Here is a 144,179-nt window from a genome sequence, read left to right as displayed (position 1 = left end):
GCGCTCTGTCTCCTTGCCGGAATCATCCCTCTTGCGCGCCCTGGGCTTCTGGGCATCGATCAAGTAGCAGGAGTCATTGCCCAAGGCTTTGCTAATGATGAAAGGGCCTTCCCAAGGAGCCGAAAGCTTGTGCTGGCCGGCTGTTCGCTGGATCAGCCGGAGCACAAGGTCTCCCTCTTGGAAAGATCTTGGCTTGACCTTCCGGCTATGGTAGCGACGTAGACCCTGCTGGTAGATGGCGGACCGGCTGAGTGCCAATAGCCGACCCTCTTCCAGCAGGTCAATGTCGTCTTCTCGTGCTTCCTTGGCCTCTGCCTCGGTGTACATGATGATGCGAGGTGAGTCAAACTCGATGTCGGTTGGGATGACTGCCTCGGAACCATACATGAGGAAGAAGGGGGTGAAGCTGGTTGACTTGTTCGAAGTGGTGCGCAGACTCCAGAGGACGACCGGCAGCTCGTCGATCTAGCAGGCGGCCGAACGCTCCAAAGGCTCGACCAGTCAGGGCTTGATTCCGGACAGGATGAGGCCGTTTGCTCGCTCGACTTGGCCATTTGACCGTGGGTGGGCAACGGACGCTAAGTCCAGTCGGATGCCCTATGTCGTACAGAAACAAGCCAAAGCTCCCTTGGCAAAATTTGTGCCATTGTCGGTGATGATGCTGTGAGGTACGCCGTACCGAGTGGTGATGTCTGCAATGAAAGTCACAACAGTCGGACTGTTCAACTTCTTGATTGGCTTTGCTTCTATGCACCTGGTAAATTTATCCACGGCGACGAGCAGATGAGTCATGCTGCCGCGTGCTGTCCTGAATGGTCCCACCATGTCCAGTCCCCAGACGGCGAAAGGCCAGGTAAGGGGAATGGTCTTGAGTGCAGAAGCCGGCAAATGCTGCTTGGAACTGAACTTCTGGCTCCCCTTGCATCTCTTGACCAATTTTTTTGCATCTTCTAGGGAAGTCAGCCAGAAGAAACCATGGCGAAAGGCTTTGGCCACAAGTGATCTTGAGGCCGCATGGTGGCCTCACTTGCCTTGGTGGATATCTTTGAGGATTGCTTGGCCCTCTTCTGGCTCTACGCAGTGCTGGTATACACCAGTGACGCTACGCCTTACGAGTTCTCTGTTGATGATGGTGTATGATGCTGCCCGACATTGCACCTGTCGGGCCGAGATCTCATCGTTTGGCAGCTCCTTGTTTACCAAAAAGTTAAGGATGGGCTGGTCCCATGATGGTGTTGAGACTTCCTTTGTTGTGAATACTGCCACTTTCACTGGGCGGCTGGGTTGGGAGGTGGCGAGCTGGAGTCGGTCGCCGCTTGCTGTGTTCTTGCAGTCCCCGAGCCGACTGCTGAAGTCCCCGAGCCGACTGCTGAAGTCCCCGAGCCAAGATCTGAAGTCCCCAGGCTGGGTGCGACTACCGCAGTCCCCGGGCCGGGTGCGACTGTTGTGGTCCCCGGGCCGCCTGCCAAAGTCCCCAGGCTGACTGCTGAAATTTTGGAGCCGGATCTGACTGTTTCAGGAGCAGCCGACACGAAGATAGAATCTGACTCTAGCAAGGGCTTGATGGACGGCTTGAGGAGTCGCTGGAGGGATACGCCGGCTGGTATGGCTTGCCGGGTGGAGCCAACCCGTGCCAGAGCATCTTCTTGCTCGTTGTCGCTTCGTGGCACATGGAGGAATTCACATCCTTCAAAAATCCGCTGAGTTGCTGAACGAGGAAGCGGTAACTTGCCATGTTTGCATCCTTGGTGTCCCAGTCGCCGGACGACTGCTGGACTACCAAGTCGGAGTCACCGTAACACAGAATTCGGTGAATGCCGAGTTCTTTGGCAAGCCGGAGTCCATGTATTAGTGCCTCATACTCGGCCACATTGTTGGAGGGAGCAAAGTGGACTTGCAATGTGTATCTGAGTTTGTCGCCTTTGGGAGAGGTGAGGACGATGCCGGCTCCCAAACCGATGCGCATCTTTGAACCGTCAAAGTGCATCCGCCAATGGGTGGAGTCCAGTGCTGGCCGTAGGTACTGGGTCTCGGCCCAGTCGACAAGGAAGTCGGCCAGAACTTGGGACTTGATGGTGGTGCGAGGCTGGTAGAAGATGGTGTACGGGGCCAATTCTATGGCCCATTTGGCCACTCGGCCTGAAGCGTCTTAGCTGCCTATGATCTCGGCAAGTGGAGCAGTGCAGACAATCGTGACAGGGTGTTCTTGAAAATATGGCTTCAATTTCTTGGCAGTAAAGTGTACGCCATAGCACATCTTCTGGTAGTGGGGGGTAGTTCTGCTTGGAAGTCGACAATACCTCACTTAAATAAAATACCAGTCTTTGGACCGGCAGAACCTTGTCGTCTTCCTTACGTTCGACCACCATGACCGTGCTGACCACCCGACTAGTGGCGGCGATGTAGAGGAGCATGGGCTCCTTATCAGTCGGTGCGGCCAGGACAGGCGGCGTGGTCAACATCTTCTTGAGCTGGAGGAAAGCCTCATCCGCCTTGTCATTCCACTCGAAACAAGTGGTTTTCTTCAAGAGCTGGTACAGGGGAAGGGCCTTCTCGCCTAGCCGACTGATGAAGCAGCTTATAGATGCCAGGCAGCCGGTGAATTTTTGGACATCTCGCAGCCGGATGGGTACTTCCATCCTCTCGATGGCTTTGATCTTGGCCGGGTTGCACTCAATGCCGCGTTCGGAGACCAGGAAGCCGAGGAGCTGGCCGACCGGTACTCCGAACACGCATTTCTCTGGGTTGAGCTTGATCTAAAACTGGCGCTGATTTTCAAAGGTCTCCTTGAGATCTTCCAATAGGGTACTGCGCTTCTCCGTCTTCACCACAATGTCGTCCACATAGGCGTGGGCATTTCTGCCAAGTTGCTTGAGGAGGCACTTCTGCATGCAACGCTGAAAGGTGGCGCCGGCATTCCTCAAGACGAACGTCATCGTCAGGTAACAGAAGGCTCCGAATGGTGTGATGAAGACGGTCTTTAGGCGGTCTACCGGGTGGTCGGCCCGGTTCTAGCTGATGGGCTTTTCAGACCAATGCATGAACTCTGGAGTGGTGGAAGCAACCGTGTTTACTTCGCGGTGTTGTTGGCGCCAGCTGTGCTTATTGCTGGCCATGCTAGTGAAGACGACGTAAGCGCCATGGTCTTCAGGGTAATCATCCTAGACTTGGCCGACTGTACACCATGCAAATCCCGATACCCGCATTATCAAAAGATAGCGTATGCGGTCTTCATGGCATCTCGAAAGCTGTGACATTACTTTCAAGAGTGCTCGATCACGGTGGCCTCTGAAGTGCCACTCAATGACATCATAAAAAATCGAGACACCACCGGCCACATTGCCAAATGGGCTATCGAGCTCTTGCCATTTGAAATGACATACAAGCCACGCCGAGCTATTAAATCTCAGGTGTTGGCCGACTTTGTCGCTGAATGGACAGAAATCGAACTCGCTAAAGAGTACATCACATACTCCAACTGGGTGATGTACTTCGACGGCTCCAAAATGTTAGCCGGATTGGGGGCTAGGGTCATCCTAATATCCCCTACAGGGGGACACAGTCCGTTATGTATTACAAATCATGTATACGAATTCCAATAACATAGCCGAATATGAAGTGCTCCTGCACGGACTCCGGATGGCCGTTTCTATGGGCATACAATGCCTTGAGGTGTGTGGGGATTCGAGCCTCGTGATATCTCAAATAAATGGAGAATTCGACGCAAAAGATCCAAAGATGACGGCCTACCGCAACGCTGTACTTAGAATATCATTTCTCTTTGAGGGGCTCGAGTTTCATCATGTGGCTTGAGATAGTAATCAAGCAACAGACATCCTTGCTCGAATGGGCGCTAAATGTGACCCCCTCCCACCTAACACCTTTTTGGAGAGGCTTTTCAAGCCATCTGTGGTATGGCAAGACGAGAGCGGAAATAACAGTCCGGCACCAATCACATCCCCGGACACCGAACACGATTCAGATATCATTGGGGGCTCGGGCACTGAGCCAACGCCTTCCACTCATGTAATCATGGTGGTTATTGCTCCATGGACCGAACCCTTCTCGGCCTACCTTAATAGGCAGGAGCTCCCTAATGATCAGAACGAGGCCCGTCGCATAGTCTGATGCTCCAAGGCCTACAAAGTTCACGAAGGAGAACTATACAAGAAAAGCACTACTAGAGTTCTTCAAAGATGTTTCTCCGAAGAGGAGGGGCATCAGCTCTTGGCCGAAATACATGATGGCCTCAGCAGCCATCATGCCGCAGCTCGGGCTCTTATAAGCAAATCCTTCCATATAGGCTTCTTCTATCCCACGGCCCGAGCAAATGCACAGGCCCTTGTACAGTGTTATGTAGGATGCCAGCTCTTCGCCAATCAAAACCATATGCCTCCTACTACCCTAAGAACTATCCCCATCACCTGGCCTTTTGCGGTCTGGGGGCTAGACATGGTCGGACCCCTTAAAGGGGGAAGCCATAAGAAGAAATATTTACTGGTCATGTTGGATAAATTCACTAAGTGGATAGAGGCCAAACCAGTAAAAACAGCTGAAGCCGGACCGATGATAGACTTCATATGCGGTGTCGTACACCGTTATGGTGTCCCACATAGCATTATTACTGACAACGACTCCAACTTCACAACTGATGAGGTAAACAATTGGTGTGCTAACCTGGGCATCAAGTTTGATTACGCCACCGTATATCACGCTCAAACAAACGGTAAAGTCGAGCGGGCCAATGGCTTGATAATGAGCGGCATCAAACCCAGACTAGCGCGATCCCTAAAGGAGTCAGATAAACACTAGGTTGAGGAACTTGATTCCGTACTCTGGGGGCTGCGGACCACGCCCAACCGCACGACCGGATACACACCATTCTTCATGGTGTACGGCGCTGAGGTTGTCTTGCCCTACGACATTATTCATGATTCACCTCAAGTGTGCATGTATGAAGAGAGAGAGAGAGGTCGAGCTCGATCGGCAGGGCGACTTAGATGGCCCGGAGGAGGAGTGTGGTGTCGCAAAAGCCCGTTCCGCTTCTATCAACAACAAGCTCAAAGATACCAAAGCAGAGAAGTGCGGGCAAAGACTTACAATGTAGGTGAGCTTGTTTTACGCCTCCTAGAGAATAAAAAGGACAAACTCAAACCAAAATGGGAAGGTCCCTTCATTATAGATGAAGTTCTGATAGGAGGAGCCTACCGCCTTCGCAATGCATCAGATAATCGCTTAGAGCCGAACCCTTGGAACGCTGCCCGGCTCCAAAGATTCTATGCATAAGTATGGCCATGCTTCTTACTCGTTCTTTTGTCTCCTTTTCAATTTTTTACTTTTTTAGTTTTTTATACGTTTCCCATGGTGTGTTCAGATAGGCCGAACACTTGAGGGGTACACATCCTTAAATGTATACACCCTGCCATGACCGGGGGCTTCTGTAAGTAGAAGCTTATTATTATATCAAGCCTAGAGCTCACAATATATGTGTCGTTTTCAGATATACATCCTTTCTTGCCATTATATGCACCTCTATGACTTAAGTTTTTTGCCAAGCTAGGTTGCTTCACTCCTATGCTTATGCCCTATGTTCCTAATTGTTCGGCTAGGGCATAAAGGGAGCAACTCTTCGATTGTTGCAACCGGGTCATCCGGACATGTACCTCAGACGGGTGCAGCCGAAAGCTAGCGTTCTTAAGGGAATAATTGGTCGGCACTAAAATGACATATTGTTGCTGTATTGCAATCATATTTAAACACTTCGAGACGGTTTTTCTGTACTACGAACCACATGCCCCGACACGTGTAATCATAATATGCCGACCCAAGGAAAGGAACCTTTAACGAAACTATTTTCCTTGGAAGATGTTTCTTACATACCTAAAATAACATACATCCTGAACTCGAATTTTTTGTCTGTTCGAGCACAATGACTGGGTTGCCTGGTTTCCAGAAGGATACTTCTTTTTGTCCTACGTATCCGGAAACACTCCGCCATTATTGGTCTAGAGGTTAAAGCCGAAAGCCTACGATGACAAGATCATTTCACATGTTCGGATCAAACCATCGGTTGACCATAAATGTACATTGATACATTAAGTTAAAAACCAATTCCTTCTCCATGTCGTCTATAAGGCTGTCTAATCTGCAGTCTTCCTGTGAATATTTCGCAGCAATCATTACTTGATCATAGACTAAATTTAAAGGATTTCCTTCCCATCTGGTCCCTCTGGTCCTACTCGGATCATATGATTCGGATCCAGTTTCGAGAAGTGTGTCTTCACCATGGCCCGGGCTTCTCGTGCGCCTTCACGGCAGGCTGACGTCTTCCATAGCTCGAACCGGCGCCGGGCACCTTTCAACAGGTTCGCCAGGCCCTCCATACTTTCTGGAGGAATATCAGATGGCCATAATGCCTTCACCATACTCCTCATGGCTTTCTGGGCCCGAGCATGCACAGCGGACAACTCCTTTAGCACATCTCCTTGAAACCCATGCACTTCCTCCTCTGGTCAACCAGTTAATAGACCTGCCGCAAAAATTCATGATATTCCGCATTATGGACTAAACATGAGTACATATGGTGGTCCTGAATAAGAGGGGAAAAACATACCGAACATGCCGCCTTTCAACTTTTCATTTTCCTTCTGAGCGGCTGATAGTTGAGCCTTCAAGCTCTCTATCTCTTTGGACTGTTTTTCCTTTTCCTCCTCAAGTTTTCTTTCCCTAGACGCGCCCATCATGGTCCCTTTCAACTCCGCTAGTTCGGTGGTGACCGCACTCAGTTCCGTCTGGTTTGTGTTTAGCTGCTAATAGGGATGGCACCCGCAGGGTTTGGGCATGGGTGGAGCCACCCTATACCCTTACCTGTCATCCCAAATCTTACCCATCACCCGTACCCATACCCGTTGATGGGTACAATTTTTTCCATACCCGTCACCCATCAGGGTAAATAGGTACCCATGGGTAAAATTACCCAGATTTGCGACACATCAATTTGAGCATTACATAGTCATAGACAACAACTTTAACAATAATTTATAAACAACAGCACATCATGACATCAATGCATACTCATTCATGGGCTAGCTATTATGGTGCGGGGGCCTAACATGAATGCATGATGAGGTCTTGTTAAGGCTGTTGGATTTATGTGCATATAATATGTTTAATATATGGATAAATAATATATAAGGTCTATTTGTCAGAATATATGCGGGTACATGAGTATGGGTTATACTAAACCATACCCATACCCACTATATCCGATGGGTATGAAATTTTCCTATTTATGTACCCATGGGTATATTTTTGACCCACACCCTTGCCCTAATAGAGTTTTTACCCGCAGGGTACGTGGGTAATGGGTGCCCATTGCCATCCCTAGCTGCTGAGCTAGCATAGTGTTCTTTTCTTGCAGAACCTGCAAAAATTATCGATCCTTAAATCAGTTTGCTTCACCGTTTTAAGTCTCGGGGGCTACTGGTATATGACTATGCAAAATTGTGTCAAATTTTACCTGTATATTCTTTGGGAATAGCTGAATAACTCTGGCAAGACCACCTCGAGTGGCTCGGATATATGCATCTGTCGAACTCAGTGCGGCGAATTCTTGTTCGGACAAGAATGGAGCATGCATAGCTTCCTTTAATCGACGGTGATTCATCATGCTCTCCACTTCAGAATTCGTGCTCAACATGTCATCCGTATCCTCTTGAGGAGGCGGAACAGGTGTGGCATCGGCTTGCATCCTAGCTGATGAGCTCGGCACCGGATTAGGGGACATTTGGCTTATCGGGCGTTTTCCCACCGTCTGTCGCGTACTACTCCTAAAGATTAATAGACAAAAAGGGGATACTCTCAACAATCTGGACCCATGCCTAGGCATGCATTAAAGCATACATACCTCTTGGAAGACTATGAGGTCTCCGCAGTACTCACGGTCCCTTTTCGTTTTGAACAACGGCCTTGTGTGGGGGCCGCCCTCAAGGAGATACGGTCCCTAGAGCGTCGATCTTGTTAAAATCTAGATCAGTACAACAGGCAAGGATACAGATGAGGATCTCTTCTTAAGAAGCCTCTGGATACTCACAATGCAGAATGGGTAAAGGCGAGGGTAGTCGGCGATGATGGCCACTTCCGAACTGTCAAAGCTCGCCTAATAGAATATCCCATCGTCGAATTCTATATCCCATCCGGATCCTCACAAAAGCCAGGATCTTCACCACGATTATGATCCTTCGGTTGGGGAGCAGGACAGTAGACGTCCTCGGTCATCCTCCTCCATGACTAGTTGGTGGCAACAAAAAGTACATTCGATTAGTGTCTGCAATGCAGTAAAATAAGCATAGACGAATCAAGATCTTACCCATTTAATAGGGGAGTACATGAATAGGCCTCTTGACAGTTTAACCAGAGAAAATCTTCTTTTTCGCCCTTGTACAGATCAGCCAAAATTGAAGCCAGTTCGGCTGGGGTATCCGGACCCTTCCGTCTGTAATGGGACGCGTCGTCTTCTCCATTGTAACACCATAAGGGAGTTACTCTGGATTGAAGAGGCTGCATGCACCTCTTTATTGCAATCACCATGACCTCAACTATTGAGAGTTCGGAGTGGGCGAGCAGCCTGACCTTGCCGACCAACCTCTGTATCTCCGCACTGTCCTCTTCTTTGGGACTTCAGGAACGCCAGTTGAGGCGCTTCTTTAGAGGAGCGCTGGAAAATTCAGGGAGACCGCGCCTGACTGGATCCGGCGGCGGAACATCATCCATATATAATCACTCCGAAGACCGGTGCGGGTATGCTTCTTTAGGTGTTCCTACAGGGTATCCAGATCCGGCAATACGCCATACTTCAGCGCCACCCACTTCAAATATGGAACCCCCTTGGTGGCGGGGAACGAGGTAGAAGAATTTCCTCCATAATCCAAAATGGGCCTCGATACCTAGGAATAGCTTGCAGAGGGCGACAAAGCCTGAGATGTGCAGAATCGAACCTGGGGTGAGGTTGTGCAGTTGGATGCCGTAAAATTCCAATAACCCCCGGAGGAAGGAATGGATTGGAAATCCCAGGCCCCGTAACAGAATTGGGACGAAGCACACCCTATCCTCCTTATTAGGGTTGGGGAAGTTCTCAGCTATCGCGTCATTGCCTATTGAGTATAATCCTGCTTGAACGGGAACTAGATCTGCGAGGGGAAGGTAGCCCTGCATCTGGAGCCGGCTTAGTTGAAGATGAGGCATGGAGCAACTCTGCCAATCACCCTCTTGAGGGCCATGGGGGCGCGAAGAGGAGCCTAGGGTGCCGGCCATGATGGAAGGCTTGGTTTTGTGGCTAGACTTGGCGGTTTTTTCTTCTGCGCGATGTGAGATGGCCTTTGGAGATCCATATCTCTTCATATAGGCACCGTCCGAGCGTGCTGAAGGGCTTATTTATGAAAAAGCATGGACCGTTCATATTCACCCAACGCGGAAATTGAAGCATCGTCGGGGGTGGGGTCGTAAAATACATTAAGGTTATCGATGGATTATCATTGGACCGGATTATAATGAAGAACCCGCCTTGCAAAGCTGGGGACATGGGCCGAATATTACATCGTCATTGAAGGCAAGTTCAGGGACTACTGAGGGAGTCTTGGATTATGGGGTCCTCGGATGTCCGAGCTGTGTAGCATGGGCCAGACTGATGGGCCATGAAGATACAAGATAGAAGACCTTCCTTTGCATGGATGGCAAGCTTAATGCCCGGATGTGTAGTTTCCTTTCTCTGTAAACCGACTCTGTACAACCCTAGGCCCCTCTGGTGTCTATATAAACCGGAGGGTTTTGTCCGTAGAGGCTAAGAGAAACATATAGGCTAGACATATAGGGTTTAGCCATTACGATCTCGAGGTAGATCAACTCCTGTAACCCATATACTCATCAAATACAATCAAGCAGGACGTAGGGTTTTACCTCCATTAAGAGGGCCCGGACCTGGGTAAACATCATGCCTCCCTTGTCTCCTGTTACCTTCGATCCTCAGATGCATAGTTTGGGACACCCTACCCGAGATCGGCTGGTTTTGACACCGACAGACGCCGCCAACGTCCTGCACTGCATCTGCCGGGGTCACCGCGTCCTGTAGATCTCTGGCCGCCGCACCGGTGTCGCCATGAGCGTTCGCCATCGGTATGAGGGAGGCGATGAAGGTGAGGAAGAGGATGCATTGGGGGAGAGCAAGATGGTGCGGTGGAGGAGAGCGAGACGATGCGGTGGGAGAGAGGGAGACGATGCAGTAGGGAGGGGATTTGGGGGAAAATGGTAGGGGTGATGTGCTTGTAGGTGGTGGTTCCCCCCTTATACGATGGGACGTTTTTGGCACGTTCCATGGACACGTGCTACCCCACGACCGCGGTCAGTTGCATGCACTCCTACGCGGCCCCACTCATCAGAGTTAACGGTCAAAGCACTGACCCGACGACATCCACCGTTTGTGACCATTTCTGAGGGTTTCAGACAAGAGTGGGGAAAAGTGAGCAAATGCTAAGAGCGTGGGGATGAATGAGTATGGCTAAGGAACCAGGGGCATAGATGTAAAAAACCTTAGTAATTTGATTAATTGAACTTAATTTACCATGAACTTAGTCTCAATAGTTTTTGCATATCTATGTTGTAGATCAATGGTCCGTGCTACCGTTACCCTGAATTTTAGTGCGTTCCTAGAGAAATCTAAGTTGGAAGATGATGGTAGCAACTACACGGACAGGATCCATAACTTGAGGATTATCCTCATTGTTGCACGGAAGAATTATGTCCTTGATGCACTGCTAGGTGACATACCTGCTGCAGGAGCTATTGCAGATGTTATGAACGTCTGGCAGGCTCGATCTGATGATTGCTCAATAGTTCAGTGTGCTATGCTTTACGGCTTAGAACCAGGACTTCAAAGACGTTTTGAATGCCACAGAGCATATGAGATGTTCCAAGAGCTTAAATTGATATTTCAAGCTAATGCCCGGGTTGGGAGATATGAAGTCTCCAACAAGTTCTATAGTTGTAAGATGGAGGAGAATAGTTCTGCCAGTGAACACATACTCAAAATGTCTGGATATCATAACCACTTGACTCAGCTAGGAATTGATTTTCCAATTGAGAGTGTTATTGAGAGAGTTCTTCAGTCACTGCCACCAAGCTACAAAGGCTTCATGATGAACTATAATATGCAAGGGATGACGTAAAACGATCCCTGAGCTCTTCGTAATGCTTAAGGCCATGGAGGTAGAAATCAAGAAGGAGCATCAAGTTTTGATGGTTAACAAGACCACTAGTTTCAAGAAAAAGGGCAAGGGAAAGAAAGGGAACTTCAAGAGGAATGGAAAGCAAGTTTCCACTCCCGTGAAGAAACCCAAAGCTGGACCCAAGCCTGAAACTGAGTGCTTCTACTGCAAGGGAAATGGTCATTGGAAGCGGAACCGCCCCAAATACTTGGCAGATAAGAAGGCTGCCAAAGTGAACAAAGGTATATTTGATATACATGTTATTGATGTGTTCCTTACCAATGCTCGTAGTAGCGCCTGGGTATTTGATACTCGTTCAACTAATCTTATTTGTAACTCGAAATAGGAGCTGCAGAATAAATGAAGATTGGCTAAGGACAAGGTGATGATGCGCGTCATGAATGGTTCCAAGGTCGATGTGATCACCGTCGGCACGCTACCTCTACATCTACCTTCGAGATTAGTTTTAGACCTCAGTAATTGTTATTTGATGCCAGCATTGAGCATGAACATTATATCTGGATTTTGTTTATCATGAGATGGTTATTAATTTAAATCAGAGAATAATGGTTGTTTTATTTATATGAGTAATATCTTTTATGGTCATGCACCTTTGATGAATGGTCTATTTTTTTGAATCTCGATCGTAGTGATACACATATTCATAATATTGATGCCAAAAGATGCAATGTTGATAATGATAGTGCAACATACTTGTGGCACTTCCGTTTAGTTCATATTGGTGTAAAGCGCATGAAGAAACTCCATGCTGGTGGAATTTTGGAATCACTTGATTATGAATCATTTGATACTTGCGAACCATGCCTCATGGGTAAGATGACTAAAACTCCGTTCTCAGAACAATGGAGCGAGCTAGTGACTTATTGAAAATAATACATACCGATGTATGCGGTCTGATGAGTGTTGAGGCACGCGGCGGTGTGAAAGCACAAGTGCTCCCTAGGTGGTTTTGGTAATTAATGACAACATATCTCTTGTTGGACTAACACTTTTACCTAGTATGTTTCAGATAAGATCAACAATGAAGTGGCATGGACTAGAGGATGTGGAACCCCTTCAAAATGATAAGGACAAAGGATTGGCTCAAGCTCCAAGCTCAAGACTCCACATTTTCTATTTTAGTGATCCAATATCACATTGAGTCTATAAGAAAGCCAATACTATTAAGAAGGGATGAGGTGTTGCTTAATGGCTTGCTTGCTCAAAGTGCTTAGTGATATGCTCCAAAGCCCTCAACCACTTTCTCACTTCCAAATATGTCCTAAACCAAAAGTCAAACTCGGCCCCACCGATTCTTTCTATCCGGAGCCACCGAGTTCAGTTGACATAGCCACTGCCAGAAACCCTAATCAGTTTGGTCTCACCGATGGGATCTCGGTCTCACCGAGATGGGCTTGCAAACTCTCTGTTACCTATTGCAATATTTTCGGTCCCACCGAGATATGCAATCGGCCCCACCGAGTTTGCTTGGCCAACTCTCTGTTTCACTTATTACCCAAATCGGTCCCACCGAGTTTGAGTAATCGGTCAAACCGAGTTTTGGATTTACCCTAACCCTAGCACATCGGTCCCACCGAGTTGATCCAGTCAGTCCCACCGAAAACCCTAACGGTCACTAGGTTTGCTAAATCGGTCCGACTGAGTTTCTCAATTCGGTCCCACCGAGATTGGTAAATTGTGTGTAATGGTTAGATTTTGTGTGGAGGCTATATATACCCCTCCACTCACTCTTCATTCGTGGAGAGAGCCATCAGAACATACCTACACTTCCAATACACATTTTCTGAGAGAGAACCACCTACTCATGTGTTGAGGCCAAGATATTCCATTCCTACCATATGAATCTTGATCTCTAGCCTTCCCCAAGTTGCTTTCCACTCAAATCTTCCTTCCACCAAATCCATATCCTGTGAGAGAGAGTTGAGTGTTGGGGAGACTATCATTTGAAGCACAAGAGCAAGGAGTTCATCATCAACACACCATTTGTTACTTCTTGGAGAGTGGTGTCTCCTAGATTGGCTAGGTGTCACTTGGGAGCCTCCGACAAAGATTGTGGAGTTGAACCAAGGAGTTTGTAAGGGCAAGGAGATCTCCTACTTCGTGAAGATCTACCGCTAGTGAGGCAAGTCCTTTGTGGGCGATGGCCATTATGGGATACACAAGGTTGCTTCTTCGTGGACCCTTCATGGGTGGAGCCCTCCGTGGACTCGCGCAACCGTTACCCTTCGTGGGTTGAAGTCTCCATCAACATGGATGTACGATAGCACCACCTATCGGAACCACGACAAAAACATCCGTGTCTCCAATTGCGTTTGAATTCTCCAAACCCTTCCCTTTACATTCTTGAAAGTTGCATGCTTTACTTTCTGCTGCTCATATACTCTTTGCATGCTTGCTTGATATGTATTATGCTTGTTAAACTTGTGCCAAAACTCCACTTCAACTTAAAGAATTTAAAAACTGTAACTTTTCGTACTTAGTGTCTAATCACCCCCCTCTAGACACCTCTTCTCAATCCTTTCAATTGGTATCAGAGCTTTGGTCTCCATTGCCTTGGTTTAAACACCATTGGAGGAAGATGGATGTGTCTACTTTGGGGAGTCTTAGACATAGAGTGCCTATTCTTGATGGAGAATATTTTCATGAGTGGAAAAATGAAATGCTTGAGATTTTCAATGAATATCATTTGAACAAGTACATTGCTAGCCCTTGTGCACCTCATGTCAATCCCATGCATCCTACCCTTGATGAGTCAATTGACATGATTCGCAATCTTAGAACTGTTAATCTTATCACTAGAGGCTTGCCTAGAAACTTGATTGGATGTTTGCCTACTCTTAAGTGTGCTTACACCATATGGAAATTTCTTGAGGAACTCTTTCCAAATTATTCCTTGAAAGATCTAGATGAAATCCTCCATAAGTCTATTGCCTTGATTAAGATGAGTTCCAATGATCCCAAATTTGGTGACTGCTTATTTGAGCTTACAAATCTTACGAGTGCCAAAGGAGATGTTGGAATCATCAGCAATATCATTTCCAGAGCTATTAGAATTCATAAAGATAACTATAGAAATGATCATTTATCTAATGAATTACCCTCTCTAGGAATTGATCAATCACAAGATGATGTTGAACATGGATACTATGATGAGGATGATGATAGTGACTATGATCTCAATGATGCGATGAGACACTTTGGTCTAATGGCAAATCTTCGCGGCTACATGGCTGGAGGAAAGGAATGGGTCCTTGATAGTGGATGTACTGATCATATGATCGGAGATAAAGATATGTTCCGTGAGCTTGCTGAAAACGACGGCCCTCGAAAATATGTCACCTTTGGTGATAACTCAAAGGGTAAGGTGGTTGGCCTTGGTAAGGTGGCCATCTCACATGATAGCTCCATACAAAATGTCATGCTCGTTGAATCTCTTGGCTACAACTTACTTTCAGTATCTAGACTTGCTGATTTCGGTTTCAATGTCCTATTTACTGAAGTAGACTGCCAAGTGTTTCATAGAGATAATCATAAAATGGTCTTTACCGGTATACATAGAGGAGATCTTTACATTGTTGATTTCACTAAAAAGGCTCAACCTAGAACTTGCTTAATTGCTAAATCTTCTAAAGGCTGGTTGTGGCATAGAAGGCTAGGCCATGTGGGCATGCGAAACCTTGACAAACTCATTAAAGGAAATCATATCCTTGGCGTTAACGATGTCATATTTGACAAGGATAGACTTTGTAGTGCTTGTCAAGCAGGGAAACAAGTTGGAGGAAGTCATCGCGCTAAGAACATCATGACCACAAGAAGACCACTCGAGCTACTTCACATGGATCTCTTTGGTCCAAATGCCTACAAGAGTCTCGGTGGTAACTCATTTGGTCTAGTCATAGTTGATGATTTTTCAAGATTTACGTGGGTGTTCTTTCTTGATGACAAATCGCAGGTCCAAAAGATCTTCAAAAACTTTGCTAGGAAGGCCCAAAATCAATTTGACGTGAAGATCAAGAAGGTTCGGAGCGACAACGGAACGGAGTTCAAGAACGCAAATGTGGACACCTTTCTTGACGAAGAAGGGATTACACATGAGTTCTCGGCTACGTACACACCTCAACAAAATGGAGTCGTTGAGAGGAAGAACCGGACTCTTATCGAGATGGCAAGAACGATGCTTGATGAGTACAAGACGCCAAAACACTTTTGGGCGGAAGCGGTTGAGACAGCTTGTCATGCAACAAATCGCTTGTATCTTCACAAGCTACTCGGCAAGACGGCATACGAGCTCCTCACCGGTAACAAACCCCAAGTTGGATACTTTCGAGTATTCGGCTCAAAGTGCTACATTCTTGATAAGCATCGTCGTTCTAAATTTGCTCCTAAGTCTCATGAAGGTTTCCTACTTGGTTATGGCTCAAACTCTCACACATACCGTGTCTACAACAATTTCACCCGAAAGGTTGAAGAAACGGTAGATGTGAAGTTTGATGAATCTAACGGCTCGCAAGTAGAGCAATTGCCAATTGATGTAGGAGACAAAGAATCCTCAGAAGCAATCCAAGCCTTGTCTATTGGCAACATTCGTCCAACGGAGGTGAAGGAGAGTACCTCGTCCGTCCAAGTGGAAGCTTCTACCTCACGAAAAGGTGAACCAAGAGTTGATACGGAAGCATCCACGAGTGGGACACACCAAGATGAAGAAAACGAGGAAGTGCACCAAGAACGTCAACAACCTCCTTCTCCACCATAACAAGAGAACAACAACCCTAACAATGAAGAAGGCCAAGAAGAAGAACAAGATGAAGAAGATGTTCAACCAAGACCCAAGCAAAAGCTTTCACGAGTTCGAGCAAGAATTGCTAAAGATCATCCCGTGGAGCAAATCTACAATGATATCCAAACCGGGAGAATCACTCGCTCTAAAACTCGTTTGGCTAACTTTTGTGAACATTACTCATTCATCTCTAGAATTGAACCTATGAAGGTTGAAGAAGCATTGGAGGATCCGGACTGGATAAACGCTATGCATGAAGAGCTACACAACTTTGAGAGAAATCAAGTGTGGACATTGGTCGAGAAGCCCGACAACAACCACAACATCATCGGTACCAAATGGGTGTTTCGCAACAAGCAAGATGAAGATGGACAAGTGGTTCGCAACAAAGCACGTCTCGTCGCCCAAGGCTACACACAAGTCGAAGGTATGGACTATGGTGAGACATATGCTCCCGTTGCTAGACTTGAGTCCATTCGCATCTTACTTGCTTATGCTAATCACCATGATATCACTTTGTACCAAATGGACATTAAAAGTGCTTTTCTAAATGGTGAAATTGAGGAGGAAGTTTATGTTAAGCAACCTCCCGGCTTTGTCAATCCTAAGAAACCTAATCATGTCTACAAACTTCACAAAGCCCTTTATGGTCTTAAACAAGCTCCTAGAGCATGGTATAAATGCTTGACCAAGTTCCTTATTGAAAAAGGCTTTGAAATTGGAAAAATAGATTCTACTCTTTTTACTAAAAGGGTTAATGGAGAACTATTTGTATGCCAAATTTATGTCGATGATATTATATTTGGATCAACTAACCCTCATTTTAGTGAAAAGTTTGGGAAGCTAATGTCGGAGAAGTTTGAGATGTCTATGATGAGTGAACTCAAATTCTTTCTTGGTTTGCAAATCAAGCAAACTAAGGAAGGCACCTTTGTCTCTCAAACGAAGTACACCAAGGACTTATTCAAGAAGTTCAATATGCAAGAATGCAAAGGTATGACTACACCCATGCCTACTAGTGGACATCTTGATTTGACCAAAGATGGTGAACCGGTTGATCAAAAAGTTTACCGCTCTATGATTGGTTCATTGTTATATCTATGTGCTTCACGTCCCGATATCATGCTAAGTGTGTGCATGTGTGCACGATATCAAGCTGCTCCTAAGGAATGTCATCTTAAGGCCGTGAAGAGGATAGTGAGATACTTAATACATACACCAAATTTTGGCATTTGGTATCCAAAGAGGGCTTCCTTTGATCTTGTTGGCTACTCCGACTCGGACTATGCCGGTGACAAGGTTGATAGAAAGTCCACTTCGGGTACTTGTCAATTCCTTGGTAGATCTCTTGTGTCTTGGTCTTCCAAGAAACAAAACTCGGTATCCTTATCCACCGCCGAAGCGGAATACATTGCCGCTGGTTCATGTTGTGCTCAATTACTCTGGATGACCCAAACTCTTAAAGATTATGGGATATATGTGAAACATGTTCCATTACTTTGTGACAATGAAAGTGCTATCAAGATTGCTCACAATCCCGTGCAACACTCTCGAACTAAGCATATTGAAGTTCGTCATCATTTCATTCGAGATCACGTTGCTAAGGGTGACATAAACCTTAAGCATGTTCGCACCGATAAGCAATTAGCGGATATATTCACTAAACCACTTGATGAGAAAGTGTTTTGCAGGTTAAGAGGTGAATTGAACATCATTGATGCTTCAAACTTGGAGTAGGAACTCCATTGGATACATGCAAGACTTGAGCTTACGACTAATCACTTGATATTTCTCCTATGATGATTATCTTATGTCTTGAAAATTTGCATCTTGCATGTTATCTAACCCTTGTAGGTACTTGGATGAATCTAATTCTATGAGATTGCAACTCACTCACATCTTGAGCAATCTCTACATCACCAAGTCTCTACACAATGGTGGTTGATGACAAGGAAGCACGAAACCTTTCAAACATATCCTTTGACAAATTCTATGTTGAGTTCATGATTGTCATGTTGGATACACAAGTGCTCTTCCTTGCGAAAACTAACCCATGTAGGTAGATGAACTCAAAATCCAAAGGGTGCTCCCAACTCTTGATGGGCTACATCAACCTTGAGCAACCCACACAAGTTCAACTACATGATCAAGATCAACACCGCCACCCAAGGTATGTTATTCCATCTTAGAGTAGCTTTACTCCAAGTCATGAGTCAAAGCAACTCGACAAGATGTGAATACATCAAGATACTTAAACGAAAAATGGTAACCCCATTTTGAGCTTAAACGATGAGTACGACCTGTGATCAAGTGATCTCACTTGACACCTAAGTCAATATACTCTAACATAGGTGACTTTGTCACCGCCCAACTCTAGATGAAGTTCTCTTGTGTTCTTTTCTGTGTTCTTGCATTTGTCTCATGCATATTTGTTTCCCCTTTCAAAAAACTTCATCTAGATCTTTTAGTTTCTTTTCTTTGCTTTTTGTTCTGCATTTTCTGCATCCAATTCATTGCAAATCTTTGTGAGATCTTATTTGTCTAGTGAGCTGAGGTGACAAGTGTTTTTCTCTATGATGAACTCGGTTCCACCGGTTTCATGTTTCCGGTCTAGCCGAAGATTTTCGGAGCAACCGAAGCATACAACTCGGTGACACCGATTTCACTACAGGAAAAACATTTTGCCATTTATTCCTGCTTTATTCTTGATCCAGCTCCACTCAATGAATCTTGTCCTCTGAAAGCATCACATTTACCTTAATGCTTTGTACTGTGATTCAAGGACCGAACCCATTCACAACAAATTCCAGAAGACCCTTCTTGGAAATTGATGTCAAAGGGGGAGAGAGAGATCACATCAAAGCTTAATCATATCTCTAGGGGGAGAGATCTCTAGGGGGAGGGAATACTCCAGGAAAGAGTAATCTTCAAGGATCCCAGATGCTTGATGTTCAAGAGGAGAGATGCCACATGTCTTCTTGGGGGAAAGACATGTTCATATGTGCTTATTTGCATTAGCTCTGCTCATTTGTTCTTTGAGCTCTGTTTTTATATTCCCTATCTTCTCCCAGTATCCCATGCTAGATTCAGGAGGAGCAAGACTTCCAAGGGAAATAAATTTCTTAAATTCATTGCATATCCTTCTCTTTGGGGACATGTCAATATCTATCGTGGTACTCTGTACTCACTCTACATGTCAGCCCAGTCTTGGTACTCTTGTGGCTTCTTTTGTTTGCTCTAGCTAGTGGGTGCATCTGTGTTATCTAACCTTGTTTACGTAGGCTCATCCCATCCTAGCCAACTCAAGACCACAAGGTAAGTATATGCATCATAGTCATGTGTATGAGAAATTCTTGCTGATGTACATACTATTTGCAAGGACTCATGGGCATGAAGGTACATTTCTCATATTTTCATCATTTGCTCTGATGCATATAGCCAAGATACATGTAACACATTGCTATTCTATCATGGTTATGCTCTCACATGCTTCTATATACCATATTCACATGTTTGCATACATGTAGGGGGAGCCTATGCTTGTTACATGTCTTTCCAAAGCTTTACTTGCTATTCTCTATATCCTTATCTAAAGCTTTGATGTATGTTGCCATCAATTACCAAAAATGGGGAGATTGAAAGCACAAGTGCTCCCTAGGTGGTTTTGGTAATTAATGACAACATATCTCTTGTTGGACTTACACTTTTACCTAGTATGTTTCAGATAAGTTCAACAATGAAGTGGCATGGACTAGAGGATGTGGAACCCCTTCAAAATGCTAAGGACAAAGGATTGGCTCAAGCTCCAAGCTCAAGACTCCACATTTTCTATTTTAGTGATCCAAGATCACATTGAGTCTATAGGAAAGCCAATACTATTAAGAAGGGATGAGGTGTTGCTTAATGGCTTGCTTGCTCAAAGTGCTTAGTGATATGCTCCAAAGCCCTCAACCACTTTCTCACTTCCAAATATGTCCTAAACCAAAAGTCAAACTCGGCCCCACCGATTCTTTCTATCCGGAGCCACCGAGTTCAGTTGACATAGCCAGCGCCAGAAACCCTAATCAGTTCGGTCTCACCGATGGGATCTCGGTCTCACCGAGATGGGCTTGCAAACTCTCTGTTACCTATTGCAATATTTTCGGTCCCACCGAGATATGCAATCGGCCCCACCGAGTTTGCTTGGCCAACTCTCTGTTTCACTTATTACCCAAATCGGTCCCACCGAGTTTGACTAATCGGTCAAACTGAGTTTTGGATTTACCCTAACCCTAGCACATAGGTCCCACCGAGTTGATCCAGTTGGTCCACCGAAAACCCTAACGGTCACTAGGTTTGCTAAATCGGTCCGACTGAGTTTCTCAATTCGGTCCCACCGAGATTGGTAAACTGTGTGTAACGGTTAGATTTTGTGCGGAGGCTATATATACCCCTCCACTCACTCTTCATTCATGGAGAGAGCCATAAGAACATACCTACACTTCCAATACACATTTTCTGAGAGAGAACCACCTACTCATGTGTTGAGACCAAGATATTCCATTCCTACCATATGAATCTTGATCTCTAGCCTTCCCCAAGTTGCTTTCCACTCAAATCTTCTTTCCACCAAATCCATATCCTGTGAGAGAGAGTTAAGTGTTGGGGAGACTATCATTTGAAGCACAAGAGCAAGGAGTTCATCATCAACACACCATTTGTTACTTCTTGGAGAGTGGTGTCTCCTAGATTGGCTAGGTGTCACTTGGGAGCCTCCGACAAAGATTGTGGAGTTGAACCAAGGAGTTTGTAAGGGCAAGCAGATCGCCTACTTCGTGAAGATCTACCGCTAGTGAGGCAAGTCCTTCGTGGGCGATGGCCATGATGGGATAGACAAGGTTGCTTCTTCGTGGACCCTTCATGGGTGGAGCCCTCCGTGGACTCGCACAACCGTTACCCTCTATGGGTTAAAGTCTCCATCAACGTGGATGTACGATAGCACCACCTATCGGAACCACGACAAAAACATCCGTGTCTCCAATTGCATTTGAATTCTCCAAACCCTTCCCTTTACATTCTTGCAAGTTGCATGCTTTACTTTCCGCTGCTCATATACTCTTTGCATGCTTGCTTGATATGTATTTGATACGTCCATTTTGCATCATGCTTTTATATCAATATTTATTGCATTATGGACTGTTATTTCACTTTATGTCACAATACTTATGGCTATTCTCTCTTATTTTACAAGGTTTACATAAGGAGGGAGAATGCCGGCAGTTGGAATTCTGGGCTGGAAAAGGAGCAAATATTAGAGACCTATTCTGCGCAACTCCAAAAGTCCTCAAACTCCACGGAACATCTTAAAATAAATAAAGAAAAATCCTTGCCAAAGATGAAGGCCAGGGGGCCCACACCCTGCTCATGAGGGTGGGGGCACGCCCCCCCTCCTAGGGCGCGCCCCCTACCTCGTGGGCCCCCTGGTGGGTCTCCGACATCCATCTTCTGCTATATGAAGTCTTTCGATGAGAAAAAAATCAGAAGGAACTTTTCGGGACGAGACTCCGCCGCCACGAGGTGGAACCTTGGCGGAACCAATCTAGAGCTCCGGCAGAGCTGTTCTGCCGGGGATACTTCCCTTTGGGAGGGGGAAATCATCACCATCGTCATCACCAACGCTCCTCTCATCGGGAGAGGGCAATCTCCATCAACATCTTCACCAGCACCATCTCATCTCCAAACCCTAGTTCATCTCTTGTATCCAATTCTTGTCTCAAAGTCCGGGATTGGTGCTAGTAGGTTGCTAGTAGTGTTGATTACTCCTTGTAGTTGATGCTAGTTGGTTTATTTGGTGGAAGATCATATGTTCAGATCCTATATGCATATTATTACCCCTCTGATTATGAACATGAATATGCTTTGTGAGTAATTACGTTTGTTCCTGAGGACAAGGGAGAAGTCTTGCTATTAGTAGTCATGTGAATTTGGTATTCGTTTGATATTTTGATAAGATGTATGTTGTCTAGCCTCTAGTGGTGTTATGTGAACGTCGACTACATAACACTTCACCATTATTTGGGCCTAGAGGAAGGCATTGGGAAGTAATAAGTAGATGATGGGTTGCTAGAGTGACAGAAGCTTAAACCCTAGTTTATGCGTTGCTTCGTAAGGGGCTGATTTGGATCCATATGTTTCATGCTATGGTTAGGTTTACCTTAATACTTTTGTTGTAGTTGCGGATGCTTGCAATAGAGGTTAATCATAAGTGGGATGCTTGTTCAAGTAAGAACAGCACCCAAGCACCGGTCCACCCACATATCAAATTATCAAAGTATCGAACGCGAATCATATGAACGTGATGAAAACTAGCTTGACGATATTCCCATGTGTCCTCGGGAGCGCTTTTCCTATTATAAGAGTTTGTTCCGGCTTGTCCTTTGCTACAAAAAGGATTGGGCCACCTTGCTGCACTTTATTTACTTTTGTTACTTGTTGCTCGTTACAATTTATCTTATCACAAAACTATCTGTTACCACTTATTTCAGTACTTGCAGAGAATACCTTGCTGAAAACCGCTTATCATTTCCTTCTGCTCCTCGTTGGGTTCGACACTCTTACTTATCGAAAGGACTACGATAGATCCCCTATACTTGTGGGTCATCAAGACTCTTTTCTGGCGCCGTTGCCGGGGAGTGTAGCGCCTTTGGTAGGTGGAATTTGGTAAGGAAAAATTTATATAGTGTGCTGAAATTTACTGTCACTTGCTACTATGGAAAGTAATTCTCTGAGGGGCTTGTTCGGGGTATCTTCACCCCGTCCAGTAGAGCAAAGAGTTGCTCCTCAACCTACTGAACCTATTGAAAATGAAACTCCTTTTGAATTTCCTTCGGGTATGATGGAAAAACTGCTAGCTAACCCTTTTACAGGAGATGGAACAAAGCATCCTGATGAGCACTTAATATATGTGGATGAAGTTTGTGGATTATTTAAGCTTGCAGGTATACCCGATGATGTTGCTAAGAAGAAGGTCTTCCCTTTATCTTTGAAGGGAGACGCATTGATATGGTATAGGCTATGTGATGATATGAGATCATGGAACTATAAAAGATTGAAATTGGAATTTCATCAAAAGTATTACCCTATGCATCTTGTTCATCGTGATCGCAATTATATATATAATTTCTGGCCTCGCGAAGGAGAAAGCATCGCTCAAGCTTGGGGGAGGCTTAAATCAATGTTATATTCATGCCCCAATCATGAGCTCTCGAGAGAAATAATTATGCAAAGTTTTTATGCTCGGCTTTCTCATAATAATCAAACCATGCTCGATACTTCTTGTGCTGGCTCTTTTATGATGAAGACTATTGAATTCAGATGGAATTTATTGGATAGAATTAAACGCAACTCTGAAGATTGGGACCTCGACGAAGGTAAGGAGTCAGGTATGACACCTAAGTTTGATTGTGTTAAATCTTTTATGGATACCGATATTTTCCGTAAGTTTAGCACTAAATATGGACTTGACTCTGAGATAGTAGCTTCTTTCTGTGAATCTTTTGCTACTTATGTTGATCTCCCTAAGGAGAAGTGGTTTAAATATCATCCTCCCATAGAAGTAAAAGTAGCTGCACCTATTAAAGTTGAAGAAAAGACTGTCACTTATAATGATCCTATTGTTCCTACTTCTTATGTTGAGAAACCACCTTTCCCTGTTAGAATAAAGGATCATGCTAAAGCTTCAACTGTTGTTCGTAAAAGCAATATTAGAACTTATACACCTCCTGAGCAAGTTAAAGTAGAACCTAATATTGCTATTGTTAAAGATCTCTTGTCTGATAATATTGATGGGCATGTTATTCAGTTCGAAGGTGAAACTGCTAGAATTGCTAAACCTTGTGCTAAAGATAAACATAGACCTGTGGTAGGCGTGCCTGTTATTTCTGTTAAAATAGGAGATCATTGTTATCATGGCTTATGTGATATGGGTGCTAGTGCTAGTGTTATACCTTATGACTTGTATAAAGAAATCAAGCATGAAATTGCACCTGCTGAATTAGAAGATATTGATGTCACAATTAAACTTGCCAATAGAGATACTATTTCAGCGATGGAATTGTTAGAGATGTTGAAGTCTTGTGTGGGAAAACTAAATATCCTGCTGATTTTCTTGTTCTTACTTCTCCGCAAGATAGCTTTTGTCCCATTATATTTGGTAGACCCTTCTTGAACACTGTTAATGCTAGGATAGATTGCGAAAAGAATGTTGTTACTATTGGCTTGGATGATATGGTTCATGAGTTTAATTTCTCTAAATTTAGTAAACAACATCGTGAGGAAGAATTACCTAGTAAGGATGAGATTATTGGTCTTGCTTCTATTGCCGTACCTCCTAGTGATCCTTTAGAACACTATTTGCTAGACCATGAAAATGATATGTTCATGAATGAAAGAAGGGAAATAGATGAAGTATTCTTTAAACAGGAACCTATTCTGCAACACAATTTGCCTGTTGAAATTTTAGGGGATCCTCCTCCACCCAAGGGTGATCCCGTGTTTGAGCTTAAACCTTTGCCTGATAATCTTAAATATGCTTATCTTGATGAAAAGAAGATATATCCTGTTATTATTAGTGCTAACCTTTCAGAGCATGAAGAAGAAAGATTATTGAAAACTCTGAAGAAGCATCGTGCTACTATTGGATATACTCTTGATGATCTTAAGGGCATTAGTCCCACTCTATGTCAACATAAAATAAATTTGGAAGCAGATGCCAAACCAGTTCGTGATCCTCAACGACGTGTGAATCCTAAAATGAAAGAAGTGGTAAGAAAAGAAATACTCAAGCTTCTGGAGGCAGGTATAATTTATCCCGTTGCTGATAGTCAGTGGGTAAGTCCTGTCCATTGTGTCCCTAAGAAGGGAGGTATTATTGTTGTTCCTAATGATAAAGATGAATTGGTCCCACAAAGAATTATCACAGGTTAGAGGATGGTAATCGATTTCCGCAAATTAAATAAGGCTACTAAGAAAGATCATTACCCCTTATCTTTTATTGATCAAATGCTAGAAAGATTATGCAAACATACACATTATTGCTTTCTAGATGGTTATTCTGGTTTCTCTCAAATACCTGTGTCGGCTAGAGATCAATCAAAGACTACTTTTACATGCCCTTTTGGTACTTTTGCTTATAGACGTATGCCTTTTGGTTTATGTAATGCACCTGCTACCTTTCAAAGATGCATGATGGCTATATTCTCTGACTTTTGTGAAAAGATTTGTGAGGTTTTCATGGACGATTTTTCCGTCTATGGTTCCTCTTTTGATGATTGCTTGAGCAATCTTGATCGAGTTTTGCAGAGATGTGAAGAAACTAATCTTGTCTTGAATTGGGAAAAGTGCCACTTTATGGTTAATGAAGGTATTGTCTTGGGGCATAAAGTTTCTGAAAGAGGTATTGAAGTTGATAAAGCCAAGGTCGATGCTATTGAAAAGATGCCATGTCCCAAGGACATCAAAGGTATAAGAAGTTTCCTTGGTCACGCCGGATTTTACAGGAGGTTCATTAAGGACTTCTCAAAAATTTCTCGGCCTCTGACTAATTTATTGCAAAAAGATATACCATTTGTCTTTGATGATGATTGTGTAGAAGCATTTGAAATACTTAAGAAAGCATTAGTCTCTGCACCTGTTGTTCAGCCACCTGATTGGAATTTACCCTTTGAAATTATGTGTGATGCTAGTGATTATGCTGTAGGTGTTGTTCTAGGGCAAAGAGTTGATAAGAAATTAAATGTTATTCATTATGCTAGTAAGACTCTAGACAATGCTCAAAGAAATTATGCTACTACTGAAAAAGAGCTTTTAGCAGTTGTATTTGCTTGTGATAAGTTCAGACCTTATATTGTTGATTCTAAAGTAACTATTCACACTGATCATGCTGCTATTAAATACCTTATGGAAAAGAAAGATGCTAAACCTAGACTTATTAGATGGGTTCTCTTGCTACAAGAATTTGATTTGCATATTGTTGATAGAAAGGGAGCTGAGAACCCCGTTGCAGACAACTTGTCTAGGTTAGAGAATGTTCTTGATGACCCACTACCTATTAATGATAGCTTTCCTGATGAACAATTAAATGTTATAAGTACTTCTCGTAGTACTCCATGGTATGCTGATTATGCTAATTATATTGTTGCTAAGTTTATACCACCTAGCTTCACATACCAGCAAAAGAAAAAGTTTTCTATGACTTGAGACATTACTTTTGGGATGACCCACATCTTTATAAAGAAGGAGTAGATGGTGTTATTAGACGTTGTGTACCTGAGCATGAACAGGAACAGATCCTACGCAAGTGTCATTCCGAGGCTTATGGAGGACACCACGCTGGAGATAGAACTGCACATAAGGTACTGCAATCTGGTTTTTATTGGCCTACTCTCTTCAAGGATGCCCGTAAGTTTGTCTTGTCTTTTGATGAATGTCAAAGAATTGGTAATATTAGTAGACGTCAAGAAATGCCTATGAATTATTCTCTTGTTATTGAACCGTTTGATGTTTGGGGCTTTGATTATATGGGACCTTTTCCTGCCTCTAATGGATACACACATATTTTAGTTGCTGTTGATTACGTTACTAAGTGGGTAGAAGCTATTCCAACTAGTAGTGCTGATCATAACACTTCTATTAAAATGCTTAAGGAAGTTATTTTTCCGAGGTTTGGAGTCCCTGGATATTTAATGACTGATGGTGGTTCACACTTTATTCATGGTGCTTTCCGTAAAATGCTTGCTAAGTATGATGTTAATCATAGAATTGCATCACCTTATCACCCACAGTCTAGTGGTCAAGTAGAGTTGAGCAATAGAGAGCTCAAATTAATTTTGCAAAAGACTGTTAATAGGTCTAGAAAGAATTGGTCCAAGAAACTTGATGATGCATTATGGGCTTATAGAACTGCATACAAAAATCCTATGGGTATGTCTCCGTATAAAATGGTTTATGGAAAAGCATGTCACTTACCTCTCGAACTAGAACATAAGGCATATTGGGCTATTAAAGAGCTCAACTATGATTTTAAACTTGACGGTGAGAAGAGGTTATTTGACATTAGCTCACTCGATGAATGGAGAACCCAAGCTTATGAAAATGCCAAGTTGTTTAAAGAAAAAGTTAAAAGATGGCATGACAAAAGGATACAAAAGCATGAGTTTAATGTAGGTGATTATGTATTGCTATACAACTCTCGTTTAAGATTTTTTGTAGGAAAACTTCTCTCTAAATGGGAAGGCCCCTATGTTAACGAAGAGGTCTATCATTCCGGTGCCATAAAGATCAACAACTTCGAAGGCACAAATCCGAAGGTGGTAAACGGTCAAAGAATCAAACATTATATCTCAGGTAATCCCATAAATGTTGAAACCAATATTATTGAAACAGTAACCCCGGAGGAATACATAAGGGACACTTTCCGGAACGTTTCAGACTCCAAAAAGGAATAGGTATGTGGTACGGTAAGTAAACTGACTCCAAAACAATTTTTAAGGCAATATTTCTCCATCTTGGAATATTTAGAAAAATAGAAAAATAAGTAGCAGTCTGGGAAGGACACGAGGGCCCCACGAGGGTGGTGGGCGCGCCCTACCCCTCTGGGCACGCCCCTACCTCATGAGCACCTCGTGTGCCTTCCGGACTCCGTTTTCTTGCACGATACGTATTTTGGTCGATAAAAATTCATTATATAACCTCCTGAAGGTTTTGACTCCCGTATCACGCAAATCTCCTCTGTTCTTGTTTCGAGCTGTTTTCTATCAGGGTTTTCCAGGCTAGGCATCATGTCGTCTCCCTCCTCCAACAATGGTGACAACAATGCTTGGCTAATGAAGATAGATCTGAAGAGGGAAGAACCCACGAGGGTCAACAAGGATGAAAGGATCAAGAAGACCACGGAGGATCAAGCTCCGGCAGCAAAAGACATCCTTCAACATGATCATAACCTTCTTACCCAAACTGAGATTGAAGCTTTCAAGATGATTGAGTTAGCTCGTATACAAAACAAGTATCTCACACAAGAAAATATTTTTCTGAAGGAGCATATTGTCGCACTCAAGGGCATTATTCGCAAGCTGGAGGACCTCTTACGCTCGATGTGCGATTATCCGTCACCTCCACCTTCTTCACCGACAAAGGAGATATAATCACATGGGTATGGGCACTCCCCTTGGCAACTGCCAAGCTTGGGGGAGGTGCCCCGGTATCGTATCACCATCACAACTCCTATCTTTATCGTTTTTTCTTAGTTTGATCCTATTAGAAGTATCTTGATCTAGTAGAATAAAGTTTATGGCATGATCTAGTTTTGAGTTTTGCTTTATAATCTCTCTTTGTAATCGAGTCAGTGAGCTATATATAATAAAGATTAGTGTTGAGTCAAGGGCTTGATTATTTTGCCATGATCTTGGGTGAATAAAAGAAAGAAGAAAAGAATAAAAAGAAACAAAAAGTTCATATTGATCTTATTGAGAGTAATGACTTCACATAGAAAGAGTATGATGATTAAAAGTTATTGGGAGTTGCCAGACATAGCTTTGGTCATTGTTGCAATTAATAGGAAGTAATAAGGAAAGAGGGGTTTCACATATAGATATATTATCATTGACATCTTTTATGATTGGGAGCACTCATTAAAATATGACATGCTAAAGAGTTGATGTTGGACAAGGAAGACAACATAATGAGTTATGTCTTTCTTATATCTGAGATAAAGGATGTTGTCATGGATCCTCTAACTTGTTGAGCTTGCCTTTCCCCCTCATGCTAGCCAAATTCTCAGCACCAAGTAGAAATACTACTTGTGCTTCCAAATAACCTTAAACCAGTTTTGCCATGAGAGTCCACCATATCTACCTATGGATTGAGTAAGATCCTTCAAGTAAGTTGTCATCGGTGCAAAGCAATAAAAATTGCTCTAAATATGTATGATTGATTGGTGTGGGAGAAATAAGCTTTATACGATCTTGTGATGTGGAAGTAATAAAAGCGACGGACTGCATAGTAAAGGTTCATATCACAAGGGGCAATATAAAGTGACGTTCTTTCGCATTGAGATTTTGTGCATCCAACCATAAAAGCGCATGGCAACCTCTGCTTCCCTCTGCGAAGGGCCTATCTTTTATTATTATCTTCTACCTTATGCAAGAGTCACGGTGATCTTCACCTTTCCTTTTTCATTTTATCCTTTGGAAGCTCAGCATGTTGGAAAGAACCTGATATATATATCTAATTGGATATAGGGGAGCATGAATTATTATTGTTGACATTACCCTTGAGGTAAAAGGTTGTGGGGCAAAACTATAAGCCCCTATCTTTCTCTGTGTCCAATTAAAACTTCATAACCATAAGTATTGCGTGAGTGTTAGCAATTATGAAGGACTAAATGATAGTTGAGTATGTGGACTTGCTTTTTAGCTCTGACATAGACTCTTTCCGATGTTATGATAAATTGCAATTGCTTCAATGACTGAGATTATAGTTTGTCGGAGCCCAATAAGGTTTATGATTTATACTTTTGCATTGTGAATATATCATCACTTGAACATAAGTAATCATATGATGAAATCTATATATGTTGCTGTTATGAGAATAATCATGATGCCTTCATGTCCGTATTTTATTTTTATCGACGCCTCTACCTCTAAACATGAGGACATATTTATTGTTATCGGCTTTTCGCTTGAGGACAAGCGAGGTCTAAGCTTGGGGGAGTTGATACGTCCATTTTGCATCATGCTTTTATATCGATATTTATTGCATTATGGACTGTTATTTCACTTTATGTCACAATACTTATGGCCATTCTCTCTTATTTTACAAGGTTTACATAAGGAGGGAGAATGCCGGCAGCTGGAATTCTAGGCTGGAAAAGGAGCAAATATTAAAGACCTATTCTGCGCAACTCCAAAAGTCCTCAAACTCCACGGAACATCTTAAAATAAATAAAGAAAAATCCTTGCCAAAGATGAAGGCCAGGGGTCCCACACCCTGCTCACGAGGGTGGGGGGCGCCCTCCCCCCTCCTAGGGCGCGCCCCCTACCTCGTGGGCCCCCCTGGTGGGTCTCCGACGTCCATCTTCTGCTATATGAAGTCTTTCGATGAGAAAAAAATCAGAAGGAACTTTTTGGGACGAGACTCCGCCACCATGAGGCGGAACCTTGGCGGAACCAATCTAGAGCTCCAGCAGAGCTATTCTGCCGGGGATACTTCCCTCCGGGAGGGGGAAATCATCACCATCGTCATCACCAATGCTCCTCTCATCGGGAGAGGGCAATCTCCATCAACATCTTCACCAACACCATCTCATCTCCAAACCCTAGTTCATCTCTTGTATCCAATTCTTGTCTCAAAGTCCGGGATTGGTGCTAGTAAGTTGTTGGTAGTGTTGATTACTCCTTGTAGTTGATGCTAGTTGGTTTATTTGGTGGAAGATCATATGTTCAGATCCTATATGCATATTATTACCCCCTCTGATTATGAACATGAATATTCTTTGTGAGTAATTACATTTGTTCCTGAGGACAAGGGAGAAGTCTTGCTATTAGTAGTCATGTGAATTTGGTATTCGTTTGATATTTTGATAAGATGTATGTTGTCTAGCCTCTAGTGGTGTTATGTGAACGTCGACTACATAACACTTCACCATTATTTGGGCCTAGAGGAAGGCATTGGGAAGTAATAAGTAGATGATGGGTTGCTAGAGTGACAGAAGCTTAAACCCTAGTTTATGCGTTGCTTCGTAAGGGGCTGATTTGGATCCATATGTTTCATGTTATGGTTAGGTTTACCTTAATACTTTTGTTGTAGTTGCGGATGTTTGCAATAAAGGTTAATCATAAGTGGGACGCTTGTTCAAGTAAGAACAGAACCCAAGCACCGGTCCACCCACATATCAAATTATCAAAGTATCGAACGCGAATCATATGAACGTGATGAAAACTAGCTTGACGATATTCCCATGTGTCCTCGGGAGTGCTTTCCCTATTATAAGAGTTTGTTCCGGCTTGTCCTTTGCTACAAAAAGGATTGGGCCACCTTGCTGCACTTTATTTACTTTTGTTACTTGTTCCTCGTTAAAATTTATCTTATCACAAAACTATCTGTTACCACTTATTTCAGTACTTGCAGAGAATACCTTGCTGAAAACCGCTTATCATTTCCTTCTGCTCCTCGTTGGGTTCGACACTCTTACTTATCGAAAGGACTACGATAGATCCCCTATACTTGTGGGTCATCAGTATTATGCTTGTTAAACTTGTGCCAAAACTCCACTTCAACTTAAAGAAGTTAAAAACTTCAACTTTTTGTACTTAGTTTCTAATCACCCCCCTCTAGACACCTCTTCTCGATCCTTTCACGGTGTCATTATTTTCTGACCTTCACAGATGATTTGAGTAGGTATGGGTATATCTAGTTGATAAAACACAAGTCTGCAACATTTGAAAAGTTTAGAGAATTTCAAAGTGAAGTGGAGAATCATCGCAACAAGAAAATAAAGTTTCTACGATCTGATCGCGGAGGCGAATATTTGAGTTACGAGTTTGGCCTTAATTTAAGACAATGTGGAATTGTTTCACAACTCACGCCACCCGGAACACCACATCGTAATGGTGTGTCTGAACGTCATAACCATACTTTATTAGATATGGTGCGTTCTATGATGTCTCTTACCAATTTTGCCTTTATCATTTTGGGTTATGCATTAGAGATAGCCACATTCACGCTAGATAGGGACTGTGTAAATCTGTTGAGACGACACCGTATGAACTATGGTTTGGCAAGAAACATAAGCCATCATTTCTTAAAGTTTGGGGATGCGACGCTTATGTCAAAAGGTTTCATCCTGATAAGCTCGAACCCAAATCGGAGAAGTGTGTCTTCATAGGATACCCTAAAGAAACTATTGGGTACACCTTCTACCACAGATCTGAAGGCAAGATCTTTGTTGCTAAGAATGGGTCCTTTCTAGAGAAGGAGTTTCTCTTGAAAGAAGTGAGTGGGAGGAAAGTAGAACTTGATGAGGTAATTGCACTTTCTCTCGAATTGGAAAGTAGCACATCAGAGAAAATCATTCCCGTGATGCCTACACTAACTAGAGAGGAAGCTAATGATGATAATCATGAAACTTCAGATCAAGTTACTACTGAACCTCGTAGGTCAACCAGGACATGTTCCGCGCCAGAGTGGTACGGTAATCCTGTCCTAGAAGTCGTTATTAGACCACGGCAAACCTACGAACAACGAAGAAGCTATGATGAGTCCAGATTCCAACAAATGGCTTGAGGCCATGAAATCTGAGATAGGATCCATGTATGAGAACAAAGTGTGGACTTTGGTGGACTTGCCCGATGATCGGCAGACCAATGAAAATAAATGAATTTTCAAGAGGAAGACGGACACTGATGGTAATATCACTGTCAATAAAGCTCGACTTGTCGCGAAAGGTTTTTGACAAGTTCAAGGAGTTGACTATGATGAGACCTTCTCACACGTAGCGATGCTTAAGTCTGTCCGAATCATGTTAGCAATTGCCGCATTTTATCTGGCAAATGGATGTCAAAACTGCATTCTTTAACGGGTTTCTTAAAGAAGAGTTGTATATGATGCAACCAGAAGGTTTTGTCGATCCTAAAGGTGCTGACAAAGTGTGCAAGCTCCAGCGATCCATCTATGGACTGGTGCAAGGATCTCGGAGTTGGAATATACATTTTGATGAGGTGATCAAAGCATATGGTTTTATACAGACTTATGGTGAAGCCTGTATTTACAAGAAAGTGAGTGGGAGCTCCGTAGCATTTCTGATATTATGTGTGGATGACATATTGTTGATTGGAAATGATATAGAATTTCTGAATAGCATAAAAGGATACTTGAATAATAATTTTTCAATGAAAAACCTCGGTGAAGCTATTTACATACTGGGCATCAAGATCTATAGGGATAGATCGAGACGCTTAATAAGACTTTCATAAAGCACATACCTTCACAAAGTTCTGAAGAAATTCAAAATGGACCAGTCAAAGAAAGGGTTCTTGCCTGTGTTGCAAGGTGTGAAGTTGAGTAAGGCTCAAAGCCCGACCACGATAGAAGATAGAGAGAGAATGGAAGTCATTCCCTATGCCTTAGCCATAGGTTCTATTATGTATACCATGCTATGTACCAGATCTGATGTGTGCCTTTCCATGAGTTTGGCAAGGGGGTACAATAGTAATCCAGGAGTGGATCATTGGACATCGGTCAAAATTATCCTTAGAGGATTAAAGAAATGTTTCTTGGTTATGGAGGTGATAAAGATTTCATCATAAAAGGTTACGTCAATGAAAGCTTTGACACCGATCCGGATGACTCTGAGTCTCAATCTGGATACATATTGAACATGGGAGCAATTAGCAAGAATAGCTCCATGCAGAGCAATGTAGACATAAAAATTTGCAAATACACACGGATCTGAATGTGACAGACCCATTGACTAAACCTCTCTCACAAGCAAAACATGATAACAGCTTAGTACTCTTTGTATGTTAATCACATGGTGATGTGAACTAGATTATTGACTCTAGTAAACTATTTGGATGTTAGTTACATGGCAATGTGAACTATGGATGTCAATCACATGGCGATGTGAACTAGATTATTGACTCTAGTGCAAGTGGGAGACTGATGGAAATATGCCCTAGAGGCAATAATAAAATGGTTATTATTATATTTCCTAAATCATGATAAAGGTTTATTATTCATGCTAGAATTGTATTGACTCGAAACTTAAATACATGTGTGGATACATAAACAAATATTGTATCCCTAGTGATCCTCTACTAGACTAGCTCGTTGATCATGGTTAGGGTTTCCTAACCATAGACATGAGTTGTCATTTGATAACGGAATCACATCATTAGGAGAATGATATGATGGACAAGACCCAACCGGTTAGCGTAGCATATGATCGTTCAGTTTATTGCCACTGCTTTCTTAATGTCAAATACATGATTCTTCGACCATGAGATCATGCAACTCCCGGATACCGGAGGAATACCTTGTGTGCTATCAAACGTCACAACGTAACTGGGTGATCATAAAGATGCTCTATAGGTATCTCCGAAGGTGTTTGTTGAGTTGGCGTGAATTGAGATTGGGATTTGTCACTCTGTGTAACGGAGAGGTATCTCTTGGCCCTCTCGGTAATAGAGCATCACAAGAAGCTTGCAAGAAAAGTGACTAAGGAATTAGTTGCAAGAAGATGTATTACAGAACGTGTAAAGAGACTTGCCGGTACGAGATTGAACAAGGTATAGAGATACCGATGATCGAATCTCGGGCAGGTAACATACCGACAGACAAAGGGAATTACATGTGTTGTCATAAAGGTTCAACCGATAAAAGATCTTTGTGGAGTATGTAGGAATCAATATGGGCACCCAGGTCCCGCTATTGGTTATTGACCGGAGAGGTGTTTCGGTCATGACTACATAATTTCCGAACCCGCGGGGTCGCGCGCTTAACGTTCGTTGACGCTAGAGTAATATTGGGATATTTGATGAGTGATAACCAAATGTTGTTCAGAGTCCCGAATGAGATCCCGGACGTCACGAGGAGTCTTGGAATGGCCGAGAGGTAAAGATTTATATATGGTAAGTCATATTTTGGGTTCCGGAAAAAGGTGCAGTTTTTTCGGTATTGTACCGGGAAGCTTCTAGAAGGTTCCGGAGGATTCGAGAGGGGTCCCGGAGTCCACAAGTGGGTTCACCATGATCCAAGGGCTAGCATGGGCTGTGGGGAGGTGCCCTGGCCTTATTGTACCAGGCGCACAAAGTCCTCAAAAGCCCATGTGGCTAGGGAGGCAAAAAGGAAGAAGTCCAAGTAGGAATAGGATTGGACTTGGAGTCCAAGTCCTCTCCCCTTTAGCTGCGCCCTAGGGCTTGGAGGGGTTGATTCCCATGCCCTCCACCTATATATAGAGGCGAGGGGGATGTAACACCCTCGATGCGGCTATATCTCCCACGTGTCGAAGCACGACTTAGAGGCATAACCGCATTGAAAGCAATGTCGCAAGTGAGGTAATCTTCACACAACCCATGTAATACATAAGGGAAAGAGGTACATAGTTGGCTTACAATTGCCACTTCACACAATTACAAGAAATAAAGCATTACATCATCCAGATACAATCAAGGTCCAACTACGGAACCAAAATAAAAAGAAGACTACCCCAAATGCTACACAGATCCTCGATCGTCCCAACTGGGCTCCACTACTGATCAACTGGAACGGAACAACATAGCAAACACAATCTTCATCGAGCTCCTTCTTGAGCTTGGTTGCGTCACCTGCATGGTTCAACGGCACCTGCAAGCTGGTTTTGGAAGTATCTGTGAGTCACGGGGACTCAGCAACCTTGCACCCTCGCGATCAAGACTATTTAAGCTTATAGGTAGGGTAAAAGGTATGAGGTGGAGCTGCAGCAAGCGACTAGCATATTTGGTGGCTAACATATACGCAAATGAGAGCGAGAAGAGAAGGCAAAAGCACGGTCGAGAAACTATGATCAAGAAGTGATCCTAGAACAACCTACATCAAACATAACTCCAACACCGTGTTCACTTCCCGGACCCCGCCGGAAAGAGACCATCACGGTTACACACGCGGTTGATGCATTTTAATTAAGATCAAGTTCATGTTTTCTACAACCGGACATTAACAAATTCCCATCTGCCCATAACCGCGGGCGTGGCTTTCGAAAGTTCAAATCCCTGCAGGGGTGTCCCAACTTAGCCCATCACAAGCTCTCACGGTCGACGAAGGATATTCCTTCTCCCAAGACAATCCGATCAGGCTCGGCATCCCGGTTACAAGACATCCTCGACAATGGTAAAACAAGTCCAGCAACACCGCCCGAATGTGCCGACAAATCCTGATAGGAGCTGCACATATCTCGTTCTCAGGGCACACTCAGATGAGCGCTCCATACAACTAAAACCAAACCTCGAGTTTCCCCGAGGGGGGACTGCACAGGGCTCTAGTTTGGACCAACACTCGGAGGAGCACTGGCCCGGGAGGGTTAAAATAATGATGACCCTCGGGAGCGCGACTCCCAAGAGAAAAAGAGGCTAGGTGGCGAATGGTAAAACCAATGTTGGGCATTGCTGGAGGAGTTTTATTCAAGGCGAACTATCAAGGGGTTCCCATTATAACCCAACCGTGTAAGGAACGCAAAATCCGGGAACATAACACCGATATGACGGAAACTAGGGCGGCAAGAGTGGAACAAAACACCAGGCATAAGGCCGAGCCTTCCACCCTTTACCAAGTATATAGATGCATTAATTAAATAAAAGATATTGTGATATCCCAACAAAATATCCATGTTCCAACAAGGAACAAGCTCCAATCTTCACCTGCAACTAACAAGGGGCTGAGCAAAGCGGTAACATAGCCAAACAACGGTTTGCTAGGACAAGGTGGGTTAGAGGCTTGGCTTAACAATATGGGAGGCATGATAAGCAAGTGGTAGGTATCGCAGCATAGGCATAGCAAAAGAGCGAGCAACTAGCAAGCAAAGATAGAAGTGATTTCGAGGGTATGATCATCTTGCCTGAAATCCTGCAAGGAAGAAGAACGAGTCCAAGAAGAAGACAAATGGACGTTGTCGAACAGATCCTCACAAACGTGTTATCGGAACTAACCCGAAGAAGCAACACCGGAAATAAGCAAACAACATAGTAAACAACCAACACACGAACATGGTATGATATGCGGGATGCGGTATGTGATGCATATGCATGATATTGAAAGGAGTGATTGAACCTGGCCTCAACTTGGAAATCCAAGAGTGCCACTGGAAAGGTGAGTTAATTTCGGTCGAAATCGATATAAAGATCACCGGAATCGGATGCACGGTTTGGAAATGGCAAGAAAATCAAATATGGCACCGGTCTGCGATAATCAGCAAGTAGCCTTCTAAATGCATCAATAACAACATGCTACAGCACTCAAACATGACAAGAAAATACATGGCAGTGATCCACTCATAATGCTTGACAAAAGATGAACACTCAGCTACGGCCAATTCATCCATTAACAGGTTCAAACAAGCATGGCAAAAGTGCAATTGATAACAGGTTTCAGACTTAGTGATATTAACACAAGTCAGGAATTTATCATCAGGAAGCAATCTTTAGAGCATGAAAACGACATGCTATAGGAACATATCATGGCAAAGCAAGGCATGGCATGAAGCTACTCTAAGCATATAACAAAAGTCCCTTAGTGACCTTGAGCCAAAATGGATCAGAAAATACAATTGCAAGCATGTGAACATAGCAAAACATAAACAGATTCAGACTTAGTGAAAAACTGTAGCATGCAAAACAGATTAACAAGTAGGCATGTTTACGAGCTCGATACACTCACTACGAGGCATTGCATGATAAACTAAGCATACCCCAGCAAATAGACATGTCATAGAAGCTAGACATTGCAAGAACAACAACATAGCATGCATGGATCAACAGCCACAAGCTCGGCAAAATTGCTAAACATGTTAACAATCTGCCAGGAACATTTTATAGCAAAAGTAGAGCTCGATTAACTCAAGCTAGGGTGCTCCATAATTGCAAACGAAGACATGGATGGATAGAGCACAACAATATTAACAAAACATCCTTACTGATCATCCTCAAAAGAGGCACGGATCACTAGGAAACAACATGAACATATGGCATAAAAACAATAATAGGGCAAAGACTTAATGAAATTCTAAGTCCCTGAAATCAGCATCAATGAGTAGGCTACTTTGCATGCTTGTGCTAATCACCACAAAGATCATAAAAATACATGGCATACACCCTTGTAAAGATGGCATGGCATATAACAAAACACATGTAGAGCTCAGGGTCATAGCATGCACATATTAATCATGGCAAAAATGACAAAAGGCCATTTGTTGAAACAGATCTGACATATTCATCACATAGCCCTCTTCCAACAGCATTTTGGGCATCAAGATGAGCTCAAATGAAAATTATGCAATGAGATGAAATGATGTACTCGTCGAGATGAACATTTTGATATGCTACACGCACAAATCGGAGCAATGGGTGCAAAGTTATGATGCGTTGAAAAACGCAAAATATTACTGGGACTTGGAAGAAAATAGACCTCTCCGACAAAGTCAACGGGACGGGCAGATCCGGGACAGAGCGGTGCAGATCTGAGACGGGGCGCGCGGTTGGTTCAGGACCGGGTGGATCTCATCCCACCCGGCCGGATCTGGGACGGGGCGGTGGCCGGATCTGACGAGGTCGTCGGAGGACTCTGGCAAGGGCGAAGGAGGCCATGGCAGGGCGGCGCCAGCGGGATCCAGGCGACGGGGACGCGGCTGGAGGCGCGGGCGCTCCGGCGCCCGTCGAACGGCGGCGGGGCAGGCGAGCTTCAGCGCCGGGGTGCAGAGGGAGGACGGCGGCGAGGTGGCCGCGGGCGGCGCCGGCGAGCCCGCTGCGGCGAAGCTTGGTGATGGCGGCAAATGCGCGGTGCGGGAGGCGCGAGGAGGCGGCGTACGGGCAGGCGGCGGCGCGAGATCTGGCCCGGTTTGGCCCCGCGTGGGCTGGATCTGGGCCGGCGGGCTTCGGCGGCGGGGAGGAGAGAGGAGGTCCGGCGGAATGACGTGTTGCACCCAGATTGGTCCGGCGCAGTGGCGCGGACATGTCCGACGCGGGGATGTTTTGTCCGGTGGCGCGAGGTAGAGGAAGGCTAGGGTTAGACCGCGAATTTCGGAGGGGGTCACATATATATAGGTAGAGGGAGCTAGGAGAGTCCAAATGAGGTGCGGTTTGCGGCCACACGATCATGATCGAATGATCTAGATGATGGAGGGGGTTTAAGTGGGTTTTTGGGCCACTTAGGAGGGGTGTTGGGCTGCAACACAAATGAGGCCTTATCGGTCCCTCGGTTAACCGTTGGAGTATCAAACGAAGTCCAAATGGCACGAAACTTGACAGGTGGTCTACCGGTAGTAAACCAGGGCCGCATGACAAGTCTCGGTCCAATCCGAGAACGTTTAACACCCGCACATGAAAAGAGGTAGAAAGGACCACCCGAGGACATAGGAGCGCCGGATTGCAAAACGGACAACGGGGAAAATGCTCGGATGCCTGAGATGAACATGTATGCAAATGAAATGCACATGATGACATGATATGACATGCATGACATGCAAGCAAAGATAAGGAAACAACAGCGAATAACTGGAAGACACCTGGCACATCGGTCTTGGGGCGCTACAGGGGCGCCCCAAGAGGAGACACCAAGCCCTTGGCACCCCTCTCTCTCTTGTTACCCCGTAGTTCCACCGCCTCGTCCCGGTGACGCTTACCGAAGCATTGTCGGTGCTCCACCACCACCATCACCACCACGCCATCGTGTTGGTTGTGATCCCATCTACTTCTCCTCTCCCGCTTGCCGTATCAAGAAGGAGGAGACATCATCGAGCCTCACGTCTGGTAAACTCGGAGGTGCCCTCCGTTCAGCACTAGATCAGTTGGATCATGATCGGATCGCGAAGAGTACAACTACAACAACCATGTGATAAATGCTTCTGCTTAGCGATCTACAATGGTGTGTAGATGATCTCCCCCTCTCGTAGCTACGCATCTCCATGGATATATATTGCGTCTGTGTAGATTTTTTTGTTTTCCATGCAATGTTCCCCAACAGAGGAAGAATAGGCGGAGGCGGAGGCAGAGCCGGCGCCAAAAGGGAGAAAGAAGAAGCGGGCGGCCAACGCCAGGCCGGGCGAGCCTCGCGTCAAGTGGACGTCCAAGGAAGACGAGTGCCTCGCTGAAGCATGGAGGACCATCAGCATCGACCCGATCATTGGCTCGAATTAGAATGCCGACACGTACTGGAGAAGGATCAAGACGGTGTTCGATGAACACAAGTTGGTTGACCCCGACTTCGCCAACATCCACATGGATCGCGACAAGAAGGCCATGGCGAACCATTAGGTGACCATCCAGGCGTCCTGTAACAAGTGGCATGGGATCCTAGAGGAGGTCGCGACTCGCCCGGAAAGCAGCGCCAACGTCGAGGGTCAGGTATGGCCAGTCGCCAGCTCAGTTCTTTCGCTATGTACTCCGCCAACACTTGTTCTTCGGTTGTGCAGATTGTTCGGATGTTCAACATATTTCGCCGGGACAACAACGACTGTCAATGTCAAAACCGACAGATCTCGGGTAGGGGGTCCCAAACTGTGCGTATAAGGCGGATGGTAATAGGAGGCAGGGGACACGATGTTTACCCAGGTTCAGGCCCTCTCGATGGAGGTAATACCCTATGTCCTGCTTGATTGATCTTGATGATATGAGTATTACAAGAGTTGATCTAGCACGAGATCGTAGAGGCTAAACCCTAGAAGCAAGCCTGTGGTATGATTGTATGTTGTCCTACGGACTAACCCTCCGGTTTATATAGACACCGAAGGGGGCTAGGGTTACACAGAGTCGGTTACAAGGGAGGAGATCTGCATATCCGTATTGCCAATCTTGCCTTCCACGCCAAGGAGAGTCCCATCCGGGCACGGGACGAATTCTTCAATCTTGCATCTTCATAGTCCAACAGTCCGGCCAAAGGATATAGTCCGGCTGTCCGGAGACCCCCTAATCCAGGACTCCCTCAGTAGCCCCTGAACCAGGCTTCAATGACGATGAGTCCGGCGCGCAAATTTGTCTTCGGCATTGCAAGGCGGGTTCTTCCTCCGAATACTCCATAGAAGATTTTGAACACAAGGATAATGTCCGGCTCTGCAAAACAAGTTCCACATACCACCGTAGAGAGAATAATATTTCCACAAATCTAATCTGCCGACACGTTTAGCAACATGACATCATGCCATGCCCCGGTCATTATTCGAACCGTTTTTCTCAACCAGCACTGCACATATCGCGAGGCGGTTTTCTTGACACGTCTTGTCGAAGCAGAGATCATGTCCCCCTTATTACGGGATCCTCATCAATACGGACGTGGGTAACCCAATCGTGCCCATTGGTATGACTCCTCGATTTTAGGCAAGTCCCAAACGGCCACGAGGAGGACGCTTGATATTCACCCTCTTTACAAAGAGGCCAAGTCCTGTCCTTTTTTCCCTCTCATGCTCAATCGAATCCTTCCCCCACCTCGAGTTCCAATACCCAAGGCTCATGTCAGGCGCTTCGGACCTTCAACCATGCCCCGATCCAACCTTCAAGGTCGGTGGATGCCTTCGTCTGTCACAGAGGAAGACATCAAGAAGCTAAGAGAGGCCAGGTATTTGACCGGCGAAATCTGGCACAGGCTGCCTGCTCGAGGGCAGGTCATTCCCACTCCCGAACCCGGCGAGAGCGTTGTATTCATCTCTCACTTCCTCCAAGGGCTAGGCCTCACTCTAGATCCCTTTGTTAGGGGGCTCATGTTCTATTATGGGCTGGATTTCCATGACCTGCCCCCGGATTCCCTCCTTCACATCCCGTCGTTCATCGTCGTGTGTGAGGCCTTCCTCCGCATTACCCCACACTTCGGCCTGTGGCTCAAGACCTTAAATGTGAAGCCGAAGATGAACGAGGGGTGGCACACAGAGTGCGGAGGTGTTGTAATAAGCAAAAGCACTGATGTTCCATGGTCAGAGGGTTCCTTCCCAGAGGTGTCCAGTTTGTGGCAGCGGGAGTGGTTTTATATCACAGCTCCCCGGAGTACCAAGTGGGTAACCGCCCCTGCCTTTCGCTCGGGCCCCCCACCACAACTGACGTCATGGGTCAACAAGGGGCTGGACTGGGGGCCAATAAATGATGTGCCGATATTGCAGAGTCACATCCGAGATCTCCTCGAGAGAGATGTCAGACTGGTCACGTTAATGCAAGTCATGCTAGTTCGTCGAGTCCCGCCTTGCAAACGTCGACCCCTCCGTATGTGGGAATTCAACCCGGAAGGACCGCGAACTATTCAGCACTTCCTCGGCATGACGCTCGAAGAGATGTACAAATTGTTCTTCGGACCACGAATAAGGTGTCCGGACACCATCGAGGATGCGGTTCTGAGCTGCAATCGCCCAGATACCCAAGTAAGTAATTCCGTGGCCGAACACGTTGTCTTTTTTTTATCATAACATCATTATGAAAAGTTGTTCTTTGACCAGGACTGGGTAACAAAGGAGAAGATGATCAGGTGTTCGGCCCCCCTTCCCGAAGGCTCAGCAAACCCAGTACTGGCCAGAATGCTCGAGTCGGCGCCTTATCAGGTGCCCTCAGGGGAGAGATAAAGGGGGGAATAAAGAGGCTAAAAGCAGGCCTCACTCATTATTCATCCAAACTGGGGGAATTAGCGCCTCCGCGAAGGAGGATAACCAGGGAGAAGAATCTGAAATTCCCTCTCCCCAAGGAAGGAAGAGGACCACCTCTGAAGACCCGGAAACAAAGGTTTCCAAACGGGGGAAGAAATCTTCGCCAGGGGTCCTGCCTCGGAGGGTACTCTTGCCGCATAGTGCCCGCAAGGGGATCAGCACTCTACCGAGTTGTAAGTAAACAAAAAATACTTAATAGTAAAAAATATCCTACGTTACTTCTGAAGACAATAACCGAAGCATATATCCTGTAGTTCGGATCATAGCCCTTCTCGACAGAGTTCGTCTTCGGGGGATCTTATTTCGGAGATGATGGAGAGCGAAACACCTCCCCCTGCCACCCCGCCTCATGAGGCGGGCGACCTCGAAGTGTCGTCGCGGAGGGTTTCTCCTAATCCGCCAAGGCCAGAGGGTAATCCTTCGGCCACCCGAAGTCCTCAGTATTCGGCTCCTAAAGAGAGCAACAGAAAGAGTCCGGAATCGTCCGGTGTGCGATCGGACATACTGAAGTATCTTCTGGAGAAAGCGGCCATCTCAGAAGCGCATCGTACGCTAATGGGTACGGTGATTGAGAGGATTTCATCCGCCGAAAGCGGGTTGCATGAAGCTTTTATGAGTCTGCTAGAAGGCTTTGAGGTACATGAAATAGTGTATGTTTTTGACGGTACCGCACACGTTAGGTGTGCCCTATGCAGATAGTAGCCCCTGAGACTCTGGTTGCTGTCGAGAGCGGCGGCAAATAGAGGATCATAGTCCCAGGAATAATCAGGCCGCCTTCATATGCAGGTGGCGGAAGGTCCAGTGGCTAGCCGGACTGGTGAGGTTGCCGAGCTGAAGCGGCAACTTGATGCGACAGATGCCGACATCGTGCTTGTCAACAAGCGGCTCGACGAGGCACAGGGTATGTGATTTCTCCGGTGATCAACACATAGTAAGAGGAGCATGATGCTAGTATCTTTAATATGTTGTGACTGCAGATGGAGCTGCCATCGTGGAGACCCTTCGGGCGGAACTTGCCCGAGCCAAGGAACAAGCCAGGAATAGTGATGCGGCCGCTCTAAAGGCGGTCGAAGAGCTGAGAGCCGAACAGGCTGCGCATTGCCAAAGCAAGGAAAAAAATAGCCAAGATGGCCGTTGAGTTGAAAGATGCCGCCGACCATTACCAGCTTCTTGAAAAATAAAGCCGAGCGAAGGCAACGGACCTGGAGAAGGCCATGGTAGTAGCCAAGGAAGCCCGCTCTAAAATCAGGGCGGCGAAGGAGGAGCTGTGTCAAGCTGGAGATATCGCGGCTGGGAAGCCCTTTTTGTTGCGGATGAAGTTTGGAGATCCAAAGTATGCCCCTCTTGATCAACTATGGAGTTCTGCAGATGCGTACATGGATTTGGCAGCAAGTGCTGCTAATGCGGCCGAGTACTTCAAGGATCAAAAAGATCGTGAAGTGGAGAAGCTGTTCTGGTCACAGTTCCATGTTCCAGTGCGTCCGCCGTTACTGAATGAGCGAATGGCCAAATGGGCCGAGCTCCATAGGTTGTCCGGGCTTGCCATGAGGTCCATTGTGGATCATCTGTGGCCAGAAGGGCCAAGGCCGAATAGTTATTTTAGTTTAGTGCAACAGTTCCTTGGTGTTGTGCCGCACATCGACGCTATGAAGAGGTTGCCGTGCATAGAGGATGCGCGTATGGCACTTGCCCGTGTCAAGACATACTGGACAGAGATGAAGGTCACCGCTATTGCAACCCAGAGTTCGGCCGTACGCCGAGTATCTGTCGAGCACTACTTTGAAGAAGTCCTTGAAGGCGCTTGTTCAATAGAGGCTCAGTGCTCGAAGAATATTATGTTCTAGTGACATGTGTTCCCATTGTAAAAACAATGTTTTATTGGATTATGAAGGTTGTGTTTATACTTTTGCCTGAAAGTATTATGATGCCTCATGTGCAGCCGTTTATGTATATATGTATGTAACCTGAAAGTTTGCAGTCATCGGCTTCAGCCCCCACGCATATAATGCGGGGGTGTTCGCAAAAAATGCGTATACACACTTGATCCAATGTCTTGGTCCATTAAGGAGGTGGTAGCGCAGCGAACGAGGCAATCGGACTATATTGCTTTAACACTTTCACTTAGCCATAGGAGTTTAATGGCAGGACTACTATATAGCCCCTGGTACCTCCGCGCTCGTCCGAATACAGTGCGCGTACGCACATGACCGGGAAACGGCCCTTCGTTAATGCGGAGGAATCCCGAAGATTCCGCTAAGTCATCGAGTGGTTGACTAGTCTCGCGCTTTATCATGACAGTCAGTTTTCGGCTTTCTCTACTAAGGTGCTCATCCGGATGAACCAGGGCACAATCGCAGTAGTTCTCCCGGTGCCGCCTTAGCCGATAGAGCAGAACATAAGGTAGCAAAACACGGGAGCCGGGCAAACCCAACATTTGACCAAAGACATGACTCGAAGTTGATGCATATAAGTCCAAACTCGCGACGCCGAACACTCCCTAAGGTATTCGGTCTTTATAACATATGTCGGGTTGAACAATGCCCTTAATAACAAACCCCGAGTGTCCAGGTACGTGCAATATTCTGACGTGGCGAAATGCCAATAACGTCAGCATCCTTCTCGATTATAGTGAGTATCCGGAGGATGTGAACAACAAGAGACAGTAAAAAAGGTTTACGCAGGGTCTTAATCTGAAAAGAAACCTTTGAGCGGGTCCCTGCTGCACGTCTGTGCCTGTGTCTCCGTTGTGTCGTGTCTTGGACGGGTGTAGCACGATTGTTATCTGTAAAAGAGAAGAACTTAGGTGAAAGTTGTCGTGCCAAAAAAATTGGTTATTCTCGATAAACCATTAAAATTCAAGACAAGTCAAGTCGAGCCGAACTAGCCCTGATTACACGCGGGAAGCCCCTGGTACCGTCTATGAGAGTTTAACCATCAAACCAATCTCAGGTGTATCTAGTGATGCGTCGGACTCGTCTAACCGTGTCCGTGGTCTTGACGACCTGTCATTTGTTCTGGTTGGTGAGGCCGTCTAGTGCTTGGCTGTTAAAGCCGCCGCACGTTCTTCCGCGCGTAGAGAACACTCAATATTTCCACTAACTATGTTGGTGCCACGTGGACCAGGCATCTTAAGCTTAAGAGAAGCATAATGTGGCACCGCATTAAAACGAGCGAAAGTTGTTCTTCCGAGTAGTGCTTGATAGCCGCTTCAGAATGGAGCAATGTCGAAGTCTAACTTTTCACTTCGGTAGTGGTCGGATGAACCGAATACAACCTCTAGTATTAGAGAGCCCATGGAGCGGGCCTCTGGGCCTGGTGTTACTCCCTTGAAGGTAGTATTATTGTGGCTGATTTTTGTCGGGTCTATCCCCATTTTGTGGACTGTGTCCTGATATATCAGATTTAGACCACTGCCGCCGTCCATAAGGACTCGTGTGAGATGGTATCCGTTTATTATTGGGTCTAACACCAAGGCAGCCAATCCTTCATGCCGGATGCTTGTCGGGTGATCCCTGCGATCAAAAGTGATCGGGCAGGCCCACCAGGGGTTAAACTTAGGGGTGACGGGCTCTACGGCGCGTATATCTCAGAGTGCATGTTTGCTTCTCCTCTTCGTCACGTGGATCATGTTTACTGTCTTAACCTCTGGTGGGAATTTTTTCTGTCCTCCAGTGCTTTGCTGGCGAGGTTCGTCCTCGTCTTCGCTTGGTGTCTCCCTCCCCTTGTGTTCGGCGTTTAGCTTACCGGCCTACTTGAAGACCCAGCATTCTCTGTGGGTGTGATTTGCAGGTTTATCGAGGGTGCCATGAATCTCACATAGTTTGTCTAGAATCTTGTTTAGGCCGGACGGTCCATCTCTGCTGCCTTTGAAAGGCTCTTTCCGCTGACCTGGTCGAGAGCCCCTGAATCCGGCATTTACCGCCGTATTATCTGGGCTATCTTCTTTATTTCGACGCTTGTTTTTACTGCGTCGTGGTTTTCCATTGCCATCCCTGACTTCGGATGTGCTTTGGTCGTTGGTGCTACTGCGGGCTAACCAGCTATCTTCGGCCACGCAAAAGCGGGCCATGAGGCTTGTCAGGGTTGCCATTGTTCTCTGTTTTTCTTGGCCGAGGTGTCTGGCGAGCCATTCGTCTTGGACGTTGTGCTTGAAAGCTGCTAAGGCTTCAGCGTCCGGGCAGTCGATGATTTGGTTCTTCTTAGTGAGAAACCTGTTCCAAAGCTTTCGGGCTGACTCTCCGGGCTGTTGAATTATATGACTTAAATCGTCTGCATCCGGAGGTCGGACATAGGTCCCTTGAAAATTAGCCCGAAAAGCATCCTCGAGCTCCTCCCAACTTCCAATTGAGTTTTCGGGGAGGCTTTTCAGCCAATGCCGAGCTGGTCCTTTGAGCTTGAGGGGCAAGTACTTGATGGCGTGGAGATCGTCTCCACAAGCCATATGGATATGGAGGATAAAGTCCTCAATCCAGACCTCGGGGTCTGTGCTCCCGTCGTATGCCTCTATGTTCACTGGTTTGAATCCTTCTGGAAATTCGTGGCCCAGCACCTCATCGGTGAAACATAAGGGGTGTGCGGCACCCCTGTATTTGGATGTATCATGGCGTTCGGATGGTTGTAGTATTCGGTTTTGATTTTGTGCCGGAGCGCGCTTCCTATATCCATAGATGGATCTGGTCATACTATATTTTTGGCGCAAGTCCTCACGTAGATCGTGTTGGGGAACATAGTAAATTCAAAAAAATTCCTACGCACATGCAAGATCATGGTGATGCATAGCAACGAGAGGGGAGAGTGTTGTCCACGTACCCTCGTAGACCGAAAGCGGAAGCGTTAGCACAACGTGGTTGATGTAGTCGTACGTCTTCACGGCCCGACCGATCAAGCACCGAAACTACGGCACCTCCGAGTTCTAGCACACGTTTAGCTCGATGACGATCCCCGGACTCCGATCCAGCAGAATGTCGGGGAAGAGTTCCGTCAGCACGATGGCGTGGTGACGATCTTGATGTTCTACCGTCGCAGGGCTTCGCCTAAGCACCGCTACATTATTATCGAGGATTATGGTGGAGGGGGGCACCGCACACGGCTAAGAGATCAATGATCAATTGTTGTGTCTATGGGGTGCCCCTGCCCCCGTATATAAAGGAGCAAGGGGGAGGAGGTGCGGCCAGGCAAGGGGGGCACCAGGAGGAGTCCTATTCCCACTAGGAGTAGTACTCCCCCCCTTTTCCATGTTGGACTAGGACTTGGGGGAAGGAGAGAGAGAGGGGAAAGGAAAGGGGGGGGCGCCGCCCCCCTCCTTGTCCAATTCGGACTTGGGGGGAGGGGCGCGCGGCTGCCCCTTGGCCTCCTCTCTACTTCCTCCACTAGGCCCATTAAGGCCCATTAGGTTACCGGGGGGGTCCGGTAACCTCCCGGTACTCCGGTAAAATGCCGATTTCACCCGGAACACTTCCGATGTCCAAACATAGGCTTCCGATATATCAATCTTCATGTCTCGACCATTTCGAGACTCCTCGTCATGTCCGTGATCACATCCGGGACTCCGAACAACCTTCGGTACATCAAAACATATAAACTCATAATGAAACTGTCATCGTAACGTTAAGCGTGCGGACCCTACGGGTTCGAGAACAATGTATACATGACCGAGACACGTCTCCGGTCAATAACCAATAGCGGAACCTGGATGCTCATATTGGCTCCTACATATTCTACGAAGATCTTTATCGGTCAGACCGCATAACAACATACGTTGTTCCCATTGTCATCGGTATGTTACTTGCCCGAGATTCGATCGTCGGTATCTTATTACCTAGTTCAATCTCGTTACCGGCAAGTCTCTTTACTCATTCTGTAATACATCATATTACAACTAACTCATTAGTTGTAATGCTTGCAAGGCTTATGTGATGTGCATTACCGAGAGGGCCCAGAGATACCTCTCCGACAATCGGAGTGACAAATCCTAATCTCGAAATACGCCAACCCAACATGTACCTTTGGAGACACCTGTAGAGCTCCTTTATAATCACCCAGTTACGTTGTGACGTTTGGTAGCACACAAAGTGTTCCTCCGGTAAACGGGAGTTGCATAATCTCATAGTCATAGGAACACGTATAAGTCATGAACAAAGCAATAGCAACATACTAAACGACCGGGTGCTAAGCTAATGGAATGGGTCATGTCAATCACATCATTCTCCTAATGATGTGATCCCATTAATCAAATGACAATATATGTCTATGGTTAGGAAACATAACCATCTTCGATTAACGAGCTAGTCAAGTAGAGGCATACTAGTGACACTCTGTTTGTCTATGTATTCACACATGTATCATGTTTCCGGTTAATACAATTCTAGCATGAATAATAAACATTTATCATGATATAAGGAAATAAATAATAACTTTATTATTGCCTCTAGGGCATATTTCCTTCAGATCGTGTGTTGACTTATTTGCGGCCTTGTTAGCCGCTCTATCACGGTCACAAGGTGGTTGATCCGGCCGGTTGGCCGTTTTATTTTTCGGTTGTGTGGGCTCTAAGGCCTCATCGTCGAATTTAGGTAATAGCTTGTGCTTTGGATAGCTCTTTGTGTGGTAACTTCCACCATACTTTTCTTCGTTGTCGAGCACTTTGTTCCACCTGCTGTTGAGCGTATTTTGTGCGGCCTTAAGCCTTTGCTTCTGCTTCTTCAGACTCCTCGTTGTGGCAATGAGCCTTCTGCGGAGGTTCTCTTGTTCCAAGTGCGTTTCCGGGATGATGTGTGCATCTTCGTCTGGACTGTTTTCCTCCCAGAGGGGGGTTGATGAGGTTTATCCTCGGCATCGCCATGTTCGGACATCGGATCCGTACTATGTTCGCCGTTTGCAGTTTCATCGTGCTCTGCCGCTGGGTCAATGTGGTCGTCGTTTCCTCTGGAGTCGACTGGGGTGTTATTTTCTCTCGCACTGTTATTGCTGTTTTTGTCGAGGCGGGATTTGGAGTGGCGCCTACGCCGATGCTTTGGTTGCTTCTCAAGGGAGCTATCCTTCGCTGCATCCTCCCGTTCCTCGTCATCGTTTTCTTTGGGTGTATCCACCATGTATATGTCATGTGGTGAAGTGGCTGTCCGGCGCTCTGTGGGCACTGGTTCCTGTTCCTCTCCTGCATCGTCGTCCATGCTGTCGATGTCTTCGAAGTCGAAATTGAGCATGTCGGTTAAATCGTCGACAGAGGCTACTAAGTGGGTGGTGGGTGGGCAGCAAATTTCTTTGTCGTCCGCATCCCATCCTAGCCGGACATAGTTCGGCGAATGTTCTCCTGACAAAGAGAGGGACCTTAATGAATTTAGCACATCGCCGAAAGGCGAGTGCTGGAGGATATCCGTGGAGGTAAACTCCATGATCGATCCGATTGGGCACGGATGCAGGCGGTTCGGAGCCCGTGGTTGGGGATGAATCCAATGGTTCGGCAACACGGCTCTCGTAAGGGGTGAAGTCAGTATCCGGCTCTATCGCCACCGAGAGTGCAGCCTCCATGGCGGGATCTATCCACCCGTCCTCGGATGGCGCAATTTGCTCCGGATTGAAGGCCGGAGTAGTTGCAGGTGTGATCTCATGAACACTGTCCGACAGGAGAGCTAAATCATGCTCGTCGTGATCGTGCGGCGCACCTGACATGGGCTCGATGTTGGGGAACATAGTAATTTCAAAAAATTTCCTACGCACACGCAAGATCATGGTGATGCATAGCAACGAGAGGGGGGAGTGTGATCTACATACCCTTGTAGACTGACAGCGGAAGCGTTAGCACAACGCGATTGATGTAGTCGTACGTCTTCACGGCCCGACCGATCAAGCACCGAAACTACGGCACCTCTGAGTTCTAGCACACATTCAGCTCGATGATGATCCCCGAACTCCGATCCAGCAAAGTGTCGGGGAAGAGTTCCGTCAGCACGACAGCGTGGTGACGATCTTGATGTACTACCGTCGCAGGGCTTCGCCTAAGCACCGCTATAATATTATCGAGGATTATGGTGGAAGGGGACACCGCACACGGCTAAGAATATGATCACGTGGATCAACTTGTGTCTAGGGGTGCCCCCTGCCCCCGTATATAAAGGAGCAGGGGAAGGTGCGGCCGGCCAGGAGGAGGGCGCGCCAGGAGGAGTCCTACTCCCACCGGGAGTAGGATCCCCCCTTTCCTAGTTGGAATAGGATTCGGGAGGGGGAAAGAGGAGAGAGAGAGGGAAGGGGGGCGCCGCCCCCCTCTCCTTGTCCTATTCGGACTAGGGGGAGGGGTGCACAGCCCAGCCCTGGCCACCTCTCCTCTCTTCCACTAAGGCCCATATACCTCCCGGGGGGTTTCGGTAACCTCCCGGTACTCCGGTAAAATCCCGATTTCACCTGGAACACTTCCGATATCCAAATATAGGCTTCCAATATATCAATCTTTATGTCTCGACCATTTCGAGACTCCTCGTCATGTCCGTGATCACATCCGGGACTCCGAACAAACTTCGGTACATCAAATGCATAAACTCATAATATAACTATCATCAAAACGTTAAGCGTGCGGACCCTACGGGTTCGAGAACAATGTAGACATGACCGAGACACGTCTCCGATCAATAACCAATAGCGGAACCTGGATGCTCATATTGGCTCCCACATATTCTACGAAGATCTTTATCGGTCAGACCGCATAACGACATACGTTGTTCCCTTTGTCATCGGTATGTTACTTGCCCGAGATTCGATCGTCGGTATCTCAATACCTAGTTCAATCTCGTTACCGGCAAGTCTCTTTACTCGTTTCGTAATACATCATCTTGCAACTAACTCATTAGTTGTAATGCTTGCAAGGCTTATGTGATGTGCATTACCGAGAGGGCCCAGAGATACCTCTCCAACAATCGGAGTGACAAATCCTAATCTCGAAATACGCCAACCCAACATGTACCTTTGGAGACACCTGTAGAGCTCCTTTATAATCACCCAGTTACGTTGTGACGTTTGGTAGCACACAAAGTGTTCCTCCGATAAAAGGGAGTTGCATAATCTCATAGTCATAGGAACACGTATAAGTCCTGAAGAAAGCAATAGCAACATACTAAACGATCGGGTGCTAAGCTAATGGAATGGGTCATGTCAATCACATCATTCTCCTAATGATGTGATCCCATTAATCAAATGACAATATATGTCTATGGTTAGGAAACATAACCATCTTCGATTAACGAGCTAGTCAAGTAGAGGCATACTAGTGACTCTTTGTTTGTCTATGTATTCACACATGTATTATGTTTCCGGTTAATACAATTCTAGCATGAATAATAAACATTTATCATGATATAAGGAAATAAATAAGAACTTTATTATTGCTTCTAGGGCATATTTCCTTCAGTCTCCCACTTGCACTAGAGTCAATAATCTAGTTCACATCGCCATGTGATTCAACACTAATAGTTCACATCACCATGTGATTAACACCCGTAGTTCACATTGTCATGTGACCTATACCCAAAGGGTTAACTAGAGTCAGTAATCTAGTTCACATCGTTTATGTGATTAACACCCAAAGAGTATTATGGTGTGATCATGTTTTGCTTGTGAGATAATTTTAGTCAATGGGTCTGTCACATACAGATCCGTAAGTATTTTGCGAATTCTATGTCTACAATGCTCTGCACAGAGCTACTCTAGCTAATTGCTCCCACTTTCAATATGTATCTAGATCGAGACTTAGAGTCATCCAGATCTGTGTCAAAACTTGCATCGACGTAACTTTTTACGATGAACCTTTTTGTCACCTCCATAATTGAGAAATATTCCACTAAGGATATTTTTGACCGTTATCCAATGATCTACTCTTAGATCACTATTGTACTCCCTTGCTTAACACAGTGTAGGGTATACAATAGATCTGGTACACAGCATGGCATACTTTATAGAACCTATGGCTGAGGCATAGGGAATGACTTTCATTCTCATTCTATTTTCTGCCGTGGTCGCGCTTTGAGTCTTACTCAATTTCACACCTTGTAACACAGGCAAGAATTCTTTCTTTGACTATTCCATTTTGAACTACTTCAAAATCTTGTCAAGGTATGTACTTATTGAAAAAAAAAACTTATCAAGCGTCTTGATCTATCTCTATAGATCTTGATGCTCAATATGTAAGCAGCTTCACCGAGGTCTTTCTTTGAAAAACTTCTTTCAAAACACTCCTTTATGCTTTGCAGAATAATTCTACATTATTTCCGATCAACAATATGTCATTCACATATACTTATCAGAAATGTTGTAGTGCTCCCACTCACTTTCTTGTAAATACAGGCTTCACCGCAAGTCTGTATAAAACTATATGCTTTGATCATCTCATCAAAGCGCATATTCCAACTCCGAGATGCTTGCACCAGTCCATAGATGGATCGCTGGAGCTTGCACATTTTGTTAGCACCTTTAGGATTGACAAAACCTTCTGGTTGTATCATATACAACTCTTCTTTAAATCCATTAAGGAATGTAGTTTTGTTTATCCATTTGCCAGATTTCATAAAATTGCGGCAATTGCTAACATGATTTGGACAGACTTAAGCATCGCTACGAGTGAGAAAATTTCATCGTAGTCAACACCTTGAACTTTGTCAAAAACCTTTTTCGACAAGTCTAGCTTTGTAGATAGTAACACTACTATCAGCGTCCGTCTTCCTCTTGAAGATCCATTTATTTTCTATGGCTTGCCGATCATCGGGAAAATGCATCAAAGTCCATACTTTGTTCTCATACATGGATCATATCTCAGATTTCATGGCCTCAAACCATTTCGCGGAATCTGGGCTCATCATCGCTTCCTCATAGTTCGCAAGTTCGTCATGGTCTAGTAACATGACTTCCAGAACAGGATTACCGTACCACTCTGGTGCGGATCTCACTCTGGTTTACCTACGAGATTTGGTAGTAACTTGATCTGAAGTTACATGATCATCATCATTAGCTTCCTCACTAATTGGTGTAGTAGTCACAAGAACAGATTTCTGTGATGAACTACTTTCCAACAAGGGAGAAGGTACAATTACCTTATCAAGTTTTCTACTTTCCTCCTACTCACTTCTTTCGAGAGAAATTCCTTCTCTAGAAAGTTTCCGAATTTAGCAACAAAAGTCTTGCCTTCGGATCTGTGATAGAAGGTGTATCCAATAGTTTCCTTTGGATATCCTATGAAGACGCACTTCTCCGATTTAGATTTGAGCTTATCAAGTTGAAACTTTTTCACATAAGCATTGCAACCTCAAACTTTAAGAAACGACAGCTTAGGTTTCTTGCTAAACCATAGTTCATACGGTGTCATCTCAAACGGATTTAGATGGTGCCCTATTTAACGTGAATGTAGCTGTCTCTAATGCATAACCCCAAAACAATAGCGGCAAATCTGTAAGAGACATCATAGATCGCACCATATCAAATAAAGTACGATTACGACGTTCGAACACACCATTACACTGTGGTGTTCCAGGTGGCGCGAGTAGTGAAACTATTTCACATTGTTTTAACTGAAGACCAAACTCGTAATTCAAATACTCTTCTCCATGATCAGATCATAGAAACTTTATTTCTTGTTACGATGATTTTCCACTTCACTCTGAAATTCTTTGAACTTTTCAAATGTTTCAGACTTATGTTTCATCAAGTAGATATACTCACATCTGCTCAAATTATCTGTGAAGAACAGAAAATAATGATACCTGTCGCGAGCCTCAATATTCATCGGACCACATACATCAGTATGTATGATTTCCAACAAATCTGTTGCTCGCTCCATTGTTCCGAAGAACGGAGTCTTAGTCATCTTGCCCATGAGGCATGGTTCGCAAGCATCAACTGATTCATAATCAAGTGATTCCAAAAGCCCATCAGCATGGAGTTTCTTCACGCGCTTTACACCAATATGACCTAAACGGCAGTGCCACAAATAAGTTTGCACTATCATTATTAACTTTGCATATTTTGGTTTCAATATTATGTTTATGTGTATCACTACGATCGAGATCCAACGAACTATTTTCATTGGGTGTGTAACCATATAAGGTTTTATTCATGTAAACAGAACAACAATTTATTCTCTTGCTTAAATGAATAACCGTATTACAATAAACATGATCAAATCATATTCATGCTCAATGCAAACACCAAATAACACTTATTTAGGTTCAACACTAATCCCGAAAGTATAGGGAGTGTGCGATGATGATCATATCAATCTTGGAACTACTTCCAACACACATCGTCACTTCACCCTTAACTACTTTCTGTTCATTCTGCAACTCCCGTTTCGAGTTACTACTCTGAACCAGTATCAAATACCGAGGGGTTGCTACGAACACTAGTAAAATACACATTAATAATCTGTATATCAAATATACCTTTGTTCACTTTGCCATCCTTCTTATCTGCCAAATACTTGGGGTAGTTCTGCTTCTAGTGACCAGTCCCTTTGCAGTAGAAGCACTTAGTCTCAGGCTTAGGATCAGACTTGGGCTTCTTCACTTGAGAAGCAACTTGCTTGCCGTTCTTCTTGAAGTTCCCCTTCTTCCCTTTGCCCTTTTCTTGAAACTAGTGGTCTTGTCAACCATCAACACTTGATGTTTTTCTTGATTTCTACCTTCATTGATTTCAGCATCACGAAGAGCTTGGGAGTTGTTTCCGTTATCCCTTGCATATTATAGTTCATCACGAAGTTCTACTAACTTGGTGATGGTGACTAGAGAATTCTGTCAATCACTATCGTATCTGGAAGATTAACTCCCACTTGATTCAAGCGATTGTAGTACCCAGACAATCTGAGCACATGCTCACTAGTTGGGCGATTCTCCTCCATCTTTTAGCTATAGAACTTGTTGGAGACTTCATATCTCTCAACTCGGGTATTTGCTTGAAATATTAACTTCAACTCCTGGAACATCTCATATGGTCCATGACATTCAAAACGTCTTTGAAGTCCCGATTCTAAGCCATTAAGCATGGCGCACTTAAACTATCAAGTAGTCATCATATTGAGCTAGCCAAACGTTCATAACGTCTGCATCTGCTCCTGCAATAGGTCTGTCACCTAGAGGTGCATCAAGGACATAATTCTTCTGTGCAACAATGAGGATAAACCTCAGATCACGGATCCAATCCGCATCATTGCTACTAACATCTTTCAACACAATTTTCTCTAGGAACATATCAAAATAAACACAGGGAAGCAATAACGCGAGCTATTGATCTACAACATAATTTGCAAAATACTACCAGGACTAAGTTCATGATAAATTTAAGTTCAATTAATCATATTACTTAAGAACTCCCACTTAGATAGACATCCCTCTAATCCTCTAAGTGATCACGTGATCCAAAATCAACTAAACCATGTCCGATCATCACGTGAGATGGAGCAGTTTCATTGGTGAACATCACTATGTTGATCATATCTACTATATGATTCACGCTCGACCTTTCGGTCTCCGTGTTCCGAGGCCATATATGTATATGCTTGGCTCGTCAATTATAACCTGAGTATTCCGTGTGTGCAACTGGTTTGCACCCGTTGTATTTGAACATAGAGGCTATCACACCCGATCATCACGTGGTGTCTCAGCACGAAGAACTTTCGCAACGGTGCATACTCAGGGAGAAGATTTCTTGATAATTAGTGAGAGATCATCTTAAAATGCTACCGTCAATCAAAGCAAGATAAGATGCATAAAAGATAAACATCACATGCAATCAATATAAGTGATATGATATGGCCATCATCATCTTGTGCTTGTGATCTCCATCTTCGAAGCACTGTCGTGATCATCATCGTCACCGGCACGACACCTTGATCACCATCGTAGCATCGTTGTCGTCTCGCCAATCTTATGCTTCCACGACTATCGCTACCGCTTAGTGATAAAGTAAAGCATTACAGTGCAATTGCATTGCATACAATAAAGTGACAACCATATGGCTCCTGCCAGTTGCCGATAACTTGGTTACAAAACATGATCATCTCATACAATAAAATTTAGCATCATGTCTTGACCATATCACATCACAACATGCCCTGCAAAAACAAGTTAGACGTCCTCTACTTTGTTGTTGCAAGTTTTACGTGGCTGCTACGGGCTTAAGCAAGAACCAATCTTACCTACGCATCAAAACCACAACGATAGTTTGTCAAGTTGGTGTTGTTTTAACCTTCGCAAGGACCGGGCGTAGCCACACTCGGTTCAACTAAAGTTGGAGAAACTGTCACCCGCTAGCCACCTTTGTGCAAAGCGCGTCGGGAGAACCGGTCTCGCGTAAGCGTACGCGTAATGTCGGTCTGGGCCGCTTTGTCCAACAATACCGCCGAACCAAAGTATGACATGCTGGTAAGCAGTATGACTTATATCGCCCACAACTCACTTGTGTTCTACTCGTGCATATAACATCAACACATAAAACCTAGGCTCTGATGCCACTGTTGGGGAACGTAGTAATTTCAAAAAAAATTCCTACGCAGACGCAAGATCATGGTGATGCATAGCAACGAGAGGGGAGAGTGCGATCTACATACCCTTGTAGACCGATAGCGGAAGCGTTAGCACAACGCGGTTGATGTAGTCGTACGTCTTCACGGCCCGACCGATCAAGCATCGAAACTACGGCACCTCCGAGTTCTAGCACACGTTTAGCTCGATGACGATCCCCGGACTCCGATCCAGCAAAGTGTCGGGGAAGAGTTCCGTCAGCACGACGGCGTGGTGACGATCTTGATGTACTACCGTCGCAGGGCTTCGCCTAAGCACCGCTACAATATTATCGAGGATTATGGTGGAAGGGGACACCGCACACGGTTAAGAATATGATCACGTGGATCAACTTGTGTCTAGGGGTGCCCCCTGCCCCCGTACATAAAGGAGCAGGGGAAGGTGCGGCCGGCCAGGAGGAGGGCGCGCCAGGAGGAGTCCTACTCCCACCGGGAGTAGGATTCCCCTCTTTCCTAGTTGGAATAGGATTCGGGAGGGGGAAAGAGGAGAGAGAGAAGGAAGGGGGGCGCCGCCCCCCTCTCCTTGTCCTATTCGGACTAGGGGGGAGGGGTGCGCGGCCCAGCCCTGGCCACCTCTCCTCTCTTCCACTAAAGCACACTAAGGCCCATATACCTCCCGGGGGTCTCGGTAACCTCCCGGTACTCCGGTAAAATCCCGATTTCACCCGGAACACTTCCGATATCCAAATATAGGCTTCCAATATATCAATCTTTATGTCTCGACCATTTCGAGACTCCTCGTCATGTCCGTGATCACATCCGGGACTCCGAACAAACTTCGGTACATCAAAATGCATAAACTCATAATATAACTGTCATCAAAACCTTAAGCGTGCGGACCCTACGGGTTCGAGAACAATGTAGACATGACCGAGACACGTCTCCGGTCAATAACCAATAGCGAAACCTGGATGCTCATATTGGCTCCCACATGTTCTACGAAGATCTTTATCGGTCAGACCTCATAACAACATACGTTGTTCCCTTTGTCATCGGTATGTTACTTGCCCGAGATTCGATCGTCGGTATCTCAATACCTAGTTCAATCTCGCTATCGGCAAGTCTCTTTACTCGTTTCATAATACATCATCTTGCAACTAACTCATTAGTTGTAATGCTTGCAAGGCTTATGTGATGTGCATTACCGAGAGGGCCCAGAGATACCTCTCCGACAATTGGAGTGACAAATCCTAATCTCGAAATACGCCAACCCAACATGTACCTTTGGAGACACCTGTAGAGCTCCTTTATAATCACCCAGTTATGTTGTGACATTTGGTAGCACACAAAGTGTTCCTCCGATAAACGGGAGTTGCATAATCTCATAGTCATAGGAACACGTATAAGTCATGAAGAAAGCAATAGCAACATACTAAACGATCGGGTGCTAAGCTAATGGAATGGGTCATGTCAATCACATCATTCTCCTAATGATGTGATCCCATTAATCAAATGACAACATATGTCTATGGTTAGGAAACATAACCATCTTCGATTAACGAGCTAGTCAAGTAGAGGCATACTAGTGACACTCTGTTTGTCTATGTATTCACACATGTATTATGTTACCGGTTAATACAATTCTAGCATGAATAATAAACATTTATCATGATATAAGGAAATAAATAATAACTTTATTATTGCTTCTAGGGCATATTTCCTTCACTCGAATCCGTCGAAGATCAAGTCTCCGCGGATGTCGGCAGTGTAGTTTAAGTTTCCGAACCTGACCTGACGGTCAGGGGCGTAGCTTTCGATCTGCTCCAGATGGCCAAGCAAGTTGGCCCGCAGTGCGAAGCCGCCGAATACGAAGATCTGTCCGGGGAGGAAAACCTCACCCTGGACCGCATCGTTACCGATGATCGAAGGAGCCATCAAGCCTTACGGTGAAGGCATAGTGGAACTCTCAATGAAAGCACCAATGTCGGTGTCAAAACTGGCCGATCTCGGGTTGGGGGTCCTGAACTATGCGTCTAAGGCGGATGGTAACAGGAGGCGGGGGACACGATGTTTATCCAAGTTCGGACCTCTCGATGGAGGCAATACCCTACGTCCTGCTTGATTGATCTTGATGATATGAGTATTACAAGAGTTGATCTACCACGAGAACATAGAGGCTAAACCCTAGAAGCTAGCCTATGTTATGATTGTATGTTGTCCTACGGACTAAACCCTCCGGTTTATATAGACACGGAGGGGGCTAGGGTTACACAGAGTCGGTTACAAGGGAGGAGATCTACATATCTGTATTGCCAAGCTTGCCTTTCACGCCAAGGAGAGTCCCATCCGGACACGGGACGAAATCTTCAATCTTGCATCTTCATAGTCTAACAGTCCGGCCAAAGGATATAGTCCGGCTGTCCGGAGACCCCCTAATCCAGGACTCCCTCAATGACCAAGAGTTCAAGTTCCTTCATGTGTTCTCTAGGATCAAGTCGTGCGAGAAGTGGAGGAAGTGTCGGCTCGCTCTCGTCAAGGCCAAGGAGACCTACAAGCCGGACGCGCCTGCCCCGGCGGCGGCAGAAGGGCGCCCTAATGACAACAAAAGAGCCAAAGCGGGAGAGGGACGCGTCACCCGCTGCCGAATGGCTGCAATCATCGATCGAGCAGTGCATCGCCGACACCAAGAACAACGCCGCCAAGAGGAGAAATCCGACGAGGGGTGGTCGGTGTTGATGACGAAGCCGACGTCAAGCTCGACCTTCTCAGGACCAACGTCGCTGCGAAGAAGAGGAACACCGACCTGGCGTTCTTGATGGCGGCAGACATGTCGACGATGGACTAGCAGGTGAAGGCGTGGTACCTGGCGGAGCGCGGCCTCATCTTGAACCAGATGCTCGGACCGGCGGCGACCACCGCCCCTACGCCCACGACGACGCCAACGCCGACGCCCAGCCCGAGCAATGAAGTTGCGCCGACATCGACGACCAACCCGAGCACTGAAGCCACGCCGACGCCGAGCGCGAGCACTAAAGCTGCGCCCACGCCCACGCCGACCCCGGCCAGTCGCACGTCAGAGGAGCATACTGTTTGATGTGTTCCATGTCTATGATTCCTTTCTTTTGATCGCCGAACTTTTGGATATGTTTGATCGCCGAACTTTTGGGTATGTTTGACAGCCAAACGACATATTTGGCTGTGGCGTTTCATGAACCAGTGTGGAGTACCTATGATCTTTGTTTTGGATGAATTTCTTAAAAAAAAAAAGATGATTTTCGTCTTCGTCCACCTCAACGATCTGATCCACAGCCAAGTATGCCGGAGCCCGATTTCCTGAAAGAAAAAAAATACCCAAGTGCCGGAGCCTCAGCCAACTGCCACTCCACACTTCCGTATCATCCCGGACTTCCCTTCCTCCACCTCCACCTCCTCTCTCTCTGTCTCTACTTCGCGCAGCCAGGCTCCAAAATTCCGAAGCGAGACGCCTCCACCTCCAAGCAAGCTCCCACCGATCCGGAAGCTTCCCGTGTGCCCAATGCATCGAGTCCTCCGCGCGGCTGCGGCGGCGGCCGCGGGGATCGCCACGGCCCCGGCTCGCCGCCACCGCGCGCCGAGCTGGGGCGCGGCCACGGCCAGGTGGTTCTCGGTCGAACGGGAGGCGATGAGCTACGACGTCGTGATCGTGGGCGCCGGCCCGGCGGGCCTCGCCGCCGCCATCCGGCTGAAGCAGCTCTGCCGCGCGGCCGACACCGACCTCTCCGTCTGCGTCCTCGAGAAGGGAGCCGAAGTCGGTGCGCCGCCTCGCACACAAATCCTATTCTCGCTGCTGTACTGTACTACACTTGCAACGGCATTGATCACCCTCATGTAATTTGGGCCTTTGTTTTTGTTCGCCCTGCAGGTGCTCATATACTGTCAGGGAATGTGTTCGAGCCCCGTGCGTTGGATGAGCTCATCCCGAAGTGGAGGCAAGAGGATGTATGCCCTTCTGTATTCTGCATTCGATATGTTATGTTTTTTTGTGGCTCACTCTGGTTTTCTAGTGCAATAGTGCTTGTTTGTTGTTGATTTACTGAACACATGCCTTAGATTCAGCCGAGCATACGGAATTAAAGATATTATTGTGTGGGAGGGTGCTGTGATACCTTTAAATAGAACAAATGCAAGTTCTGTGTTCCTAAAATCACTTTAAATAGAACAAATGCAAGTTTTGTGTTCCTAGAATCGTTTTTATTGTTCCCAGTGATCTATGGAAAACTAAGAGTGGGATGTACCAAGTAACTTGGATACTCATTTTTATGTGACTATGATAATGTTCAACAGGCCCCAATCAGAGTCCCTGTCTCATCTGACAAGTTCTGGATGTTAACAAAGAACAAGGCATGGACACTTCCATCTCCTTTTGATAACAAAGGGAACTATGTAATAAGGTGCTGATATTTTTCTTTTCTTATCGATCGACTTGATGCTTTGTACAGTTCTATATTCCTCTTATTCCAGGGAATCCGCGTATGCCAACATACTTGTTTTTGTCCAGCTTGAGCCAATTGGTGCGATGGATGTCCGTAAAGGCTGAAGAATTAGGTGTTGAAGTGTATCCAGGGTTTGCTGCGAGTGAGGTACCATCCTTTTTAACCCTCTTCCCTCTTCCGGTTGAGGGACACTTTCGTGGAAGGATTAATATTTGCCTCAATTCTGCTCTGACAGATCCTTTATGATGAAAATCAAATAGTCGCAGGCGTTGCAACCAATGATGTTGGTATTGCTAAAGATGGTAGTAAACGGGAAACTTTTCAACCGGGTGTGGAACTAAGAGGTGAGTAACATCCTTCACCTGGTGGTTCACATAACAATATATGTTAATAATATGTTGTATATTTTCCTTATGAATTGTTTTAGAGGTAGACAATGCTTATTTCTTTGATTTGTTCTTTTCTCGAAGATTGATATACTTTATTTTCCACTCTTGTTGTTCCATGTACGTATACATTCTCATGGTCAGCTACTTAGATTGCAGGGCGAATAATACTTCTAGCTGAGGGTTGCCGGGGTTCATTATCAGAGGTCAGTATATGTAATTCTAGTGTGATAGATTTAGTCCAGGAATGTTATCTATTCTGTAGTACTGTTATGCAATTGATGCTGCAGCCTATCATGTTATCCTTCTTTGTCTTGTGCTTTCCAGAAAATAATAACGAATCACAAGCTCAGAGAAAGTGGGCAAGGCCAACATCAAACGTATGCTCTTGGAATCAAAGAGGTATATCTACATTCACTGATACCATTTGAATTATGAAATTCGATAATGCCATGTATGATTGCCTTGTTCTCAATTCTGAAACTTAAAGAAGCAGGATTGTTTACATGAACCATATTGTTTTTGCACATTAGCACCACATTATACACACAATGTGCCCGACGCGGATTTTTGGGATATGGTGCCACGCGAGGATGTTATCCTGACCGACGATTGCTGTCATGCGATTCACACTTAATATAGTGCTTGACTGGACTGTAGAAATACTTAGGGATAAGTGAGTGAATACGCAACATTAATACAGTAGACGTTAGCCAACTATTATTGAATTTGGTGGAGATAGACTGGTATATTTATGGTCATGGTGCAGGGCTGCAGGCTACCCGTCAGTGTAATTAACATTCGTGACCTGGGTTGGGTGGTAGTAAATGAGGTCTGCTCCTAGTAAGTAAAAATTACTCACCCAACCTGCACTATGGATCCTTGGTCAACCTAGTTCATGGGATTCAGTTCGTCTGATGAAGGTTGTTGCTCCAGTTTTTGCTACTAGGTTCTTGCTTGCTTGCCTAAGAAAAAGGTTCTTGCTTACCCAAAATTACTCACCCAATATGCATGTTCACAGACAACCCTGTATTGCAATAGAATGTTTGCCAAAACTGCCTTTTTTTAGGCCAGATGAAAATTGCATCTCTCCTGTTATGCTAGCAGAAGTTGGTTCTGAACTTGTGCTAACACCTTTACAACAAAATCAAGGTTCCCTGAAATAAAGCAACTTCTCTTTGTTTTCGCCTTTGCATGGCGATCCAACTAAATCACACAAATATTTTTCTCCTTCAGACATGTTTGGAATATGAGTATTTCATAGTAAAGGGTTTCAGTATTTAGACGACAAATTTGTTTGGGAAGAAAATGGAGGAAATAAAGAAGGCGACAATGGGACTTCTCTTTGTTTTCTTCTTTGCACTGATCCTCGATAAGCTCCACAACCACTGAATTCAACCCTGGGCAACCATCCTCGTCGCCTTGTTCATTTAGCTGTGACCCATTTTTAGATCGTCGAACGGCCAATCAGTACCCAGTTAATGTTTCATTTTACCGTTGTCCTCCATGTACTAGGTAGTAATTAGTTTTCCATCAAGCTCCTCAATTTACTAGTATGTGCTACCTGGTTCACCTACCGTGCAAACAGCTTTGTGTTATGATTCGTCAAGCAATAAATAAAGTGGGTGTGTTCAATATCAACTTCAGCATTACAAATTAATCAAGGTTCCTGGCAATATCTAACCATGCTAATCTCCTGCAAAGACTTGCACACACAAAACATCAGCAAGCAGATAAATAAGGCGTGCCGGGCACACGCCAACTGCCATAAATTTCCCACATACCGCCAACGCTCCTTTAAATAGCTGCGAGCTGCCAAGTTGTAAATGCATGGCAGACAATCAAGGAACTCAGGAATAATTAAAATCACGCGTGAGGCTGTATTGTGGGCCATCTGCTGCCGATGTCAGAGGTAATACGCAAGCCATACAAGTTGTATACGGTGCATGGAATTAATTATACACGCTTGATGTATTCGAACTGCACGAATCACATGGGAATGGACGGGCAGGATACCAACCTCGCGTGGCTGCATGTGCACTCGTGATTTATCGCAATGCGCCTTATTATACAAATAATATGACTAGTATAAATTGTCGGATGTCTCTAAATAGGCACTATTCATACATTAGGGCTCAATTTGTTAGCATTTGGATCGTTCATACACGCACCATTTTCTAATATATTTTTTCCAAAAGAATTATCAATGTTATAGAAATCTTATTGATTGCCCTTTATACTGTTACTGGATTGTAATTTACTATCTTCTCTTAAAATCTTCCATGTCTTTTTTTCTAACTACTACTTGAAGATGGTTTATTAACGCTTCTTTTGTCCAAATTGGATGCTTTCATTTAGGTCTGGGAGATAGAAGAAGGAAAGCATAAGCCAGGTTCTGTGGTTCATACTGTAGGGTGGCCTTTGGACATGAAGACATATGGAGGATCATTTCTATACCACCTTGATGATAGACAGGTACTTTTGAGATTTGCAGCTTGTCATTGTCACGTATTATATGTTTTGCTTGCAAGGATTGTTATCTGTGAAAATATATAATATACAATCTCATTTCTGTACTACCTTGATGATAGACAGGTACTTTTGAGATTTGTAGCTTGTCATTATCACGTATTATATGTTTTGCTTGCAAGGATTGTTATCTGTGTAAATATATAATATACAATCTCAGATTATAGGAAGCATTCTGCCGCACAGCCTAAATTTAGTCAGCAAAAAATAAGTTTCTCTGCCTTTGCTGTGTGAAGTGATCTCTTCTATGAACACAAATCTTTACTTGAGTTTTTTTTGTTGAACTTGTTTTTTGCATTAGAAGAATGCCAAAACAGCACGGAAGCTACACAAGCACCGGTCTGTTGTCTACCCAAATCAGAAATCAAAACACTAAGATCCTAAAACACCAAAAGGAAGGGAAAACACCAAAAACATTTATGTTTGAGTTTGAAGGGGGAGGCGCTAATTCATCCGTATCATTTGACCCTTGATTTGCACATGGATGACTGGCTATTAATACTCTTTTTTTCGCTTGCAACTTCCTAAAGTGTTGTTCAGAAGTTTGAATTACATGTATTCAGTGTTATTTTTGCTCTTATTTCAGTTAGCAATTGGTCTGGTTGTTGCCTTGAATTATCGAAATCCTTTTCTCAGCCCATACGATGAGTTCCAGGTGTGTATATTTTCTGTATGACTGTCTTTTGGTGACAATTAGTATGTAGCTGATCTGAGTATTTCAGTTCTGTCGTCACTTAACTGTCAGAATAAATTCTTTCCAATATTTCAGAAATTCAAGCAGCACCCTGCGATCAGAACACTTCTGGAAGGTGGAACAGTTCTTCAGTATGGTGCTCGTACTTTGAATGAAGGTGGTTTTCAGGTAAGATGATATGGTTGGCTACAGATAAATGCACGTGTAAGCTCCTTATGTAATCTACATTTATATTACATGGCATTGTACATAGACATCAGTGCAGTTTCACCTGGTGCGATCTATTGCTGGCAGTATTAACTCTGTAAGCTGAAACATGGTTCTGGTCTTGCTCGTTTGTTATATTATACTAGCACGTTGCCCATGCGTTGCTATGAAAACTAAATTATGAGGTGTAAGGTCATGACTTAAGAGCATAATTTTGAGTTAGTCACATTTTTGCATTTTGTTATTTGTGCATTCTTCAAGTGTGAAAGTAGAGTATAATTTGTTTTAGGTCCCACATGTGAGTAAAAGTGCATTTGTTTATTTATGTCTCTTGGAAGGTTGATAGTCCCACATGTGGGCAAGGATGCATTTTTTTATTGGTGAAGGGTATTGGTCCCACAAGTGAATTCACCACCAACTCCAACCTTTATAAGTAGGAAAGATTTCAACATTTATTGTAGCATTCCACTTCTGTTATTCAGTTTAATAACCTGTATTATTTTTGCTTTTCAGCTGTTAAATGTGGTTCACTTCTGTTATTTAGTTAATAGCTGTGTTGTGTTTGCTTTCTACTAGTTGCTACTTATATTCAGTAATATGGTACTGATAGAGTTCCTAAATAATTTCAGTCAATACCAAATCCAGTTTTCCCCGGTGGTGCAATTATTGGATGCTCTGCAGGGTTCCTAAATGTTCCCAAAATAAAAGGATCACATACCGCTATGAAATCAGGTATCTCTCCACTATGTGTTTGTTTGCGCTAGATTTTTAACTAGGGTTTGCGGTTCATTTAATTATCTGTTTATCGATACAAGCCTTGTACTAAAGGTAGAGATGTGCACAAAAGGTATGCTTGCGGCAGAAGCAACTTTCAAGGCTCTGGTTGAAGGATCTTCCATTGATCTGTACTGGGAGAATCTCAAGAAGTCATGGATATGGGACGAACTCTATAGAGCTCGGAATTATAGACCAGTATGTGATTATTATTATTATTAGTCTCCCAAACAACATATTCTTTCTAGTTTTTGAATTTTTTTTCAAAGAAGTGCAGAGGATAGGCCATGCATTTCTTTTTCTGAAGCTTGTAAGAAAATAAAGATGCTTTATTGTTTGCTTATAGGCATTTGAATACGGATTTATTCCTGGCATGGCCTTGTCAGCAGTGGAACGGTGAGGTCCCAATTGGTAAGCTAGTGTTATTTGGTGTTCTATCCATTTCACTTACACATGTTAATTGTTCAATTGTTAGCTACATATTCAAAGGGAAGTCACCTTTTACACTGAAGCATGGGAAGCCTGACCATGAAGCTACAGAAGTGAGTGTGAAGTGCTACCATTGCTCAACATTCTTTGTTAGCAGAAAATTAAAATCACAATATTGTTCCATTTCTGTTACTAGCGAGACTGACTGAACACTTCCTTGTGGACAGATGGTCAATCTGCATTCGCCTATTTCGTATCCAAAACCAGATGGGCAGGTGTCCTTTGACGTTCCGTCTTCTTTATACAGGTACACATGCCTGCAGCAAGAATATTAGTCTTCTTTCAAACTTCTTTACTCAACACCTTAGTCGTGCTTTACTATCCGTGCAGCTTAGAACCTAGTAACATGAGAAACGCCATACTGTATATATAAAAAATGTTTGAAGCCGATAGCCCAAACATGGAGCGCTTTTCCTTAAACAAATTCGAAGGACCATAGATACTGCAGATGCACTGATCAAAATTGGTAGCTGCACGGCATTTCTGTATCTTGAACCTGGGGGATACCATGGATATACTGCAGAGTACCTTCTCGATCTGTACTTCTATCACTAATAATTTCTTCTGTACAGGAGCAACACAAACCATGAGCATGACCAGCCTCCTCATCTCCGGTTGAGGGATCCTGCAGTACCTGAAACCGTAAATCTCCCACAGTATGCTGGACCAGAGTCGCGTTATTGTCCAGCTCGAGTTTACGAGTATGCAATGACCATGCCAGCTTGAATTATCATTTTCTCCCAGTGGAATAGATAACGCGCAATAAAATGTACCATGCTTTGTAGCCCAAGCAGAAGTTGCTGATTTACTGCTGACCATTTCTGTTGGCATGCAGATATGTATCTGACGAGAATGGTGACCCGAAGCTTCACATAAATGCTCAAAATTGTCTTCATTGCAAGGTAGCTCCCTTCATTTGATGGTTCAGGGATCTTGCATTCTTTTATATATTCAGTGCATGGTTGCATAGGGAGGGTGCCCGCCCGTTGTTGGATTTGTGTCATCCACTGAACTGCGAAGTTGTAGTTTCAGGAAAGCATATGTTCCTCTGTTAGATTCTGGCATTCATGGTTGCACTGATCCAATCCACAGTGACACAGTCGCTGTTATGATCTGGATAGCCAATTCAAAGTTTTTGGGATGTACCATTGGAAACTTATTATTTGAGCCTCTTACTTGTGTTCCCTCCACCTAAGCTGTTGACGCTATCGGCAGGCTTGTGACATAAAAGATCCAAAGCAAAACATCGAGTGGACTGTCCCGGAAGGCGGAGGAGGACCTGGTTACACAGTGATGTGAACATTAGTAGAGAAATTCTGATGCCCAAATTGGCCTGTCCAACACTATTCTCATAATAATGGTGTAAATATTACTTACAATGTTTCTGATGCTGAAACTAGCTTGTCCGACGGTATATTTTAGAGAACCTTGTGCGACGAATACACCAACCAGGGCTGGCATGTACGGTGCCAGAGAGTTCCGGTGGAATTCCTTCCATCTGAATGGCCGAAAGCAACCGATGGCCTAGTGTAACTGCACGTGCTGGTGCTTAGGGTAAAGTGGAGGTGGGGTCACTAAAAAAAGTTCGAACTGTTCTTCAGTACAGCTAAGTAGCTGCTGGCTTAAGAAAAAGAATCGGATACTTTGCCTCTTGCAGAGATGAGATCGCTTTGTCGAAATATAACACGCAAGATACATGTACCGAACATAGGCTGGATGGTAGGCTAATTCTGAGCGATATCCAAAAATCAGTGACCTGGATCTGTCACACCGGTGAGCAGTGGACAGTGGTCACATACGGACATTGGATTCTCTTGCCGATCAGGGTGCTCCAGTTCCACACGCCCACGGCCCACCACTGATGAGTCTAGAGTAGAACTAGAACGATCAACGAATGGTTGTGTTCAACCTAGTACTCCATTGTTAACATGTGATTTGAGATTGCAGAGACAAGGACACATCTCTGTCTGGTCCAGCGCCAAGAACATGCATCTGTCATGGGAGTTTGTTTAGTTCAAGCAAAACAGTAAAGAAGTGGCTGGCCTCTGCAGAGTTATCTATCCAGGGACATTCCCAGCCTCCAAGTGCCAAGGAACACTATAGGAGCTAGCCATTTTGTTTCAGTGCCCAGGAACGCAAAGAAACCAACCATTTTGCTGCAGTGCCATGAGATTTTATCTCCTGAACCGAAATGAACCAAAAGACCAACACATGGATCCCAGCCTCCGAGCACCAAGGAACACAAAGAAGCCAGCCATTCTGGTGCTCCTGAACCAAAAAACCTACGCAACCCTGAATTCGGGACCAATTTGCCCACCATCGTTTTCAGCAATAGGGCGGAACAAGATAATCAGATTTCTCAGTCCAACATCAGCCAGCCAAGGATTATTAATTCAGTAAGCATTGTGTGATCAGAACAAGAGAAGCAGAACTGATAGGCGCAAGGCCAAAGGATAAAATCTCTTGGCAATGAGGACTGGTTCATTCATAGATCGATTGCAGCTACTACACAAGAGCATACTAAACCAATATACTCGAGCTATCTACTCATGGCCTCCCCTACCACCTATACCAAGAAACCAGCATAACAAACAGATTGAATCGAAAGAATTCCCACGGCGCAAAAGGACCAATGCAATGCAATGCAGTAAAACTTGTTGGCCGGCCCCATCATCCATCAATTCCCCTCGTCGTCCTCGTCGTCCTCGAGCTCGAGCCTCTCCTTCTCGGCCTTGCGCTTCTCCTTCTCCGCCCTGAGCTCCTCGGCCTCCTTGATCCAGAGGTCGGCGAACTCGCAGTCCCTGTACCTGTCGAACCAGGGTCCCCCGCAGGTGTAGTGCAGGGCCTTGGGCTTCGTGGTCGGGTCGTCAGGGTCGACCTTGTTGTGGCCGACGAGGAAGTTCCAGACGAAGGGCACCTCCCCGATCTCGTCGTCTTCGAGCCAGGAGAATCGGTGGAGGAAGGCGCCGGTCTTGGTGCTGACGGCGTCCGGGGTGAGCGTGGCGACGTTCTTGGGGTGGGCGCAGTTGTAGAGCACCATGGAGGACCAGTTCTTGCGCGGGTACACGGTCTGCATGGCGCCGTCCATCTTGGTGGTCTCGAGGGGCGCGTACTCGTGCTTGACGCAGACGACGGCGAGGCGCTTGGCGGCGGCGGCGTCCGAGGGCACGGCGGAGGCGATGAGCTCGGCGACGTCGGCGAGGTAGAGGAAGTCGCAGTCGATGAAGAGCGCCCAGCCGCGGTAGCCGGCGAGGAAGGGGGTGAGGAAGCGGGTGAAGGAGAACTCGGTGCTCTCCATGTGGCCCCGCGTGCGCCAGTAGAGGCCCGACGCGCGCAGGTCCGGCTGCCGGATGGGGCGCACGTCGAGCGGCACGGTGGCGTGGCGGATCAGGCTGCGGCGGCACACCTCGTACGCCTCGTGCTCCTTCGGGTCGTACCCGACGAAGACGCGGAACGGCTCCGGCGACGGCGGCACCGTCATGGTCTGGATCTGGGCGGTGGCGAGGGGAATGGAGCGGAGGAGGAGGGCGCGGGCTTTAATGGAGGGAGGCGAGGTGGGGCTGAAACTAACTAAAGATGGCAAACGGGGGGAGGTGATCTTGAGATCTGTTTCGAATCTAATGATCCTGGTGTGTGTTTGGCTTTGGCGACGGGAGGGACTGACAGGTTGGGCCAGGAAAGCGGGGCCCGTGGGGCAGTGAGACGGCGAGGGGATTTTCCTTTCTCGTCGGTGCCTCGGTGGGGGGTTGACAGCTGGGTAACGCCGGGAGCAGCGGCCGCGGGGAAGAGGATGTCGGTGGCGAGGCGGCGTGGGCACGGCACGGGCGGGAACGCGGCCGTCGCGTGGAAATCTCAGGAGGTGGTCGCGGGAGTCCGCAGCCTGCGGCGTGGGCCGGGGGTCACTGGACGGCCATGTGCTTCGGTGTAGGCGTGTCGCGTGCTATGGTCACGCCTCGTCAAACTGTCAAAGCGCGTCCTCGCGTGAAGACTCCAACTTCGGATGATTGTTGACAACCATGTGACAGGCTCTGATAGTAGTTTAATCTGAGTTGGTAATAACCATTTCCCAGGTCATGTTAAGGTCAATCTTGAAGAATATTTTTGCTTCATTGAAAGCAAAGATTTTCAGTGGCTGAAAGTAGCTGTTTATCGTCGGAAACACTAAAAATCTGACTTTAGATTTTTAGGCATGACAAATCTGAATTTTTTTTATGACAAATTATATTGGCGAGATGGTGGCAAATTTAGTTTGCAAGCACAATAATATTCTGAAAAAATAAATGAACTGAGGTGAATTTGCCATGCTCGCTAACTAAACTTGTCATCCTCAAATAATATAATTTGTCATGGAAAATGTTTGAGTCACATGGTAAAAAATCTGATGTCAGATTTGTAGTGAAGTCCTTTATTTCATAGACTCGCATAACCGCACACTCAGGAGGGGTCGTCCGAATGAGCGAACGATCGCTGGAACCTGCTCACGTGAAACAAGCTACCTTACAAGAAATATGTATTTTAAAGCAACTTGGGGAAGAATGTCTCCCTCAAGCTCAGGGGACGCTTATTATAATATTAAATGCTTTACCTGATCATCCTTTTCAAAGTAACGAAATCAGCAATATCTTTATAATGGAGTAAGCGATGAATCTAGGGACCACCTGGATAGTTGTGATGGTTGTGTTTTTAGAAAAAGAACAGTTGAACATGCTCAAGAACTATTGAATAACTTATTGAAAAATGCCAACAATTGGACACTTTCTGAACCACCACCTAAACCAACTCCGGAGAAGTGAGATATTCTATTCGTAAGTCTTGAAGATATGCAAGAGGCTAAGAAATCTATGAAAAAAAAGCACTAAAGCAGAAGATATTAAGCACTACACCAATGGCCCGACGGGCAATTTCCTGGGCCTCCTCCCCGAGCATCATCCCTTAAGCCATAAAAAAACTGTCTAAATCCCAACGAAAAAATAAAAATGAAAAACAAACACTTGCCATCGAACCAAAAAAGACATAGATTTGCCATGATAAATAGCATGAACTTGCGAGTTGTCTAAGAAACACACAGTAAAAATTATTTAATTCACATAAAAAACAAAAAGAGAAATTCAAAACATGGATATATGAGTAAAACAAGAAATTTCCTACAAAAATTGCCATCAGGCATGTATAAAATTTGCCGTAGTAATAGGCATATTAAGTTGTGTCATAAAAATGTGAATAGTTTGTCATTTTAGTATAAAAATGTTGGCATCCATCTAGTAGTACAGATAACACATACTAAAACATCAGGAAGTTTGCTATTCTCCATGGCAAACACATGCACATAACAAAATTTGCCATGATCCTTGGCAAAAAGAACTATATAAAAGCGCATACAAACTTGATGGCAAAAAATATAAAAGATGTTATCTAATTCATGGCAAAAAAGGAAAATTTATGAATGAGTGGCGTGGCAAATTCAAATAAAAAATAAAATAGATGTCTGTATGTAGGCAAAATGTAGAAATTTTGTAATTAGACATGGAAACAATCAATTAAAATTCGTACTAGTGACCATGGCAATTTCATACAAAGAAAATATAAATATGTGTAGGGAAGGGTAAGAAAAGTTCTACTAGTGGCAAGGGAATTTTTTTATGAAAATTTCATGTCACTAGATCATTTTTTAAAACTTTTGCCATGTCACAGAAGAAGTACCCAACTTTAAGAGTGGCCTTAGCCCCAAACTTGTTAGGTGTGTAAGTCTTAATTACACCCTTCAGACTTTTCCTTTCTCTGTTTGTTGCTTTATTCACCATCATCACATGACAGGTGTTCTTTTGGATCCCACCTTATCAGTCTAATGCATAGTAAACACTTTACTAAGACTTGCAAACAAACATTGCTTTGGATATCTCATATCTTTTAGCCTTTGTTTGTATCTGAAACTAATTTTCAGTTCCATGAATATCACATGACTATCCCAAACTTTTGAAGCTCGGGTCTCATGGAAGCAAACATATTGCACTTGACCATAACAAAAAATTAGCTTTTGGATCGAAGGACGAAGTCACATCATCCATAGCATCAGCGGGAGATTACTGAAAGTATGCAATAGGACAAGGCCCTTCTCGGCATTCTTGAGGACAGTACTCACATTATGTTACCAATCATAAAGTTTTAACCAGATAATTTGCAGATTATTCAATTTCAACGGGGAAGGTCGAAAAGCGAGCCAATATTCTACAACTTATATGCAAATAATAATTAGCCTATGTTCAATATAGTTGTTTTTGGTTTTCCAGAAAATCCATACCAAACGAAGTCTAAACACGACGAAATTTTTTGACGATTTTTCATGGAAGGAAAGAGACCTAGGAAGCTTCGAGGGAGCACCAGAAGACCCACAAGGGCCCCACAAGCCAGGGGCACACCCTGGTGCCTTGTGGGCCCCTAGTCATCCCTCTTGGCGCGATTCCAATGCTAAAAATTCATATATATTCCAAAACCCCCGAAAGTTAACCTAGATGAGTTCTTCCGCCGCCGTAAACCTCTATTCCGAAGCGATCTCATCCGGAGCCCTGTTCCGGCACCCTATCGGAGGGGGAAGTCATCACTGGAGGCCATCTTCATCACCCCCGCTGCCTCGATGACGAGGAGGGAGTAGTTCATCCTCGGGGCTGAGGGAATGTACCAGTAGCTATGTGTTTAATCTCTCTCCATCGTGTTCTTTATGGGGCACGATCTTGATGTACCATGAGTTTTGTTAATATAGTTGGATCATATGGTGTTCTTTCCCCTCTAGCTTTGTTGTGATGAATTGAGTCCTGCTCTTTGAAGACCTCTATGTTGGATTGAATATTACGAATCTAAGATTATTTGATGCATATTGAATAATTAACTCATGGAGACTAGAGGTGGCAATGGCGTTCTTTATGTGACATTAGAATTGATTAATATGTATCATATGGTGTTATCGTAGTATGATCTCTAGGGCTATTCATGACACCTAGGGGTGGCTCGATAGATTGATTGAAAGGATAACTTTGAGGTGGTTTTTCTATCTACAATGAATTTATCGTGTGTTTTACGATATAGATAGGAACTATGAAGTGACTCTTTATCGTATGTTCAGGGATTATCTTATGATTGAATTATGTTAATGATGTTGAGAGATTGCACTAGTGAATGTATGAACCCTAGGCCTTGTTTCTAAGCATTGAGACACCATTTTGCTCGCTTTTTGGTACTTACTACCTTGCTGTTTTTTTAATTATTCAGATTATAAAAAGCTATTTCTACCATCCATATTACACATCTATCATCACCTCTTCGCCGAACTAGTGCACCTATACAACTGAAAATTGTATTGGATGTGTTGGGGACACAGGAGACTACTTGTATTTGATTGTAGGATTGTTTGAGAGAGAACCATCTTCATCCTACACCTCCCACGGATTGATAAATCTTAGGTCATCCACTTGAGGCAAATTTGATGTTGTCTTACAAAACTCTACGCTTGGAGGCCCAACCAAGTCTACAAGAATAAAGTTGCGTAGTAGACATCACACCCTTTGGAAATTTCCTTTCTCTATTTGTTGTTTTATTCACCTTCATCACGTGACATGCATTCTTCTAAATCCCATCTTATCAGTCTAATGCATAGTAAACAATTTACTAATACTTGCAAACAAACATTGCTTTGGATATCTCATATCTTAGCCTTCGTTTGTATCTAAAGCTAATTTTCAGTTTCAAGAATATCACATAACTATCCCAAACTTTCGAAGTTTGGGTCTCATGGAAGCGAACATATTGCACTTGGCCGTAACAAAAATCCAGCTTTTGGATCAAAGGACGAAAGTCACATCATCCATAGCATCAGCGGGAGAATACCGAAAGTATGCCATAGGACAAAGTCCTTCTTGTCACCCTTTAGGACAATCCACACATCACGTTACCAATCATAAAGTTTTAACTAGATAATTTACAGCTTATTCATTTCAATAGGGAAGGTGAAAATGCGAGCCACTATTCTACAACTTATATGCAAATAATACTTAGACTACATTCAGTAATTAATTGCACTTAGCAATTAAACAATTTAATTATAAAGTGTGCTCCCACTCAAACAATTTAATTATAAAGTGACCTTTCTGACGGAGAAATCTTCATGAAAATTCAGCCAAAAACTTTGTCGTGGCAGCAGTTTCGAAAACTCCTCTCGTGGTAGAACTTTTCTGTCAAGGCTAGTTTTTCCTTTTTCTCCATCTTTGTATTTTGCATCGGTGTCCACCTTTGCAAAGCCAATTGTTACTCTGCATGATGATCTATCTAATTGGAATGTTGAAAATATGCCATCCAATCATTGTGTTTATTCACTGGTACCGTATTGTGCTATACAAACGGTTTTAATCCCTTTCCGCGATGGCATTTGGAACCGTCGCCTAGTGAGTAACGGCGATAAGGGGGTCCTTCCCACACGACCCAAAAACCGTCGGGGATAGACGAGCGGCTACTGACGATCGCCATAGAATAAACGTATGAGAGGCCGCCCCAGTCCCACACGTTACATCTCGACGTTACGTTCTGATCAGAGAGACATCCCAAACGATTACGCCACTATAGTCATGTGAAAAAGGTGGACATCAACATTTAATCTACCAATATGTTTGTGATAGGTACGTTATCGCACATGGTTCAAGAATGTAAAATGTGTGTGGTGCCTGTACTAACACCAACATGTCCATTTTCATAACTGTGTGCGATTGGTATTCCTATCACACACGCACACTAGTTTGAAATGGTTGTCATATTAGCATGAACCGCACACACATATGAGACGAAACCATGTGTGCGTCTATCGGGCATCGTAAACGTTTCACGTCAAATAACCGTCTGCTCTCTATTTTTCGTCGCACACGCTGTTTTCTTTCTAACCGTGTGTACATTATTTTATTCGCTCCTGTATAATTTTATTTTTCCATGTAATTTATTATTCGAATTGGAAATTTTGAGATATGAAACATGCAATTCAAATTCTCAGCACAATGGTTCAACATAGAATCCATAAATAAAATTTTCAGTACAATATGTTCAGTAATTATAGGATTAGATAGTAATTAACTATGATGAACCACAATATTTAGAGGCGGTAAAGATGAAGAGACAAGTGTAAATCATTTTGACTGTCGATGGTGTTGAAGAAGCGGAATGCCCATAATGTGCCTTCATGCATGCCATAGGCACGGACAATTTTTGTCCAACCCCTTGTGACAATCGCTCGCCCATCCTTCACCGCCTTCAGGAAGACTTCTAGAGTATTATCATGGTAGCATGAATTATATACTTTAACCTTAGTTGCCTCCACTCCGGTCATGTAGTTTGCAAGGTAATCATCAATAAATAGCTTCGGAAACCACTGAAAAGAGAAAAATATCATATACTAAGGTCTAATAGAGTAACTTGTTGTGGGCAGGGCGAAAAGGCAACACATTACCTACCATCCTAAAGTTCACTGTTGTCTTGGACAAAGTGTAAATAAAGAGCTTAATTTCCATCACCCGTTTCTTTCGCCTGACAATCTTTCTTAATTTCCTCACTTGACGATTGTTCATGAATATCTAATTGCCCCATACGCAAAAGGGATCAAAGCGTGGATCAGTACCGCTCATATATGTACCTACAAGCAACCAGTTAATGTTAGAAACTAAACTGAGATTGCACAAATGATGTAAAATACAACTACCTATGTTCCTAAGTACAAGTATTTTTAGAGATTTCAATATGAACTACATACAATGTATATAGAATTATAGATATAGTTTAGATTAGAATCTAGATTCACTCATTTTGCTCCTTATGTAGTCTATATTGGAATCTCTAAAAATACTTATATTTAGGAGCAGATGGTGTATAAGACATGGGATGCAACTAACTGTTGGGGAACACAGTAATTTCAAAAAAATTCCTACGCACACGCAGGATCATGGTGATGTATAGCAACGAGAGGGGAGAGTGTGTCCACGTACCCTCGTAGACTGAATGCGGAAGCGTTAGCACAACACGGTTGATGTAGTCGTATGTCTTCATGATCCGACCGATCCAAGTACCGAACGTACGGCACCTCCGAGTTTTGCACACGTTCAACTCGATGACGTCCGGCAAGCTCCGATCCAACAAAGCTTCACAGGAGAGTTCCGTCAGCACGATGGCGTGGTGACGGTGATGATGATGCTACCAACACAAGGCTTCGCCTAAGCACCGCTACGATATGATCGAGGTGGATTATGGTGTAGGGGGCACCACACACGGCTAAGAGATCAATGATCAATTGTTGTGTCTATGGGGTGCCCCCTGCCCCCGTATATAAAGGAGCAAGGAGAGGAGGCGGCCGGCCAGGGAGAGGTGCGCCAAGAGGGGGAGTCCTACTCCCACTAGGAGTACGACTCCTCCTTTTCCTAGTAGGAGTAGGAGAGGGGAAAGGAAAGGGAGAGGAGGAGAAGGAAAGAGGGGGCCGGCCCCCTTGCCCTAAACCAATTCGGTTTGGGCCTTGGGGGGGTGCGCCCCACACTCCCCTTGCTGCCCTCTATTTCCACTAAGGCCCATGTAGGCCCATTAAGTCCCTCGGGGGTTCCGGTAACCCCCCGGTACTCCGGTATATGTCCGAAACCTTCCGGAACCTTTCCGGTGTCCGAACATAGTCGTCCAATATATCGATCTTTACGTCTTGACCATTTCGAGACTCCTCACCATATCCGTGATCATATCCAGGACTCCGAACTACCTTCGGTACGTCAAAACACAAAAACTCATAATACCGATCGTCACCGAACTTTAAGCGTGCGGACCCTACGGGTTCGAGAACTATGTAGACATGACCGAGACACGTCTCCCGTCAATAACCAATAGCGGAACCTGGATGCTCATATTGGCTCCCACATATTCTACGAAGATCTTTATCGGTCAAACCGCATAACAACATACGTTGTTCCCTTTGTCATCCATATGTTACTTGCCCGAGATTCGATCATCGGTATCTTAATACCTAGTTCAATCTTGTTACCGGCAAGTCTCTTTATTCGTTCCGTAATACATCATACCGCAACTAACTCATTAGTTACAATGCTTGCAAGGCTTATAGTGATGTGCATTACCGAGTGGGCCCAGAGACACCTCTCCGACAATCGGAGTGACAAATCCTAATCTCAAAATATGCCAACTCAACAAGTACCTTCGGAGACACCTGTAGAGCACCTTTATAATAACCCAGTTACGTTGTGACGTTTGGTAGCACACAAAGTGTTCCTCCGGTAAACGGGAGTTGCATAAATAGGAACATGTATAAGTCATGAAGAAAGCAATAGCAACATACTAAACGATCAAGTGCTAAGCTAACAGAATGGGTCAAGTCAATCACATCATTCTCCTAATGATGTGATCCCGTTCATCAAATGACAACTCATGTCTATGGCTAGGAAACATAACCATCTTTGATCAACGAGCTAGTCAAGTAGAGGCATACTAGTGACACTCTGTTTGTCTATGTATTCACACATGTACTAAGTTTCTGGTTAATACAATTCTAGCATGAATAATAAACATTTATCATGATATAAGGAAATAAATTATAACTTTATTATTGCCTCTAGGGCATATTTCCTTCAGTCTCCCACTTGCACTAGAGTCAATAATCTACTTCACATCTTTATGTGATTAGTTCACATCTCCATGTGACTAATACCCAAAGGGTTTATTAGAGTCAATAATCTAGTTTACATCGCTATGTGATTAACACCCAAAGAGTGATCATGTTTTGCTTGTGAGAGAAGTTTGGTCTACGGGTCTGCAACATTCAGATCCGTATGTATTTCGTAAATTTCTATGTCTACAATGCTCTGCACGGAGCTACTCTAGCTAATTGCTCCCACTTTCAATATGTATCCAGATCGAGACTCAGAGTCATCTAGATCAATGTAAAAAGCTTGCATCGACATAACTCTTTACGAAGAACTCTTTTATCACCTCCATAACCGAGAAATATTTCCTTAGTCTTCTAAGGATAAATTTGACCGCTGTCAAGTGATCTACTCCTAGATCACTATTGTACTCCTTTGCCAAACTCAGGGAAGGGTATACAATAGGTCTGGTACATAGCATGGCATACTTTATAGAACCTATGACTAAGGCATAGGGAATGATTTTTCATTCTCTTTCTATTTTCTGCCGTGGTTGGGTTTTGAGTCTTTACTCAACTTCACACCTTGCAACACATGCAAGAACTCCTTCTTTGACTGTTCCATTTTGAACTACTTTAAAATCTTGTCAAGGTATGTACTCATTGAAAATATATCAAGTGTCTTGATCTATCTCTATAGATCTTGATGCTCAATGTGTAAGTAGCTTCACCGAGGTCTTTCTTTGAAAAACTCATTTCAAACACTCCTTTATGCCTTCCAGAAAATTCTACATTATTTCTGGTCAACAATATGTCATTCATATACACTTATCAGAAAAGCTGTAGTGGTCCCACTCACTTCCTTGTAAATACAGGCTTCACCACAAGTCTATACAACACCATATGTTTTGATCACTTTATCAAAGCATATATTCCAACTCCGAGATGCTTGCACCAGTCCATACATGGATCGCTGGAGCTTGCTCATTTTGTTAGCACCTTTAGGATCGACAAAACCTTCTGGCTACATCATATACAACTCTTCTTTAAGAAATCCATTAAGGAATGCAGTTTTGACATCCATTTGCTAGATTTCATAAAATGCGGCAACTGCTAACATGATTCGGACAGACTTTTAAGCATCACTGCGAGTGAGAAAATCTCATCGTAGTCAACATCTTGAACTTGTCAAAAATCTTTTGCGACAATTCGAGCTTTGTAGATAGTAACACTACTATCAGTGTCCGTCTTCCTCTTCAAAATCCATTTATTCTCAATGACTCACCGATCGTCGGGCAAGACAATCAAATTCCATACTTTCTTCTCATACATGGATCCCATCTCAGATTTCATGGCCTCAAGCCATTTCGCGGAATCTGGGCTCATCATCGCTTCCTCATAGTTCATAGGTTCGTCATGGTCTAGTAACATGACTTCCAGAAAGGATTACCGTACCACTCTGGTGCGGACCATACTCTGGTTGTCCTACGAGGTTCGGTAGTAACTTGATCTGACATTTCATGATCATCATCAGTAGCTTCCTCACTAATTGGTGTAGAGATCACAAGAACTGATTTCTGTGATGAACTACTTTCCAATTCGGGAGAAGGTACAATTACCTCATCAAGTTCTACATTCCTCCCACTCACTTCTTTCGAGAGAAACTCCTTCTCTAGAAAGGATCCCTTCTTAGCAACGAATGTCTTGCCTTTGGATCTGTGATAGAAGGTGTACCCAACAATTTCCTTTGGGTATCCTATGAAGACGCACTTTTCCGATTTAGGTTTGTGCTTATCAGGCTGAAAATTTTCACATAAGCATCACAACTCCAAACTTTAAGAAATGACAGCTTAGGTTTCTTGCTAAACCACAGTTCATACGGTGTCGTCTCAACGGATATAGATGGTGCCCTTTTTAACGTGAATGTAGCTATCTCTAATGCATAACCCCAAAAATGATAGTGGTAAATCGGTAAGAGACATCATAGATTGCACTATATCCAATAAAGTACAGTTATGATGTTCGGACACGCCATTATGTTGTGGTGTTCCAGGTGGCCCGAATTTGTGAAACTATTCCACATTGTTTTAATTGAAGACCAAACTCGTAACTCAAATATTCGTCTCCGCGATCAGATCGTAGAAACTTTATTTTCCTGTCACAATGATTTTCCACTTCACTCTGAAATTCTTTGAACTTTTCAAATGTTTCAGACTTATGTTCATCAAGTAGATATACCCATATTTGCTCAAATCATCTGTGAAGGTCAGAAAATACCGATACCCGCCGGGAGCCTCAACACTCATCCGACAGCATACATCAGTATGTATTATTTCCAATAAGTCAGTTGCTCGCTCCATTGTTCCGGAGAATGGAGTCTTAGTCATCTTGTCCATGAGGCATGCTTCGCAAGCATCAAGTGATTCCAAAAACCCACCAGCATGGAGTTTCTTCATGCGCTTTACACCAATATGACCTAAACGGCAGTGCCACAAATAAGTTACACTATCATTATTAACTTTGCATCTTTTGGCTTCAATATTATGAATATGTGTATCACTACGATCGAGATTCAATAAACCATTTATATTGAGTGTATGCCCATAGAAGGTTTTATTCATGTAAATAGAACAACAATTATTCTTTTACTTAAATGAATAACCGTATTGCAATAAACATGATCCAATCATATTCATGCTTAAAGCAAACACGAAATAACATTTATTTAGGTTCAACACTAATCCCGAAAGTATAGGGAGTGTGCGATGGTGATCATATTAATCTTGGAACCACTTCCAACACACATCGTCACTTCACTCTTAACTAGTCTCTGTTCATTCTGCAACTCCCGTTTCGAGTTACTAATCTTAGCAACTAAACTAGTATCAAATACTGAGGGGTTGCTATAAACACTATTAAAGTACACATCAATAACATGTATATCAAATATACCTTTGTTCACTTTGCCATCCTTCTTATCCGCCAAATACTTGGGGCAGTTCTGCTTCCAGTGACCAGTCCCTTTGCAGTAGAAGCACTTAGTCTCAGGCTTAGGTGCAGACTTGGGCTTCTTCACTTGAGCAACAACTTGCTTGCCGTTCTTCTTGCAGTTCCCCTTCTTCCCTTTGCCCTTTTCTTGAAACTAGTGGTCTTGTCAACCACTTGATGCTTTTCTTGATTTGTACCTTCATCGATTTACGTATCACGAAGAGCTTGGGAATCGTTTCCGTTATCCCTTGCATATTATAGTTCATCACGAAGTTCTAGTAACTTGGTGATAGTGACTAGAGAACTCTATCAATCTCTATCTTATCTAGAAGATTAACTCCCAATTGATTCAAGTGATTGTAGTACCCAGACATTCTGAGCACATGCTCACTAGCTGAGCTATTCTCCTCCATTTTGTAGGCAAAGTACTTGTCAAAGGTCTCATACCTTTCGACATGGGCATGAGTCTGAAATACTAATTTCAACTGTTGGAACATCTTATATGCTCCGTGGCATTCAAAACGTTTTTGAAGTCCCAGTTCTAAGTCGTAAAGCATGGTGCACTAAACTATCAAGTAGTCATCATACTGAGCTTTGCCAAACGTTCATAACGTCTGCATATGCTCCTGCAATAGGTCCATCACCTAGCGGTGCATCAAGGACATAATACTTCTGTGCAACAATGAGGATAACCCTCAGATCACGAAGCTAGTCTGTATCATTCCTACTAACATCTTTCAACTTATTTTCTCTAGGAACATATCAAAAATAATCAGGGAGCTACATCGCAAGCAATTGATCTATAACATAGATATGCAAATACTATCAGGACTAAGTTCATGATAAATTAAAGTTCAATTAATCATATTACTTAAGAACTCCCACTTAGATAGACATCCCTCTAATCATCTAAGTGATCACGTGATCCATATCAACTAGACCATGTCCGATCATCACGTGAGATGGAGTAGTTTTCAATGGTGAACATCTTTATGTTGATCATATCTACTATATGATTCATGCTCGACCTTTCGGTCTCAGTGTTCCGAGGCCATATCTGCATATGCTAGGCTCGTCAAGTTTAACCCGAGTATTCTGCGTGTGTAAAACTGTCTTACACCCGTTGTAGATGAACGTTGAGCTTATCACACCCGATCATCATGTGGTGTCTCGGCACGACGAACTTTGGCAACGGTGCATACTTAGGGAAAACACTTTTACCTTGAAATTTAGTGAGAGATCATCTTATAATTCTACTGTCAAACAAAGCAAAATAAGATGCATAAAGGATAAACATCACATGCAATCAATATAAGTGATATGATATGGCCATCATCATCTTGTGCCTTTGATCTCCATCTCCAAAGCACCGTCATGATCACCATCGTCACCGGCACGACACCTTGATCTTCATTGTAGCATCGTTGTCGTCTCGCCATCTATTGCTTCTACGACTATCGCTACCGCTTAGTGATAAAGTAAAGCAATTACAGAGCGATTGCATTGCATACAATAAAGCGACAACAATATGGCTCCTGCCAGTTGCCGATAACTCTGTTACAAAGCATGATCATCTCATACAATAAATATAGCATCATGTTTTGACCATATCACATCACAACATGCCCTGCAAAAATAAGTTAGACGTCCTCTACTTTGTTGTTGCAAGTTTTACGTGGCTGCTACGGGCTGAGCAAGAACCGTTCTTACCTACGCATCAAAACCACAACGATAGTTCGTCAAGTTAGTGCTGTTTTAACCTTCTCAAGGACCGGGCGTAGCCACACTTGGTTCAACTAAAGTTGGAGAAACTGACACCCGCCAGCCACCTGTGTGCAAAGCACGTCGGTAGAACCAGTCTCGCGTAAGCGTACGCGTAATGTCGGCCCGGGCCGCTTCATCCAACAATACCGCCGAACCAAAGTATGACATGCTGGTAAGCATTATGACTTGTATGGCCCACAACTCACTTGTGTTCTACTCGTGCATATAACATCTACGCATAAAACTGGCTCGGATGCCACTATTGGGGAACACAGCAATTTCAAAAAAATTCCTACGCACACACAGGATCATGGTGATGTATAGCAACGAGAGGGGAGAGTGTGTCCACGTACCCTCGTAGACCGAATGCGGAAGCGTTAGCACAACGCGGTTGATGTAGTCGCATGTCTTCACGATCCGACCGATCCAAGTACCAAACATACGGCACCTCCGAGTTCTGCACACATTCAACTCGATGACGTCCCGCGAGCTCCGACCCAGCAAAGCTTCACAGGAGAGTTTCGTCAGCATGACGGTATGGTGACAGTGATGATGATGCTACTGACGCAGGGCTTCACCTAAGCAACGCTACGATATGATCGAGGTGGATTATGGTGGAGGGGGCACCGCACACAGCTAAGAGATCAATGATCAATTGTTGTGCCTATGTGGTGCCCCCGTATATAAAGGAGCAAGGGAAGGAGGCGGCCGGCCAGGGAGAGGCTCGCCAAGAAGGGGAGTCCTACTCCCACTAGGAGTAGGACTCCTCCTTTTCCTAGTAGGAGTAGGAGAGGGGAAAGGAAAGGGAGAGGAGGAGAAGGAAAGAGGGGGTCGGCCCCCTTGCCCTAAACCAATTCGGTTTGGGCCTTGGGAGGGCACGCCCCACACTCCCCTTGCTGCCCTCTATTTCCACTAAGGCCCATGTAGGCCCATTAAGTCCCTCGGGGGGTTCCGGTAACCCCTCGGTACTCCGGTATATGTCCGAAACCTTTCGAAACCTTTCCGGTGTCCGAACATAGTCGTCCAATATATCAATCTTTACATCTCGACCATTTCGAGACTCCTCGCCATGTCCGTGATCATATCCAGGACTCCAAACTACCTTCGGTACGTCAAAACACAAAAACTCATAATACCGATTATCACCGAACTTTAAGCGGGCGGACCTATGGGTTCGAGAACTATGTAGACATGACCGAGACACGTCTCCGGTCAATAACCAATAGCGAAACCTGGATGCTCATATTGGCTCCCACATATTCTACGAAGATCTTTATCGGTCAAACCGCATAACAACATATGTTGTTCCCTTTGTCATGGTATGTTACTTGCCCGAGATTCGATCGTCGATATCTTAATACCTAGTTTAATCTCGTTACCGACAAGTCTCTTTATTCATTCTGTAATACATCATTCCACAACTAACTCATTAGTTACAATGCTTGCAAGTCTTATAGTGATGTGCATTACCGAGTGGGCCTAGAGATACCTCTCCGACAATCGGAGTGACAAATCCTAATCTTGAAATATGCCAACTCAACAAGTACCTTCGGAGACACCTGTAGAGCACCTTTATAATCACCCAGTTACGTTGTGCCGTTTGGCACAAAGTGTTTCTCTGGTAAACGGGAGTTGCGTAATCTCATAGTCATAGGAACATGTATAAGTCATGAAGAAAGCAATAGCAACATACTAAACGATCAAGTGCTAAGCTAACGGATTGGGTCAAGTCAATCACACAATTCTCCTAATGATGTGATCCCGTTAATCAAATGACAACTCATGTCTATGGCTAGGTGTAACATCCCAAATTTCCAATTTGGTATGTTATGCATTAGATCATCATTGCATATCATATTTTTCTGCATTTTGGCTGATCCTAGAAATTCTAAGCAATTGAAGGACCCACGGAGAGAGTTGGGGATTTCGTTATTTTCATATTTGAGCTTTTCTCGAATTATGAAAAGACGATCACTTGATTTTAATTTTATTTCTCTAAAATATTTCTTTTATAAAAACTTAAAAGAGAGAGGATAAAATGACTTCCTCAAAATAAAGAAATACCAGAGATTTAATATTAAAATCAAATAAGTTTTTATTTGGAGTTTTATTGCTATTTTATTTGAATTAGGAAAAATATGCGTTTTTCAAAATTGCATTTTAGGCCCAAATAAATGCTCACCTTGTCCGACTTATTTTTAGAGGACGAGGAAAATTTATTTCGGGATTTTTTGAGTCCGTCTAGTATTTCTTTTCTTTCTTTTTCTGCAGGTCCGAATAGTTTAAAAAAACGAGAACCGACCTAACCGGGCTGTGTCCGTCTAGGACTCTCGGCCCGGCCGGCCTTATAAGCCGGGGGAGCTGCCCCTCAGCCCACCCCGCACCCTCGCCCGAAACCCTAGCCGCCCGAGCCCCCGCCGCCGCCGCCGCGGGCGCCGCCCGAGCCGCCACACCCCGCCGGAGCCGCACGCCCCCGCCGCTGTCGCAGCCGCCCCGCCCGCTGGAGCCGCCTGCCGCGGCCGCCCGCCCGCCGCAGCCGCGCCTCGCCGCCGCAGCTGCCCGACCCCGCCGCCGCCGCCGTCAGTTTTCTATGGAAAAACCGATCGATTTTTCTTTAGAACCCACAGTTTTATTTTAGTAGATTGGTTTATTTTTTTGGTATAGTTATTTAGCGACGTTCATCCGTACATTTGTTTTTACGAACGGTTTTCACTGTTTAGCCACAGACAGCGAACGCTCGTTCGTTAGCCCGTTCGTCAGTTTTCTTTAATCGGATTTTTCCGTGATTATTTCTGATCGTGATTTCTGATCCGATTTTCGTTCTACTTTATCTTTTCGCTTGTTTGTCGGAATCAGGCGATTCAAGCGCCTAGATCTTCGTCTCGAGATCCTCTTTCCGTTTAACCAACTTGAACAAGCTTTTGCTACTGTAAACTTTGACCTAGGTCCAGATTAGTAAACGGATCTTGTTTCTTTCGCCGTTTGAGTTTCGTTGCTCTGTTCGATTTGATTCTTTTTGCAAACCGGAGTTCTTAAGTTGAACTTTCTGGTTAGATCTTCTTATTTGAGTTTTATCCGTGTTTCTTTGCTTGAGTGCTTATGTATGCTATTGTTTGTTTACGATAGAATTCACGGAGTGCCAGGCGTGTTATTTGGAGTCTCTAGGTTTCGCAGATTGTTAGTATGGCAAGTAACACTTTGCTCATATCCCTTTATCACCCAGTTTTTATGCATTAGTTCCAATCCTCAAATGTTGCATGGTTAGGATGGCATTAACATGTGGGTTGGGAAGTAGTTGATGAGGTAGAACCTATTGCCCTGTTACATTCAAACCCTTGGGAGTTACTTCTACGTGTTGCTTATATTGCTATGCTATGCTCGTAGACGTGGTTTGGGTGAGTGAAATCCATGACAGATTTGAGATTGTTAATTAATGGTTAAACTTAAGGTGGCAACTTAAATACACATCTGGGTGGATTGAGGCACCTGGAGTACCCAGTGTTGCCTGTATTTTTGGAAATCCCGGAGTACCCGTGTGATCTTCCTATGGACCGCCACCCAGGCTCAAAGGGAACTGAGATTATTCATGCTAGAAACTTCCGTGTGCAGCCACAAGATATTATGGGCTCTAGCATAGTTGAGTAAGTTACGTGAAGCTCTTGAAGAGGTGGATCAGCAGGTAGTGGGTTGTAGGTTTGGTATGGTCTGCCCAGAGTAGAGAGTTAATGTTTCTGAAAGACTGTGTCTCGGTCATCCGTTTCTCAAACACCATGTAGTGCGTGAAAATTCAACAGAGGCGATCGAGTCTTGTGGGGAAAAGTGCGCAAACCTTTGCAGAGTGTACAAACTAATCATGGTTAGCCGTGTCCCCGATTATGGACATCTTGAGTATCTAGTACCTGGAGTATCTTAAGTATCTCATCACTCTTAAATTAATATTGTTGGTTGATAATTACTTTAATTGGGATTGAGTTGGAGGAATCTTCTCAATGATGTTTAAGCTACCATGATAGTTAAATAAAATCTATTCCTTTGTTGTAGGGAAAAATTGGCTTTTCGCAAAACTGTAACCGTAGAGCTTTTCCACCAGCCAAATATGCATGTAGTGATAGCATTATTCTGTTCTTGCTCTACTGTGTTACTTTGCCAGCATATTCCATGTGCTGACCCGTTTTCGGGCTGCAACGTATTATGTTGCAGACTTTTCAGACGAGGAGTAAGGTTCGTTACGTCGTTGCCGTGCAGCTCAGCTATGCCGTTGGAGTTGATGGACTCACTTTATCTTCCAAGCCTTCTGCTGTTATCGTATTAGATGGCCTTAAGCCATATTTATTGTAATAAGTTATCTTAGGAGACATTCGATGTAATAAGTGTGTGATTGCTACTCTGTTATAAATCCTCGAGTACTGTGTGTGTCAGCATTATCGATCCAGGGATGACACTGAAGCACAGAGACTTGACTGTTTGAGGTCGGGTCGCTACAAGATGGTATTAGAGCACACACTGAGTGTAGGACACGACCACTAAGCTAAAAGCCATAGATCACTATTCTCTTCTCATTTCTGACTCCTCTCCATTTTCTACTCTTTAGGATGGCGGATGCAAGGAACAAGTTTGCACAACCGGATGAAGAAGCACCTTTTGGACAACACTTGAAGGAAGTCACTAGGTACCTGAATATAGGAATACCAAGCTTCACCGGGACCTACAACGCCACTTTACCATAAGAGGAGCGATGGATGATTCAAGTTCAAGTTCCGGGAAGGACATTCACGCCAGTCACTAAACCCATAGAGTTTTCCTTTGATGCACCAACCTGGAGTCTAGGAAAGAGTATGGCAGCTCACATCACCATGGGGCATTGGAGAAGTTTACCAAAAGGAGCTTAAGGATACTATCTACCAGATTTGTGGGCGCCGAGATGAGAAATGGGAGATGATCAACACCAGGAAGGATAGATCAATTGCAGCTTTCATCCAGGAACTAAACCAGCACATTCGACGCCAGGAGAATCAGATGTGCGCAGGATTGATAGATCTGAAGAACGCGATGACAAGGATCACGGAACTGGAGGAAGAACTCAAGGCTACACGTGAAGATTATGAGGAGGAAATCATCGTACTAGTGGAGAAGAATGACGATCTGGAAAGGAAGCTAGGAGTATTCCTGGGAGACCCCGCACCAGGAGGAGAAGACAAAGAACCCAAGGAGATTCACCCGGAGGACCACATCATCATCGACGACACCGACTCCGATCTTAACGATGGTGACTTTGAAGATGAAGCGGGAGCAGATATCATGGAGTCTTCAACTGAGGAATATTTTTAGTAGACCACAACATCAGTAGTAATACTCCACCATGTAAATAGAGTAGTCCGAGCACTTTTGTGATAGTTCTAGACCGATTGTATGCCTTGCTTGATTGATTGAGTGAAATGATTGTGTTTGTCTCATGTGCATATGGGTAGTGCTTTCTCATTAGACCTCATTCTATTCTAATCTCTCCCCTCTAACCCATCAGATGCCTCCGAGACGTGACCTCGGATTTGCTTTTCCATCGGAGCTCACTCAGTTGATCCAGCAACAGAATACCCTGATGCAGTTGTTAGTTCAGAACCAAGGCAACAACAACAACAACATTCCACCACCACCACCAGCAGTTGAAAATTTAGCCCATTTTCTGAGCTTGCAACCGCCGGTGTTTTCCAGTAGCACCGAGCCTATAGTAGCAGATGATTGGCTCTGTAGGATTGGAAGGGAGTTAACTACTGCAGATGTACTCATGCTGAGAAGGTGCGTTTTGCCGCACATCAGTTGGATGGACCAGCAGCCTCATGGTGGGAGAATTACACTGTCACCTACCCTATAGCCACAGTGACATGGGCCCAGATTCAGCAAGCTTTCCGCACAGCCCATGTCTCAACTGGAGCAATGAGTATGAAGAAGCGTGAGTTTCGCAACTTACGCCAGGGGAACCGGACTGTGGCACAGTATGCGGATGAGTTTGGCAAGTTATCTCGCTATGCCCCTGATGATGTGGCCACAAATGCCGCAAAGCAGGAGAAGTTTATTGAAGTGCTGAATGATGAGATGAGCATGCAGTTGATGGTGGCAACATTCACCAACTACCAGGAGTTGGTAGATAAGGCTCTTATGATTTAAGGGAAGCAGCAGCAGATTGAGAGCCGTAAGAGGAAGTATGGACAAGGGAGGTATAACTCAGGAGCTCAGCAAAAGCCTTGCCTAACCCCGAACTCGGGAGGACTTGTTCATAGCCATGGAGGCCACACCCATAATGGAGGAAGTAACCATAATCATACTGGCCCAAGGAATGGGAATAGGAATGGAGCAAGCAATAATTAGAACCGCCCCAATCCAGCCACACCCACCAAGAGAGACCTAACCACGTTACTTGTTACAAGTGCGGGAATACTGGACACTATTCCACGGAGTGCCCTGAAGGGAAGAATGGAAACAGAAATGGGAGCGCTGGGAAGAAGCCCAATCCATCCAACAAAGGACAAGTGAACCATGTTAACATGGAGGAGGTTGAAGAGCAGCCGGACGCGGTTATAGGTAAGTTTTTGGTTAAGTCATTTACCGCTCTTGTTCTTTTTGATACTGGCGCATCACATTCATACATATCAAGGGAAATCGTGGATAAGTTTAAACTACTGACCCAAACCCTTAGGACCCCTTTGTTAGTAAGTTCACCTTGAGCAGAGTATATGGCTAGTCGATGGTGCGGCCAGATACCCCTAACCATTGGCAACCATGTTTTTCCGTCCGACCTAATTATCTTGGAGTCACAAGGATTGGATGTGATATTAGGAATGGACTGGATGTCAAAGTATGGAGGAAGCATTGACTGTGTTAGTAAGTCAATTTTTCTCACCACCCCGGAGGGAAAAAGGATCAAGTATATATATATCTAGGCATGCACCCAGAAGTAGTCAAGTAAATACCCTCACGGGAGTTGTTCAGGAGGAAGTGCCTATAGTAAAGGATTACCCGGATGTTTTTCCAGAGGAGTTACCAGGAATGCCACCTGATCGAGATATCGAGTTTTTGATAGAGCTATTGCCAGGCACAGGGCCAATATCCAAGAGACCCTATCGGATGCCCGCGAATGATCTAGAGGAGATTAAGAAACATATCAGTGAGTTATTGGAAAAATGTTACATTCGATGGAGTTCATCACCATGGGGAGCCCCAGTGCTTTTGGTTGAGAAGAAGGATAAAACCCTAAGGATGGTTGTTGATTATCAAGCCTTGAATGAAGTGACGATCAAGAACAAGTACCCATTGCCGATGATCAATGATCTATTTGAACAGCTTCAAGGAGCTAAGGTGTTTTCGAAGATTGATCTATGATCAGGATATCACCAGCTGAAGATATGGGAGAAGGATATACCAAAGACATCATTCACCACACGGTACGGGCTATACGAATATACAGTCATGTCATTTGGACTGACTAACGCCCCTGCCTATTTCATGAGCATGATGAACAAGGTGTTCATAGAATATTTGGATAAGTTTGTTGTGGTGTTCATTGATGATATAATGGTATATTTGAAGAATGAAGAGGAACACAAGGAGCATTTGTGTTTAGTTCTCGAGAAACTCAGGGAACATCAGTTGTACGCCAAGTTAAGCAAATGCGAGTTTTGGTTGAAGGAAGTCGGATTCCTTGGACACGTTATATCAGGAGAAGGTATAACAGTAGATCCCACCAAGGTTCAGTCAGTCACTGAATGGTTGGCACCCACTTCAGTTAGCGAGATCCGCAGTTTTCTTGGAGTCGCAGGATACTATCGGAGATTCATTGAGAATTTTTCCAAGATCGCGAAGCCAATGACAGAATTGTTGAAGAAGGATACCAAGTTTAAATGGATGGAAGATTGTGAGGCAAGTTTCCAGGAGCTGAAGAAACGTTTGACTACAGCCCCAGTGCTGACACTGCCAGATATACGTAAGGATTTCCAAGTGTATTGCGACGCCTCTCACTTAGGACTTGGAAGTGTGCTTAGGATGGAAGAGTTGTTTCGTATGCCTCGCGACAACTGAAACCGCACGAGTTGAATTATGCCAGGCATGATTTGGAGCTAGCAGCCATAGTGCATGCGTTGAAGACATGGAGGCATTACCTTATTGGAAACCATTGTGATGTGTACACGGATCATAAGAGTTTGAAGTACATCTTCACCCAGAAGGAACTGAACCTTAGACAGAGAAGATGGTTGGAGCTTATAAAGGATTATGACATGAAGCTAGACTATCATCCTGGAAAGTCCAATGTCATAGCAGACGCTTTGAGCCGGAAGAGTTACGCTAATACCCTAGAGAGCACGGGATTGCCGAAGGAGTTAGCAGAGGATCTCTGGGAACTACGTTTGGAGATTGTTCCTAGAGGTTTTGTTGCAACAATGGAGGTTCATCCTACATTGTTAGGAAAGATTCGAGAATCTCAGAAGGATGACAAAGAGATTGCCGAGATAAAAGAGAAAATGAGCGAATGAAAGGCCAAAGGTTTTTGTGAGGATGAGCACGACACCCTATGGTTTGAGGACCGTGTTTACATGCCCAATAACACAGAGATCAGGAAATTAATACTACAGGAGGCTCATGACTCACCATACTCGATACACCCCGGAAACACCAAGATGTATTTGGATTTGAAGGAACGTTTCTGGTGGACAGGGATGAAGAAGGATATTGCCGAGTATGTAGCCATATGTGATGTATGTCAGAGAGCGAAGGCAGAGCATCAAAAGCCAGCAGGATTGCTACAGCCTATGCCGATATCCGAATGGAAGTGGGATAAACTTGGCATGGATTTTATCACCGGATTGCCCAGGACCAAATCAGGTTATGATTCTATATGGGTAGTAATTGATCGCTTGACCAAAGTGGCACACTTTATCCCAGTGAAAACAACTTATACCAGTGCAAAGTTGGCCAAGATATATATGACCAGGATCGTATGTCTGCATGGAGTTCCGAGGATCATCGTATCGGATAGAGGGACACAATTTACCTCAAAGTTTTGGCACTAGCTACACCAGACTTTGGGAACGAGATTGCATTTCACCCGCAGACGGATGGATAGACCGAGAGAGTCAATCATATTCTGGAGGACATGTTGAGAGCCTGTGCGCTAGATTATGGATCTAGTTGGGATGACAATTTGCCTTACGCAGAGTTCTCATACAACAATAGTTACCAAGCCAGTTTGAAGATTGCACCGTTCGAAGCTCTGTATGGACGAAGGTGTAGAACACCGTTAATGTGGGATGAAGTTGGAGACCGACAATTGTTTGGACCAGACTTGATCAAAGAGTCTGAGGAGAAAGTTAAACTGATTCGAGATAGACTGAAGATAGCTCAGTCCAGACAGAAGAGTTATGCAGATTCGAAACACAAGGAGATAACCTATGAAATTGGAGATAGAGCATATCCGCGAGTAGCACCTTTGCGAGGAGTGAAACGCTTTGGAGTTAAGGGAAAGTTAGCCCCGAGATTTGTAGGACCGTATCATGTTTTGGAACAAATGGGAGAAGTTTCCTACAAGTTGGAGTTACCTGAAGGACTGTCAGGAGTTCACGATGTGTTTCACGTTTCCCAGTTGAAGAAGTGCCATGCTGAGATGGTCGATATACCGCTAAGAGATACCGTACCCTTGGAGGCGATTCATTTGGACAATGATTTGACTTATGAGGAGAGGCCAGTCAGGATTTTGGAGTTTGCCAGTCGAGTCACCCGCAGCAAGGTTATTAAGTTTTGCAAAGTTCAATGGAGTCACCATACCGAGGATGAAGCCACCTGAGAACGAGAGGATGACCTTCGCAAAGACCACCCACACCTATTTTCTAGCCAACCCGAATCTCGAGGGTGAGATTCATCTTAAGGGGGGGTAGGTTTGTAACATCCCAAATTTTCAATTTGGTATGTTATGCATTAGATCATCATTACATATCATATTTTTCTGCATTTTGGTTGATCCTAGAAATTCTAAGCAACTCAAGGACCCACGGAGAGAGTTGGGGATTTCATTATTTTCATATTTGAGCTTTTCTCGAATTATGAAAAGAGGATCGCTTGATTTTGATTTTATTTCTCTGAAATATTTATTTTATAAAAACATAAAAGAGAGAGGATAAAATGACTTCCTCAAAATAAATAAATACCAGAGATTTAATATTAAAATCAAATAAGTTTTTATTCGGAGTTTTATTGCTATTTTATTTGAATTAGGAAAAATATGCGTTTTTCAAAATTGCATTTTAGGCCCAAATAAATGTTCACCTTGTCCGGCTTATTTTTAGAGGACGGGTGTCGGTGTCAAAACCGGCAGACTCGGGTAGGGGGTCCCGAACTGTGTGTCTAGGCCGGATGGTAACAAGAGGTAAGGGACACGAAGTTTTACCCAGGTTCGGGCCCTCTTGATGGAGGTAAAACCCTACGTCCTGCTTGATTAATATTGATGATATGGGTAGTACAAGAGTGGATCTACCACGAGATCAGAGAGGCTAAACCCTAGATGCTAGCCTATGGTATGATTGTTGTTCTGTATGTTGTCCTACGGACTAAAACCCTCTGGTTTATGTAGACACCGGAGAGGGTTAGGGTTACACAAAGTCGGTTATAATGGTAGGAGATCTATATATCCGTATCGCCAAGCTTGCCTTCCACGCCAAGGAAAGTCCCTTCCGGACACGGGACGAAGTCTTCAATCTTGCATCTTCATAATCCAGGAGTCCGGCTGAAGGTATAGTCCGACCATCCGGACACCCCCTAATCCAGGACTCCCTCAGTAGCCCCTGAACCAGGCTTCAATGACGACGAGTCTGGCGCGCAGATTGCCTTCGGCATTGCAAGGCGGGTTCCTCCTTCAAGTACTTCATAGAAGATTTTTGAACACAAAGATAGTGTCCGGCTCTGCAAAATAAGTTTCCACATATTGCCATAGAGAGAATAATATTTACACAAATCTAATCTGCTAACGTATTCCGTAGTGCGACGCACCACGGCCAAGCCTTTATTCGAATCGTTTTATTATCCCACCTCAGTGTGTCACGCGAGGCGGTTTCCTTGGCACGCCTTGTTTAAAGCAGAGATTGTGTCCCCTTATTTCAGGATTCTCATCAATACGGGCGTGGGTAACCCAACCGCTTATAGGACTCCTAGACTATAGGCAAGTCCAAACGGCCACGGAGAGGACGCTTGATATTCACCCTCTTTATAAAGGGACAAGGCTTTTATTTTTTCCCTCCCGTGCTCAATCGAATCCTTCCCCCACCTCAAGCTCAAACACCCAAAGTTCAGGTCAGGTGCTCCGAACCTTCAATTATGTCCGGATCTAGCCTTCAAGGCCAATGGGTGCCTTCCTCCGTCACGGAAGAAGACATCAAAAAGTTGAGGGAGGCCAGATATCTGACCGCCGAGGTTGTGCATCGGCTGCCTGCCCGAGGGCAGGCCGTCCCCTCCCCCAAACCCAATGAGAGCGTCGTGTTCGTCTCCCACTTCCTCCAGGTCTAGGCCTTGCTCTGGATCCTTTCGTCAGGGGTTTGATGTTTTATTACGGGCTAGACTTCCATGATCTAGCTCCAGACTCCTTTCTTCATATCACAACATTTATTGTCGTGTGTGAGGCCTTCCTCCGGGTTACCCCTCACTTTGGCTTGTGGCTCAAGACCTTTGAAGTAAAGCCGAAGATGATCGAGGGGCAACATGCAGCGTGTGGAGGTGCCTCAATATGCAAGATGACGGGAGCTCCGTGGCCCAAAGGTTCCATTCCAGAGGTGTCTGAATTGTGGCAACAGGAGTGGTTCTACATCACGGCTCCTAGGAGTGCCAAGTGGGCGGCCGCCCCTATTTTCCGCTCGGGCCCTCCACCACAACTGATGTCATGGATCAGCAGAGGTCTGAGCTGGGGTCCAGCCAAGGACGTGTCTATACTGCAAAGCCGCATTCGAGATCTCTTCAATGGAGATTTTAGTTTGGTTGCGGTAATACAAGTTATGCTGGTTCGTCAAGTCCAGCCTTGCAAACGCCGACCCCTTCGCTTGTGGGAGTTCAATCCCGAGGGACCGCGTGTCATCCAAAATTTCCTCGGCCTGACGCACGAGGAGATGTACAAGTCATTCTTCGGACCCCAGGTAGAGTGTCCGGAAATCATCGAGGATGTGGGCTTGAGCAGTAACCGCGCCGCCGAACAGGTAAGGAATCTTCCGGCCGAACATACTATCTCTCATTTGTTACGAAGTTATTTCTGAGAGTTCGCTTTTTGACCAGGACTGGCTAACAAAGGCAAAGTTGATTCGGTGTTCGGCCCCCCTCCCTGAGGGTTTGGGCAATCCGGTATTGGAAAAGATGCTCCAGGTCGCACCTTGCCCGGAGCCCTTGAAGGAAGATACTGGGAAGGATAAGACGGGCGGACGCGGGCCCCCAACGCTGCCCATTCTAGCCGAGGGAGCGAGCATCTCCATGAAGGAAGACGACCGGAGGAGGAAAAGGACTGCGCCTGGGGATTCAGACTCCGAAGCTTCCAAACGGGAGAAGAAGTCTCCCACAGAGGGTCCTACCTTGGGGGGTGCTTTTGCCGCACAAAGTCCGCGGGGGGATCAATTCTCCAGCGAGTCGTAAGTGACCCGAAATACTTTAATAGTACAGGTATGCCATCTTTTTCTTCTGAGAAAATAACCACCGCATATATCTTTGTAGTTCGGACCTTAGCCCCTCTCAAATGAGCTCATCTTCGGGGGATCTTCTTCCAGAGATGATGGAGAGCGAAACGCCCCCTACGGACTCCTCCGCTCCGAAAGCAGGCGACCCCGAAGTGTCGTCGCGGAGGGCCTCTTTGGGTCCGGTGAGGCTAGAAGATAATCCCATTGACCCCCGAAGCTCGCAGTGTCCGGCTCCCGAAGAGAGCAGAAAAAAGAGTCCGGCACCGTCTGGTGTGCAATCGGACGTTCCAAGGGAGTTGGTGGGGCGAGCGCCCATCTCAGACGAACACCGTGTGCTGATGAATACGGTGATGGAGAGAATCTTGTCCGCCGAAAGAGGATTGCATCAAGCTTTTATGAGTCTACTGACAGGCTTTGAGGTACGTAAAATAACGTATGATAGTCCTGCACATGCTAGGTGTGCCCTGTGTAGATAGTAGCCCCTGAGACTTTGGTTGTTGTTGGAAACAACGACGAACAGAGGATCATATTCCCAGGTAATAACCATACTGCCTCTATGTGCAGGTGATGGAAGCTCCGGTGGCTAGCCGGACTAGCGAGTTTGCCCATTTAAAACGGCAGTTGGATGCGGCAGACGCCGACATCGAGCTTGTTAACAAAAGGCTTGACGAGGCACAGGGTAAGTGTCATTATCTGGTAAACGCCACATAGTAAGAGCAGCATGATGCCAATATCTTTAATATGTTGTGACTGCAGATGGAGCTGCCACTGTTGAAGCCTTGCGGGCAGAACTTGCCCGAGCCAAGGAACAAGCGAGGTTTAGTAATGCGGCTGCTTTGAAGGCGGCCGAAGAGTTGAAAACCGAGAAGGCCGCGCATGGCGAGAGCCGAGATAAGATGGCCAAGATGGCCATAGAATTAAAAGCCGCCGCCGACTGTTGCCGGGTTCTTGAAAAGGAAAACCTAGTGAAGGCATCAGACCTTGAGAAGGCTGCTGCGACGAGAAAAGACATCCGCTCTGCTATGAGGGCGAAGAAGGAGGAGCTGCGGGAATCCGGGGATATTGTAGTTGGGAAATCCTTTATGTTGCGGAGGAAGTTCGGAGATCCACGGTATGCCTCTTTGGATCGGCTGTGGAGTTCGGAGGATGTGTATATGGATTTGGCGGCGAGCGCTGCCGATGCAGCCAAGTACTTCCAGGGTCAGATGGACCGTGAAGTGGACCAGCTGTTTTGGACACAATTCCATTCTCCCGAGCGTCCGCTTTCATTGACTGGCCAGTTAGCCGAATGGGCCGAACTAAATAGGTTGTCCGGACTCGCCATGAGGTCTGTTGTGGATCAGCTATGGCCGGAAAGGCCAAAACCGAACAACTATTTCAGCTTGGTGCAGCAGCTCCTTGACGTCGTGCCGCGCATTAATGCGATGAAGAGGTCGGCGTGCATAGAGGGCTCACGGATGGCCTTTGCCCGTGTTAAAGCATACTGGGCGGAGATGGATGCTACCACTGTTGCAGCGCGGGATTCGGCCATAGGTTGAATGGCTGCTGAGCACTACTTTGAAGAAGTTCTTGAGGGTGCTCGTTTGATAGAGACCCAGTGTTCAAAAAATATTATGTTTGAGTGATATGTAATCTCATTGTAAGTGAAATGCTTTTATAAATTTTTATGAGGCTATTTTTATACTTTTGCCTGAAGGTAATGTGATGCCTCCTGGGCGGCTGTTTATGTATACATGTGTATAACTTGAAAGATTGCAGCCGTCGGCTTCAACCCCCATGCATATAATGCGGAGGTGCTCACAAAAAACACGCGTTCACACTTAACCCAACATCTTGGTCCTATTAAGGAGGTGATAGCGGAGCGAGCGAGGCAACCGGACTATAATGCTTTAGCACTTTCACTTAGCCATAGGAGTTTGACAGTGGGGATACTAAATAGCCCCTGGTGGCTCCGCACTCTCCCGATCCTGGGGTGCATACATGCCTGGCCAGAAAACGGCCCTTCGTTAAGGCGGAGGAATTCTAACATTCCAACAGGTCATCGAGTGGTTGACCAGTCTCACGCTATATCATGACAATCAGTTTTCGGCTTTCTCTACTGAGGTGCTCATCTGGATGAACCAGGGCACAATCACAGTAGTTCTCCTGGTGCTACCTTAGCTGGTAAAGCGGAACGTAAGGCACCAAAACACAGGAGCCGGGCAAACCCAACATTTGACCAAATACAATGATTCGGAGCTGATGCATATAAGGCCAAACTCGCGACACCGAACACTCCCTAAGGTATTCGGTCTTTGTGGTATAAACCGGGCCTAGATAATGGCCTTTGTAAGAAGCCCCTTGTGTCCAGGTACGTGCATTGTTCTGGCGTGGCCACATGCCAAGACGTCAGCATCCTTCTCAATGGTGGATATGTATCAACAAGAGATAGTAAAAAAGGTTTACGCAGGGTCTTAATCTAAAAAGAATCCTTGGAGCGGGTCCCTACTGCACGTCTGCGCCTGTGTCTCCATTGTGCCGTATCCTGGATGGGTGTAGCACGATGATCGTCTGTAAAAGAGAGGAATTTAGGTGAAAAAGTTGTCGTGCAAAAAGATAGTTTTTAAAGAAACCATGTATAATTCAAGATGAGAAAAAATTGCCACTTGTCTGCGCGCATTGAGCCCCTTGTATTGACAAATAGGGGTGTGACCACTTATCCGGTATAAATAGCGGCGCCGAGCTTGATTAATTGTGGCTGAGGTCTTGACGACCTATTGGATGCTTTTGCTGGTCCGGGCGCCTTTAGTGTGCGGCTGCCAAGGCAGCCGCACTCTCTTCGGCGCGCAGAGATCGCTTGATATTTCCTTTCACTGAAATGATGCCACATGGACCGGGCATCTTGAGTGTGAGGGAGGCGTAGTGTGGTATTGCATTAAAGCGAGCGATAGCTTCGCGTCCGAGCAGTGCTTGATAGCCACTTTGGAACGGAGCGATGTGGAAGGTTAAATGCTCGCGACGGAAGTTATCAGGGGAGCCAAATATAACTTGTAGTAGGAGGGAGCCCGTACAACGAGCCCCTGGGCCTGGCGTTACTCCTTTAAAGGTGGTATTGCTATGGCGAATTTTTGTTGGGTCTAACCCCATCCCGCGGATTGTATCCTGATATATTAGCTTTAGACTGCTGCCACCGTCCATCAAGACTCGTGTGAAGTGATGTCCGCCAATTACTGGGTCTAATACCAGGGCGGCCCATCCTGCGTGTCGGATACTTGCTGAGTAATCGCGATGGTCGAAAGTGATCGGTTGAGACGACCAGTGGCAGGACTTCGCGGTGACAGGCACTTGGGTATATTTTCCTGGGAGTGCCACGTTGTTTTTTCCCTTGATCACGTGTAACATGTTTACTGTTTTGACTTCTGGTGGAAATTTCTTTTGTTCCCCAGTGTCTTGCTTGGGAGGCTCATCCTCGTCTTCACTTGGTGTATCCTCCCCCTTGTGTACGGCGTTGAGCTTGCCGGACTGCTTGAAGACCCAACATTCTCTGTGGGTATGATTAGCCGGTTTACCAGGGGTACTATGGATCTGACATACTTGGTCCAGAATTTTGTTCAGGCTGGACAGTTCATCCCTGGTGCCTTTAGAGGGCGGCTTTTGCTGACCTGGCCGAGAGTTTGTGAATCCGGCGTTTATTGTCGTGCCCTTCGTGCTATCTTCTTTATTCCGGCGTTTGTTATTGTTGCGCCGTGATTTCCCGTTTCCATCTCTAACTTCAGATGTACTGGGGTCGTTGGTGCTGCATCTGGCTAGCCAGCTGTCCTCACCCGCGCAAAAGCGGGTCATGAGGCTTTTTAATGTGGCCATTGTTCTCGGCTTATTTTGGCCGAGGTGTCTGGCGAGCCATTCGTTACGGACGCTATGCTTAAAATCTGCCAAGGCTTCGGCGTCCAGACAGTCGACAATCTGGTTCTTTTTAGTAAGAAACCTGTTCCAAAGCTTTCGGGCTGACTCTCCGGGCTGTTGAGTTATATGACTCAAATCGTCCGCATCCGGAGGTCGGACATAAGTCCCTTGAAAATTTGCCCGAAAGGCGTCTTCGAGCTCTTCCCAACTTCCAATGGAGCTTTCGGGGAGGCCTTTAAGCCAGTGACGAGCTGGCCCTTTGAGCTTGAGGGGTAAGTACTTGATGGCGTGGAGATCATCTCCTCGAGCCATATGGATATGAAGGATGTAGTCCTCAATCCAGACCCCAGGGTCTATTGTTCCGTCGTATGTCTCTATGTTTACGGGTTTGAATCCCTCTAGAAATTCATGGTCCAACACGTCATCGGTGAAACATAAGGGGTGTGCGGCACCCCTGTAGCTAGGTGTACCGCATTGTTCGGATGTTTGTTGTGTTGCATTGTATGCTGGGGTGCGCTTGCGTGGTCCATAGATGGATCTTGCTGCGCCGTCCTTTGGGTGCGAGCCCTCGCATGGGTCGCGTGTTGTATTGTGAGTGGCGTTGTATGCCGCTCTGTGTTGGTAGAGGGGTCGTTTATCCGGCCAGGTGGCTGCTTTGATATTTGGTTGTGGGGGGTCTATGGCCTCCTCATCGAATTCAGGTAGCAGCTTCCGCTTTGGGTAGCTCTTGGAGGGGCGATTGTCGCCGTACCTTGCTGCTGTGTTGAGTATTTTACTCCATCTGATTTGGAGTGTGTCTTGTGCAGCCTTGAGCCTTTGCTTCTGTTTTTTAAGACTCCTCGCGGTGGCAACAAGCCTTTTACGGGCATTCTGCTGCTCCGGGTGCCTGTCCGGCGTTATATTGTCCGGACCATTATCCTTGATAGAATTTGTTTGTTCGGTTTGATTATCCGGATTGCCGCTGTCTGGCAGCGGTTCACCCTGCTCCAGTGCTGGGTCTGTGTGATCGTTATTTCTGTCGAGGCAGGATTTGGGGCGGCGCTTGTGTCGCTGCTTTGACTGCTTCTCGAGGGAACAAGCCTTCGGTGCGTCCTTCCGCTCCTCGTCGTCATCTTTTGGTGTGTCCACCATGTATATGTCATATGACGAGGTGGCTTCTAGGGCCCCGTAGGAGCTGGTTCTTCATCGTCTCCTTCATCGGCGTCCATACCGTCGATGTCTTCAGAGTCGAAGTTGAGCATGTCGGTTAAATCATCGACAGTGGCTACAAAGTGGGTGGTGGGTGGGCTTTGAATTTCTTCATCGTCCGTATCCCAACCTTGCTGACCGTAGTCCGGCCAGGGCTCTCCTGATAAAGAGAGAGACTTTAGTGTCTTCAGAATATCGCCAAAAGGCGTGTGCTGAAAGATGTCCGCGACAGTAAACTCCATGATCGGCGCCCAATCGGATTCGATCGGTAGGGGCGCGGAGGGTTTGGAGTCCGAAGAGGAGTCCGGCTCCTTGGAGTCACGAGTCTCGTGGAGTGCGGGGCTGGTGTTCGGTTTGATCGCCGTTGGGATCGCAGCCCCCAAGGCAGCGTCCATCCACCCATCCTCGATCGGCGCAGTTGGCTCCGAATTAAGGGTCAAAGCCGATGCGGGTGCGGCCTCCAGGGCACTGTTCGGCGGCAGAGCTAGATCATGCTCGTCGTGACAGTGCGGCGCGCTCGGCAGTGGCTCGAATCCGTCGAGGATCAAGTCCCCGCGGATGTCAGCCGTGTAGTTTAAACTTCCAAATCTGACCTGGCGGCCAGGGGCATAGCTTTCGATCTGCTCCAGATGGCCAAGTGAATTGGCCCGCAGTGCGAAGCCGCCGAAGACGAAGATCTGTCCCGGGAGAAAGATTTCACCCTGGACTGCATCACTATTGATGATCGTAGGAGCCATCAAGCCTGACGGCGACGACACAGAGGAACTCTCAATGAAAGCACCAATGTCGGTGTCAAAATCGGCGGATCTCGGGTAGGGGGTCCCGAACTGTGTGTCTAGGCCAGATGGTAACAGGAGGTAAGGGACACGAAGTTTTACCCAAGTTCGGGCCCTCTTGATGGAGGTAAAACCCTACGTCCTGCTTGATTAATATTGATGATATGGGTAGTACAAGAGTAGATCTACCACGAGATCGGAGAGGCTAAACCCTGGAAGCTAGCCTATGGTATGATTGTTGTTCTGTATGTTGTCCTACGGACTAAAACCCTCCGGTTTATATAGACACCGGAGAGGGTTAGGGTTACACAAAGTCGGTTACAATGGTAAGAGATCTATATATCCGTATGGCCAAGCTTGCCTTCCACGCGAAGGAAAGTCCCTTCCGGACACGGGACGAAGTCTTCAATCTTGCATCTTCATAATCCAGGAGTCCGGCTGAAGGTATAGTCCGACCATCTGGACACCCCCTAATCCAGGACTCCCTCAACGGGGAAAATTTATTTCGGGATTTTTTGGTGTCCGCTTAGTATTTCTTTCCTTTCTTTTTCTGCACGTCCGAATTGTTTTAAAAAAACGCGAACCGACCTAACCGGGCTGTGTTCGTCTAGGACTCTCGGCCTGGCCGACCTTATAAGCCGGGGGAGCCGCCCCTCAGCCCACCCCGCACCCCCGCCCGAAACCCTAGCCGCCCGAGCCGCCGCTTGCGCCGCCCCCGCCGCCGAGCCCCGCCGGAGCCGCACGCCCCCACCGCCGCCGCAGCCGCCCCGCCCGCCGGAGCCACACGCGGCCGCTGTCACCTCCCGCCCGCCGGAGCCGCGCCCCACTGCCGCAGCCGCCCGACCCCGCCGCCGCCACTGCCGGTAACCGCCGCCGCGGCCGTCGGTTTTCTATGGAAAACCGATCGGTTTTTCTTTAGAACCCGCGGTTTTATTTTAGTAGATTGGTTTATTTTTTTCGGTTTAGTTATTTAGCGGACGTTCGTCCGTACATTCGTTTCTACGAACAGTTTTCACCATTTAGCCAAAGACAGCGAACGCTCGTTCGTTAGCCCGTTCGTCAGTTTTTTTAATCGGATTTTTCCGCGATTATTTCTGATCGTGATTTCTGATCCGATTTTCGTTCTAGTTTATCTTCTCGCTCGTTTGTCAGAATCAGGAGATTTAAGCGCCTAGATCTTTGTCTCGAGACCCTCTTTTTGTTTAACCAACTCGAACAAGCTTTTGCTACTGTAAACTTTGACCTAGGTCCAGATTAGTAAACGGATCTTGTTTCTTTCGCCGTTTGAGTTTCGTTGCTCCGTTCGATTTGATTCTTTTTGCAAACCGGAGTTCTTAAGTTGAACTTTCTGGTTAGATCTTCTTATTTGAGTTTTATCCGTGTTTCTTTGCTTGAGTGCTTATGTATGCTATTGTTTGTTTACGATAGAATTCACGGAGTGCCAGGCGTGTTATTTGGAGTCTCTAGGTTTCGCAGATTGTCAGTAAGGCAAGTAACACTTTGCTCATATCCCTTTATCACCCAGTTTTTATGCATTAGTTCCAATCCTCAAACGTTGCATGGCTAGGATGGCATTAACATGTGGGTTGGGAAGTAGTTGATGAGGTAGAACCTATTGCCCTGTTACATTCAAACCCTTGGGAGTTACTTCTACACGTTGCTTATATTGCTATGCTATGCTCGTAGACGTGGTTTGGGTGAGTGAAATCCATGACAGATGTGAGATTGTTAATTAATGGTTCAACTTAAGGTGGCAACTTAAATACACATCTGGGTGGATTGAGGCACCTGGAGTACCCAGTGTTGCCTGTATTTTTGGAAATCCCGGAGTACCAGTGTGATCTTCCTATGGACCACCACCCAGGCTCAAAGGGAACTGAGATTATTCATGCTAGAAACTTTCGTGTGCAGCCACAAGCTATTATGGGCTCTAGCATAGTTGAGTAAGTTACATGAAGCTCTTGAAGAGGTGGATCAGCAGGTAGTGGGTTGTAGGTTTGGTATGGTCTGCCCGGAGTAGAGAGTTAATATTTCTGAAAGACTGTGTCTCCGTCACCCGTTTCTCAAACACCATGTAGTGCAAGAAAATTCAACGGAGGCGATCGAGTCTTCTGGGGAAAAGTGCGCAAACCTCTACAGAGTGTACAAACTAATCATGGTTAGCCGTGTCCCTGGTTATGGACATCTTGAGTATCTAGTACTTGGAGTATCTTAAGTATCTCATCACTCTTAAATTAATGTTGTTGGGTTGATAATTACTTTAATTGGGATTGAGTTGGAGGAACCTTCTCAATGATGTTTCAACTACCATGATAGTTAAATAAAATCTATTCCTTTGTTGTACGGAAAAATTGGATTTTCGCAAAAATGTAACTGTAGAGCTTTTCCACCAGCCAAATATGCATGTAGTGATAGCATTATTCTGTTCTTGCTCTACTGTGTTACTTTGCCAGCATATTCCATGTGCTGACCCGTTTCCGGGTTGCAACATATTATGTTGCAGACTTTTCAGACGAGGAGTAAGGTTCGTTAGGTCGTTGCCGTGCAGCTCAGCTATGCCGTTGGAGTTGATGGACTCACTTTATCTTCCAAGCCTTCCGTTGTTATCGTATTAGATGGCCTTAAGCCATATTTATTGTAATAAGTTCTCTTTGGAGACATTCGATGTAATACGTGTGTGATTTCTACTCTGTTATAAATCCTTGAGTACTGTGTGTGTTAGCATTACCGATCCAGGGATGATAGTGAAGCACAGAGACTTGACCGTTTGAGGTCGGGTCGCTACACTAGGAAACATAACCATCTTTGATCAACGAGCTAGTCAAGTAGAGGCATACTAGTGACACTCTGTTTGTCTATGTATTCACACATGTACTAAGTTTCCGGTTAATACAATTCTAGTATGAATAATAAACATTTATCATGATATAAGGAAATAAATAATAACTTTATTATTGCCTCTAGGGCATATTTCCTTCACTAACCTCGATGGCAAACAATAGTATCGCCCATTGTAGCCCTGTGTAAGTACATGGAAAGCCAATGTTAACTACAACAGGGTTAATATCCACGAAAAATAGCAAATGGTAATAAAACGGGAACATCTGTAGTGATATCTTCATTGCGAAAGAGTAGCACGGTAGCAAAGGGCCGGATTAAAAAATGGATACAACTATTAGTGGCAACAGGCTTAACAACATCCTAAGTCATGTGTTGTAAGTTTGTAGCCATTGAAACACAACTGTTTAAAAATGGATACAACTGTTAATTTTAACAGGCTGAATAGCCATTGAAATCGGTACTGGTAAAAATTTAATTGGCAGAGTTAAACATCACAAGGCAGGTGCTGCTAGAGCAGAGAATGACCGAGTTGTCTATAAGAAGGGTAGGGAAAATAGCTAAAACATGTTAGGCATGTTTACTACAACATGCTTAATACATCAACCATACAAAACATAGCCATTAATTGCAACTGGTATTGGTAAGATTGAACTCGTGAGTTCATACTTGGTAAGTCTTGAGAGGTAGTTGCTGGGGCACTTCATCTTGGCCAGAGCCCAAAGTCAGCGGCGGCGGAGGCGAGCTCTTCCTCCGGGTCGAAGCGTGGATCAGTGCCGCCGACATGTGTATCTACAAGAAGCAAGTAAATGTTAGAAGCCAAACCGCAATTGCGCAAATGATGTAAAATACTATAAGACATGGGATGCAGCTAACCTCAATGGCAAACAACAACATCACCCGTTATGGCCCTGTGTAAGTACATGGAAAGGCATGTTAAGTACAACATGGTTAGCATCCACCAAAAATAGCAAATGGGCTGCATCTCTAGTATATCTTCATTATGGAGAGTAGCATGGTAGCAAAGGGACAGATTAAAAAATGGATACAAATGTTAATTGCAACAGGCTGATACGTCTCCAACGTATCTATAATTTTTGATTGTTTCGTGCTATTATATTATCTGTTTTGGATGTTTATGGGCTTTACTAAACATTTTTATATTATTTTTCGGACTAACCTATTAACCGGAGGCCCAGTCCAAATTGATGTTTTCTTGCCTATTTCAGTTTTTTGAAGAAAAGGAATATCACACGGAGTCCAAACGGAATGAAACCTTCGGGAGAGTTATTTTTGGAACGGAAGCAATCCAGCAGATTTGGAGTAGACGTCAGGGAAGCTTCGAGGAAGCCACGAGGCAGGGAGGCATGCCCTACCCCCCTGGGCGTGCCCCCACCCTCGGCCCCTCGTGGCTCCCCCGACCGACTTCTTTCGCCTATATATGTCCATACACCCTAAAAACATCAGAGAACAGAATAGATCAGGAGTTCCGCCGCCAGAAGCCTCCGTAGCCACCGAAAACCAATCTAGACCCGTTCTGGCACCCTGCCGGAGGGGGGGAATCCCTCTCCGGTGGCCATCTTCATCATCCCGGCGCTCTCCATGACGAGGAGGGAGTAGTTCTCCCTCGAGGCTGAGCGTATGTACCAGTAGCTATGTGTTTGGCCTCTCTCTCTCTCTCTCTCTCTCGTGTTCTTGAGTCGGCACGATCTTGATGTATTGCGAGCTTTGTTATTATATTTGGATCTTATGATGTTTCTCCCCCTCTACTCTCTTGTGATGAATTGAGTTTTCCCCTTGAAGTTGTCTTATCGGATTGAGACTTTAAGGATTTGAGAACACTTGATGTATGTCTTGCACGTGCTTATTTGTGGTGACAATCGGATATCATGTGATCCACTTGATGTATGTTTTGGTGATCAACTTGCGAGTTTCATGACCTCGTGAACTTATGCATAGGGGTTCGCACACGTTTTCGTCTTGACTCTTCGGTAGAAACTTTGGGGCACTCTTTGAGGTTCTTTGTGTTGGTTGAATAGAAGAATCTGAGATTGTGTGATGCATATCGTATAATCATACCCACGGATACTTGAGGTGACATTGGATTATCTAGGTGACATTAGGGTTTTGGTTGATTTGTGTCTTAAGGTGTTATTCTAGTACGAACTCTATGATAGATTGAACATAAAGAATAGCTTCGTGTTATTTTACTATGGACTCTTGAATAGATCGATCAGAAAGAATAACTTTGAGGTGGTTTCGTACCCTATAATAATCTCTTCGTTTGTTCTCCGCTATTAGTGACTTTGGAGAGGCTCTTTGTTGCATGTTAAGGGATAGTTATATGATACAATTATGTTATTATTGTTGAGAGAACTTGCACTAGTGAAATTATGAACCCTATGCCTTGTTTCAACGCATTGCAACATCGTTTACGCTCACTTTTATCATTAGTTACCTTGCTGTTTTTATATTTTCAGATTACAAACCTATATCTACCATCCATATTGCACTTGTATCACCATCTCTTCATCGAACTAGTGCAACTATACAATTTACCATTGTATTGGGTGTGTTGGGGACACAAGAGACTCTTTGTTATTTGGTTGCAGGGTTGTTTGAGAGAGACCATCTTCATCCTACGCCTCCCACGGATTGATAAACCTTAGGTCATCCACTTGAGGGAAATTTGCTACTGTCCTACAAACCTCTGCACTTGGAGGCCCAACAACGTCCACAAGAAGAAGGTTGCGTAATAGACATCAAGCTCTTTTCTGGCGCCGTTGCTGAGGAGGTTAGCGCTTGAAGGTATATCTTTAGATCTTGCGGTCGAATCTTTTTGTTTCTTGTTTTAGCACTAGTTTAGTTTATAAAAGAAAACTACAAAAAAATGTAATTGAGTTTGCCTCATACGCTTCATCATTTTAATATCTTTCGTGAGAATGATGGAAAGGAAAATTGTGCTCAAATGCTAGAAGAAGAAGTCTCTAAAATGTTTGGCACTAAATCTTTGAATGATGAGCATGATTGCAATGTTGTTAGTATGAACTCCTTGAATATCCATAGTACTAATGATGATTGCACTAGTCATGATGAAAATGTCTCTTATAAGCATGTTAACTTTTTTGGAGTGCGTAGAGTTTGCAAGTACACACCAAATAGGGAAGATAGAATTTGCAAGAGGCATAAGTATTTGGAAACTAAGTGGTTGCAAGAGAGGCTAGATGTTTGTGCTAAAAATTTAAAATTTCTTCACCATACTTGTGAACTTTGCAATGAACATGGTCATTTAAATCTCCGATGCAAATTGTTCCATGATCATATCATGTCCAAAAAATGTAATGATTTTATTTCCCTTGCACATCATAATGAACTTAGTTTGCTTTTGGGTTATGAAGAAATGAAATGTATAACTAAGCATATTCCAGAATATAACCTTGAGAAATTCCTCGATATTGATCTAGAAGAAATTTTTATGTACTGTGCGGTGAATTGCATTGAAAATCCTTATATTGCCAATTACATAAAGAAAACAAAACAAATAGAGGATGAAGAGAATACTAATGAAAGGGAAGATGCTTCCTAATATCCTCCTATTATTTCTTATGATGAATCAGGTAATGAGGAGGAGCCTTCTAATCAACCAATCTCATCAATAATGAGCTCCAAAAAGAGGATTGAACCCACACATAATGTGAAGAAGAAAAAGAAAAGACGAAGGAGCAAAGGTGAAAAGGTATCCCTCCCAAATGATGTTGCCCTATTACTCATTGTGATGATGATAATTGCTATACTATTGGTTCTATCCATACTATTAATGATGAGAGTGATTATGTTTATGATATGAAAAGGCCCAAGCTTGGGGATGCTATGTTTGATGAGAATGACATGTTTGAGAATATATTTGCTGCAATTAATGTTTGTCCCAAGCTTGGGGACGCTATGTTTAATGAAGATGATATTTCTAGCCTCCCAAGTTTTGATGTGCAAATTTGTTATGATAATAGCATGCCTCCTACTTATGATAATTATATTGATGAAAGTGGATTTGGGGAGGTCATGACTTTATTTAGTAATGATTCCACTATCTTGGAAGAGGTTTCAATTGATTATGATGAGAACAAAGTTTCTACCTATGATGATTATTATGATGACACGTATGCTATAAAAAGTAGTGATGATTATATTAAAACTTGTCATGATTATGATTACCCTTTTGCTGAATATTACACTTTTAATGTGGAATTTTTTTTGTAGTATTCTAGTTTCTTATGATACTCCCACTATTCCGAATGAGAAGAATCTTGCTTATGTGGAGAGTAGTAAATTTTCTATGCTTGTAGATCATGAAAATAATGCTGTATGTGATGGTTATATTGCTGAATTCATTCATGATGCTACTGAAAATTATTATGAGGGAGGAATATATGCTTGTAGGAGTTCCAATAATATCAAGTTTCCTCTCTATGTGATTAAAGTTTTAAAGTTATGCTTGTTTTGCCTTCCTGTGCTAGTTGATTATTGTTCCCATAAGTTGTTTGTTCACAAAATCCCTATGCATAGGAAGTGGGTTAGAATTAAATGTGCTAGTCATATTCTTCATGATGCTCTCTTTATGTTTCAATTCTTATCTTTTATGTGAGCATCATTGAAATCATCATGCCTAGCTAGGGGCGTTAAACGATAACGCTTGTTGGGAGGCAACCCAACTTCATTTTTGTTCTTTGCTTTTTGATCCTGTTTAGTAATAAATAATTCATCTAGCCTCTGTTTAGATGTGGTTTTATGCTTTTAATTAGTGTTTGTGCCAAGTAGAACCTTTGGGAAGACTTGGGTGAAGTCTTTGTGATCATGCTGTAAAAACAGAAACTTTAGCGCTCACGAGATTTGCTGCCATTTTTTAATGGAGAGTGCTACTTAGTTAATTATTTTTTAAGATGATTAATAGATAAATTCCTCACGTCCAGAAATTTATTTTAGAATTTTTTGGGTTCCAGAAGTATACGTTAGATTCAGATTACTAAAGACTGTTCTGTTTTTGACAGATTCTGTTTTCTATGTGTTGTTTGCTTATTTTGATGAATCTATGACTAGTATCGGAGGATATGAACCATAGAGAAGTTGGTATAAAGTAGATATTACACCAATATGAATTTAGAATGAGTTCACAACAGTACGAGTGGTGATTTATTTTCTTATACTAACGGACCTTACGAGTTTTCTATTAAGTTTTGTGTTGTGAAGTTTTCAAGTTTTGGGTAAAGATTCAATGGACTATGGAATAAGGCATGGCAAGAGCCTAAGCATGGGGATGACCAAGGCACCCCAAGGTAATATTCAAGGACAACCAAGAGCCTAAGCTTCGGGATGCCCCGGAAGGCATCCCCTCTTCCGTCTTCGTTCATCGGTAACATTACTTGGAGCTATATTTTTATTCACCACATGATATGTGTTTTGCTTGGAGCGTCATTTTATTTTATTTTATTTTGTTTTTCTTGCTGTTTGAATAATATACCAAGATCTGAAATTCTTAAATGTTATAGAATCTTCACATAGTTACATAATTGTTCAACTACTCATTGTGCTTGGCTTATATCTTTCAGAGTAGTTTGTCATTTGCTCTAGTGCTTCACTTATATCTTTTTAGAGCACGGCGGTGGTTTTATTTTGAAGAAATAGATGAACTCACATGCTTCACTTATATAATTTTGAGAGTATTTAGAACAGCATGGTAATTTGCTTGGGTTATAAAATTAGTTCTACTATGATGGGCATTCAAGATGGGTACAATAAAAACTTTCATATTGAGTGCATTGAATACTATGAGAAGTTTGATACTTGATGATTGTTTTGAGATATGGAGATGGTGATATTAGAGTCATGCTAGTTGAGTAGTTGTGAATTTGAGAGATACTTGTGTTAAAGTTTGTGATTCCCGTAGCATGCACGTATGGTGAACCATTATGTGATGAAGTCGGAGCATGATTTATTTATTGATTGTCTTCCTTATGAGTGGCGGTCGGGGACGAGCGATGGTCTTTTCCTACCAATATATCCCCCTAGGAGCATGCGCGTAGTACTTTGTTTTGATAACTAATATATTTTTGCAATAAGTATGTGAGTTCTTTATGACTAATGTTGAGTCCTTGGATTATACGCACTCTCACCCTTCCACTATTGCTAGCCTCTCTAGTACCGCGCAACTTTCGCCGGTACCATAAACCCACCATTTATCTTTCTCAAAACAGCCACCATACCTACCTATTATGGTATTTCCATAGCCATTCCAAGATATATTGCCATGCAACTTTCCACCGTTCCGTTTATTATGACACGCTCCATCATTGTCATATTGCTTTGCATGATCATGTAGTTGACATTGTATTTGTGGCCAAGCCACCGTTCATCATTCTTTCATACATGTCACTCATGAGTCATTGCACATCCCGGTACACCGCCGGAGGCATTCATATAGAGTCATATTTTGTTCTAAGTATCGAGTTGTAATTCTTGAGTTGTACGTAAATAAAAGTGTGATGGTCATCATTATTAGAGCATTGTCCCATGTGAGGAAAGGATGATGGAGACTATGATTCCCCCACAAGTCAGGATGAGACTCCGGACGAAAAATAAAAAATAAATAAAAAATAGGCCATAAAAAATGCCAAAAAACAAAAAAACAAAAACAAAAAAACAAAAAAATGAGAGAAAAAGAGAGAAGGGGCAATGCTACTATCCTTTTACCACACTTGTGCTTCAAAGTAGCACCATGATTTTCATGATAGAGAGTCTCCTATGTTGTCACTTTCATATACTAGTGAGAATTTTTCATTATAGAACTTGACTTGTATATTCCAATGATGGGCTTCCTCAAAATGCCCTAGGTCTTCGTGAGCAAGCAAGTTGGGTGCACACCCACTTAGTTTCTTTTGTTGAGCTTTCATACACTTATAGCTCTAGTGCATCCGTTGCATGGCAACCTCTACTCACTCACATTGATATCTATTGACGAGCATCTTCATAGCCCATTGATATGCCTAGTTGATGTGAGACTATCTTCTCATTTTTGTCTTCTCCACAACCACCATTCTATTCCACCTATAGTGCTATGTCCATGGCTCACGCTCATGTATTGCGTGAAGATTGAAAAGTTTGAGAACATCAAAAGTATAAAACAATTGCTTGGCTTGTCATCGGGGTTGTGCATGATTTAAATATTTTATGTGATGAAGATAGAGCATAGCCAGACTATATGATTTTGTAGGGATAGCTTTCTTTGGCCATGTTATTTTGATGAGACACGATTACTTTGTTAGTATGCTTGAAGTATTATTATTTTATGTCAATATTAAACTTTTGTCTTGAATCTTATGGATCTGAATATTCTTGCCACAATAAATAGAATTACATGGATAAATATGTTAGGTAGCATTCCACATCAAAAATTCTGTTTTTATCATTTACCTACTCGAGGACGAGCAGGAATTAAGCTTGGGGATGCTTGATACGTCTCCGACGTATCTATAATTTTTGATTGTTTTATGCTATTATATTATTTGTTTTGGATGTTTATGGGCTTTACTAAACACTTTTTATATTATTTTTGGGACTAACCTATTAACCGGAGGCCCAGCCCAAATTGCTGTTTTCTTGCCTATTTTAGTGTTTCGAAGAAAAGGAATATGAAACGGAGTCCAAACGGAATGAAACCTTCAAGAGAGTTATTTTTGGAACGGAAGCAATCCACGAGACTTGGAGTAGACGTCAGGGAAGCTTCAAGGAAGCCACGAGGCAGGGAGGCGCGCCCTACCCCCTGGGCGCGCCCCCACCCTCGTGGGCCCCTCGTGGCTCCCCTAACCGACTTCTTTCGCCTATATATGTCCATATACCCTAAAACATCAGAGAACAGAATAGATCAGGAGTTCCGCCGCCAGAAGCCTCCGTAGCCACCAAAAACCAATCTAGACCCGTTCCGGCACCCTGCCGGAGGGGGGATCCCTCTCCGGTGGACATCTTCGTCATCCTGACGCTCTCCATGACGAGGAGGGAGTAGTTCTCCCTCGGGGCTGAGGGTATGTACCAGTAGCTATGTGTTTGACCTCTCTCTCTCTTGTGTTCTTGAGTCAGCAAGATCTTGATGTATCACGAGCTTTGCTATTATATTTGGATCTTATGATGTTTCTCCCCCTCTACTCTCTTGTGATAAATTGAGTTTTCCATTTGAAGTTGTCTTATCGGATTGAGTCTTTAAGGATTTGAGAACACTTGATGTATGTCTTGCACGTGCTTATCTGTGGTGACAATGGGATATCATGTGATCCACTCGATGTATGTTTTGGTGATCAACTTGTGAGTTCCATGACCTCGTGAACTTATGCATAGCGGTTGGCACACGTTTTCGTCTTGACTCTCTGGTAGAAACTTTGGGGCACTCTTTGAAGTTCTTTGTGTTGGTTGAATAGATGAATCTGAGATTGTGTGATGCATATCGTATAATCATACCCACGGATACTTGAGGTGACACTGGAGTATCTAGGTGATATTAAGGTTTTGGTTGATTTGTGTCTTAAGGTCTTATTCTAGTACGAACTATATGATAGATTGAACGGAAAGAATAGCTTCGTTTTATTTTACTACGGACTCTTGAATAGATCGATCAAAAAGAATAACTTTGAGGTGGTTTCGTACCCTACAATAATCTCTTCGTTTGTTCTCCGCTATTAGTGACTTTGGCGTGGCTCTTTGTTGCATGTTAAGGGATAGTTATATGATCCAATTATGTTATTATTGTTGAGATAACTTGCACTAGTGAAATTATGAACCCTAGGCCTTGTTTCAACGCATTGCAATACCGTTTACGCTCACTTTTATCATTAGTTACCTTTCTGTTTTTATATTTTCAGATTTCAAAAACCTATATCTACTATCCATATACCACTTGTATCACCATCTCTTCGCCGAACTAGTGCACCTATACAATTTATCATTGTATTGGGTGTGTTGGGGACACAAGAGACTCTTTGTTATTTGGTTGCAGGGTTGCTTGAGAGAGAGACCATCTTCATCCTACGCCTCCTACGGATTGATAAACCTTAGGTCATCCACTTGAGGGAAATTTGCTACTGTCCTACAAACCTCTGCACTTGGAGGCCCAACAACGTCTACAAGAAGAAGGTTGTGTAGTAGACATCACATGCTTAACAACATCCCAAGTCATGTTTTGTAAATTTGTAGCCATTGAATTACAACTATTTAAAAATGGATTCAACTGTTAATTGCAACATGCTTAATAGCCATTGAAACCGATACTGATAAAAATGCAATTGGTAGAGTTAAACATCACAAGGCAGGTGCTGCGAGAGCAGAGAATGGCCCAGTTGTCTATAAAAAGGTAGGGGAAGTAGTTAAAACGTGTTAGGCATGTTTACTACAACATGCTTAATACAACGACCGTACAAAACATAGCCCTTAATTGCAACTGGTATTGGTAAGATTGAACTAGTGAGTACATACTTGGTAAGTCTTGAGAGGTACACTACAAAAAAGACACTTTCGTGATGATACATGTTTGTCATAGTAGGTCACGTTTTCTATCATGCATGTACATCCATGACAATTTTCTGACAGAATCAAGATAGTCATACCTGTGCTGTCGTAGAAGTGTTCCATGACATTACCAAAATTATCATCTCGGAAGTGTCCACTTCCATGATGATAAATCACGTGTCATAGAAGTGCTTTCGTCAAGGGTGACCGACACGTGGCATCCACCATAACGGGTCACCGTTATGCTATCGCGTCCGGTTTTGGATCCGATAACCCGTTAACAGCCCGGACCAATGAGGATTTTCCATGTGTAAAATTGTCACTGGCCGAAGAAAACACGTGTTGGCTCACCATTGGGACATATGTCATCCATTCGTTGGACAGGAGGCACCTATGATACATCAACACGTGGCACAACCCAACAGAGGCCCATTCCGGTGAAAAGGCTGGCCCGTTTGACTTGGTCAAAAGGTAACATTCATGTGGACATGGGTTCAAGCCCCATGATGGGGGTTACATGATATGATGTTATTTTCCAAGAAGTATATATAAAGTACCAACTCAATATTATCTTACTGAGCCGGCCCTTGGGGGCTACATTAGTTGAAGTTTTTTGAGTATAAGGCAATTACACGTCCTAGGTTGCTGCAAGCATAACAACCCGGCACTTGGGGGCTACATATGTGGAATATTCAGTTGTGACTAGTGACTAAGATGAACAATCTGGATTTCTTCAAGGTTGCAACATTTATATTGAAACAAGTCTTAAGCTATCACTATGTTCTCCTCTTAAGACATGGGGGCTATAGGTAATATACATATAAAGGAGGAACATTTTCAAATTCTCAGTTTTGGGCAAATCAGGAAGATTAATTGTGTGACCTGGTATTGGCAACAATCATAACCCGGTGTCTATAAACGGTCATGACCCGGGATCATCAGTTTTTATTATAACCCGGCAATTTTGGCAATGATAAGCCGGCAAGTTCTACATTTTCAAACCAGCTGATATCAGTTGAATATTTGAATACCAATATTTTTGTCAAATCAGAGCATTGAAGGCCGATTCAAATGGATTATTTATTTACAAATATCTTCTGCAAGCAAATTGATTATGAAGCTGGTCTATTGACTCGGATTTTTCAGAAGGAAGAAATGACAAGGACTTAAAGATGATCAAGTGCCCGTTTATAAGAATATTTAAACCGGAGCACAACCTGGCAAAATTGTTCTTGTTTTTATGCTGCAGATTAGTTTAACATGGATGAATCCAAATTAAACTGGGGGCTAATGTCGGGGATATACCTCGCGGCGTAACCCGACTGGACTTGGCGACTCACTAAGTGACCCGCCCGAGCCTGGCGACTCAGAGGAACGACAAGACCCGGTGGCCCAGAAGGCGGTTTATGGAAGGCCGGTTCATGTTAATGATGGGCCGGTTTATGAGTAAATCACAAGGAATATTCTCCTACAAAGGAAGCAAGACTAGGACTCCACTTGTAATAGAGTAATCCTAATCCAGCTAGGACTAGTCATGTAAACCGCCCCTTCAACATATATAAGGAGGGGCAGGGCTCCCCAAAGGGGGAGAGAAAATAATAGCTAAGGCTAGACACAAAGGGGGAGCTGGCTTATGCGGCATCTCCCACATGAGCATAATGAGACCTAGCCACAAACAACATGTAGGGCTATTACCGGATGATGTTTCCCGGGGCCCGAAGCTGTCTAAATCCTTGTCTTATGTTGCGTCTCTTGATTCCGCTCAACCCCTCTCAAGCTACTAAAAATATGCGTTGGCCTCACGACTAAGTCCTCACACTAGGACATCTACCGTGACAATTCGACGACAGAAAGCCTGTTAACGGCTTGTTCGTATATAGCCCATTTACGACCCGCTAACTCACGACCTGTTACGGCCTATCAGAATTAAGCCCAGTATCTTCATCTGGGCCGTCCAATATGATTCCAGCCCATTGTAACTTTCGGCCCATGTACGGCCCATGATATCTTTCGGCCCATACAAGGCCATTTGTAACTCTTGGCCCATTAACGGCCCATGGTAAATCTGGCCCGCAGTGAACAGTGTACTACTTTATACCCATTAACGGCCCATTATTCCATTGGGCTATTTCCAACCCGTGTTATCTTTCGTCCTTCTCAGGGCCCATTTATTCTTGGGCTTATTTCCAGCATTCGGTTACCTACGACCCGTTACTGGCCTTTTCTGCTTGTGGGCCAAATTCAGCCCGTGGTTACAATTGACCCGTTTGCGGCCCGTTAATCCTTTGGGCCGTTTTCATAACGTCATCAAATACGATCGATTAACGACGGCCCGTTATGGTCGGTCCATGAACGAACGATTTCAAATCTAGCCCGTTTACGACCCATAATGCGGTCTGTTATTGGCCCATGTTTGGCCGATCGTTCATACAACCCGTAGAAGGCCCATTGTTTCTACGACCCTTAGAAGGCCCATTGTTTCTACGGCCCATAGGAGGCCCATGGTAAATACAGTAAATATGTAGCTGTCGGATTTCGGGTTCCGGCAGACCCTTGAGGTTCGAACACTTGGGTGCGCGCGGAGATCTCTCCCCTACCGATCTACGCCCTATCTCCTTGCGTGATTTGAGCTGGAAACAACGAACAACACAAGGGACACAAGGTTTATACTGGTTCGGGCCACCGTTGTGGTGTAATACCCTACTCCAGTGTGTGGTGTGGTGGATTGCCTCAGGGGCTGATGAGGATCAGTACAAAGGAAGAACAGCCTCGCAAGAGGTGTTCTTGAGCTGGGGCGATGAACTGCTAGGGTGAGTTCAGTCGCCTCTCTTTCTCTCTGCTAGGGTTCTACCAGATTTCCAGCCGTCTTCTCGCTAGATGTCCCTACTCTGTTGTGGCTAGCTCTATTTATAGAGGCCCTGGGCCTCTCCCCAAATAATGAGCGGGAAGGGCGCCAAAAATTGGCCATTTTGAAGGGGAACAGGTAGTACAAGTTATCCTGACCAAAGGTGGTGTTCGGCTGCCAAAAGTACTGGTGATGACGCCGTCTTGGACTCCACGGTGACCTCCGTCCTGCCGCTCTGCTGGTCTTGGTCTCATTGCACCGGAATGGCAACCTTTGCCTGATGCCTTGGCCTATGCTTGCCCCCTTTGCACCAAAGGGGAAACAAGGACACTACGCAGGCCGGCGCCCGCATGGTTTCGATCGTCATGGCTTACGTCACGGGTTCCTCGCGAGGTACCCATGCCTTGATCTCTCTGTCTCCTCGCGAGCCTGCCTGATGAGGCTGCCTCTGAGGAAGCTTCCTGTCATCCGCCCCGCGAGGCTTGGCCCCTCGCGAGGGTCTTGAGCTTGAGCTGATGAAGATGGGCCACGCTGGGCCCCCACTTGAGCCACGTCGCAGGCCGCAGGCAGGCAAGTCTAGGGACCCCCATTCCCAGAACGCCGACAGTAGCCCCCGAGCCCATGGAGCGCCCGGGCTTGGCCTGGTAGGAAAGCGAAGGGGCGAGCGCGAAGCACCATGGGCCCCAAAAGAATGCGGCCTTGGGCGCCGCGTGGCGATTGATTGGACGTGGGTGTCTGCGCTTCCCCACGACGCCTTGTTGCGCGCCCGGCTAAGCGGACCCGTAGTTGCACACAGTCGTTCCTCCTTTCCGCTGCTCGCCCGCCTCCTACCTTTCCTTCTTCTTTGAGCTCCAGCCTTCGCCGCCAATCCGGCTTGAGTTCTTCCTCCTCTTCACCGCCATGGCGCCGACGAAGAAGGGAAGGGGAAAGAAGCCCGCGCCTTCACCCCGCTCACCTCCAGCCTCGACCCCCGCCGTCGCCCGGTCGATCATACTCAATCTAGAAGCTTTGGACAAGGTCCGTCCGCCCTTGCTACTATCTTCAATGAGTGCGGCAGGACTACGGCATGGCATGCATCCCATGCCTCCCTTGATAGGATCGTCATGGAGGTCCGATTCTTCGCCGATTCTCTATGGGTGGGTCTGGTTCCCCCCTTGTCCGCCTTCTTCAATGCGGTGCTCTCCCATTATCAGATCCATATGATGCACCTCGGGCCGGAGTCCATTACCCTTCTGGCTGTATTTGCTTTTGTTTGCGAGGCTATGATAGGCATACCTCCTTCCATTGCCTTGCTGCGCCACTTCTTTTCCTTGTGCATGAGCGACCCCATTCAGTGCTCAGGGTGCGTGAGCTTCTTCGCCGTGCCAGAGACGGCCGCTTCAGGGATCGACTTCAGCCTTCCTCTTCCTGAGGCCAGGTTCAGAGAGCGGTGGCTATACATGGACGTTGGAGTGTCCAACCCTCTGCTCTCGCACCCGACCTCGCTTGCTGTTCCTCACGCGGGTTGGGACCATGAGGTGCTCGCGAGCCCCCGGCTTGCCTTCGTCTGGCGCCGCTTCCAGAGTTTGAGGGCGCTCAATGTGAAAACTCCCAAGGTGGTGAAGGAGTTCCTCCAATGTTGCATTGCTCCTCTTCAGCGCCACTCTCGCCGGATGTGGGACTTTGCGGGGCATAGAGACCGCATGCGGCTTCAGGAGGAGGACTTGGCGCCTGGAGTGCTGCAGACGGTGCTCAAGGTATTGACTGGTGATCCTTTCCCAGGCAGCCTTCGGAGTAATGGCATCCTCTTGTATCTTTGCTCGGGCAGGGCCGATTTTGTGAGGCAGATGCCGAGCTTCGATGAGTGAGGACTGCGCCGTGCTGGCTTCATGGGGCCCCGTGAGAACACAACTGCCGTGGTTGCTTCTCCTGCCACCCACAGCGGTCCTTCCTCGGGCGACAAGGCGGGGAGACGAGAACTGGCGAGAGTTGAGGCAACTGATGTCGAGGCGCCGACACCGTGAGAAGTCTTGAAGGCAGTGTCTCCCGAGGCCCGCCCTGGAGCGGCGGCAGGTGCAGAGTTGCGGCCTGTGGTTCCTGAGGCCGGGGCTCCCGAGCCCCCAGCCGTTCCTCGCGAGGCGACGCCTGACGGTGCCCTCCAGGCTGACTCCTCCAGCGCTGATCACCTTGACGCTTCTTCCGCACCAGGGGCCGACCCGTGCGCCGAGCGCTTGGGTCGGTTCCGTGTAGACTTCGAGGCCCTCCGCAAGAGGAAGGAGGCCTTGGGTGGCAACGACCGCCCTTGCCACTTGTTAAAGCGCAGGAAGTACTTTGCCATGGACGAGTAAGTATTCTTCTTCCCTTGCTTGTTCACTTTGCTATCCCTACGACTGATTGTGGCCCTTTCAGGCCCTGCCCTGCGAAACCTGTCGAGCCAGTCCGGGAGCCATCCCCCAAGCTTCGCCTTCTCCACTGGCTTTGGGCTTTCCGAGTTTGAGAGGCACCCCTGCTGCTGGACCAGTTGGTGGAGTTGTCCGTTCCATAGGGCACCTCGAGCCTGCGCGCCCGCTGTCCTTTCTTCATGAGTCCTCCTGGGGCACATCTGGCTTGCCCCGCGTTCCTCCTTTGATCATTGATGGTGAATGGCTGAAGTCCGTCTTCGGCTCCTCCTTCGTGGGCGGGCCGACGCCGGGCCGGATTCCCAAAGAGGTCAGTTTGGCGATGGCTAGGGCGCCAGCCCCCAGCCCCGCGCCGAGAGGAGGCCAGCCGCCCTGGGGCCCTCCGCATGCTCTGGTGGGAGAGGGTGATGTAGAAGATGTGCTCAGGTGCACTCGGGAGCGACGCACCCTTCGCGAAGAGTTCCTCGAGGGGGCGGCGGATGCGGTGAGCCGGATCGGGGCAGAGCTTGCTGACGAGGATGCGCGCCTCGAGGCCGAAGGTTTGCGCCTTGCTGAGGAGAGGCGAAAACTGAAGGTAGCCGTCACCCTCGCGTGTCATCAACGTGATCTTGACAACGCGAAGGCTGAAGCGTCGCTGGCCGCTTCGTGGGAGGCCTGCTCCCTGGCCGTTGAGGAGGCTCGGGAGGCAGACCGACGATGCAAGGATGCGGAGGAGCGCGCACAGGAGCTCCAAGCCTGGAGCAACTCCCTGGAGCAGCAAGTGGAATTGCGCCAGGTGGCCCTTGAGTCGATGGGGGTGGCCTCTGTTGACCAGGCGGAGCTTCTGAAGCACGAGGAGGTTCTGACGCTGGAGGCCGCCGAGCGCAACCTTGACCTTGAGCGGTTGGAGACGAGGGAGCGCCTGGTGGCCCGGGCGGAGGATGACGTTGCTGCGCGCGAAGCCTGAGCCCAGGAAGAAGTCGATCGCCACGTGGTGGAAGCTCGCTCGGCCTTCGAGCGCGAATATGGGATGAGGTTGGGGCTGATCAAGGTCGAGGCCGAGGGCAGGACCGCAGCCCTCAGGGCCAAACTGACCGAAGCGACGTGGCGTGCGGACTCCCCCGCAGCCGCCCTCAGTGCGGCGCAGGTGGAGCTGTCCTCTTCCCGGGCCGAGTAGCTTCTTCTTCAACAGAGGGTCGATGACGCCAAGGCCGTCGCGCAGCGGAGTGAGGACGAGCTCCGTCGGCGGCGGGTTCTGGAGCATGTGCATGCCCCCATGCTTCAAACGCTCTGAGAGAGGGCCAACACAACTTTGGGCTATGTCTGCGAGGCTGCCGCTAGGGAGCCGCACGAGGTCAACTACGCCGGCAACCTCCAATTTTCACTGATGTGGTGACGCTTCTGGAGAACCGGTCCAAGAGGTCCCATTGGCTTGTCGAAGAGAGGAGCCGAGCCTTGCTCGGGCGTGCCTTCTCCCACGTCTTCAGCCATCTACAGGACAGGGACCCCACTTTGACATCGACGCTGCCATCACACCCGTGCCCATTGCCGTCCAGGGCAACCTGGCGCGGTGGGTGGAGGACAACGTGGACGCCCTCGTCAGGGCCTTTGCGTCTGATGACGACGGCATGGTCGTGGGCGCCAATGAAGGCGACGTTGTGGACGTGCCTGGAGCTGATGGAGATGCTGGTGGCGGTGGTGACAATGCCGGCGACGCCAGTGATGCCTCCAAGGATGCCCAAGACGCGGTGAGTGATATGTCCGACTGACCGCGCGTTACTACCGTTTAACCTGCACAAAGAAAGTTCGGGCTTGGCCCTAAAGGATGTAAGAGCATTTTGGGAGGGGAAGCCCCTCATGTAAAGGTTTGCAATTAGTACTCTGGTAAGCATAATGTTGTGTGTGAACATAGCCGCTGGCCCGGTGATGGGTCAGCTGACTTGTGTACCTTCTGACCCCGACGAGTCCCGAGCAGGCCTGCGGAGGCCGCTGCACCTCGAGTGTCTTCTGATTAACTTGTGGATCCCGCGATGAAAACCTCCGGAAAGGGTGCGGTAACAGTGGTCCTAGTTGTGAACGTGTCTGGCCCGGCCCAGCTCGCGAGGGGGGCAGCCGATGTTAACCTTGGACGCAAAGCCAAAACCAGAACGCGAGAGATTGCTCGAACGAGACTAAACACCCCTTCCCCCAAACACACGCAATCACCGAGCTCAAATCCAACTTAAATCCAAATCGAAGAACTTCGTCAACAAGGAAAGGCAAAAGCAAAAGGCTGCGTCTGGCACCTACTCTATTCTTCGACGTCTTCTCACCAGCGCGTAGCTAAGTGCTGCCACTGGGCGTGGGCGGGAGCCCCCGAGGCCCGAGGGCGGCTCTCCGGAGACTCTAGGGCGTGTACAGCCCCACTCATTATTACATGAGAGTGTCACGGGGCGGCGAGCTTCACAGGCACTGGGCCTTCTTCACAGGTACTGGCCTTGCTTCATATCGCCAGATGAGGGCCCCGCCTTGCGCCACACTCTACCGCCATCGGCGGCGACCGGAAACCAGGACGACGCCAATGAGCAGAGCGGTCGCCAGCGGTTCCCCAGATGACCACGGGTCCCCCGGTGACCACGGGTCCCCTGCAGGGGGCAGGCCTTGGGGCACCTCCCCGACAGGGGGCCTACCTCCTGAGAACGCCTTGCTCCGACCGCCGTGGTGACGAACCCGAATCTCGGCCCCTCTCCTGCAGCCCCCTGCGCCCTCCTCCTGAGGGGTATGAGGCTGCAGAATTCGGGCAGCCACCTGCTGCGGAGACCTGTATCTCCTGCGACCCATGGTTAGCATAAGCTTGCTCCTGAGGGATGAGTGATACCCGATAGTTGCCAGCGACGATGCGGTCGTCGAGGTTCTCCTGGGGTTCCTGAAAGAGCTCAGCTCCTGGCGTCTCCTCGCCCCAGCCTGGCCCGAGGAATGAGCCATGATCTTCTTCCAGTGCACACCCTTGATCCACCATGCGGGGCACATAAGCTTCTGGGGTCACCGCCCCGTGCGCCTCCCCGTAGCATCCCGTATGCCATGCAGCCTGGCTTGGAGCGCCGTCTTGGGGGTGATGGCGCGGCGATCCGCCGAGGCCGAAGGCCGCGGCGTGCACCCCCTCGCCGGCCTGAGAGGGGGCTGGCGTGACTTGTCGCCTGGTGTCGGCGGAGGTGTTGGCGCTCAACGGGCCCTGGAGTCCGCTTGAAGTTGCGCGCGTGCGCACGATGCCACCATGCGGCCTGCCTTAGGTCTGGGGTGGCAGCTGGACGCAGAAAGGAGGTGTTCCTGAGGCGGCAGCGTCCAGGAGCTCGGCTACTTGCTCCAACAACATGTCGCGGCCGCCTTCCAGCAGTCTGCACCGTAGCAGCTCTCGGGCCACCGTGAGCGCGGATCTGGAGTTTGCTTGCTCCCGTCGGGAGTATGGCGCTGCGGCCGCGACGTGGTCTGAGGCCCTTGCTGTGGCCCGCACCTGCCATGGTGTGAGGGCAGGCGGCGTCTGGCCGCGTCGCCCGTGCCCCGCAGCACCTTGCGGAGCACGGGCTGCCTGCGGCGCAAGGTTGAGGTCGCCCTGGGCTGGTGCCACAGCGTGGATGGGCCACGCTGCCCAGCGGTCGGCGGTGGCAGTCGGGTCGCCTGACATCTGAACGGTGAGGCGACGGAACGTGATGCGGAGGAAGAAAGATTCCAGTGCACCCCTACCTGGCGCACCAAATGTCGGATTTCGGGTTCCGGTAGACCCTTGAGGTTCGAACACTTGGGTGCGCGTGGAGATCTCTCCCCTACCGATCTACGCAAATCTCCTCGCGTGATTTGAGCTGGAAACAATGAACAACACAAGGGACACAAGGATTATACTGGTTCGAGCCACCGTTGTGGTGTAATACCCTACTCCAGTGTGTGGTGTGGTGGATTGCCTTGGGGGCTCATGAGGATCAGTACAAAGGAAGAACAGCCTCGCAAGAGGTGTTCTTGAGCTGGGGCGATGAACTGCTAGGGTGAGTTCAGTCGCCTCTCTTTCTCTCTGCTAGGGTTCTACCAGATTTCCAGCCGTCTTCTCCCTAGATGTCCCTACTCTGTGGTGGCTAGCTCTATTTATAGAGGCCTTGGGCCTCTCCCCAAATAATGAGCGGGAAGGGTGCCAACAATTGGCCATTTTGAAGGGGAACAGGTAGTACAAGATATCCTAAGCAAAGGTGGTCTTCGGCTGCCAAAAGTACTGGTGATGACGCCGTCTTGGGCTCCACGGTGACCTTCATCCTGCCGCTCTGCTGGTCTTGGTCTCGTTGCACCGGAATGGCAACCTTTGCTTGACGCCTTGGCCTGTGCTTGCCCCCTTTGCTCCAAAGGGGAAACAAGGACACTACGCAGGCCGGCGCCCGCCTGGTCTCGATCGTCATGGCTTGTGTCACGGGTTCCTCGCGAGGTACCCCTGCCTTGATCTCTCCGCCTCCTCGCGAGCCTGCCTAATGAGGCTGCCTCTGAGGAAGCTTCCTGTCGTTCGCCCCGCGAGGCTTGGCCCCTCGTGAGGGTCTTGAGCTTGAGCTGATGAAGATGGGCCGCGCTGGGCCCCCACTTGAGCCACGCCGCAGGCCGCAGGCAGGCAAGTCTGGGGACCCCCGTTCCCAGAACGCCGATAGTAGCCCATGGTTATTGTGGCCTAGTTTTAAAAAATAGGTTATTGCGGCCACTAGCAAACTACGGAAAAAGAACTGCACTGACTACAAGCAAACAAATAAACAAGACAACAAGGAAATAAATAAGCAAGCAACTTATGCTAGGCTATCACGGCTATTACACATATTACATCCACTGGGCATCAAAGTTCGCCACCAGTGCAAATATAGGGAACAAAACCGCATATCATATACACTGGTTGTCGAAGTTGGCAACGAGTGCAAATAAACGCCGCAGCAAAACAAGTCCAAAACTGAAACCACTTCAGAAGAGCTCAAGAAACAATATCCTGGGTACCCATAATGCTGGCAAGATGCTTAGCAAGCTTATTAACTTTCTCTTGTTTGGCACTTAAATCCTCCAGCACATGTTGTTGCACCAGAAATTATGCATCTGAATTCTGCAGGGACTTCCTCAGTCCTTCGGCTTCCTGTCGCATAACATCTGATCGATGTCTTTCAACTTGAAGTTGAGACTCAAGAAGCCGAACTGATTCAGGCAGCGAGTTAAGAGCTGGTGCCAGCAGTAGTAGCCAGTAACTCGAACACTACTTCAAGACAGGACTTTGTTGTCTCAGTGTCTTCAATATAGTTTTTATCAGCTTTCTTGGAGATCAACAGGGATGTCTCATGATACGTCTCCAACGCATCTATAATTTTTGATTGCTCCATGCTATTATATTATCTATTTTGGATGTTAATGGGCTTTATTTTACACTTTTATATCATTTTTGGGACTAACCTATTAACCGGAGGCCCAGCCGATATTGCCATTTTTTTGCCTATTTCAGTGTTTCACAGAAAAGGAATATCAAACAAAGTCCAAACAGAATGAAACCTTCGGGAACATGATTTTCTCAAAAAACGTGATCCAGGAGACTTGGAGTGGGAGTCAAGAAACAATCAAGGAGGCCACAAGGCAGGGGGGCGCGCCCTCCACCCTCGTGGGCCCCTCGTTGCTCCACCGACCTACTTCTTCCTCCTATATATATCCACGTACACCCCAAACATCCAGGAGCACCACGAAAACCTAATTCCACTTTTGCAACCTTCTATACCCAAGAGATCCCATCTTGGGGCCTTTTTCGGAGATCCACCGGATGGGGCATTGATCACGGAGGGCCTCTACATCAACTCCATGGCCTCTTCGGTGATGTGTGAGTAGTTTACTTCAGACCTTCGGGTTCATAGTTATTAGCTAGATGGCTTCTTCTCTCTCTTTGGATCTCAATAGAAAGTTCTCCTCGATCTTCTTGGAGATCTATTCGATGTAATCTTATTTTGCGGTGTGTTTGTCGAGATCCGGTGAATTGTGGGTTTATGATCAAGTTTATCTATGAACAATATTTGAATCTCCTCTGAATTCTTTTATGTATGTTTGGTTATCTTTGCAAGTCTCTTTGAATTATCAGTTTGGTTTGGCCTACTAGATTGATCTTTCTTGCAATGGGAGAAGTGCTTAGCTTTGGGTTCAATCTTGCGGTGTCCTTTCCTAGTGACAGCATGGGCAGCAAGGCATGCATTGTATTGTTGCCATCGAGGATAAAAAGATGGGTTTTATATCATATTGCATGAGTTTATCCCTCTACATCATGTCATCTTACTTAAAGCATTACTCTATTCTTACGAACTTAATACTCTAGATGCATGGTCGATAGCGGTCGATGTGTGGAGTAATACTAGTAGATGCAGAATCGTTTCGACCTACTTGTCACGGACGTGATGCCTATATACATGATCATACCTAGATATTCTTATAACTATGCTCAATTCTATCAATTGCTCGACAGTAATTCGTTTACCCACCGTAATACTTATGCTCTTGAGAGAAGCCACTAGTGAAACCTATGGCCCCCGGGTCTGTTTCCCATCATATTAACCTTCCAAAACTTAGCTATTTCTATTTCCATTTATTTTACTTTGCGTGTTTATTTCTCTTTATCATAAAAATACCAAAAATTTTATCTTACCATATCTATCAGATCTCACTCTCGTAAGTGACCGTGAAGGGATTGACAACCCCTTTATCGCGTTGGTTGTGAGGTTCTTATTTGTTTGTGTAGGTGCGTGGGAATCGAGCGTGATCTCCTACTGGATTGATACCTTGTTTCTCAAAAACTGAGGGAAATACTTACGCTACTTTACTGCATCACGCTTTCCTCTTCAAGGGAAAACCAACGCAGTGCTCAAGAGGTAGCAAGAAGGATTTCTGGCGCCGTTTCCGGGGAGATTCATGCCAAGTCAAGTCAAGATTTGACTCCCGACAACGAGCCATTTCTGGCGCTGTTACCGAGGAGTCTATGCACAAGTCAAGACATACCAAGTACCCATCACAAACTCTTATCCCTCGCATTACATTATTTGCCATTTGCCTCTCGTTTTCCTCTCCCCCACTGCACCCTTGCCGTTTTATTCACCCTCTCTTTTCTGTTCGTCGCTTTCTTGCTTGCCTTGTCGTTATGGCTAGTCCTCTATCTTCTCCATTGTCTCCTGAGAATGAAGTTCTTAATTTTAAGCAAAGGGATGGAGAAAATCTAAAAGACGCTTGGTATAGAATTTGCAATGCTCAAAATCGATCTACCAGGAAGCAATCTACTTCCGTTCTTCTCCGCAATTTTTATGTAGGCGCTACTCATTGGTAAAAATATATTATTGATACCATTACCGGAGGGAATTTCTTGGGTAGCCATACTTTTGATTCTTATAACGCTATGATAGATTTGTTTGGCTCACCACCTCTTTTGGTTAATGGAACTATGTTAACTTTGGAACATGTGATGCAAAGGCTTGAAAGTATTGAGAATAAAGTTGCTACTGTAGAGTTGATTGAGAATTTGGATAAAAAGATCCACAACCAAATTACCAAATATGGATCTAAGGTGGGAGTTACTCTGAAAAGTTTTAAGGAAAAATAACCCATAGTTAATGAAAGAATAGATTAATATTCTACTAGAATCGATAAACTTGAGGGAATTATCACCAACTTGGGGTCTGCTTTTTCTTCCGTTAAAAATACTCCAAATCCTCCTACCAAAATTGCCAAGCTTGTTTATGTTCCTAAAAATAAGGGTGAATCCTCTAGTAAGGAAACTGCGGATTTAAAGTCGATAAGCAATCTTTTTGCTATCATTAAGGAACCGTTTGCTACAAATGATTTTCTTGATTTTGTGCCTAGGAGTTTGATAATTAATAAAATGAAAGAAACTCCTAGGGGTTATAGGTGTCTTATTGAAGAATTGGCCACCAAAGATGGCAATACCTAGATCTATCCTTGCTTTTACGCCTAGCAAGGGGCATTAAACGATAGCGCTTGTTGGGAGGCAACCCAATTTTGTTTTTATTCCTTGCTTTTTGCTCCTGTTTAGTAATAAATAATTTATCTAGACTCTTTTTTTGTGTTTTTTGTGTTTAATTAGTGTTTGTGCCAAGTAGAACTGTTGGGAAGACTTGGGGAAAGTCTTTTTGATCTTGCTGTAAAAAACAGAAACTTTAGCGCTCACGAGAATTGCTGCCTCTTTTATTTTGAGAGTGATATTTAGTTAATTATTTTTGCATATGATTAATAGATAAATTCGTCACGTCCAGCAATTTATTTTAGAATTTTTTGGGGTCCAGAAGTTTGCGTTAGCTACAGATTACTACAGTCTGTTCTGTTTTTGACAGATTCTGTCTTTTTTGTGTTGTTTGCTTATTTTGATGAATCCATGGCTAGTAAAAGAGCTTATAAACCATAGAGAAGTTGGAATACAATAGGTTTAACACCAATATAAATAAATAATGATTTCATTACATTACCTTGAAGTGGTGTTTTGTTTTCTTTCGCTAACGGAGCTCACGAGATTTTCTATTTTGAGTTTTGTGTTCTGAAGTTTTCAAGTTTTGGGTAAAGTCTTGATGGATTATGGAACAAGGAGTGGCAAGAGCTTAAGCTTGGGGATGCCCATGGCACCCCAAGGTAAAATTCAAGGACACCAACAAGCCTAAGCTTGGGGATGCCCCGGAAGGCATCCCCTATTTCGTCTTCGTCTATCGGTAACTTTACTTGGAGCTATATTTTTATTCACCACATGATATGTGTTTTGCTTGTTGCGTCTTGTATGATTTGAGTCTTTGCTTTTTAGTTTACCACAATCATGCTTGCTGTACACACCTTTTGAGAGAGACTCACATGATTTGAAATTTATTAGAATACTCTATGTGCTTCACTTATATCTTTTGAGCTATATAGTTTTTTGCTCTAGTTCTTCACTTATATCTTTTAGAGCACGGCAGTGGTTTTATTTTATAGAAATAATTGATCTCCCATGCTTCACTTATATTATTTTGAGAGTCCTTTAGAACAACATGGAAATTTTCTTTTAGGAATAATATAAAAACTTTTATAGAAGTGCATTGAATACTATGAGAAGTTTGATACTTGATAATTGTTTTGAGATATGGAGATGGTGATATTAGAGTCATGCTAGTAGAGTAGTTGTGAATTTGAGAAATACTTGTGTTGAAGTTTGTGATTCCCGTAGCTTGCACGTATGGTGAACCGTTATGTGATGAAGTCGGAGGATGATTTATTTATTGATTGTCTTCCTTATGATAGGCGGTCGGGGACGAGCGATGGTCTTTTCCTACCAATCTATCCCCCGAGGAGCATGCACGTAATACTTTGTTTTGATAACTAATATATTTTTGCAATAAGTATGTGAGTTCTTGATAACCCAGAAGTATAGGGGATCGCAACAGTTTTCGAGGGTAGAGTACTCAACACAAATTTATTGATTCGACACAAGGGGAGCCAAAGAACATTCTCAAGTATTAGCATCTGAGTTGTCAATTCAACCATGCCTGGAAACTTAATATCTGTAACAAAGTATTTAGTAGCAAGGTAATATGATAATAGTGGTAACAGTAGCAAAGTAATATTTTTGGGTTTTGTAGTGATTGTAACAGTAGCAACGGAAAAGCAAATAAGCGAAGAAGAATATATGGAAAGCTCGTAGGCATTGGATCGGTGATGGAGAATTATGCCGGATATGGTTCATCATGTAACAGTCATAACATAGGGTGACACAGAACTAGCTCCGATTCATCAATGTAATGTAGACATGTATTCCAAATATAGTCATACGTGCTTATGGAAAAGAACTTGCATGACATCTTTTGTCCTACCCTCCCGTGGCACCGGGGTCCTAGCGGAAACTAAGGGATATTAAGGACTCCTTTTAATAGAGTACCGGACCAAAGCATTAACACATGGTGAATACATGAACTCCTGAAACTATGGTCATCACCGGGAGTGGTCCTGATTATTGTCACTTCGGGGTTGCCGGATCATAACACATAGTAGGTGACTATAGACTTGCAAGATAGGATCAAGAACTCACATATATTCATGAAAACATAATAGGTTTAGATATGAAATCATGGCACTCGGGCCCTAGTGACAAGCATTAAGCATAGCAAAGTCATAGCAACATCAATATCAGAACATAGTGGATACTAGGGATCAAACCCTAACAAAACTAACTCGATTACATGATAAATCTCATCCAACCCATCACCGTCCAGAAGGCCTACGATGGAATTACTCACGCACGGCGGTGAGCATCATGAAATTGGTGATGGAGGATGGTTGATGGTGACGACGGTGATGGATTCCTCTCCGCGGATCCCCGAACGGACTCCAGATCAGCCCTCCCGAGAGAGTTTAGGGCTTGGCGGCGGCTCTGTATCGTAAAACGCGATGAATCCTTCTCCTTTATTTTTTCTCCCCGAACACGAATATATGTAGTTGGAGTTGAGGTCGGTGGAGCTCCAGGGGGCCCACGAGGCAGGGGGGCGCCCCCCCACCCTCGTGGCTAGGGTGTGGGCCCCCTGGCCTTGATTCTTTGCTAGTATTTTTTATTATTTCCAAAAATAATCTCCATGGAGTTTCAGGTCATTCCGAGAACTTTTGTTTCTGCACATAAATAACACCATGGCAATTCTTCTGAAAACATCATCAGTACGGGTTAGTTCCATTCAAATCATTCAAGTTAGAGTCCAAAACAAGGGCAAAAGTGTTTGGAAAAGTAGATACAACGGAGACGTATCAACTCCCCCAAGCTTAAACCTTTGCTTGTCCTCAAGCAATTCAGTTGACAAACTGAAAGTGATAAAGAAAAACTTTTACAAACTCTGTTTGCTCTTGTAGTTGTAAATATGTAAAGCCAGCATTCAAGTTTTCAGCAAAGATTATGAACTAACCATATTCACAATAACTCTTAGGTCTCATGTTTACTCATAACAATAGCATAATCAACTAGCGAGCAATAATAATAAATCTTGGTTGACAACACTTTCTCAAAACAATCATAATATGATATAACAAGATGGTATCTCGCTAGCCCTTTCCAAGACCGCAAAACATAAATGCAGAGCACCTTTAAAGATCAAGGATTGACTAGACATTGTAATTCATGGTAAAAGAGATCCAGTCAAGTCATACTCAATGTAAACTAACAGTAATGAATGCAAATGACAACGGTGCTCTCCAACTGGTGCTTTTTAATAAGAGGATGATGACTCAACATAAAGGTAAATAGATAGGCCCTTTGCAGAGGGAAGCATGGATTTGTAGAGGTGCCAGAGCTCGATTTTGAAATAGAGGTGGATAATATTTTGAGCGGTATACTTTCATTGTCAACATAACAACCAAGAGATGGCGATATCTTCCATGCTACACACATTATAGGTGGTTCCCAAACAGAATGGTAAAGTTTATACTCCCCCTCCACCAACAAGCATCAATCCATGGCTTGCTCGAAACAACGAGTGCCTCCAACTAAGAACAGTCCCGGGGGAGTTTTGTTTGCAATTATTTTTATTTGAGTTGCATAAAGCATGGGACTAGGTATTTCGGTGACCAGCCATTTTCTTGTGAGTGAGGAGCGGAGTCCACTCCTCTTGAGAATAACCCGCCTAACATGGAAGATACGGACAACCCTAGTTGATACATGAGCTATTCGAGCATACAAAACAGAATGTGTATTTGAAGGTTTAGAGTTTGGCACATACAAATTTACTTGGAACAACAGGTAGTTACCGTATATAGGTAGGTATGGTGGACTCATATGGAACAACTTTCGGGTTTATGGATTGGATGCACAAGCAGTATTCCCGCTTAGTACAGGTGAAGGCTAGAAAAAGATTGGGAAGCGACCAGCTAGAGAGCGACAACAGTCATGAACATGCATTAAAATTAATCAACACCGAATGCAAGCATGAGTAGGATATAATGCACCATGAACATAAATGTCATAGAGGCTATGTTGATTTTGTTTCAACTACATGCATGAAAATGTGCCAAGTCAAGCCACTTGAATCGTTCAAAAGAGGATACCACCCTATCATACCACATCACAACCATTTTAACAGCATGTTGGCACGCAAGGTAAACCATTATAAGCTCCTAGCTAATTAAGCATGGCATAAGCAACTATAATCTCTAATTGTCATTGCAAACATGTTTATTCATAGTAGGCTGAATCAGGAACGATGAACTAATCATATTTACAAAAACAAGAGAGGTCAAGTTCATACCAGCTTCTCCCATCTCAATCAGTCCATCATATATCGTCATAATTGCCTTTCACTTGCACGACCGAATGATGTGAATAATAATAACATTGCACGTGCATTGGACTAAGCTGGAATCTGCAAGCATTCAATAAACAGGAGAAGACAAGGCAATATGGACTCTTGGTTAAATCAACAATAATGCATATAGGAGTCACTTCAACAATTTAATTATGGTCTTCTCCTATCGACCCCCAAAGAAAAGAAAAGAAAAGAAATAAAACTATTTACACGGGAAAGCTCCCAACAAGCAAAAGAAGAACATGAAATCTTTTTGGGCTTTCTTTTTAATTACTACTACAAGCATAGAAATTAAAACTAGCTAAAAGCTACAACTAATTTTTTTGGTTTTTTCTTAAGGTTTATCAAACACACAAGAAGAAAGCATAAAAAGGAAATAAACTAGCATGGATATTACAATGAAAAAGTATGAGCACCGACATCTAGCAATGAGTGTGTGAACATAAATGTAATGTTAGTGGGAAATACGTACTCCCCCAAGCTTAGGCTTTTGGCCTAAGTTGGTCTATGGCCACGGCTGGCCTGGCGGATATCCAAAGTTGTAACCGGGGTCGTACTGTGATGGATACTCAGATTGCCACTGGCTGGCAATCACCTCCGGATCCCACTGGTAATCAGACTCTCGTGGAGGCTCAAATTGCGGTTCCGGCTCTGGCTATGCAGCTGATGTAGGGTTTCGGTAGGCGTGAATGGCCTCCAACGGAACAAGGTACTTGCCAGCAGATAAATCAAACAAGGAAGGAGCAGGCAGGGTAATAGTCTCAGGATGATGTTTATCAAAGGACAATTTGTATTTAAGCTCATTTTCCCTATTCTTAACAATAAAATCATGTGCTACCATACTCTTATAATCTAAATAAACAGTAGGCAGCAATTTTTCTTCCTTTTCGTAATTCCTAATAGGTATGTTATAGTATGCAACAAGGCATGAAGCATAGACACCTCCAAAGATGGGGCCCTTTGTACGGTTCAGACTTAACCATTTGGCAATAATACCGCCCATACTAACAGAGTTGTCACAGAATAAACCATGGAACAAAATAATAATATCAGGAACGCTAAGGTTTCCACAGTTTTCGCGGCCAATTAAGCAATGACTAGCAAATATTGCAAAGTAGCGTAAAACAGGAAAATGTATGCTAGTGATTCTTGCATCAGAAACTTTCCTAGTTTACCCTACAGTAATAGTGTCAATAAACCCGTCCACATCCCTACGATGTGGTTCCTCTAAGCTACCCTGGAAAGGTATTTTGCAAACCCTGCAGAATTCATATAGTGACATCTTCTTAACCACATCATATAAATGAAACTCTACTGAAGGAGGTGATTCCCTAGGATAATAGTAGAAGTTTTGCACAAAAGTATTGGTGCGTAAGAGATACTGTTTGCGTTGGTCGCGGAGGAAGTCGGTGAGGCCTGCATTCTTAGCCAATTCATAAAAATCATCATAAATCCCGGCTGCTCTCAAGAAATCATCGGAAGGCCATTCACACGGCCAAACCTCCGCGGTGCAAGGCAGATTATATTTGGGCCTCTCTGCTTCTTCATTTCCCTTTTTCCTTCGAGCTTCGACTCGATGAGCCCCTCAAAAATCTCTTCATTATTTTATGAAAAATTCTGAAATTTTTAGTAACTTCAAATAAAAGTAAACCAAGCTCAACAAAATTGATAGCAACTACTCCTACAAGTGCCTAGGACCTATATCATGCATTAGAACTAATTGGAACCATATAAATTTGACATGCAAGCTCAAGAACATGGTCACCTCAGCAGCACAAATTTGCAATGAATAAAGTACTAGAACAAAAACTAATTGGACCAATGGAGGAGTCACATACCAAGGAACAATCCCCCAAAGCAGTTTTGTGAGAGGTGCTTTGAGCAAGGAGATCGAAAATCGCAGCAAAATGAGCTAGAACTCGTGCTTGAGCTGGATGGTGATTTTTTGGGAGGAAGAAGAAGTGTGTGGGTGCAGGAATAAGTGGAGGGGAGCCACCATGGGCCCACGAGGCAGGGGGCGTGCCCAGGGCGGTGGGCGCCGTGGACCCTCGTGGCCAGGTGCTTGCTCCCCTGCCGTGTTCTCAGTGCCAGATATTCTCAAATATTCTAGAAAAATCATATTAAATTGGCAGGGCATTTGGAGAACTTTTATTTTCGGGGTATTTTTATATTTCACGGATAATTCAGAAAACAGAAAGAAATTATTATTTTTGCTTTATTTAATATAAATAATAGAAAGTAAAAATAGGGTATAGAGAGTTGTGTTTTCTAAATTCATCCATCTCATGCTCATCAAAAGGAATCCACTAACAAGGTTGATCAAGTCTTGTTAACAAACTCATTCCGAGTAACATGGAACCGGAGAATTTTCGAATAACACTAGGTTACCTCAACGGGGATATGCACATCCCCAACAATAAGAATATCATATTTCTTCTTGACAGTAGGAAGAGGAAATTCAAAATCTCCAAAAATAATCAATGGAATTTTTCCAATATAATTGATACTGTGGACTTGAGGTTGTTTCCTCGGAAAGTGTATCGTATGCTCATTACCATTGACATGAAAATTGACATTGCCTTTGTTGTAATCAATAACATCCCCTGCAGTATTCAAAAAAGGTCTTCCAAGAATAATAGACATACTATCGTCCTCGAGAATGTCAAGAATAACAAAGTCCGTTAAAATAGTAACATTTGCAACCACAACAGGCACATCCTCACAAATACTGATAGGTATAACAGTTAATTTATCACCCATTTGCAAAGATATTTCAGTGGGTGTCAACTTATTCAAATCAAGTCTATGATATGGAGAGAGAGGCATAACACTAACACCGGCTCCAAGATCACATAAAGCAGTTTTAACATAGTTTCTTTTAATGGAGCAAGGTATAGTTGGTACTCCCGGATCTCCTAGCTTCTTAGGTATTCCACCCTTAAAAGTATAATTAGCAAGCATGGTGGAAATTTCAGCTTTCGGTATCTTTCTTTTATTAGTAACGATATCTTTCATGTACTTAGCATAAGGATTCAGTTTAAGCATATTAGTCAAATGCATACGCAAAAAGATAGGTCTAATCATGTTAGCAAAGCGCTCAAAATCCTCATCATCTTTTTTCTTGGATGGCTTAGGAGGAAAATGCATGGGTTTCTGAACCAAAGGCTCTCTTTCCTTACCATGTTTCCTAGCAACAAAGTCTCTTTTACCATGGCGTTGATTCTTTGATTGTGGGTTATCAAGATCAACACCAGGTTCAATCTCTACATCATTGTCATTACTAGGTTGAGCATCAACATGAACATCATTATTAAAATTATCACTAGTTTCATGTTCATTGCCAGATTGTGTTTCAGCCTCAGAAATAGAGATATCATTGGGATTCTCAGGTGTGTCAATAACAGGTTCACTAGAAGCATGCAAAGTCCTATCATTTTTCTTTTTCTTCCTTTTAGAAGGACTAGGTGCATCTATATCATTTCTCTGAGAATCTTGCTCAATTCTCTTAGGATGGCCCTCAGGATACAAAGGTTCCTGGGTCATTTTACCACCTCTAGTCATAACTCTAACAACATAGTCATTTTTCTAACTATTTAATTCATTGAGCAAATCATTCTAAGCTTTAAGTACTTGTTCTACTTGAGTGGTAACCATAGAATCATGTTTACTAATGAGTTTAATTTCACCTTTAACTCTAGACATATACTCACCCAAGTGTTCAATCATATAAGCATTTTGTTTCAATTGTCTAACAAAGTAAGCATTGAAGTCTTCTTGCCTAACCATAAAGCTATCAAACTCATCCAAACATTGGCTAGCAAACTTAGTAGGAGGGGTTTCAGCTTTATCATATCTATAGAGAGAATTTACCTTTACTACCTATGTCGGGTTATCAAGACCATGTGTTTCTTCAATAGGTGATGGATTAAAACCATATATTTCTTCAACAGGCGGTAAATTAAGACCATGTATTTCTTCAATAGGAGGTAAATGTTTAACATCTTCAGTTTTAATACCCTTTTCTTTCATAGATTTCTTTGCCTCTTGTATATCTTCAGGACTGAGAAATAGAACACCCCTTTTCTTCGGAGTTGGTTTAGGAATAGGCTCAGGAGTTGGCTCAGGAAGTGTCCAATTATTTTCATTTGTCAACATATTATTCAATAGAATTTCAGCTTCATCCGGTGTTCTTTCTCTGAAAACAGAACCATCACAACTATCTAGGTGGTCTCTGGAAGCATCGGTTAGTCCATTAAGATATCAAGTATTTCATTTTTCTTAAGAGGATGATCATGCAAAGCATTAAGTAATTGGAGAAGCCTCCCCCAAGCTTGTGGGAGACTCTCTTCTTCAATTTGCACAAAATTATATATATCCCTTAAGGCAGCTTGTTTCTTATGAGCAGGGAAATATTTAACAGAGAAGTAATAAATCATATCTTGGGGACTATGCACACAACCAGGATAAGAGAATTAAACCATATCTTAGCATCTCCCTTTAATGAGAACGAAAATATTTTAAGGATATAAAAGTAGCGAGTTCTCTCATCATTAGTGAACAGGGTGGCTATATCATTTAATTTAGTAAGATTTGCCACAATAGTTTCAGATTCATAGCCATAAAAAGGATCAGATTCAACCAAAGTAATTATATCGGGATCAATAGAGAATTCATAATCCTTATCAGTAACAAAGATAGGTGAAGTAGCATAAGCAGGATCATATTTCATTCTAGCATTCAGAGTTTTTTGTTTAAGCTTAGCTAATAATTTCTTAAGATCACTTCTATCATTGCATGCAAGAAAGTCTATTTTAGTTTCTTCATCCATAACATAGCCCTCAGGCACAACAGGCAATTCATATTTATTAGGAGAGCCTTCATCATCACTTTCATCAATATTATCAGTTTGAATAATTTCATTCTCTCTAGCCCTAGCAAGTTGTTCATCAAGAAATTCACCAAGTGGCACAGTAGTATCAAGCATAGAGGTAGTTTCATCATAAGTATCATGCACAACAGAAGTGGCATCATCAATAATATGTGACATATCAAAATTAATAGCAGAAGCATGTTTAGGTGTCGCAAGCTTCCTCAAAACAGAAGGTGAATCTAGTGCAGAGCTCGAAGGCAGTTCCTTAACTCCCCTTGTAGTTGAGGGATAAATTTTTGTTTTCGCGTCTTTCAAGTTCTTCATAGTGACCATCAGATATAAATACCAAGTGACTCAAAGAATAGAGCTATGCTCCCCGGCAATGGCGCCAGAAAATAGTCTTGATAACCCAGAAGTATAGGGGATCGCAACAGTTTTCGAGGGTAGAGTATTCAACCCAAATTTATTGATTCGACACAAGGGAGCCAAAGAATATTCTCAAGTATTAGTAGCTGATTTGTGACGCCCGGGTAATTAAGCTACAGTAACCCCCTCGTAATGATGCCATGTCACCTCGGTTACTGTGCATAAACTCGCGTTAATTCGAAACCCAGTTCAAAATTTCAAATTTAAAACAAAGGCAAAGAATAAGAGTTTTCAAAAGTCAAAACTAAAATGTTCTAAATGTAGCAAGTAATTCATAATAAATATTGGTGGAGAAACCAAACCTTTAAAACATGTTTAAATGCTCAAAAGTAATTAATCGAGTGGCTAAAACAATTAAATAAATGACTTTTGTATTTTATAAATCCTAAACTAATTTATTTGGAAGTCAAGCTTTTATGGCAGAGGCTTAATTTACAACACTAATTTAGGCACTAATTATTTATCTTAATAGAGTTAAAATAAATTGGAATTAAAAGAAAACAGAAAAGAAAATAAATAAAAAGGTAAAAGACAAACAGAAAACAATAGAAAGAGAAAAGGAACCCCCCGACTCACCATGGGCCTCGGCCCACCCCACCCAACCAGCCCGTCGGCCCGCCTGCTCCCCACTGGCCTGTGACCTAACCCCCGTACCCCGAAAACCTAGCAACTACCCACTCCCCCACATGTTTCTCTCGCCCCCGCTGGATCTGGAACGAGCCACGATTTCCCCCACTCCTCCCGCACGAAGCCCCCTCTCCTCGCACTCCCTCCCCCCGCCCCGCGACCGTCGCCGCGCCTCGCGCGCTCCGCCCCACGCCCATTGGCCGCTCCATTGGCCGCGCCCAGGCTCACCCCTGGTCGCGCCCGCGATGCGCTCACCGCACCCCGACCTCCTCTCCCTCGCATGGCGCCTGCCTGACGCCGCGGCCTCGCCGGCGCCTCAACGCCACCGCCGTCACCGGACCTCCCAGCGCCTCTCCCTCGCCAGACCTCCCCGCGCCTCGCCGCCCGTCTTCGTCCTCCTCCATGACTGGAGCTCCTCCACCTCATCGCGCCTCGCCGACTCCACCTCACTGGCCTGCCTCCTCTTCGTCACCGTCGTCCTCGACGACCTCCTTGCCCCCCGCTGCCCCGTCCCTACAAATCCTGGTGAGGCCACGGCCTCCGCCCTCCTCCTTCCCCTGTCCCCGTGCCATTCGTGCCTCCCTCGATGCGCCACCACGCGCACTCGCGCCCGCATGCCGGAGCTCACGCTCTAGGCAGCACGCGCTCACCCCGCGCACTCCGGCGCTCCGCTCGCTCCCAGCACTTCGGTCGGGGTCGAGCCCCGCCGCTGCCACCGTGCGCCCACACCCCCGCTCCCTTGGCCTCGTCCGCAGCCCCCCCGGTGCGCTGCCCAGCATCGCCGCCGTCCGCCGGTGCCATCCGTGGCCGGGCTCCGGCGAGCCACCCGCCCACTGCCCACTGGCGCCCGTCGCCTGTTCGGGTGTTACCGATGCCCGCATGCCCGTTTGGCCCCTGGCCCTATGACAGCCAGGGCCCACGTCCCCTTAGAACGTTTTTATAAAAAAAGAATTAAAAATTTATATATAAAATAAAAATAAAAATAAAAATAAAAATAATTAATTAATTAATTAATTAAAGAAATAATTAACTTAATTAATTTTGATTAACTAAACTAAACCACTAACTAGACTAATTAAACTTTAGTTATCTAACTAACCTGGTTAGTTAATTAGCTAATTAATTAGTATGACCAGTGGACCCACCCCCTAATTAATACTAATTAGGTTAATTAAATTGTTAATTAAAATGAGTCACTGACCAGTGGGACCCACTGGTCAGGTTGACTAGTCAACCCTGTTGACTGCTGATGTCAGCATGACCTCATGCTGATGTCATAAATCCATTTTCAAATTAAATTAAATAATTAATTAAATTTCAGAAATTAATAAAATCTTTAGAAAATCATATCTTTTAATCCGTAACTCGGATGAAAATGTTCTCTACATAAAAGTTGCTTAGAATGACGAGACAAACCCGGCTACGCAACCCGTTCGTCTGCCACACACCCTAACATATCAAACTCGCAACTTTCCCCCTCCGGCTCCTCTGCCCGAAAATGCGAAACACCGGGGATTATTTCCCGGATGTTCCCCCCTTCACCGGTACCACCTCGTACCGCGTTAGGGGACACCTAGCATCACGCTTTGTCATGTCATGCATCGTCATGCATTTGTTTGCATTATATTTATTGTTTCTTCCCCCTCTTCTCTCGGTAGACACCGAGACCGACGCCGCTGCTACCCAGTACGACTACGGTGTTGACGACCACTCTCTCTTGCCAGAGCAACCAGGAAAGCCCCCCCCCCTTGATCAGCAAATCTCGCCTACTCTCCTCTATACTGCTTGCACTAGAGTAGTGTAGCATGTCACTGCTTTCCGTTAATCCTATCCCGATGCATAGCCTGTCATTGATGCTCCAGCTGTTCATACCTTACCTGCAATCCTAAATGCTTAGTATAGGATGCTAGTTTACCATCAGTGGCCCTACATTCTTGTCTGTCTGCCATGCTATACTATCGGGCCATGATCACTTGGGAGGTGGTCACGGGTATATACTTATACATAATATATGATACTTGTGGTGATTAAAGTCGGGTCGGCTCGTAGGAGTACCCGCGAGTGATTCCGATGTTGGGGGCTGAAGGGGCAGGTGGCTCCATCCCGGTAGAGGTGGGCTTGAGTTCCCGAAGGCCCCCGACTATTACTTTGTGGCGGAGCGACAGGGCAGGTTGAGACCACCTAGGAGAGAGGTGGGCCTGGCCCTGGTCGGCGTCCGTGGTTATTTCATAATAACACGCTTAATGAGATCTTGGTATTTGATCCGAGTCTGGCTACTGGCCTATATGCACTAACCATCTACGTGGGGACAGTTATGGGCACTCGACATCGTGGTATCAGCCGAAGCCTTCGTGATGTCAGCAACTGAGCGGCGCATGCCGGATTGGACTAGAACGCCTGCTAGGCTAGGTTTGCTTTGGGCCGCCCATGCAACATGCAGGTGTGCTAAGGGCGATGGGCCCAGACCCCTGGGCGCTTAGGTTTAAACCGGCGTGCTGACCTCTCTGTTGGTCTAGGTGGGGCTGCGACGTGTTGATCTTTCGAGGCCGGGCATGACCCAGGAAAGTGTGTCCGGCCAAATGGGATCGAGCGTGTTGGGTTATGTGGTGCACCCCTACAGGGAAGTGAATCTATTCGAATAGCCGTGATCTTCGGTAACATGACGACGTGGAGTTGTACCTTGACCTTATGACAACTAGAACCGGATACTTAATAAAACACACCCTTCCAAGTGCCAGATACAACCGGTGGTCGCTCTCTCACAGGGCGACGAGGGGAGGATCATCGGTTAGGATTATGCTATGCGATGTTACTTGGTGAACTTACCATCTACTCTCTTCTCCTGCTGCAAGATGGAGGTTACCAGAAGCGTAGTCTTTGAAAGGACTAGCTATCCCCCTCTTATTCCGGCATTCTGCAGTTCAGTCCACATATGAGAGCCTTATTCCAGTTGATACCAATGCATACATATGTAGTGTAGCTCCTTGCTTGCGAGTACTTTGGATGAGTACTCACGGTTGCTTTTCTTCCCCTTTTCCCCTTCCCTATATCCGATTGCTGCAACCAGACGATGGAGCCCAGGAGCCAGATGCCACTGTCGATGACGACTACTACTACTAGGGAGGTGCCTATTACTACGTGCAGCCCGCTGACGGCGACCAGGAGTAGTTTAGGAGGATCCCAGGCAGGAGGCCTGCGCCTCTTTCGATCTGTATCCCAGTTTGTGCTAGCCTTCTTAAGGCAAACTTGTTTAACTTATGTCTGTACTCAGATATTGTTGCTTCCGCTGACTCGTCTATGATCGAGCTCTTGTATTCGAGCCCTCGAGGCCCCTGGCTTGTAATATGATGCTTGTATGACTTATTTTATTTGTAGAGTTGTGTTGTGATATCTTCCCGTGAGTCCCTGATCTTGATCGTACACATTTGCGTGTATGATTAGTGTACGATTAAATCGGGGGCGTCACAAGTTGGTTTCAGAGCCGACTACCTTGTAGGAATCCCCCTTCCACACTCCTTGGCCGAAGTTGAGTCTAGTCGATGAAAATTGTTTTACTAACTTGGCTGTGCGGCTCGTGGGCCCATGTCGCCATTGGGTGGTATTAGGATCTTTTATTCCTCGTCTATACTCTGGGACTCTGATCTCTCTTCTATTCGGGTTAAAATAAATTTTGCTAAATCTAACATTAGGATCTCGTTATCACTTTCACCCGGAGATCACCTTATTACTGATGATCGTCTGCTGCACGTGATGACCCTGAAGATACTATCCGCTGTTAACCCGAGAACTTGTGTTCATCGTGTTTGCAATTCCCCTTCCACCGTCAACCCTTATGGATAACTTCATGCAGTTGTTATTCTTACAATCATCCCCAGTTGGTCTTGTTATTACAAGATACCCCGAAATACTCGTCGTTGTTTTGATAATCCTTTGAGCTTACTACCTTGCTGTTCTTTGTCACCTGAATACCCCTACGGATAATTCTCGCACTTATCGAGTATCCGCTCATCCCCCTGTGTTTCACAATGGTCTTCAAAATACTATTCGATCCTCCAAAAATCCTTAGTAGCTTATTGCTCTACAATACTTGTCTGGCAATATTCGTTAGTATCCTTAGGCAGCGTCATTTTGATCTTATTGATTCAACATGAGTGCGAATGCATGCAATCATCAGTTGACCCCTTTTATATTATCTTTCCAGCTCAGACGTCATTTTAAACATGAGTTGGTTCTCAACCAATCCAATTGCCGTCGATTGTACCCCTTAGGCTATTCAACTTATCCATTCCTGATCAGAGCGTCTGCTTCTGATCCTTCGATTTGGAAATCATAATTGCTTTGATACCTAAGCATCGAATCATTCAGATGTCTATAATCTGATGCCCTTGCATCCTTTCTTCAACTGGTTGTGTGCCGATGCTCACATCAGCTCCGCTATGGACCATCAGACCCTTTATTGGATTATTATTCGACTGTGTCCTCCTTATTCAATAACCTTGTGAGCCTTTCCTCAGATACACAATGCCTTTGGTAAATTGTATCCTCTGCTTTGTCAACCATGCTATACTTTCAATGCTGGTGATATTTACTATTGAAGCTTGTGGTATATATTTCCATGATACCCTGATGGGTTGAACCTATGCCTTCCTTAATATGTGTGAACTCGAAAGTTTTCACGAGTCATACTCTTCTGGTATTTTGCCAGATAAAATTTCAACACTACCACTTCTTCGAAAGTGAGGAGTGAATGAAAGGTTATGCTTTGAAGAAGTGGGAGTCGACCTTGAACTTTATGTTCATGCCCATGGACCCGATGTAGATCTTATCATTAAAGCTTCTCTTAAATTAATTATTCCTTTAGTATAAGTTCATCTTATATCTGGGATCTGGCGTTTTGCAATCGTGGTTCTGGCCATATTCTCCTTTAAATGCCATTTCTCGTGCAAGTTTAAACACTTGTCTTTTGCAGAGCAATACCCCAGTCCAACCTCTACTTTGATTCGTCATCGAGTATTACCCCCCTGGTATCTCGAGATTATCTTGGAACTGCATAACTTCTTGTGATTTCCTCATCAAGTACTACATTCTCACTAAATACAGTTTTTCACGGGCTTCGAGTTATTTAACACTCAAGGACATCGATAACTGAATCGAGTCCGCGACGCGATTAAACAACTCTTAGTTAATCTTATTTACTGCGAGTTTGTACTCGATCACATCATTTCCAAGCCTTATCGGCTATATCATTATCGTGCAAACTTTTAACTGTGCTACCTGGTCCTTCTTCCTAGAGCAAAATTTTGAGGTGAGCTAATCTTACGTTGATCTTCCTCGTCATAGAAATTGTCCTTGAATGACAAGCTTGATTTCAAGTTTGTGTCGTACCTATGGTTTCAATAACTTCTCGCTTCATCATTCCATTGACTTGATGTCATCACCGATCGGTTACATCTTCTTGAAGCCTCTCGACAAATGTGTCGTGATCATCATCAACATTTTGACCCCTTCCAGGATATCAATTGAATTCATGATGAGAAGTGCCCTCCTTGCCCTCGATGATTTGTGTTATCATCGACCACTTTATTGCCTTCCGTTCAACACAAACTTGTTCGTGTTTCTAGCAACCCTATTGCTTTCAAGTTAATGGTCGATAATTCATTCTTAGACTATTGGTTGTTGAATCACCTTTCTAACATTGGTCATGCTACCTAAGACCATATTTTGGGTGCACTTTTCAACCAATGCTTAATTGTGTATGTTTTGCTCAAGCATACATCCTTATATCATTTGATCCGACAAATGTTATCTCCTTGTTCACATAAGTGTGGAAATCCATCTTTTGAAAATCTCAATGAATTGTCGCTGAGTTCATCAGCCACCTCTTCATCCTCTCCTTGGTTTTAATGATGAACTCTTGTTTCAGAACTCGCTACCATAGTAAATTTCCCGAGAATCTTACAATGTCATCTCGTCAATTGTGTTGCACCTTTTCTTCTCAGGCATCCTGACACCAACCAGATCTAAATCTCGGAAGATATGATGGTTGGAACATTTTTCAAGAGACATATCATTGCTCCTTATATGACCCGGTAAGGTGATGTCATGCCTAGCCCACCTGAGCGGAGGACTTAATGTTTTAGTTTCCTTTTTAGCAAGGTTAACCATTCTTCCATGAGGAAATGGAATGAATTTCTTTATAAATTGTTCCTGATGAATCCTTTGTATATCCAAAGCCCGACCTTTGTTTGAAGACCATGTCAGTGCTATCTCAAAGCATGTATGTGGTACTCCTATCATCGATAAGAACACTTGAAGCACAATGCTAAATTTTCTTAATCAAATTATCCAAACATCGTTGTATGTCATGAAATTTCTCTCCCCTACCTAAAAGGTTTTCTACATTATATCCTGTCATGGATATCATGCTCTGCTTGTCCTTGGGAAGGGTATACCCCTGGTATATGTGTCAAACACATTATCCTTTCCATTGTTCTGTTTGATCTGATGATCACATTTTCCTTCCATTGGTTTGTTTAAACCTCCTTGTGATCTATAATATGTAAGCAGTAATATTTCCCTGCTTATGTAAACACCTTGTTGTACCACTCTATCCGCAAGACCCTGTTGTGATTGTTGATGACATTTCGGAAACCACCGATGGACGAGAACTTTGCCTATTGGTCCGCCTTGTTTCAACGAGCAGGAGAATGGTTCTCTTTGTCCCTCGCCCTTGGTACCTATGTTGTTGCCGACATAACCGACGGACTAACCTCTGACATGCCTTGCTCACATGATCATGCAAGATGTCCTCGCCCTTCATACTTTTAACCCACATGGTGGGCCCATAACCCATAGTTCCACAGGATCGAAACCTGACTCTCCTGTACAACCTATTGTCAAAG

At 44.9% G+C, this 144,179-nt stretch overlaps 2 protein-coding genes across 6 annotated transcripts; one reads left to right on the top strand and one right to left on the bottom strand.

Annotated features, from left to right (window-relative positions):
• The first annotated feature begins 60,245 nt into the window (after positions 1-60,245).
• LOC123048404 (electron transfer flavoprotein-ubiquinone oxidoreductase, mitochondrial) lies at positions 60,246-67,917 on the top strand. 5 transcript variants are annotated; one of them, XM_044471511.1, is made up of 18 exons: positions 60,246-60,732; positions 60,847-60,923; positions 61,269-61,375; positions 61,483-61,564; positions 61,653-61,761; positions 61,963-62,009; positions 62,131-62,205; positions 64,162-64,278; positions 64,919-64,987; positions 65,102-65,194; positions 65,863-65,965; positions 66,081-66,205; positions 66,354-66,403; positions 66,483-66,549; positions 66,664-66,743; positions 67,069-67,197; positions 67,332-67,398; positions 67,712-67,917. In XM_044471511.1, exons 1-18 carry the CDS (start codon positions 60,261-60,263, stop codon positions 67,793-67,795), a joined length of 1,953 nt encoding a protein of 650 aa, XP_044327446.1. In that variant the 5' UTR covers positions 60,246-60,260; the 3' UTR covers positions 67,796-67,917. The 5 variants fall into 5 exon arrangements, 2 of the variants coding, with proteins under 2 accessions (XP_044327446.1, XP_044327452.1); XM_044471517.1 differs by having other exon boundaries at positions 60,314-60,736; XR_006423287.1 differs by lacking the exons at positions 67,069-67,197; positions 67,332-67,398; positions 67,712-67,917 and having other exon boundaries at positions 66,062-66,205; positions 66,664-66,748.
• Positions 67,918-68,866: 949 nt separating this feature from the next.
• On the bottom strand, positions 68,867-120,298 carry LOC123183787 (uncharacterized). The gene is made up of 2 exons (XM_044596288.1): positions 119,975-120,298; positions 68,867-70,436 (listed from the first exon to the last, which is right to left on the bottom strand). The coding sequence occupies exons 1-2, from the start codon at positions 120,296-120,298 to the stop codon at positions 69,174-69,176; spliced, it is 1,587 nt and encodes a 528-aa protein (XP_044452223.1). The 3' UTR covers positions 68,867-69,173.
• Positions 120,299-144,179: the final 23,881 nt, after the last annotated feature.

This window comes from Triticum aestivum, chromosome 1A (genome assembly GCF_018294505.1).
Source record: "Triticum aestivum cultivar Chinese Spring chromosome 1A, IWGSC CS RefSeq v2.1, whole genome shotgun sequence".
Lineage (NCBI taxonomy): Eukaryota > Viridiplantae > Streptophyta > Magnoliopsida > Poales > Poaceae > Triticum > Triticum aestivum.
The sequence above is the reverse complement of the archived record's forward strand: the minus strand, read 5'-3'. Positions and strand labels throughout refer to the sequence as shown.

What these genes read in the sequence shown, in the direction of transcription:
- LOC123183787 (XM_044596288.1), bottom strand. Translation starts at nt 120,298, where the DNA reads ATGCACATGCTCCAGAACCCGCCGCCGACGGAGCTCGTCCTCACTCCG. An exon ending in CAGGCTTCGCGCGCAGCAAC is followed by an intron (nt 70,437 to 119,974) that starts GTCATCCTCCGC and finishes GCGTGACCATAG; the next exon opens with CACGCGACACGCCTACACCG.
- LOC123048404 (XM_044471511.1), top strand. Translation starts at nt 60,261, where the DNA reads ATGCCGGAGCCCGATTTCCTGAAAGAAAAAAAATACCCAAGTGCCGGA. An exon ending in ATGCTCTTGGAATCAAAGAG is followed by an intron (nt 62,206 to 64,161) that starts GTATATCTACAT and finishes GCTTTCATTTAG; the next exon opens with GTCTGGGAGATAGAAGAAGG. An exon ending in GCCTTGTCAGCAGTGGAACG is followed by an intron (nt 66,404 to 66,482) that starts GTGAGGTCCCAA and finishes TTCAATTGTTAG; the next exon opens with CTACATATTCAAAGGGAAGT.